Below are 144,179 nucleotides of genomic sequence, written 5' to 3'. Positions count from 1 at the left end.
GTGAGGGAAATTTTACGCTAACATTGGTTATAACCCAGTCAGTGCAGAAACTCCACCCCCCTCAAAACCCCAAACATCTGCTCAAAATCTCGGCCTAGGTATTAGTCTCCTGGGACTGCTAACAGAGTACCATAGACGAGGTGGCTTGAACAACAGATTTATTGTTTCAGAGCTCTGGAGGCTAGAAGTCCAAGGTCAAGGTGTCAGCCAGGCTGGTTCCTCCTGAGATTGTGACGGAGGATCTGGTCCAAGCCTTCACCTTGCTCCTGGTTTCTGGTGGTTTGCTCCTTGCTTCTGGCTTTAGTGTTTCTTGGCTTGTAGAAGCATCACCCCATCTCTGCCTTTATCTGCACATGATATTTTCCCTGCGTGGGCCTCTGTGTACTAAGCGTCTCTTATTATAAATACACCAGTTATAATTTATTAGAGTCCAACCTAATGACCTCATTTTTTTTTCGGGGGGGTGGTATACTCACCTTACAGCGTTCTGTTAGTTTCTGCTGAACAACGAAATGCAACCAGCTACATACACGCCTGTATCTCTTCTCTCTTGGATCTCCCTCCCACCCACCTCTCCCCAGTCCTCTAGGTCACCACAGAGCACTGAGCTGAGCCTTTTGTGCTATACAACAGATTCCCACTGTCTATTTCAGACATGAAAGTGAAAATGAAGTCGCTCAGTCGTGTCTGACTCTTTGCGACCCCATGGACTGTAGCCTACCAGGCTCTTCCATCCATGGGATTTTCCAGGCAAGAATACTGGAGTGGGTTGCCATTTCCTTCTCCAGATTTCAGACTTGGTAATGCGTATATGTGAAAGGCCTTATTTTCATTTGATTACCTTTGTAAAGTCCCAATTTTCAAAAATGACCATATTCTAAGGTACTGGGGCTTAGGGCTTCAACATATCATTGCGGGGTGGGAGCATAATTCAATCCATATAAGCCTGGTTTCATATCAGATATTTTAAGTACACTTAAAACACAGTAGCTACTCCCTAACATTCACACCTTATAGAAGCACCTTGGCAAACACCACTATTTCCTTTTGGAACACTTCTGCTGTCAACAGTAGCTGCTCCACGAAAGCAAAAACTAATACTTCCTCCAATATTAACATGATTATTGACTATTTCTTGCTTATTAGGATATTCTCATATAAGATATTACAAGTCTTGCAGGAAATAAACATGAAGGCAAATTTACATGCTATATTTTTAAGATTCTTAAAGTTGCCGTTTTCTGTGGTCAGCAAAAAGAGTGATTTATTTCATAGATAAAAAATAATGCTATAATCTGTCACTAGCTTGCCTTTGTAATTGGATCCTCAGCTGGTGCATAGTCTTGAAAATGGAGATTGAAGTTCAATTTGTGAACTGTTAGATTTTGGCCTGGTGTGGGGTTTTGTATTCATTAAACTGGTAAATGGGCTTCCTAGGTGGCTCTAGAGGTAAAGAACCCGCCTGCCAATGCAGGAGACTTAAGAGACGCGGGTTAGATCCCTGAGTGGGGAAGATCCCCTGGAGGAGGGCATGGCAACCCACTCCAGTATCCTTGCCTGGAGAATCCCATGGACAGAGGAGCCTGGCAGGCAATAGTCCGTAGGATCACAGAGTCGGACGTGACTTAAGTAACTTGGCACGCACACACACAAACTGGTAAATCCCTCAATTAGCGGCTACACCTATAAATTATTGATTAGCCTTAAGTTTACCTGGACTTTTGGAGTGGGGGAAACCAGAGTTCTTATCCATAGAAGCCAATATTTATAATATTCAGTCTAAATTTCCCAGTCATAACCATGGACATGCCCATATTTACCTTATTCAGTTCAGTCGCTTAGTCGTGTCCAGCTCTTTGTGACCCCATGGACTATAGCATGCCAGGCTTCCACATCCATCACCAACTCCCAGAGCCTACTCAAAGTCACATCCTTTGAGTCGGTGATGCCATCCACCCATCTCATCCTCTGTCATCCCCTTCTCCTCCTGCCTTCAATCTTTCCCAGCATCAGGGTTTTTTCCAATGAGTCAGTTCTTCACATCAGGTGGCCAAAGAATTGGAGCTTCAGCTTCAGCATCAGTCCTTCCAATGAATACCCAGGACTGATTTCCTTTAGGATTGACTGGTTGGATCTCCTTGCAGTCCAAGGAACTCTCAAGAGTCTACTCCAAAACCACAATTCGAAATCATCAATTCTTTGGCACTCAGCCTTCTTTATGATCCAACTCTCACATCCGTACATGATGACTGGAAAAACTGTAGCTTTGACTAGATGGACCTTTGTCGGTAAAGTAATGTCTCTGCTTTTTAATATGCTGTCTAGGTTTGTCATAGCTTTTCTTCCAAGGAGCAAGCGTCTTTCATGGCTGGAGTCACCATCTGCAGTGATTTTGGAGCCCAGGAAAATTTACCTTATTAGGAGAGTGAATTCCATTTTTTTGTGTATGTATTGGTCATGCAATATATTTTATTTTTTTAATTAATTTTTATTGGGGTATGGGAGTATAGTTGCTATACGATGTTGTGTTAATTTCCACTGTACAGCAAAGGGAATCAGCTGTATAAGCCCCTCTTTTGTGGATTTCCTTCCCATTTAGGCCACCACAGAGCACTGAGGAGAGTTCCCTGGGCTGGGCAGCAGGTTCTCATTAGTTATTTATTTATAATTTTCAATGTATTAACAACTAGTCTTTCTCCTCATCCAAGTATCAAATGCTTTCCAAGTGAGAGGAAAGGCTGTAACATTCACAGACAATACAGAATACTAGGTTGTTGGAATGCAAATTGAAAATGTTTTTCTCATCTCTTTCAGCCACCTTGGACCCTGTGGAGGCCTGCTGGGAACGGGACTTCTAAAACGACAAATATGTCTGGAAATCTGTGGTCCAAGGCCATTTTTGGTGGCTATAAACGGGGTCTACGGAACCAAAGGGAACACACTGCTCTCTTGAAAATTGAAGGTGTATATGCTCAAGATGAAACTGAATTCTATCTAGGCAAGAGATGTGTTTATGTGTACAAGGCAAAGAATAACACAGTAACTCCTGGTGGAAAACCTAACAAAACCAGAGTAATCTGGGGAAAGATAACTCGAGTTCATGGAAACAATGGCGTGGTTCATGTCAAATTCCGAAGTAACCTTCCTGCTAAGGCCATCGGATGCAGAATCCATGTGATGCTGTACCCTGCGAGGATTTAAACTTCTTGAAAAATAAATAAAAGTGTGGATTTGTAAAAAAAAAAAAGAAAAGAAAATGTTTTTCCCTATTGTCTTTTTATTGGTCAAATAGGGATGAAGAAAAAAGACAAGCCACATTTAATGTGGTTGTCAGTTTTCTTGGGAGTGATAACAGTATTGTGGTTATGTAAGAGATTGCTGTCATTTTAAGGAGATGCATGCTGTAGTATTCAATAATTAGTGATGAAATGTCAAGATATTGGCTACTAGCTTTCAAATGATTCAGTAATAACCGTATGTACATATGTACTGTTGTTTAGTCACTAAGTCATGTCTGACTGTGATCCCATGGACTGTAGCCTGCCAGGCTTCTAAGTCCATGGGATTTCCCGGGCAAAAATACTGGAGTGGGTTGCTATTTCCTTCTCCAGGAAATTTTCCTGACCCAAGGATTGAACCCACATCTCCTGCATTGCAGGCAGATTCTTTACCACTGAGCCACCTGAGAACCCCATATGTATATGTGTGTATATATATATATATATATATACACACACACACACACAAATATACATATATTTGCAATTTTTGAGCTTAGAATTTAGCTCCTCTTGTGCTATTTCCCCCACTTTCTGTATATTTGGCAACTTTTTTATAATAAAATTTTGTGTTGGAAAAGAAATGGTGACAATGGGAAACATTTCCTTCTTCTGGAAAATGTTTTAATGAACACTTATCCTGCATCCACACATTGAAGATTCAACTCATCACATCCCCGCAGCACCCTAAAAGAACAGAGTAAGGCCTAGGAAATATTGTTGGGAAGTGAAAACATTTCCATTTATATTTTCAAATTATTGCCCAATTCACAGAGTGTTTTGAGCATTAAATGAACTATTTCGAGTAAGGTGCTTAGGACAATACTTGGCGCAGAGTAAGTGCTCAGTACAAGTCGGCTTTGTGACTGTCATTACATACAAAAGCAGTGCATGCTGATGGCCTGGTGTTAGCAGGTAGGTGCCACAAGTGCTGTTCTACCAGGAAATTACAAGCATTTTTAGGAAGAAAAGATCTCCACTGACTCTGGTGAATAGAGGAGGCAAGACAGGGCTGGCAGGACGGCGGCTTCCGTGAGCAGGGAGGTTAGAACGCGGAGATGTGGAAGGGACGCGCGTGCTGTCTACCTCTCTCCTCTCTTTCAATAATTCGAGAAAGAAAATTAATCTTCTATTAAAATGTGAGTCTTTAACCAACCCTACCCTGACTTCCACCTAAAGTGGAATGAAGCGTAATTACTGTGGTACACACTTGTCATAGTGAAGCAAGGACACTTGAGCCAGGAAAACTACTCCTTTCCAAACGCTCATTGACCTATGTCATTAAAAATGTCTACCTTTCTTTGCATAGGAAACTTCACATTTTCTTGGCAAAATTTTAAGGTGTTAAAAGTTACAATGTAAGCCATATCCCAGGTGGCTCAGTGGTAAAGAATCTGCCTGCAATGCAGGAAACATGGGTTCAATTCCTGGGTCAAGGAAGATCCCCTGAAGAAGGAAATGGGAACCCACACCAGTATTCTTGCCTGAAAATTCCCATGGACAGGAGAGCCTGGAGGACTGCAGTTCATGAGACCTTTAAGAGTCGGACAGGACTGAGCAACTAACACACAAGCCACGTCATGCTGGTCGGCTAAGATTCAACTTGACGAAATAGTACTACATTTTTACAACAAATATATGTGCAACATTACAGTATAGAAAATGACTTTCCATGTACTGTGCCCTTTGAGCCTCCGACATTCTTGGGGTGCAGTTGGGAGGTGAGCCCAGCTTATCTCATCCTATACCCCACACTACTCTATAGCGAATTTTGAAGCGGAAGTCAGCATGTGCATTTCCGGAGCCTCACTCTCAAAACTTCCAGTGTGAACGTCTGGAGCACGATTGTAATCCAGCCAGGAGATGGATTCCATCTGGGAGCTATATTAGCTGAATAACCTTGTGTGTAACTTTTAGCATTTCTGAACCTCAATTTCCTCATCCTTATTTACCACCCAGATTATTATGTTGATCAAAGAAGGCGTATGAAGCCACTTTATGAATTTTAATGCACAATGTTAATGTTATTGCTGTGGTTCTAAATGACCATTTCTCTAAAGAACTTACAGAGAAAAACTTAATAAAATCAATGAATAGTGTCACTCTCCGATCTGCACGTACTACAGACTACGACTCAGTGAGCGCTGACTATGGGCCAGGCCCTGGGCCCAGCTTTTTTCATGTGTTATCTCAATCCAACCTTCAGAACAATTCTACAAAGTGAGCCTAATGGCCATTCCCATGTTGCAGATGAAGAGAACAGGAATGCTGCCCAGGAGAAGGCGTCTCGAACGTGGGAGCCAGGGTTTGACCCGAGTGTGTCAGTCCAGAGCTGGCCATCCCCTCCACTGTGCTTCCTGCGGGCCTGCGTTCCCTGGCTGTACACACGGGCTTGTAAGAAGATGACTGCGTGCGTACGTGCTAAGTCACTTCAGTCGTGTCCGACTCTTTGCAACCCTATGGACTGTAGCCCACCAGGCTCCTCTGCCCATGGGATGCTCCAGGCATGAATGCTGGAGTGGGCTTCCCTGCCCTCCACCAGGGGATCTTCCTCACCCAGGGATCGAACCCAGGTCTCCTGTGGCTACTGTATTGCTGCCAGATTCTTTACAGCCAAGCCACCTGGGAAACCCAAGAAGATGATTAGTTTTACTAAATCACATCTAACAGAGTTGCTTCTCCAACTGCCTCAGATGAGAGGCAACAAACACGAATTGCCGAGCACCACTGTGGTTGCGTGGTTACTTGGTACACAGCCTCACTGCTACACCATGGCATTCCAACACTCAGCCAATGGGGAGATTCACTGCCCGCTTCATCTCAAGGGTCCTAAACACAGCTCTCTGCCGCCAACGCACTGGCTAATTCATACCCCTCCACAACCCCCTACACACCCACCCTTCCGATTCTTGGTCTAAAAATCATGCCGCCTGGAAACCTCTTCCCTGATGCCCTCTCTCCCCACAAGCCCCCTCGAGTCACACCCCTGCTCCCTACCCAGAGCCGCTTTAACGCTCCTCTCCTGCGCTCTCTGATGAGAAGACCCGACTCGTTGGGAAAGACCCTGATGCTGGGAAAGATTGAAGGCAAAAGGAGAAGAGGGCGCCAGAGGAGGAGATGGTGGGATGGCATCACCGACTCAAGGGACATAAGTTTGAGCAAACTCCGGAAGATAGTGAAGGACAGGGAAGCCTGGTGTGCTGCAGACCATGGGGTCACAAAGAGTCGGACACGACTGAGCGACTGAACCACGACAGCCTGTGCTCTCAGATCACCAGATACTTTCCCCAATAAGTGCTTCTCCCAATTCACGTGTAGCTGGTGGAGAGCAGCTTTACTCTTAAGAGGCAGTGAGGGTATTGAGAGTGTGGCTTAACCAAAAAAAGAATTCTGCTAAGTCAAGAGGCTGGAAAATAAAGAAAGGGAAAAAACAGACAGGGGGTTTAGTAAGAATGGTTAGAAATGACCCCACTGTTTGTTACTCTGCAGAAGAAGCATTTAGGAAGGAAGGAGGTGGATTGAGAGGAGAGGACCTGAATGTGATGATCACTAATAGCTGTCCCTGAAACAGTACTTTATAATTTACACCATGGCTTCTAGGCACAAATTGCTCAATGAATATTTAACCATGATTAGAACTACCTTATGACCTGTGTCCTTCTCGATTAATTGAGGGAAGCGGTCTACTTGCTGATAAGTGCTCTGTGCTTACATGCAAGCTACATTTATTCATCCAGGGCAGTGCCAATTCCAAATCAGATAATTTGGAATGAGAGGATGTTGTATTTCTTATAAAAAATATTGTCTTCTATATTAACATATTGCCAATTCAGAGGTACTAACTTTGCTGTACTCCTGAAATTGACACAACATTGTAAATCGACTATACTTCAGTAAAATACAAAAAACACAAAATAAAATAACAAAGCACTGCAGAATGATAACAGAGGCTGTTCATTTGGCTTTGCCAGGTATTAAAGACATAGACGTGCAGACACATGTGAAGGAGCTGAGTGTGGGTGGGAATAGCATCACTATGAACATAGTGACGGACTTGAGATCCAGGAAGAAAGTCTGCATTTGCAAATTGCATGACCCTGGGAAAATCATAATTTCTCAATTCCCTCATCTGTTGCATGAAGCTAAGAATACCTACCATACAAGCTTGCTTAACGGATCAAACAAGAGAAAGTGTGGGAAATATTTGTCTGCTGCAAGATACTATGCACGTGGAAGTTTTCAGCTTTGAGTGGTTTCTTTCAGCGTCTTGTACAAACCAGGCATGAAAAATAATGTCTCTCTTGGCCATAGTGAGACTGCAGTCTGAACACTGGGGTATGTTTTTATAATTCAAGTCGAAATGCTTCATCCAGAGCAACCTAGTATTAGAAATTGGAATGTTGTTTCACTATTCATTTATTAAACTTCTATCTAAAGCACAAGACCTAAGAATTCAAAACAACATCCTTTTATTTATTTTTTATTTAAAAAATTTTTTCTTTTGTCTGTGTCTCGCGGCTAGCAGGAATTTAGCTCCCCAATCAGCAATTTCTTTTTTGTTGTTCAGTCGCTAAGTCATGTCTGACTGTTTGTGACCCCATGGAATGCAGCACACCAGGTTTCCCTGTCCTTCACTATCTTCTGGAGGTTGCTCAAACTGATGTCCATTGAGTCAGTGATTTTTTTCTTAATATTCATTTATTTATTTTCACTGCAGTGAGTCTTACTTGCCACATGCAAAAGCTAAGTTCCTGACCTAGGATTGAACTCAAGGTCACTGCAGTGAAAGAGCCAAGTCTTAACCACTGGACCACTATGGAATTCCCAAAACAACACCATTTTAATTCAGAATTATCTTTCATAATCCTTCAAGGAAATAAAAGATTGCTTCATTTTCATTAGTGGTAAAGAATCCGCCTGCCAATGCAGGAGATTCAAGAGACATGAGTTCAGTCTCGGGTCAAGAAGATCCCCTGAGGAGGGCATGGCCACCACTCCTGTATTCTTGCCTGGAGAATCCCACAGACAGAGAAGCTTGGCGGGCTACAGTCCATGGGGTAGCAGAGAATCAGACACAACTGAAGTGGCTTAGCATTCAGCACAAGACCAGTTTCATCATTTTGTGATCAGCTATTGCCTGCACTTTTCATTTTTATGAGCTCTTCCTTCCAGTGTACATGGCACCTAAGTCTAATTTGTTCTAATTTGGGATCCCCAAATACAAACTTCACACAGGATTTCACTTATCTCTGAAATAAAGTTATTGCTCTAGTTCCCAATTCCTTCCTCCAAAACATTACTGTTTGTTGCATTATTGATCTTACTCGGAAAATTAGAATATTAGCTTTCAAGTCCTTTACATTAAAATGCCATTTGTTAATTTGCATTAAATAGCTGGCATTATGGGCCCACTGAGAATTAACTTTGCTTCTAGCTGTTACTAATTATTAACATTTTTTATCCTTGGCCTTCAAGTATTTGTTTTGTTACCCTACTTTCCTAGCTGTTTCAAGTCATAAGTCATCAGGGAGGAAGCAATTAAGCTACCAGATTGCCCTAATGGCATTCATCCTGGGAGAGCATTCATATTATGAACTAGAGTTTGTGTTTTAACAACTGGTAAAGATCAATCTGCTTAAATATTGAGAATTAAAACCCAGAGACTTCCCGATTTTATGTACAAATATCCAGAGTCTTCTGCTTGACCTTGAGCTTCTGGCATTGGAGAGAACTCCAGGCTCACTTGCTCAGTCATGTCCAACCCTTTGGGACCCCATGGACTATATAGTCTGCCAGGCTCCTCTGTCCACGGGATTTTGTCAGCCAGAATACTGGAGTGGATTGCCATTTTCTTCTGCAAGGGATCTTCCCAACCCAGGGATCAAACCCATGTCAGCTGAACCTCCAGCATTGGCAGGAAGATCCTTTACTACTGAGCCACCTGGGAAGACCAAGAACTGGGGATGTCCATTTCTTCCTCAAACACAGAGAAATCCTTGATAAATATTACAAGATGTTGTAACAGTCCATAGTGAAGTTCAAATGCAAGGAAAATTTTCTGGTGCTGCTAGAAACTTAATAGGAAGCTCACCCAGAGAGACTATACAGATTTGGACAAAGACCCTACTGGAGTTTTAAAGCCCATGTAGGAAGAGATGATAGGAAATTCTCCTATGTAGGATAGATGGATCTTAGACCCCCCAAGAGCTAGAAATAGCTGAAATTGCTAGCCCTACATCAACCCAGCACCTTTGGAGACCTTTGCCTCCATCAAGAAGTCATTCCATTATTGGAAGTAGACTAGTTATCTATGGCTGTGTAACAGATTACTTCAAAGCTTCCAGTTTAAAACAGCAAATATTTATTTTCTAATAGTCTCTGTAGGTTAGGTGGCTGGATGTGGCTTAGCTGAGCCCTCTGAATCAGGGTCCCTCAACAGGCTGAAATGGGGGTATCAACAAGGAATGGGTTTGCTTCCAAGCTCACTCTTGTGGCTGTTTGCAATACTCCCTTCCTCACGAGCTGTTACAGCTTTCCTTCCAAAGAGCAAGTATATTTTAAGCTCTGACAAACCTAAATAGTGTATTAAAAAGCAGAGATATCACTTTGGTGACAAAGGTCTGTATAGTCAAAGCTATGGTTTTTCCAGTAGTCATGTACAGATGTGAGAGCTGGACCATAAAGAAGGCTGAGCCAAAGAATTGATGCTTTCGAACTGTGGTGCTGAAGGAATCTTGAGAGTCCCTTGGACAGCAAGGAGATCAAACCAGTCCATCCTAAAGAAAATCAACCTTGAGTATTCATTGAAAGGACTGATGCTGAAGCTAAAGCTCCAATCCTTTGGCCACCTTATGTGAAGAACTGACTTGTTGGAAAAGACCTTGATGCTGAGAAAGAGAGAAGGCAGGAGGAGAAGGGGATGACAGAGGATGAGATGGTTAGATGGCATCACCAAATCAATAGATGAGTTTGAGCAAACTCCGGGTGATGGTGAAGGACAAGGAAGCCTGGCATGCTGCAGTCCATGGGGTGGCACAGAGTCAAATATGACTTAGCAACTGAAAAACAACAACATAAAATGTTGGCCTGAAGGCCTCAGTTGATTGTTGGATATTGGCTGGATGCCTCTCTCGGATCCTAACCACTGGGTATCCCTATGGCAACAAGCTTCCATCAGAAATAGCAAGCAAAACAGTGAGAGAGGTTAGGAAAGATGAAAATCAGCATCTTTCCATAACCAGTACAGAAGTGACAACCCACCATTTTTGCTACATTCTGCTTATTAGGTCCAGCTTGTGCTCAAGGTGTGGGAATTATAAAAGGGCGTGAAGACTAGGAGACAGAGATAATTAGGTGTCATCTTAGAAGCTGTTGAACGTGGTTATTGTTCTGGACCCATGTGTTCTTGCCCAGGAGTGGGGTTATTAGGACGTAGAACTTTGGAGGTGGTACCTTGCGGACGTAAGATTCAGAGCTCCAAGGAGTGCAGCCCAGCTGGAATTGGTGTCTCTAGGGGTGAGGCTGACACTGGTGGTGTGAGAAGAAACTAGAAACTAGAACCACTGTCACCAGTGGGTTGATGAACCATCGCCAAGATGATGCTTCAAGAGTAGTGAGCAGATAAGAAGTCTCTTCTCTCTCCCTCAGTCTCCCACTCCCATTCTGAGTCCCTCATTGGCAAGAGCTGAAAGAGAGGAAGATGGAAAAAGGGAAATGTGATTTGCAGAATCCTAACCCATCCAAAAATAGAGTCTAGAAGGAGAAGGGGTCAAAGTTGGCAGCTTGTAGCTGAATAACCAGGAAAAACAGCAAAACAGATTATCTTCCTACTGGCCCCAGAAAGTGATAAGGAAGCTTCTCTCTGCCTGGGGATCTCGGTGAAAAACAATTTTAACATCTCCAGTGAGAAATCAAAACACTAACTTTGTACACAGCATAGCTGTGCAGTCTGAATTTATACCATCCAAATAATTCAAATGGAAATCTGAACGAAAAACAACAACAAAATTCCCCGGCAATCACTTGTGAAACCCCTGTGGTTCCCAGCAGAAGCAGATGCAAAAACCCTCTGTAGGGACCCTGCTGTCACTCAGGGCACATGGGCTTCCCACAGAAAGAAAGAAATCTACACTAAAAATGAGCTCATTACCCAAAATTAAAAAACAGAAGAGGAAACAGTTCACCATACGGTTCACAGGATTCAACAATCACAAAAACAGAAGAAAAAAAGAAAGAAAACAGAAGCAGCTGGCTTGAGAGGTTAGAAAAATCTTGAAAAAATTACAAGCACATCTGTTTAAAAGAATAACAGAAAGATCAAAGAAAATAATCGTAATGAAAGAACAAGAAAACACTGGGGGCAGGGAGAGGCACATTTCTCCAACAGTTAAAATAGGACATCTAGAGGAGAAAAATACATCCATTGAAATAAAAAACTCAGAGGTCAGGTTACATAGCAGATTAGAAAAGGAAATGAGAATTAGCCAACTGAAAGCTCAAGAGCTAAACAAATTATCCAGAATGTGGCACAGAGAGAGACAAACTGTATTTTTTTCCTTTAATTTAATTTTATTATTTTTAAGCATTTTTACTGGAGAAGTGTTGGCTTACAATGATGTATTGGTTTCAGGCGTACAGCAAAGTGAATCAGTTGACAGAGATATTTCTTAAAGAGAGTTTCTAGTTAAACACAACACTTTTGACATAAACATTTATCACCCTCCTTCCTGAAGATTCCCCTAAAGTAATAGCGGTAAAAAAGAAGGCAGAAATCCAAAGGACAGATGGAATGGGAGAGGGGTGCAGTAATAAAATGTTAGCAGTTAACATTTAGTCCAGAGAAAGCTAAAATCTAAGCTAACAATGGCAAAATCCTAAGCAGGCAAATTCATGCTGCAAAGATCTGGTACCTCTGAGAGCAGGTGGGCACATAGAACCTATCAGAACTGGCTGAAAGGCTGAATGAGAAAAGGTTGGGAACAGTTCCTCTCTCATTCCCTAGCAGAAAACTCTGTGGAGAAATTAAACTAAACAGACTCTGAACTCAGCAAAACTCAGCTCAACCTTGGACAAGGATCATGCTAAAAACTGAGAAAGTCAGCCAAGTTCTGGAAACTACAAGATGAGCCCTGGCTCCTTCCAGCATCTGAGTTTGAGTTTGTTAGCAAATTTCTACCCTTCAGACAGGCAAGTGCCAGATGTCCCCTTTAGAAGACCAAGCAGCTCCAAAGAAAATATCTACTATTTTTTATATAAAATGCTTTACTTCAAAGCCTGCTAATTTTTGGCTAGGTTCATATTATGAGTGAGGATTAAAAGGTTGATTAGAAGCTCTGCATACCAAAAAGAAAAGGGAAAAAAGGAAGTAAAAAGAACAGAAAAGAAAAAGGAAAAGAGGCTCTGAGGAAACAGAAACAATACTTAGAGTCAGAAGAAACAGAAGCAAAAAAAAAAAAAGAAATTATATCTTCAGAGTTATAAGACAGCACATACATTAAACAAGAACAGGAGATCACTAAAAAAGAAACAACTAAAGCACAAAACTAATCTCTTGGAAAATAAAAATATGATAGTAGAAAGAAAAATTTGCATGATGAGGTTGAAAGATAACAGAAGGAAGGCAAGTGCTAACCAAGAAGGCATAAATAAGAGCTAATTCTTTTTCTGTAGTAAAAAAAAAATTAGATGATACCTAAATCTGAAAAATCAATAATAGCATCAGCATATTGTAGTAATGAGTAAGTAAGTGTTCGTTGCTCAGTTGTGTCCTTCTCTTCGAGGTCCCACGGACTGTAGACTCTTCAGTCCATAGAATTCTCCAGGCAAGAATACTGAAGTGGGTTGCCATCTCCCATTCCAGGGGATCCTCCCTACCCAGGGATGGAACCTGAATCTCTTGCATCTCCTGCATTGGCAGGCAGATTTGTTACCATTAGCATCACCTGGGAAGACCCAGAGTGAAAGTGTTAGTTGTTCAGTCATGTCTGAGTCTTTGTGACCCCATGGAGTATAGCCTACCAGGTTCTTCTGTGCATGGAATTCTCCAGGCAAGAATACCAGAGTGGGTAGCCCTTCCCTTCTGCAGGGGATATTCCCAACCCAGGGATCGAACCTGGGTCTCATGCATTGCAGGCAGATTCTTTACCATCTGAACCACCCAGGGGCCCAGAGGGCAATATCAGAAGAAACTAGCAAAAGAGTTGAAAACAGTTGTGTCTGGGAGTTGGAATCTAGTGTGAGGCAGGGGCTACCCTATCTGGTCATTGGTCATCATCAAGCCATCACGCTACAGCCTCCCCAGTGGGGAGCCCAGAGGGAACTCAGGATGAAAACAGGATGCCCACCATCTGGCAGTCAACAGCTGCAGCCGCCCCAAAAGGTGCACCCTGAGAAGACTCAGGATGAGACCACACAGGATACTGACCCCAGGTAACTGAGATGTAGATCAAAGGAATGATTTCAGTGAGCCCAGACCCTTGCATCTTCCCATACATAGAAAAGCACTAAATTCCTAAACTAGAGACATCTGATTTTCTTTAGCAGTAATCCTTTGATATTCCAACTTCCTGACCTTTGCTGCAAAAACTCCTGTGTATCCTGCCCCCGCCCCTTGCCTCTTCAGAGCAGTCCCTCAGAGCTGTCCGAGATGCTGCGTCTCAGTCTTAGGTCCTCAGCTGTGTCTGCCAAATAAAACACAATTCTCAACTTTCAGGCTGTGTGCCTTTTCAGCTCGACAAGCTGTGTTACTTTGGGGGCTTTTCACTTTGCTGGCCCCTGGTTTCTCCAGGTGACAGTCTTGCCTGCTCTTTTGAACTATTGAATTCTAGTACCTAGCTCACATGCACTCTGACACCCCAAACACACTCAGGGAATTTAACTCTGTGCAACAAGAATTTCCTTCTCTTGGATATCTGTGTCCCCAGCACCATGAGATTTCCTGGGTTCTGTCCCAGCCCCCAAGTCTCACCTTTCACGTGCCCACATTCCCAGAACTCTGTCTTCACGTCCTTCCTGTTCATCCTCTTATCCTTACCATCCCTAATCACCTCTTCGGTTAAGATTCCCCCCGATCAGCACAATGAATGGGGTTTTGACTAGTAGATAGATGAAAAGGAATAATAAAGCTCAAGAAAGAGACAAAAGCAAAGTCTTCAAACATTCAGAGATGCAAAGAAAGCTCTCTGATTGTCTCAAGCCACTCCACTGTACTTGACATCTCTTTTATTTCTTCTGAATATAGTGGCTAGAAGTCAACCCAGAAAATATGTAAAATAAAAACACATGAATAAGTACCAAGAACACCAAACTGAGACTCCAAGTCTAGAACACAATAATTCCTTGGAAAATGTTCCTCACAGATATTCCTTTGAGATTCAGAAGCTCAGACCCATCATGACATTTAAAGCATCTCTTGCTGTGTATGAGATGTTTGTCTCCATAGGGAGGGAAGAAGAGGATTCAAGTGATAGCCCAAATCAAGGTAGACTGGCCTGCAGGAAAACTATGAAGTCAGAAAAAAAAAGGGGGGGAAGGGAGCTGAAATTTCAGGAAGGAGTATTCTTCACTAAAAAGCCCAGAAATCAAATCCAGTTTCCCTTGCTATGTATCATTCTGAGACTTGCAACAACACATATGTCCACAGATGCTGTAGGCTGTGATCAGAAATTTTCAAATAACCAGCAAAAAAAAAAAGATTTCCTTCAAACATGGGTTTCTAAACTTCCCTGGTGGTCCAGCAGACTTCCCAGGTGGCTCAGTTGTAAAAAAATCTGCCCGTCAATGCAGGAGACTCAGGAGATGAGGTTTCGATCCCTGGGTCAAGAAGATCCCCTGATGGAGGAAATGGCAACCCACTGCAGTATTCTTGCCTGGGAAAATCCCATGGACAGAGGAGCCTGGCAGGTTACAGTCCATCAGGCTTGAAGGAGTCAGATAGGACTCTGCCACGACTAGTAACTGGTTGTCCAGTGGTTAAGAATTCGCCTTGTAAAGCAAAGTTTGTGGGTTCGACCCCTGTAAGATCCACATGCCATGGTCCGTGTGCCACAATGAAAGATCCCACATGATACAAACAAGATCCCACCGGCCAGAATTAGGAGCCGACGCAACCAAATAAATAAATATTTAAACAAAAACCCCATGGGGTTTCTTCCTGCTAGAAATAGAATAGTCGGTATAAGAACTGCTACTCTTATAGCAGGAGAGGAGGGGGAAAAAAAAGAAAAAAAAACTGAATATCCAAGAAAACAACCACATGCTGTGATGCTTTAAAATAAAGCAAAAATATTGACTCTGTGTATTAATCAAGGAGGAACAGCCACATGCAATTTCCCAAATAAGAAGTAGTTATGGTTACTGCACTTTGGGAAACAGGAGTGGAGGGAAGTGTCACTTTAAATAACTGCAATTTAAGCAAAACAGCAGCTTAATAAAGTGTCAGCAGCTCCCTCACAGTTTAAAAACAGATGGGCTTTGCTACTCAGGAAGAAAGGATTTTTCGATGTGCTGAGACTTGGAGAATCTGTCATTGCCCTTTACTGAATCATTAAAACTCTGAAAAGCAGAAATAATGATATGATTTCCATTTCACTTCAGAAACTTTAGGGCTTCCCTAGTAGCTCAGTTGGTAAAGAATCTGCCTGCAATGCAGAAGACTGGGGTTCGATCCCTGGGTCTGGAAGATCCCCTGGAAAAGGAATGGCAACCCTCTCCAGTAGTCTTGCCTGGAGAATTCCATGGACAGTGGAGCCTGATGGGCTACAGTCCACGGGATCGCGAAGAGTCAGACATGACTGTGTGACTCACTTTCACTTTCAGAAACTTTGGTGCTGTATGCTATATGCAGTCAAAAACCATCATCGTTTTCACATGATAACACAGAGAACAGACAGTTATATATTTGCAAACTTTAAATATGATTTCAGCCAAAATATATTTACCATCCTTTTATCTTTTCTATAAAAAGCATAATCTCAAGATTTTGTTGTCTTGGGGAGGAAACAAGATGCGAAGCTGAGAACTGGATCACTTGATCCTATCCTTCTCATCTCTTCCCAGTTCAAAACACTTGCCTCTCTCAATAGCCAGCATTCTCTGAGATCTGCAGCTGGGCTCAAAGCATTCAAGTCTCACCACAATCTTGGTAATTGTAGCCCTTGTCTGGAAAATTGCCTTAGTCTGTCGGCTATAGACACTCCGCCTCATGTCGTAACGCCGCTTTCCCTGGGTGTACAGAGAAGCCTTGCCCTGCCTCTCTGTGGCACTGGTGCTTGCCACACTTCTTACAGAAAGTCTGACAGGTTTTAGGAATGTTCACTGGGTTTGAGTAAGCACTACTGGCATGGATTTTTATCTTTTTTTCTGATCGAGTATCCAGGATGCTAATAAAATGGCTAATATATCAAGTTCAGATCTATGAATTCTGTGTGTGTGTGCATGTGTGTATACCAGCAAGGAAGGGTATACATTTCCTTTCTGTCACAGATACGCTGGGCATCTCCTTCCAGGCTGGCCAGAATGTTCCCAGTTTTAGCACTGGGAAGAGCCCGTTTCCTGAGAAATTCCTCAATCTTAGGCAAACCAAGACAGTTAGTTACCCCAGACACAGCAACCTCTGTCTTAGTACTTTCAGATGCTACTATGAGTTGTTACAGAGCCTTTTTTCCTTCTATTTCCCCAACTTTATTGAAATGTAATTGATGTAAAACATTGTGTGAGTTTCAGGTGTGTAATGTGTTGATTTGATACAATGTGATACAGTATCACATTGATACTGCAATGTGATCACTACCATGGCATCAGCTAATAACTCCATCATGTCACATAATTGCCATTTCTTTTTTCCTGTGATGAGAGCTTTTAAGATCTACTGTCTCAGTAACTTTCAAGTATGTGGTACAGTATTGCCATCCATAAACACAAGGTGGTACATGAGATCCCCAGAGCTTATTCATCTTCTAAGCAGAAATTTGCACTTTTTGACCAATATCTCTCCATTTCTCTCATCTCCCAGCCTCTAGTAGCCACCGTTCAATTCTGTTTTCATGAGTTCAGCATTTTTATATTCCACACACAAGTGAAATCATACAGTAGTTGTCTTTCTCTGTCTGGTGTATTTCACCTAGCATAATATCCTCTAGGACCATCCATATTGCTCTCAAAATTTAAACTAGAACTGCTATATGATCCAGCAATCCCTCTTCTGGGTATATGTCCAAAGGAAGTGAAAACATCATATTGAAGTCTCTGCACTCCCATGTTTATCATTGGATGTGATCATAGAAAAGAGATTTTTTCTTGATGGAAGGCCCTGGCACCGTAAGGAAGCTGGGAGAACCCATTTATCCCCAGTCCTAATATAAGAATCTTGGCATCTGCCTTGGTTTCCCTTTGGAGCCGGAAACCAAATCATTGGAGATGGAATGTGTAATTCCCAAAAGCGCTCCTGCAAGCAAACCTAGGAGTTTCATAAGAGTTCCAAGGGTTCTTTCATCACTAGTTTTGCAGGATATTTAAGAGGAGTGACTATAACGTTCCTTCAAAAAGGTGGTAGCAGACTTGGCCAGTTTGGGGGACCTAGGTTTTTAATCTGGTGCTGTTCTGACTAACTGTAAACTTGAGTAAATTGCTTCACCTACATGGTTGACTAACCAACGTGCTGACCAGCCAACTGGCCGGTTGGGCTGGGAGTTCTCTTCCCAGATGTCTGACTCTCACTGTTACATCTTCCCAGCTACATGCTAAGAACCCTGTCCAACTCTAAGGAGCTCCACATGCTTGTGTGTTCCAGAGACTGGGCAACTTCAGATAATAATATAGATCTTCTATTGGACATGTTTCTTCAGACTACCCATAAGTTTTCACATGGATGATAACGTTAGGGAATAACAGTTTTCCAGAAGATTTTACTCCCCTCACAATCATGATTAACATTTCTCCCCAAATTCTGAAACCAATTGGAATTTCTAGCACATGGAAGTGTTTCCCTGGTAGCTCAGTAGTAAAGAATCCACCTGCCAATGCAGGAGACTCGGATTCAATCCCTGGCTCGGGAAGATCCCCTGGAGAAGGAGATGGCTACCCACTTCAGTATCTTGCCTGGAAAATCCCATGTACAGTGGAGTCTTGCAGGCTGGGGTCGCAAAAGAGTTGGACACAACTTAGTGACTATAAACAATGATAACAACAGCCACATGGAAGCCAGGTATTAGATGACACTACACTTTGTGTTTAATTACTAAAGAGATTATTTAATCAAATCAGTAGAAAGAACAGCTTTAAGTGATAGAAGAAATGTGTGGGAGTGTTAACTTGTCATCTTTAAATAGTTCAGACATAGTTTTGTCATAAGGCTGTATGCTTCTTCCCATTGCAATATGATTCTCATTTGGGGTTACAAGCCCCATCAAGGCATTTTATTTAAAAAGTAAGTTCACACCAACATAGAAATAAGAAGATAATAAGACAACATCATCTCCATTGCAGCTCATCATCAAAGTTACAGATCCCAAAGCAGTCAAACTTTGTCCCGGACTTTCAAAAGACAGGACAAAGCTTCCAGAGTTTTGCGATTCTGGAAGGTGCAGTCAGCAAGCCCTCGAGTTTCTATGCTCACACCTTTTGTGTTAAAGGAGGAATAGGTCAGTAAAAATTAATTAAAAGAGTTACTTAAGCAGAAAAGAGAAATTTACTGAGCAATTTCCCACTTCCTGGTAAAAACCTTATCCCAGGCCATAGTCTCTCTTGAGCTTGTGGCTTTATTTCTGATTTAACAGTGGGGTATCTCTCAGCTTCCACATCCCATCTGCATCCATTTTCACAATGACTGAACAAATGCAATTAGCTTGCAGTGAGCCAAGTAATGGTTTTCTTAAAGGATTGGGAACACTTTCTTAGACTCTAATACGCACGGGCGTCTGCCGCAGCTCCTTCCAGCCATGCTCCCGTTCTTAGCAACCACATGTTTTTCCTAGTGCACAGAGGCAAAAGTTTTGCTGCAAGAAAACAACACCAGGGGATTGAAGAGCCAGTGAGGGTCTGGATGGGAAGATGCGGGGCCTCACTGCTATGTCTGCTGGTGAACTCTACCTGGAAGGAAAGGAGACTGCCACTCACCGGCATACCTACTGAATTCTGGGCATTGCACTTAGGCTTTTACGTACAGTATGCCAATTGTCTAGAATGTCTGTTCCATCAGACCAGAGACCTCATCTGCCTTGCCTGCCACTGTGTCCCCCATACCCATGGAAGGCACTCAAAGAATATTTGTTGGGGGCAGCAACCTGAAGACCCCTGGGATTCATCTCCACCCTTGGATTTGGGAGAATCCAAGGCATGTTCTCACTGTCGGTGGTCCAGGGAACCAGTGAGCTTCTCAGGAGTTGTCACCCCTGGGAATCCTCTGAAAGCTCAACAGCAGTAACTCCAAGACGTTCAGAGTTAAAAGAGCTTGGAAACATTTTCATGGATACCTTTGACTCACTGTTAAATGCAGAGGCCGTCGTGGATAAAAAATATTTGAATGAGATAATCTAATCTTGAAAGGGGCACTTCATCTTCCCTGATAAAATTAGCCGACACTATTTCATAAAGTTACTGGTCTTTCAGTATTCTTCAGCTCTATTTCTTCAATACATGTCTTCAGTAATAAATATCTGATTGTCCGCTATGTGTGTGTCACACATTCCACTAGGGATAGTGGATTTTGCAAACGGAAACAGATGTATCCACAGTAGACCAACGGAACAGCATAAAGACTCCTGGCTGCATGTATATGTGTGGCTGAGTCCCTTTGGTGTTCACCCGAAACCATCACAACATTGTTAATCGGCTACACCCAATACAAAATGATTTTGGTGTTAAAAAATAAAAGCAAAATAAAAGACTCTTACATCCCAGTCTGTTGGTAACTGCATTTCATCAAATCTAAGACATGTCAAATGTCAGAAACATCTTGATTTCAGGGATGGTATGATGTGAAATATGGTATTTTTACCTCTCCCTGCACTTAGCTTTGTTCTGCTCTTTCTTCTATCGCACACATAGGAACAAAGAAATCTGAAAGTGCCTGACGGTTTAGGGTAGAGCCAGGGCTCTTCTCCTCGGAACAGATGTAGTAAATAGACGAACCACTGAACTCTATTCCGAGCCTCAGTGTCCTTCTAGTACCATGATCTATTAATACGATATCACTTTCGTTTGATTACACATTTTGCACACACACAAAAATTTAACCAAAATGGGAATTGACAGTAGAAACACATTTTAAAAATTTATTTATTTGCTTATTTAGGGGACACTGGAGAGTGAAAAAGTTGGCTTAAAGCTTAACATTCAGAAAACTAAGATCATGGCATCTGGTCCCATCACCTCATGGGAAATAGATGGGGAGACAGTGGAAACAGTGTCAGACTTTATTTTTTTGGGCTCCAAAATCAATGCAGATGGTGACTGCAGCCATGAAATTAAAAGACATTTGCTCCTTGGAAGGAAAGCTATGACTAACCTAGATAGCATATTAAAAAGCAGAGACATTACTTTGCCAACAAAGGTCCGTCTAGTCAAGGCTATGGTTTTTCCAGTGGTCATGTCTGGATGTGAGAGTTGGACAGTGAAGAAAACTGAGCACCAAAAAATTGATGCTTTTGAACTGTGATGTTGAAGAAGACTCTTGAGAGTCCCTTGGACTGCAGGGAGATCCAACCAGTCCATCCTAAAGGAGATCAGTCCTGGGTGTTCACTGGAAGGACTGATATTGAAGCTGAAACTCCAATACTTTGGCCACCTCATGCGAAGAGTTGACTCATTGGAAAAGACCCTGATGCTGGGAGGGATTGAGGGCAGGAGGAGAAGGGGGTGACAGAGGATGAGATGGCTGGATGGCATCACTGACTCGATGGGCATGAGTTTGAGTAAACTCCGGGAGTTGGTGACGGACAGGGAGGCCTGGCATGCTGCGATTCATGGGGTTGCAAAGAGTCAGACATGACTGAGCGGCTGAACTGACCAACTGAACTGGGTCTTTGCTGGGCACACGGGCTTTCTCCAGCTGTGGGGCGTGGGGGCTACTCTCTAGTTGCAGTGTGAGGGCTTCTCACTACGGTGGCTTCGCTTATTGTGGAGCACAGACCCTAGGGACCTCGGGCTTCGGTAGTTGTGGCACATGGGCTTAGCTGCCCCGTAGCACGCAGGATCTCCCTAGGCCAGGGATCCAACCCTTGTCCCCTGCATTCACAGGCAGATTCTTAACCACTGGACCACCAAGGAAGTCCAATAAAAATACATTTTTAGTGACAAAGTAAAGTGATAAATTGGGAGGGAAAACTAGATTTTTATGCTTGTATACTCTTTGGTAGATCCATATTTAAATTCAATTACTCTGATTTTTAAAGGATTGTAAATTTTTTCATAATTAGTGCAAAACTACTTGGCAGGTTAAATTCTGCCTGTTTCAAATACTGTATTCTCAGGAGAAATTTGCAGTTAACTTATATAACAGGCATACCCTGAGTCTTCTTTCAGAAACTGACACCAGTATTGTGTATTTTTGTAGCCCAAAGGAACTTGCCCAAACAGCTTATTTTTAAAGAAAGAAATGAACAGTAATTTTCCTTCAAATCATTTCTGTCTTTTCAATTCTTTGTGTGGGAGATGGGGGCCATGTTCCATTACTAAGTGAATTTTTCCATACAAATAGATCAAGACTTCCTAATCATCATGATTTCTAATGATGAATCTTGAAGACCTTTTAGTATATGGAAACTTGTTCAGCACAGTAACCATGGTGGTGGTGATTTAGTCGCTAAGTTTTATCCAACTCTTTTCGACCCCATGGGCTACAGCCCTCCAGGCTCCTCTGTCTACAGGATTTCCCTGACAAGATTACTGGAGCGGGTTGCCTTTCCTTCTCCAGAGGATCTTCCCAACCCAGGAATTGAACCCAAAGTAATCATAGTTTTCTGGAAGTGTTCCCTATTGTAAATTTATCACAGCAAAGGCACTCAAAGAGAAAAACAAAAGGCATAAATGTGAAGCCCGTGAACCATCAGCCTCCCAAAAGGGAAGGATTGATGCTGGGCTTCATAGCACCTGGTATCTAACAGGCTTTTAATAAATAAACATTTATTTTTTGAATGAATGGGTGGGTGGATGGTTGGCATCGCCAGGTAAGACAAAACTATAATAAGCAAAAGATAACAGTTCCAGGGCTACAGAGCATTAAAGAATAGCTATAAGAACCTGGTAAGGGGATCCACTGGCTTAACAGAATGTCAAGTTAGCATTATCTGAGATCAAGTTAGTTAAGATGGAGGTTGTTCTTTATTTCCAGAATGAGTCGTGGATTTATTCTAATCTGTAGAGCTAGAAAGATTGTTCATATTCACACAGAGCGGGAAGGCAACTCCAGCAGAAAGTGGGTGCTGTTGAGTCGCTAAGTCCTGTCCGACTCTGCGACTCCACGGACTGCAGCGCACCAGGCCTCCCTGAACACGGACAGGCTTTCTAAACTGGGACATTTAAGAGCTTCACTACCCAGTTGTAGTCATTACAGCTCTGCTGGCTTCCCATTGTGGACTCCACACTTAGTCTCTCAGTCATGTCTGACTCTGCAACTCCATGGACTGTAGCCCACCAAGCTCCTCTGCCCATGGGGATTCTCCAGACAAGAATACTGGAGTGGGCTGCAGAGTGGGTTGCCACGCCCTTCTCCAGGGGATCTTTCCAACCTGGGAATCGAACCAGGGTCTCCTGGATTGCAGGTGGAGTCTTTCCCAGCTGAGCTACCAGGGAAGGACTCTGCAAGACCCAAATAAAGTTCATACGGATCATTTAGAAAATTAGATGACTTTATGAATCCTTTCTCCTCCAGTCCACAGATGGATTGCAACAGAGGTGGCTGCCAAATCCTTGAGTTCTCAGTCTGTGCCCAGAGCTGGTTCTCCTAAAACATAATGCTTTCCTGAGTCTCTAGCAAGAAGGCCAAGGGTTTGACTGATGGACTCAAGTCCTGAAAATAACTGAGGAAAGGAAAGGAAAGTGAAGTTGCTCAGTAGTGTATGACTCTTTATGACCCCATGGACTGTAGCCTACCAGGCTCCTCCATCCATGGGATTTTCCAGGCAAGGGTACTAGAGTGGGTTGCCATTTCCTTCTCCAGGGGATCTTCCCAACCCAGGGATCGAACCCCAGTCTCCCATGTTACAGGCAGACGCTTTACCGTCTGAGCCACCAGGGAAGCAAATAACTGAAAAGAACTGATATCAGAAAACAACTGATTTGGTGGCCAAAGGGAAACAGGACAGTCCTTCGACTCAACCCTTGTCATTTAGCCTTGTCAGTGCCTGAATCAAAGCAAGAAGGCAGAGTCTGATGCTGAACGTTCCGCCAACCATCACAGACCCCACCCCACCCCCAGCGAGGGTGGGAGGAGGAGGCAGCCCAGGAACTGCCGGCTCTGACTAATTCTAAGCCACAAGGCTCAGGGGCGGCGAAACTGCCGAGCTGGGCTTTACTTTGCCTCAGGTGCCACTGGCAGGACTGTCAGCTGAGCAGGAATTGCTGCTGAATCTTTATTCCTGGCAATGAGGCGAGAAATAGCAAAGGCACAGCGGGATCTTCGGATCACAGGTCGGGTTTGCCAGGCTTAGGGTTGGGGAGACAGACCGTCATCTTTTAATGCACTAACTGAACAGTCAGGCTGGAAGTCAAGATCTCTAAAATCGAAGAGGGAATCCCATTTTTTTGTCTGCTTCCAGTTCTCAGATGAGGCTGTTCTTTCAAGACAAGTAGCAATGCTCTTTTAGGTGAGCAAATGAAACAAGGAAGTCCTCCCCTTCCTGAAAAAAAGGTAAAAATCATTCAATTTAAATAACTTAAATACAAATTCTCTCTTCTTTTTATAGCCTGCCTATAAACTTGAGAGTGGGGACCCTGTCTTCCCTATCTTTTATTTCCCATAGTACAATTTATGGTGCCACAAACACGGCAAGGAGTGAATAAATATTTTTGGAATGAGTGACAGAAGGCAAACCCAGCATAGCTCAACTCTCCATTAAACAGAAATGTAGGCCTAAAAAAGACTCACAGAATAAAAGCTTTGCAACTAGTATATTCGGGAGGAAATACCCCTAGTAAATAAAGCGAAGACTTCAAGGTAAGAGCGCCTGAGCAAATCCTGCCCCATCACCTTCTCTCTCTGTGATCATTGGGAAATAGCCCTATTTCTTTTTTAAAAAACTTTTTTATTTTTTGCTTTTTTTAAAAAATCAAAATATAGTTGATTTGCAATGATTCAGGTGTACAGCAAAGTGATTCAGTTTTACATATAGAAATTATCCCATTTCTTGAGCCTGAATGGCAGACTTTGCAGGGCTGTCATGATCTGGTGAAGACATAAGTCAGATTATACTATTTCTCTGCCCCAAGACCTCCCTCCTATGACTTCCCGTTGCATGCCAGGTAAAAGCCAGAGTCCTGACAGGAGCAGTCTGCCCACTCTGCCCTCACCCTTGACTTTGTGAGGGAGAAAGGCTAAGACAGATCCTATACATCTTGTTGATTTCTTACAGTTATTTTCTGTTTTCGTCCTAGAAGGTAAGCTCGGTGCGGACTGAGAGGTCATGGACTTTATCCGCAACATTTTGAATGGTGCCTGGGACTCAGTAACTATTTGTTGAATGAATGAGGGAGCGTCCAGAACTCACGAGCAGCCTGCTAACTGGACATGTTCACCATGAGTCGGCCCTTAGCCGATCATTGAATCTGCAGATGCGAAACCCAAGCACATGGAGAGCCAACTGCCTTCTTGGCGCTGGACCACTTTCCACAAGGCACTAGAGCATCAGGGAAAGCCGGTGTCCTCGGGGCTCCTGAAACCACCTCCCCTACCTGCCTCCCCACCCACCATGGATACTGAGGAACTACTGTGTCCTTATCATCTAGGCTTTCAGGAGGAACTAAGCTAGGTACTGTGTGCTTCACGTTAGACACAAAACTCAGTCTTCGAAGAATAAAATCGTAAACACAATGAGATTTTTTTAAATTAACATCTTCTTTCTTTACTTTTGGTTGCCCTAGGTCTTCGTCGCTGTGCTTGGGATTTCTCAAGTTGCGGTGAGTGGGAGCTACTCTCCAGTTGTGGTGGGCAGGCTTCCCATTGCGGTAGCATCTCTTGTTGCGGAGCACAGGCTCTAGGCATTCGGATTCCAGGAGTTGCAACCTGTGGGCTCAATAGCTGTGACACATGGACTAGTTGCTCCGCAGCATGTGGAATCTTCCCAAACCAGGGACCAAACTTGTGTCCCCTGCATTGGCAGGCGGATTCCTATCCACTGTACCACCAGGGAAGTCTGCGAAATGTTTTTATATAATATTTTTAAGACCACAAAAACTGATAAAATGAGAAGGAGACACAGACCACAGAGTAAAGAGTAGCTCCAAGAAGAACCTTAAAAGGTAGGAAGGTGTCAGGATATGCGCTGGGAAGAGCTAATATACAAGAAAATGGAGACAAGGAGGCAGAGAAGGAAGAGTTTCAGAGAGAGACAGGGACCATTAATTACACGTTTTTGCAGTGCCATCTGCAACTTTAAAACTTTGAGATACCATTTTGAGCATGTTAAAAGCTCTGCTGTCTTCCTTTGCAGATATTTCCCTCAGCACATTGCCAGCATGGCAATTGCATTGATTCCATCCGGTGGTTCCAAAGAGGTATGCTTTCTCAGACATGCAGATAGCAAACATTTTTTTAGAGTTGCTAATATAAAAAAATTAATTCATGATTGCACATCTGGAAAACCCAAATGAATAAGCTACCATGATAATAAAAGATCTAGTCAGGTGGTGATTTTTTAACAAAAGTAAATAAATAAATACCCAGTATGTAAAATAATCAAAAAACTAGGAAGATATAAAAGATCACACTTAAAGATAGTGGAAATGAGAAGACATATATCTTTCAGGCATAAATCTTACGAAGAAGTATCTGAAACACATATGAGGAAAACAGTAAAACACTCCTGAAAAGACACAAAAATAGAAAAACAAATGGGAAGGCACTTTACATTCTTGGGCTGGAAGGTTTAGCATCAAAAAAGTATGAGTTCTCAACAAGCCCATGTGTGAATTTAACGTGATCTGAATTTTAAAATGTATTATGTTTTTCCCCCTCTGGATCAGAGGGGTTAATTATAGAGATCATCTGTGATAACAAACAAGTAAGCATAACACCCTCAAAAAATCATAGGAATGAGTGAGAAAGCAAGGTGGACTTATCAGATATTAAAATATACTATAAAGCTTCTATAATTTAAAAGGTGTTGCATATGTGCTTGAATAAACAAACATGTTTGTTGTTGTTCAGTTGCCAAGTCTTGTCTGATTTGTTGCACCCCCATGGACTGCAGCACGCCTTGGCTATCTCCTGAGGTTTGCTCAAATCCATGTCCAATGAGTCAGTGATGCTATCTAACCATCTCGTCTTCCGCCACCCTCTTCTCCTTTTGCCCTCAATCATTCTCAGCATCAGGGTCTTTTCCAAGGAGTCAGCTCTTTGAATCAGGTGGCCCAAGTATTGGATCTTTAGCTTCCGCACCAGTCTTTCCAAAGAATAAATACTGAATGGACAGAGGAGCCTGGCACGCTACAGTCCATGGGGTGGCAAAGAGTTGGACATGACTGAGCATGCGTGCACATACACACACACACACACACACACACACACACACACACACATTTCTTGGAAAATAGGCTTTTGCATGTCTAGAGCAGAAATACATGAACTGAGTTGGAATATTTTTTCCTATCTGGAAAGCCACACTATCAAAGGTAAGCTAGGATCTACCAAAATAGCTTAGGATCCAAGTGAAAACAACCCAGATGTCCATCACCTGGTGGACAGATACATGAACTGTGGTACACGCATGTTGTTGTTCAGTCACTGGTCATGTCTGACTCTTTGCCACCCCGTGGGCTGCAGCAGCTAGGCTCCCCTGTCCTTCACCACCTCTCAGAGCTTGCTCAAACTCATGTCCACTGAGTCGGTGATGCCATCCAGCCATCTCATCCTCTGTTGTCCTCTTCTCCTCCTGACTTCAATCTTTACCAGCATTAAGGTCTTTTCCAATGAGTCAGCTCTTCACATCAGGTGGCCAAAGTACTGGAGCTTCAGCGTCAGCAGTAGTCCCTCCAATGAATATTCAGGACTGTTTTCCTTTAGGATGGACTGGTTTAATCTCCTTGCAGTCCAGGGGACCCTCAAGAGTCTTCTCCAACACCACAGTTCAAAATCATCAATTCTTTGGCGCTCAGCTTTCTTTATGGTCCAGCTCGCACATCTATACGTGACCACTGGAAAAACCATAGCTTTGACTAGATGGATCTTTGCTGGCAAAGTAATGACTCTGCTTTTTAATATGCTTTCTAGGTTTGTCATAGTTTTTCTTCCAAGGAGCAAGTGTCTTTTAATTTCATGGCTGCAGTCACCATCTGCAGTGATTTTGGAGCCCAAGAAAATAAAGTGTGTCACTGTTTCCATTGTTTCCCCATCTATTTGACATGAAGTGATGGGATCAGATGCCATGATCTTAGTTTTTTGAATGTTGAGCTGTAAGCCAGATTTTTCACTTTCCTCTTTCACCTTCATCAAGAGGCTTTCTGCCATAAGGGTGGTGTCATCTGCATATCTGAGGTACACCCATAGAATGGAGTGTTATTCAGTAGTAAGACCAAGAAATTCAGTACTGGTATCTGCTGTAACATGGATGACCTTTGAAAACATTTTGCTAAATGAGGGAAACTAGACACAAAAGACCACATACCATATGGATTCTACATATATGGATTATCCAGAATAAAATTAATAGGAGGCAGAAAGTTTATTAGTGGTTGCCTAGATTTGGGAGTGGGGGGGTGGTATGGAGAGGAAGGAGGTAAGTTGATGGAAACTGGGAGTGATGGCTAATGTGTACGTGGTATCTTTGGGGGAAGATGAACATATTCTAAATTTGATTGAGAGGATGGTTGTGCAACTGTGAATATACTGAAAACCATTTAATTCTATCCTTCAAATGGGTGGATTTTATGGTACGGGAATTATATATATATATATATATTTTAACAAAATTTCAGGGACCTACGTGGTCAAAGACAGCACATTCAATCCTCAATAAGAAATGTAAATGCATTGGTGTGAAATACGTCAAAATGGTCAAGTCCTTAAATCATAATAATATTAAAAAGAAAAAAATCTTGGTTATCTTTGAGAAATGTCTGGGAAGCAGCTCATTATTATTAATATTAAAATCAGGAAGTAAAAAGAAAAAATACAAGGCTTTATCCTGGCCTTTCCTAAATGAACTGTCTCTGAAGATAATTAAATAGGTGATGAGGGAAATTTTCTTTATAGAAATAATTCAACTAATAAAAGAAGACTAAAGAGAGACCATCACCATTTTGTAATCTCTAACGAATTAATATATTTGGTCAGTTAGGGATTGTTCACACAGCCCACCAGCTCAGAGTGATTTTTATATTTTTAAAGAGTTCTAAAACAAAACAGAGGAAGACATGCTCATTCACAGTGCTCAGCACCACGGAGAGAGCCAGGTGATCTCTGCGTACCTCTATTGGAAGAAAGTGGGGCTTCTCTCGTAGCTCAGCTGGTAAAGAATCCACCTGCAATGCAGGAGACCTTGGTTTGATTCCTGGGTTGAGAAGATCTGGAGGCGGGCATGGCAACTCACTCCAGTATTCTTGGACTTACCTGGTGGCTCAGACAGTAAAGAATCTGCCTGCAATGCAGGAGACCTGGGTTCCATCCCTGGGTTGGGAAGATCCCCTGGAGGAGTGCATAGCCACCCACTCCAGTATTCTTGCCTGGAGAATCCCCATAGACAGAAGAACTTGGTGGGCTACAGTCCATGGGGTCACAAAGAGTCAGATACAACTGAGCAACTTAAGTACAGTTGGAAGGAAGCTCACTCCAGCACCCCAGGAGCAGCCTTGCCAAATAAACCAAATTCAAATCTGATCATTCATCTGCCTACCACTTCATAGGAAAAACAGTGGACAGAGGGACAGGATAAATATCACAAGGGAGAAAAAATCAGCTAAATCCAGGCTGCTGGAGACCCTCAAGATAAAGACCCAGACGTGTCTGCCAGCAAGTGCAGGAAAAACTTGTGAATGAAGGCAGATGTAAGAGAGATGTCACCCAATACCCTGCCAGGACTGTGTTTGCATCCTGATTCTAACAAACAGATGGAGGAAAGCCACAGAAATGAACAAGCCAATCAGGAAAAAGCAGCCCTGCTGGGTGTTTAATGATATGAAGACATTCTTGTTACTTTTGTTGGGATGTTATGATACATAATGCATAACACACATATACTTGATCTTTTTTAAATAAAGTTGCCCTAAAAGCAGCTTATAGAGCAATCCACCCTGTATACCATCTAAAAGTCATCTCTAACTTGCTTTCCAGCACTGGAGCCCATGCTCCTCGAATCCTCTGCAGCCTCCTTTTCACAAAACAGGAAGAGACGAAGGTCCTCCCACGAGTGTCTCTACTCTTTGAGAACCGACCAACCCCCACCCCCTCAAGGCTAAAGTGCCTTCAATCAGAAAGAAACACTGCTTCTTTTTATTCTCCAAAGAGGAAAGCAGTTTCTCCCTCCTCAACATCACACAACGTGAAAGTGAAGTCGCTCAGTTGTGTCCACCTCTTTGCGACCCCATGGACTGTAACATACCAGGTTCCTCTGTCCTGCCAGGGTCCAGCCTCGGCAGGATCCAGGGGGTACCCTCGGGATGAACGGCATCGGTGAGGGAAGACACATGAGACCAGCCTTGATAGGGCCAAGTCTGCGAGAGAGAGAGAGAGAGTGACCAGATGGGGGGTGCAGCAGAGTCTGGCAATGCTTTACTTTTTACCGTGGCTTTTATACCCTAAGTTAGTACATCTCTAAGGGGAAGATAGTTTAACATTACATCAGCTTGTCCTTCACAAAACCAGGGTGTTTTCTGCATACTTCTTTGCTTATGAAGGTCTTGTACATTATCTTCTGGCCTTGGGGCCTATTAACATTTTATGCAAGTCAGGTGAATGTAAACCTATTTTCTGTTTCTATGGTGACCTTAACTGAAAGGTAGCAGTCTCATAGGGCAACAGTACAGAGTAGAAGTATAACCTTGTTAACACAAAAATGAATCCTTCTGCAGAAGTTGGCAGTTGAGTTTATCTGAGAAGGTTACCCCAGACTGACTCTGCGACTTTGGTGAGGCAGCCTCTGCCTAGCACTCCTGGCTGACAATTAGCAACCATCTCATTGTTACCACACTAGGGCTAAGCTCTTATTTTTCTAGATCTATAACTATATTAACAATGGTTTCCACTGCACAACCTTAGCACATTAAGAGTAAAAACACAGCAAGCAAATGTTAACCCAATAATTATATAATTATTTAAATTATTCAAATTATATAAGAATAATTTTTCTTATGTTTTCTAATAGGACTCCTTCACCCCCCAAAAAGGCTCTATGTCTATTAAGGCCTTTATATGATCAGGTTCTTTATGCTGTTTTATGATTAGGGTATTATGAGCAGTCATGCATATTAGTACCAAGGGCATAAACGCATTTGCCAAACAAACTAAAATAACCAGCAAAGGAGTTTAAATTAAAACACTCCTTTCACCCTGGATAATCTCATAAAATACCACCACCCGGGAAACTTATTGATTAAAGTTCTAAATTGATTTTTATTTGGAAAGAGATCAGGGAAGACCTTCTGCCTGTGTCACAGAAATTAGGGAGTAGCCTATTGAAGCAAGCATCAGAAAGACAGATATCATCTTTAAGGTGAGCACCAGGGGCAGCTTTTTGGAATCCCTGAAAACCTGATCCACCTTGCCCATCAGGTTTTCTCCCTCATGACCTTGTCACGGGTGGGATCTCATGAGCTGGCCTTTTCGAAACCCCTGGAAACCTGATCCACCTTGCCTGTCAGGTTTTCTCCCTCATGGCCTTGTCATGGGTGGGATCTCATGTGTTGGCTCCCGGCACTGTCCTTGGGATTTTCCAGGCAAGAGTACTGGAGTGGGTTGCCATCTCCTTCTCCAGCATCACACAAGGAGGATGGGAAAACCCACTTGCCTCCCAAGAACCTCCTTCAGAACCTCAGAAATGGCTGCAGTCTAGGAGGTCCGATTCTTACAAACTTTCCCCTGTGCAGAGCCTTCCAGAAAGTGTGTTGGTCTTTAAGCATGGGTAGAAAGGAGCTCTGCAAACAGTCCCGCCCTTGGGGTCTGAGATGACTGGATACAGGACGTGTGGACTGAGAGGGAAGCGGGGAGGCCACAGCAGTGGGGAGAGTTCAGGGGGATACCCCAATCCTGTCCCCTCCCCCGATAACATGGAGAAGTAGGGGCTTTGTGATCCAGATGCCTCTGCAGTCATATTGGGTTGGCCAAAAAATTCATCCTTTTTCTGTAACAGATTACAGATGACTTGAATAAACATTTTGGCCAACCCTGTTTCCACCTCTAACGCTGAGCCTACATCTCCCACTGTTCCGTTTCCACAATGACACTGCTTCTCCTAATCAGAGACTTTGCTGTTCCCATTCAAACGGGGGAGGAGCGCGCTTGCATCTCTGGCCAGACCCCCTGCCCTGACCACAATCCTGGCCCGCCCGCCCAGCCTGCCTGAGGCCCCAAGGACTCAAAAGCTTTCCCCTTTTCCCTGCCTTTCACCTTCTCCTTAGTTTTTCCACTCATCTCCTCAGTAGCCTGGCCTCCTTGTGGAGAAAAGTGCTTTTCCAACAAGAATCTGTGCTAAGATACGAGTGTTTAGCAGCCTTTAGTGCTTGCTGAGAATTCTGTCCCCCAGAGAGAATTTGAGAAGAAGGTGCAGAAGAAACCAGTGGTGACGACTAAAATGACCTCACACCGGGGCTTGCTTTTCAGTTAACTGGAGGAGGCCGGGGTGCTCTAACCAGCCTGTAGCTGCACCCTCCCCCCGGCTGCTGAAAAATGTTGGCTGGTGTTATAGATTCAGTTGTGCCAGCCCAAATATTCTTGTGTTGATGTTCTGGCTCCCAGCACCTTATACTATGACTTTGTTGGAAATAGGGTCTCAACAGAGGTAATCAAGTTCAAATGAAGTCAAGGGAAGAGTGGTTAACCCACTATGACTGGTGTCTTTATAGAAAGGTTCCCTTTTATTTGGACCCTTAGGGGAACATGACATAAGGAGACACAGCAAGAATATTCTTTTTTAGATTCTTTAGATTTTTTTGATTGTGGGTTGTTATAAGATAGTGAATATAGTTCTCTGTGCCATACAGTGGGAGCTTGTTTATCTGTTTTATAAATGGTCGTGTGTATCCATTAATTCCAAACTCCTAACTTATCCCTCCCCCATCGCCTTTCCCCTTGGTAACCCTAAGTTTGTTTTCTATGTCTGTGAGTCTGTTTCTGTTTTGTAAATAAATTCATCTGTATCATTTTTTAGATCCCACCTATAAGTGATATCCTATGGTCTTCTGTTGATGGACATTTAGGTTGCTTCCATGTCTTGGCCACTGTGAATAGTGCTGCAATGATGAACACTGGGGATATTGACTCTGGACTTCTGGCCTCCAGACTGTGAGTCAATCAATTTCTATTGTTTAAGCACCTTCCCCACCCCACCCCTGGTCTGTGGTCCTTTGTCTGGCAGCCTGCGTGGACTAATGCACCAACGCATTTTGTCCCAGCTGCCTGGATGGACTAACACAGCTGATAATGCACCACTGGCCTCATCTCCTGAGCATTCCCCTTGCCCAGTAGAAGTTGCCCCACTCCTACCCCATGACCAAACATGATATACAGGGCCAGCCTTCTTGCCTCTAAAAGGACCAACCGTGTGGTACAAGGCCTGCTCTGGAGTTCCCCCTGGGATCAAGCTGAAGCTGGTCTCCAGTGGGGCCCACATTCTCACCTGGCTCCCCTTCCCCACTCTCGAATTGCTCTCTCCTGACCCCTCTTGCCCTTGTACCAAGGGCACTACCTCAACGAACCCCTTGAATAACGTCCTGCCTCAGGCTCTGCCTCTGGGCTCTCTGATATAAGACACTCAGCATCTGAGTCAAGAGTGTCTGCGTGGCCGGAGGTCCTTCCAGCCTCCCCCAGCCCTTCTCAGCACAGAGGCACATCCTCGTCTCCAGCTTGCCATCCCTCCTCCCTGAAACCTCATGGCTCTGACAGCTGGGACTCTAGGGCACCCCGGAAACCCAGCTCCACCAGAGAGTCTCAGGGGCCAGGAAGCCCCCCTCCCTCCACCAAGCCACGTCTCAGGGCCCCAGGGCCCCAGCACATGTTACTCCCCAGTGAGGGAGGAAAACTACTGCACGGCTCCTTCCCCTCGAGTACGGCTGCTCAAGGCGTGTGCATGCCACTGTTCTGGGGAGGCCTGCGGGTCATCACAGATCCTACTCAGGGCCTGCCAGCAGGCCTCACTAATGGGACAGACAAGGGAGAAAGGAAGAGAAATAAAGGGGGAGGGTGGAAATGGTATTCTTTTGAGATTCACTAGGGGAAAAAAAAATATCCATCCATTTTCCCATTAGATTTCACGTCCTTAAGGGTTTCATCTCTCCGTTTTCTCTTGCAATAGTGAAAAGAAAGCATTTTTCCCCTCATTTTGCAGGCATTTTGGAGGAGAAGTGATATTTTTGTTTCTCTTTTCTTTCTTTTTTTTTTTAACCTCTAATTGGGTTCTTCACTCTAATGACAGCCCAGAAAGCTAATAGGAAGGGAGAGCTGGTGTAAATCATTCTCCTTTGATCACGTTTCAGCGAGTCCAGGCCAACCCACATGTACAATTTATTAATGGTTGCTATGTGTGTGCAGAGCAGAAGGTTTTAAGTGCTTTGCACTCAGCAGCCTGCTCCCTGCTGAATACTGTTGCTCTCACACGCTGCGAAGCATCTCAAAGGCAAGTTAATTCCAGAGGAAAAAGACAGAATCTCACCCCCGTCCAGCCACCTTTCTGAGGCAAAGCCTCTGTAAGACTGTCTCCAGAAATCAAATGTTTTTCTCGCAAAAAACATCCCAAGATACTCGGGCAAAACGCTGTGCTAAGCAGCCTATATTTTACTACGTTTACTATACTTTTACTATATTTTCACCTGCAATAGCAGGTGAAGTAGTTAAATTGTGCATTCAGGGTTTCTCCACCCAGAGTTTCACATCTTCCTCTGGGTCATTCAAGAAGGGACACAATTCAAATTCCTCTTTCCTGTTTCTTGCTTTTCTAATGAGATTATTTTAAAATTTTGGCTCCTAACTACAAAATAGAATCAAGGGACTTCCTTGATGGTCCAAGGGCTAAGACTCTGCACTCCCAGTGCGGGGAGCCAGAGTTTGACCCCCAGTCAGAGAACTGGCTCCCACAAGCTGCAAATTAACAGTTCTCATGCCACAATTAAAGATCCTGTGGGTCACAACCGAAAAACCAACAAACACACACTAAGACTTGGGGCAGTCAAATCATAAATATTTTTTTAAAAAATAGAGAATAGCATTGAAACATGTATATTATCATACGTGAAACAGATCACCAGTCCAGGTTCGATGCATGAGGCAGGGTGCTCAGGGCTGGTGCACTGGGATGACCCTGAGGGATGGGAAGGGGAGGGAGGTGGGAGGGGGTTCAGGATGGGGAACACATGTATACCCACGGCTGATTCATGTCAATGTGTGGCGAAAACCACTACAATATTGTAAAGCAATTAGCCTCCAATTAAAATAAACAAATTAATTTTTTGAAAATAGTAATAAATAGCATTTCAAAATGGAGCAAAACTGGACTTCCCTGGTAGTGCAGTGGTTGAGAACCTGCCTTGTAAGACAGGGTACACAGATTCAATCCCTGATTGGGGAACTAAGATCCCACATGCTGCGGAGCCACGGCGCCTGTGCACTGCAACAGATTATCCTGTGTGCCATGGCGAATCCTGGACGCCATAAACAAATGAATAATTTCAAAAAAACAATCAAAAAATAAAGCAAAAAAAGTATAAACAATGTTATTTTATCCCACTCATCTTTAGGAAAATATGCTATTTGTCTACCTATCCTTGAGCGAAGAGGGAAGGCTGAGCAACATGCGGAAGCTGTGCTTAAAAATTTCACAGTCACATATTAAGGTGATCGAAAATACACTGAAGTAGAACACGGGGCAGAATGTGATGGCTGTCATGAGGATTTTACAAAGCAGTGCAGGCAAGGGAAAGAATGGTCCCACCAAATCGTGGGTTTGGGAGAGCAAATGGCTTTATCAAGAAGGCGGTATTCAGGTCAGACTTGAGTAATAGACATGGTTTCAGCAGTTAGAGATGGAAGGGGCACAGCATGGGAATGCAAACGTGTTTTCCATAAAGGGAACAACCTGTGTGTGTGCCAGGCCACAGAGGCAGGAGATCCCAGGACATGTCCACTGCATGAAAATCGGCCCAGAGTTCTGGGCTGATTCTGAGCTGAAGCACAGAAGGTGAATGCATAAGCAGTGAAGACAGTAAAGGCAGGTCAATTTCAGACCCTAAGGTCCCAGAAAGGAAGGAAGTCTGCTTAATGCAAAGAAACTAGAAACTGTCAAAAAGTTTTGAACAAATGACTGACTTGATCAGAGCTGTCTGTATTTGTTTCCTAGAGCTTTTGCAGCAAAGTACCATAAGATGGAATGTGTGGTTTCAGTTCAGTTCAGTTGCTCAGTTGTGTCCGACTCTTTGTGATCCCATGGACCGCAGCACGCCAGGTTTCCCTGTCCATCATCTACTCCAGGAGCTTGCTCAAACTCATGTCCATCGAGTCAATGATGCCATCCAACCATCTTATCCTTTGCCATCCTCTTCTCCTCCTGCCTTCCATCTTTCCCAGCATCAGGGTCGGTCTTTTCCAATGAGTCAGTTCTTCACATCAGGTGGCCAAAGGATTGGAGTTTCAGCTTCAGCATCAGTCCTTCCAATGAATATTCAGGACTGATTTCCTTTAGGATGAACGGGTTGGATCTCCTTGCAGTCCAAGGGACTCTCAAGAGTCTTCTCCAACACCACAGTTCAAAAGCATCAATTCTTCAGTGCTCAGCTTTTCTTATGGTCCAGCTCTCACATCCATACATGACCACTGGAAAAACCATAGCTTTGACTAGATGGAACTTTGTTGGTAAAGTAATGTCTCTGCTTTTTAATATGCTGTCTAGGTTGATCATAGCTTTTCTTCCAAGGAGCAAGTGTCTTTTAACTTCATGGCTGCAGTCACCATCTGCAGTGATTTTTGGAACTCAAGAAAATAGTCTCTCTCTGTTTTCATTGTTTCCCCATCTGTTTGCCATGAACAACTGAAATTTATCTGGAGTTCTGGAGGCTGGAAGTCCAAGATCAACCTGGCAGCAGGGCTGGTTTCTTCTGTGGCTTCTCCCCGGGTCCTCCTCTGACCCCAGAGGGCCATCTTCTCTCAGGTTTCTTCACATGGTCTCCCCTGCGTGCACACCTCCACACCCAAACCCCCTTTTCCTGTAAGGACACCAGTCATACTGGATTAGGGTCCACCTCAATGACCTCATTTTAACTTAATCATTTCTTTAAAGGCCTTGTTTCCAAATATAGTCATGTTCAGAGGTACTGGGGGTCAGAACTTCAACATATGAATGGATGGGTTGAGGGGTACAACTCAGTCCATGTTGTAACCTGTGCAAAATATACCCTTAAAGAGGATGGAGATGAAGAGCAAGAAGGTAGTGGAGTGAGGAAGGCCGCTGGAGGCCGGCACCGTGGGTCCAGGGAGAAACAATGAATGGACAGGAATGAGGAGATATTGTGAAAACGGGTGCTTAGGGATTGGCACTGATGGATGCTGGAAATGCTGAGAGGGAAGAAACCAAAGAAAACTTCATGAATCTCCATGGGCCAGCCTTCAATGGGCATATAATAGTGTTAGTCACTCAGTCAAGTCTGACTCTTTAGACACCATGGACTATAGCCTTCCAGGCTCCCCTGTCCATGGAATTCTCCAGGCAAGTATACTGGAGTGAGTTGCCATTCCCTATTCCAGGGGATCTTCCAGACCCAGGGATTGAACCTGGGTCTCCTGCATTACAGGATTCTTTACCAGAAAGTATAATTCACCAGTAAATTGGAAAGAAGGAATGGAATAATGAGGGGGGAAGACTGGGGCAGGGACTAGTGTGGGAGGCAAATTTGTTTTTTTTTTTTTTTTAACTTTCTGTAATTTATTTTTTGCATTTATTTTATTGAAATATAGTTGATTTACAATGCTGTGTTAATTTCTACCATACAGCAAAGTGATTCAGTTATACATATATAAATACATTCTTTTTCATATTCTTTTGCATTATGGTTTATCACAGGATATTGAATACAGTTCCCTGTGCTGTAAAGTAGGACACTGTTTTATACCAAATGTACTATTAACAGTAATTTTGTGTTGTGGCTTTAAAAAAAAATTTGCTTCGATTCAAAAAATCAAAAACAAAAGTCAAAAACAAAATTATGGAACGTCAAAGGGTTTTCCCTTCTGGCCTGTTTTTTTATATCACTGGACTCTCTCCTAGATCCCTGGTCATGTATACTGAGAACATCATCCAAGACAACAGTCCAGGGAAGACATCACTGAGGTCAGAGGTGAGGCCGGCTGCTAGAAAGAGCAGAAGAAACTCACCAGAACCACAACAAACTCTTATTTAGAGAGAGTAATTTGATATAGGAAGAATTAACCTTGGACTCTTCCTAGGAGTTTCAGTTACTCAAGGTACACCCCTCTTCCTCCAAAAACTTCCTTAGAGGGGGATTTCATTCCGGCTGTTGAGATGGTGAATGAGGTGACACCTGTAAAGTGCTAAGCACCCCACGAGGTACAGAGTAACTGCCCAATACGTCATCATGTCACCATCACCATGGCGACAACAGCATCCTATCTCTGATGTGTGCCATTTTGAAGAGCATCACCTGTGAAGCACAAGGACCAGAGAGACGCAGGGGTTCCTGGTTGATACCCAGCCAGCTCTTTTCTTGCAGTTTCCCTCCTTGCCTGCCATCAGAATCCCAACTGTGTTCCGGGATTAGAAGGCCCTGTGCTTCTGTGGACGAGGCTCACTCTTGGTCCTGGGACAATCTTGATTGGTCCAAGCTAGTCATGCCATGTTACTCCCCTTGTGGATGACGGGTGTAGGTTTAGCAAAGGGATGCAGTCATGCTCAACGGCAATGGAGGGGAGGTATCTGCTGGGAAATATCAGGGAAATTGTTTCCTTCTCTCACAAAGGGGTAGAGATGTTGTCATCTGTGTGATGTGATGGGAATCATAGGAACAATCGTTGGACTATGCGGGAAGCTGGTTTAAAAGGACAAACCAAACCACCTGGTAGCTTAGACCATAAAGACTCTGCCTGCACTGCAGGGGACATGGGTTTAATCCCTGGGTTGGGAAGATCCCCTGGAGAAGGGAATAGCAACCCACTCTAGTGTCCTTGCCTGGAAAATTCCATGGAGAGAGGAACCTGGCAGGCTACAGTCCATGGGGGTCGCAAAGAATCAGAGACGACTGAGCGACTAACATGCTTTCAAGCCACTGGGGGCAACAGAGACAGAAGGAGGAGTAAATTGAGTCCTAGATGATTCTGCTGAGCTGCTGATGTAATCAGTCCCGGCACTGGCCCATCTCGGGGCTTCTTTTTAAAGGGTAATGAATGACCTTAGCCTTGCTAGCTCTCTGTTATTTGCAGCCCAAAGCACCCTAATTAGTATAACTCTGTATGGTCCACATGGAAAAGTTCGTTCAACTCCTCTTCCTCTGGAGCATCTCTGTCTTCTCTGCCCAGACTAAGGGTGGAGTTTGGACACCCCTTTGCGGGGCTCTGTACGCCAGCTCCCCCCACCTCAGAGCAAGGCACACATCCCGGTGGAGCCTGGGAAGATAAGTGCTATTTTCTGGGAGCCGAAGTTCAGACGCCAACTCCCTCCCAATTTGGATCTTCCATTCTGCAGTGACCCACGTGGCTTTTCCCTGGACTCCTTCCAATGTTTTCAGCATCCTGGTGCTGGTGTTTCTAAACCCCAGTGCAGAATTCCAACTGTGGGCTCATCAGCTTTCCCCAGACTATTTTCTTTGTGTTTGTTGCCAGGTTTCTTCTCTGATCTGAGTCACAGTGCTTTGCCTACGTTTATCTGCTGATAAAGAAACAAGTCCTCCTCCCCGCCTGGCCACCCTGGGCTGTCTGCCATTTTTCCCAGATCCAGTCTCCCCTGCTGGACCTGAAATAGTAACAACCACAACAATGCCTCACTATACTCCATTATACTATGGAGTTCTCGATAGTTTACAAAGCGTTTCCAACGTGCCATCTAATGTCATTCTTGCAATGGTGCCTGAGATAACTAGAGCAGACAGAATTATTCCTATCTGGGGGAAGAAGAAACACATTTACAGAGGATGATTTGTTGGGCCAAGGTCAAACGGCAGATACCCGACACCAGTAGAAATCAAACCCAGAATTAGACAGTTTCTCTCCATCTAATTCAATTCCATTCCCCATGTATTTACTCTGTTTTCCCTCTGTGCTCAGCATTTAGGGGCTCACCTGAGACAATCGTGAGAAAGAGGACTGATGTTCCTGCTTAAAAGAGATGGAGGGAGGTCAAATTGATGCCAAATTGCAGTGCCTGGAATCGAGTCGCCACTCATCTTGTACTTCTGTGTCAACGTAATGTGGTTCCAGAAACTTAATATACTCTCCTCTTTCTCCCACTAGGAAGGAGCACTTTGATTTATTTTTCTTTTTTCTTTTCTTGGACTCTGTGTAGGAAAATGAAAAGTGAAGAGTGGATGATGTCTAGCGTTTATGAAGCCTTCCGATGCATGTACTTAGCACACGGAGCAGAAGTAAACGGGGACCAGAGTCGGGAGACCCAGGTGATGGGGACTCACAGTGGTGGAGCCAGGCTTATTTGATGAGCTGAATAAAAATCTAAAAATATTATCTATTTTTACAAACACTTGCTGTGCTCTAGGTGTATCAGTTAGTTACTGATGAGTAACAAAAAGCCCCCCAAATTGTATGCCTTAAAACCACAGCCATGTATTAATGTCATTTCTGAATCAGCTGAACGGGCTTGGGTGTCATTGGCTGCCATGTTCACGCATCTGTAATAGGTGAGAAGTGTGGCTGGGGACGGGCAGGTCTGTGATGGTCTTGGGCTGGGACATCTTGGGTCTACTTCAAATGATCTTTCATCCTCAGACAGGCTAGCCTGGCCATGTTCTCATAGAGACGCGTGAGAGAAAACAGAAGTGCACAGGGTCTCTGGAGGCCCAGGGTCATGCCTGTCCCCACGGTCTCATCTGCTGCATTTGTTGAGTCACTGCAAGACATAAGACCAGGTCATGTGCAGAGGTGGGGAAATACACATTACCTCTTGATAAGCAGAGATGCAAAGTCACCTGATAAAAGGCTGGGAAAGAGGGAGGAGTAAAGAATGGAGGCCCATCCCATGGGCTGAATTTGGAGGGCTGAGTGAAACCGGTGCACAAGATCGTCTTAGTCTTTCTATGTGGAGATAATTTCAGGTCAATCTTAAGACTGATTCATGCAGGCTAGGTAGGATTACTTAGAAAAGCATCAGCTGAGGCATCTTTGATGATTACAAGGTCAAGGGGATATTTTCTCATGAGAGAGGGTAGCAGTTCCTACATCTAAAAGATGAAAGAGCAGACCAAGAGGTGGCTTTGGTCAAGGTCTGGGCTGTAACCTTGACCTTGACCTTGTCACTTCCTCCTGGGAAGTGCCCCTTGGGGACTTTGAAAGGCTCACACATCCGGATGTGGCTCATGCTCACGTGTGAAGAGGGCATTATACACACTGTTGTGGGTCATCCCCACAACACCTAGAAGTAAAGACCATTCTGAGACTTGTTGCTGAGTTTCATTCAGCACACCTTTGAGAACTCGGAGGCAGAGAGCAGATGTCAGGTTCGGCTGAGCTCTACTGTACAAGAAAACCTCTTCCTCGGAAGTGAAGGGAAAAAAAGAGTCTTCTACACTTTGTGTAACACAAAAGAAACCTCCCTGTTTTCACCCAGGCCACCCAGGCTATAGAATATTTTAAAGCTTGACAGTCTTCTATCCGGAATGAAAGTGAACTGTTAGGATGTTTTTGTAATTATCTAAATACCAATAGGAGTTTTCCTGGTGGCTCAGTGGTAAGGAGTCCGCCTGCAGTGCAGGAGACCCCAGTTTGATTCCTGGGTCGGGAAGATCCCCGGAGAAGGAAATAGCAACCCACTCCAGTATTCTTGCCTGGAGAATCCCATGGACAGAGGAACCTGACGGGTTACAGTCCCTGGGGTCATAAAAGAGTTGGAAATGACTTAGCAAACTAAGCAACAATAAAAAATACCAGCACTCAAATGTTTTATGGCCTGCTGAAGATCAGACTTGATCTAACACCTGCTAACAGTAAACAGGTTGGGACAAAAACACACCTCTCCATGAACCCCGACATGTCAGTGCCCTTGTTCTATCGTAAAGAGTTTTATTTTAAAAATAAATAAATAAGAACTGCTATCTTTGGAACAACTGTCGCCAGGAGGGAGATGTGGAATCAGCCTGGAGACCCTGCTGAAAATCGAAAATATATGAAATTCATTAACTTGTAAAATTTGAGCATATTCCCTTTCACAGGCAGGCAGCAAAATGACAAGCATGCTCAAACAAAACAAGTGATTCCAGTTAACGAAAGGAGTACAACCAAGGCGTTATTTGATCAGGGCTGAGGTTAGACTCGTTAGAAGAGGCAAGATTGGAAAAGAAACCGTAGAAGACAGTCAAGCAGGTGCTCCCCCACCACCGTCAGGGCTGTTTATCCCTGCTTGCTCTGTTCATCAATCGATGGAGGTTTTAAGCACCTGGATTCCTGGGTTTGGAAAATCCGCTGGGGAAGGGATAGGCTACCCACTCCAGTATTCTTGGGCTGTCCTGGTGACTCAGCTGGTAAAGAATTTGCCTGCAATGGGTTCGATCCCTGGGTTGGGAAGATCCCCTGGAGAAGGGAAAGGCTACCCAGTCCAGTATTCTGGCCTGGAGAATTCCATGAACTGTATAGTCCATGGAGTTACAAGCAAAGAGTCAGACACGACTGAGCGACTTTCACTTTCATTTTAGGAGAATGTCTCCCTCTAGCCCTGCGATGGTTCTGGGAGGTCTGGGAGGGGAGGGTGGGGGCGGAGGGACCAAATGCCCGGCCTCCGGCAGCCGTGGGCTTTCGGTTCATTTCACTGATGCCCACACGGTACCCACCGAGGACACACATCTGGGGCCTCACGCAGCCCCGCCCACCAGGCACCTGGGACATTTCTGCATCTCTTCTCAGATGGGCCCTGTCCTTCTGCAGCAACTCCTGGGGGACAATGGCGGTGATCTCCCGCCGCCTTTCAAGGTTCTCATGCATGCACCCCCACGCCCAGCAGAGCCCTGGGGGTGCCCTCTTGGACAGGGAAGTACTCCCAAAGGGCTGCAGCTGGCCTGGCGGAGAGTGAAGTCCACAAGCCGTCCACAATCTCTACTCGCTGGGCTGTGGTTTCCCCCAGAGCAGAGCAAGGGGCAGCTTTGGGGATGGACCACCACCACCCCACCACCACCCCGCTCCTTGGGTCCTGCCTGCAGAGTCTAAAAGGGGTGGTCTCCCCACTGCAGCACAGTCACACAGGTAATGCAGGGAGAGTTAAAGGCCCCTGAAGTCATGGATTCCTCTCCTGGCCCCAGTAAGCCAGCGTTCCTACGGTTACATGTGAGATTCTACATCGGTGGGGGAGAGAGTCAAAGGAACTCACAACTAAACTGAACACCTGCCTCTGGCCCCTGAGAGACTGAATGGTGATGAAGGGCTGGAACTCTGGCCTGCAGTTCTGCTTCTCCCACTTTCTGGCTGTGAGATTTTGGACAAGTTACTTCATGACCTGAAATCTGTTTACCCACCAGGGAAATGGGAATATGAGTTACCTACCCCAGTGGAGCTGGCCTGATGGATGAGAAGAACTGACTCACTGCAAAAGACCCTGATGCTGGGAAAGATTGAAGGCAGGAGGAGAAGGGGACGACAGAGGGTGAGATGGTTGGCTGGCATCACCAACTCAATGGACATGAGTTTGAGTAAACTCTGGGAGTTGGTGATGGACAGGGAGGTCTGGCATGCTGCAGTCCATGGGGTCGCAAAAAGTCGGACATGACTAAGTGACTGAACTGACTGACTGACCCTGGTGGATCCCTGTGAGGTTTAAGGCTTCTATGATACATAAAGATTGTAGAGCAATGCAGGCAAATAGTTAGTAAGCCTTCAAAAGGACCGAGCAGCCTAGCCTCAGAGCACAAAGTGGAGGCCGGGGCTCCTGCTCACATCTCTCACTCTGAGTGATGACTCAGGCCTCTACCCCGAAGAGCCTAAGCAGTATCTGCAGAGGTCAGGCAAGAGCCAAGAGCTCGCAAAGATTCAGTATCCTCAGGTCAGTCTGAATTTTCAGTGATGAGGAGGACAAGGCCCAGCTGGAAGATTCTGGAGAAGCCAGGAGGCTCTGACACCATGGCCAGTCCAGACTCTTGCCCCACCCCCACCCCAACTGCCTGGCAAACAGGTCACATCAGCTTCCCCTCCCCCATCATTCCCCACTAATGCCCCAGCCAAGGCATCTTCTCCCATTTAAAGGGCCCAGAATGTTAAGTTTAAGGGGCAGGCAGGAGTGGTGGAGGAGATAAGGGGAAGGATGTGATTGGCATGGCCCCAGCCTCATGTTGCCCTGGGGGTCACTCTTCACTCCCCCAAAGCGTGGTCAGCTCTGAGCAGCCATTTGCCTGTTTGCCTGGCTAATGAATGCCCTGCCGGGTCTGACAGGCTCAGGCAGGAAGGGAAGGGTGAGGAGGAAAGAGAATCCATGCGGGAGGGAGGAGCTGCCTGGGCCCTCGGTCACACGCCAAGGCTCCCTTGAGTGTTTACATGTGCACACGCACAGGTACATGCATGAATGCATACAGAAGGGCACACTTGTGCACACACATATGTACACCTTCTGGCTGACTGATGGCAGAGGCAGCGGATGTAGGACCATCCAGCATTCTCCTCTGTTGGTGAAGCCCCAGACCACGTTCCTAGATGATCACTCTTTTTCCAGCGCTTGTAACATGTCTTCTAGGGCTTGAGTCTCTGAGATGTGACAGCCGCAGGCACTGGGCAGCTGTAAATATTTAACAGACTCTCAGGGAGCGGTGGGGAGGCCATGATTTGTTGCTGTTGTTTAGTTGCTAAGTCATATCTGACTCTTTGCAACCCCATGGACTATAACCCACCAGGCTCCTCCTCTGTCCATGGGATTTTCCAGGCAAGAACACTGGAGTGGGTTGCCATTCTCTTCTCCAGAGGATCTTCCTGACCCAGGGATTAAACCCAGGTCTCTTGCTTGGCAGGCAAATTCTTTACCCCTGAGCCACAAGGGAAGTGTGCTGTGATTTTTAGGGCTTGCCAATTTCTGGGGTGTAAATGCTCCCTCGAGGCTACTTTCAGGCCCTGACATGATGTCACTGAAAGCATGGTCAGGAAGAGACTCCTCGGATCAACTGTGGTGAGCATCCTTTCCGCTCGGGTACCAGGGAATCACGGGTGATGTGAGTGCAAGTTAAAAGACCACAATACTCAACCCTCACAAGAAACAGAAGCAAAACACCAGCCCAGCTGCTGGCCAAAGTTTATTTATTCAACTGACGATATTTACTGAAGTAAACAAAAGCCATGGATAAACCTTAAGGGGGAAAATGGTCCTTTTGACTTTTGCCAAAATATATAGTTAACACTGACTCAATGGACATAAGTTTGATAAAATTCCAGGAGACTGTGAAGGACAGGGAAGCCTGACACGCTGCAGTCCATGGGGTGGCAAAGAGTCAGACGTGACTTAGTGACTGAACAACAACAATAATAGTTAACATAGGTGGGATGCTTTTCTGTCTAGAAATTGGCAGAATAAACATCACCAGGTAAGCTCAGGGAGACATCATCTTATGAATTTTTTGTTTGTTTTGGCTTAAAATAACTTCAAATGGCTTTATAACGCACAGAGTCAGAAAAGAACTTGCTAGAAAGAGACCCCAATCTAACAGAGGTCACGTGGAAGGAGTCTCTGCCTCAGATGTGCGGGATCACTCTGTGTGAAGGGCGAAGGGTATTGTGAACCTTCTGGAGTGACTAGCTGGGGTGGACAGATGTAAACATCCCCCTCCTGAGAAAAAAACTAAGTCCTTCTGTGAGCAACAGCCTTGTCCCTCTGTTCCGCAAAATCCTCATCAAACAACTTCTTTTCATTCCTCTGCTTTGGCCCAGTTGTTTGCAGCTCACATTTTTATTAGGTTTTTTAAATAAACCTGAGATGGCTCCCAATGCAAACAGAAAAAGCCTCGGTTACAGTCCATTTGAAAAACCGCTCACTGGAATAAGGGAAGAGAAAACACATTTTTGTATTTATCTAAAAGCAATGGAGCCTCAAACAGTAGTTAAGATTATAATATTCTTGAGGGAGGCAAAATCCTCAATTCCAATATAAACTATATAATTGGTTATCTCTATACTGTTAAGAAAGTGTTGCTGCTGAATGAGCTAAATATACTCTGGACAGCCAGGATCCTTTACAGAACAGCAATCTGAATGAAGGCAAAGAAGTCATAGAAACAGAACACCACCCCCAGACAGCAACCCCAAGCCGAAGACTGTAAACCTATTAGAAATGTGGGTTGAATGTCTCATCCTCCAGGAGCTTATTAATGACACTGTTGGACTATCAGAGCCTAGATTTTATGAGGCTCAAACTTTAGGACTGACACTCAGACTCAAAAAGGTGAACGTCCAGCCACAATCCCACGGTAGGAGGTAGGAGTCAGGACCAACCCCAACTTCAAGCTAAATTAGGTCAGGAGGGCATGCAAATGCCACCTTATCAAAGCGTTCTTTCCAAAACATTTCTTTATAAAATAACTTCCACCTCTTGAATTTGAAAGTTACAAGCATTCTATCTTGTACATTTTTCCAGAAACTTGGACATTGAATGAATGGAGGTGAATCTGCTTTTCCAGGTAACAGGGGATAGAACAGGAAAAGATGCAGCCGCGTGTTCCTCAAAACATAAAGGCAAGAGGGTCCTGGAGTCCTCTACTTAATTCCTTCTTCCACTATTTTAAAGTTGTACAATCCTTGGCAAGTTACTTAACCTCTCTGAATCTCAGTTATCCTCATCTGAAAAACAGAGGTAGTAATACGTATCATCATGTGTAATCGGCATTACTGTTGAAAGTCTTCAGTGAGATACACCAGGCACGTGGTGAAGGTTCGCTGATTGTCAGCTATTGTTTCTACATTTCATTGATCCCATTCTCCCACATTTTAACGTTTCTTCCATGCATATGACAGTCTGCAGCATCCTGGCATTGTGTCAAGCTTTAACTGCACATCTTACAATCAATTGAGTCTTGGTTTGATGAAACACCGTGTTGTAATTATCAGTACTATTATTACCAAAGAGATCTGACCATAAAACAATAATGAGACTGCTTTCACGGGCTGTGGACACTAAGCAGCCTTATTATTTTAAAACAGCATGGCACAGATTTCCCAACTGGAAGACTCTCCTGAGGGCCTCCATGCTGTGGTAAAGAGGGATGGATGTTGCCTTCTAGCAGTAAGTGACTTGCTATAGATCTGTCTTGTTTTAAGCAGCACAATATCTGAAAATCTGGATTTCTAATTTAAAACTTAACTAGGAGATAATACTTTAAAATAGAGACCTTCATAAAAGTATCATCCATTTAAAGTAGTGTTTCTCAACTTATTTATCATCTCTACCCCTCAAAGAGTCTTTTTAGGTATTTTTGTCCTAATCACTCCCCAATGAAATATTAATACTAAAGACATACTGTATATCTACTTATGTATTATATATCTGTGCTTTGTTCATAAAAAGCTATATAAATGATGCATTAAAAATGATTTTCACCCCCCTTTGAGTGCAGAATTACTCCCCTTGAGAGTGCATGCTTTAGAAACAGATCTTAGAGAGCATTTGAAATACTACATGACAGGACAGTTTTATTTGCACTCAATTTTTACATGACGTGTCAACTCTGAAAAGAAGGAAACCCAAGTAGCATGTTTGATAAAATGTTCACAATGAGGTGTCCACACCATGTTCATTACAGGCCAGTGTCTCTAATTGTCTTTTAGACCATGCTACCTGAGAATTCACCAGGAAAGTGGGACATATATCAGCTGGATTTGCCTCTATAATTAATGAAAACTTGCCTTAAAGTTAGGTTGACATTTTTTGATGTGCATACTTGTTTATCCACCCCGTGACAAGTAGCCATGGATCATGTCACTCATTTATATGATAGTTATTGAAATCATTTCTGCAGTAGCTTCCTGATAATTTTTCTTATCTCACCTTGCTTTGTAGCTGAAATCAGCATCCTGGTTAACCATCTTCCTGAATATTTTCTACAGTTTAGCCCTAAGGGTAGGATTCTCTGCATCCCTAATCTCACTGGTCTTGACCAGGGTGAAGTTCCCTGGGCCCCAAAGGAAGGAATCTGGAAGCAGCAGAAACAACTGCTTCCTGCTTCTCACTTCCAGCTTCCAGTTTTGGTCCAAGCTTCCGGTGCCTCTGCCTGGAGGCAGAGACTTAGTCCAAAGATGGACAGGTGATATTCAGGAAATGAGCTCTGTGGAGCTGGAAATCTTTGCACAGCAGGAGGAAAGAACAGAGGCTAAAGGAAGGGGAGGAATGAGGGGAGAGGGAGCCCCAGCCTCTGTGAAGGCAGCAAAGGGAGGGAGCCAGTGGGGAGAGCCAGGAAGAGAGGTGGTCACCCCACAGGGCAGAACTCTGGCCTGGGGCTGCAGCCCGGGGAGCCCGGATGCCCCAGCCCTTGCTTGGGCCACACCGTTAGTAGCCCTGAAGTAGCCGAGATGACCTGACCCCATCCAGTGACTGCTCAGAAGCAGCCTGCGAGGTCGCCCTGGGAACTGCTCCAACCCAGAGCAGGGTCTCCCAGAGACCCGGAGACTGGGCTCAGGGCAGCGCCTAGACTCCCACCCCACCCCCAGTGCCCAGCAGACAGGCAGCTTAGGTGGCTCATGTCTGAGATGTCATTTAAAAAGGGTAGAACCTCCCACCCCACAAGAGGAGAGTGGGTGCCTAAAATGTTAATTAAAAAAAAAAAAAAAACAGCCTGAGATCATTTTCCCTGAGTTATAGCCCAAGTAGGGGCTCTAGGACTCAATATGACCATCAGCTCTGCCCTGTTGAGCCTCAGGAAAAAGGCCTGAAAAAGCCTTCTCTGCATCCCTGGACTTGAGGGCCTTTGCCCTCCATGGAAGGCAGTATTTGTTCTGATGTGGATCCCATCCCTGGCTGCCTTGTCTGGGCCTGACTGATGTAGGCAGGGCCAGCACTAGCCTCATAGCTCCTCTTTCCTTGTGTGCTGACCTGCCAGGGTCCCTGACCTAGAACTTGCTTGGTGAAGCTGGAGGTCCTCAAGGATGAGAACTGTGGAGGTTACTGAAAAATGCACCATTATTCCTGAAGAGAGGGTCCCAGGCCTGGTAACCCTGACTCTGATTTTCCTCCTAACCATAAATAAATGATAGCCTCTTTTTTCTTGTTTTGATTAGTGGAGCGGATCCAGGATGAAGAGGGCTGAGAGGTGAACAGGGGCATTGCCAAGGAGTTAAAAGGGCAGAGGAACAGGAAACAAAGACCATCTTGCTGGGCTCTGCAATTTCTCCAGGGCTCCGCTCTGCTTCCACCAAGTCTCACAAAATAGAGGTGGTGTCGAGGAGTTCATATCATATCTGAAGTCCAGAATCGTGCCGGGCTGAGTGAAAACATTGGCAGGAACCACTTGTAGTTTTAAGTTGGTTGATTGCATATTTAATTTAATTCCACTATTGGGGTAAGTTCAAAACTCACTTTGCAGGACTCCACCTGACAAACAAAGGGGGATGAGACAGGTGAGCTGGTAGTGACACAGGATGTATCAAGAGACTGTAGGCCTGCTAAGAAAGCAAAAATTAGAAGCTGGAAAGTTGAGCACTGGACAAACTTGGTAGAAGAAGGCTCAGACACACACACACACACATACACCCTCCATTATCCTGTTTTATTTCCATCATTGCAGTTAACACAACCTGAGCACACTTCATGGGTTTACTTGTTTATCACCTGTCAATCCACCGTTAGAATGCCCCCGAGGGCAGGAAACTTATGTGTCTTGTTCAACTACAGGGTACCCAGAATCTAGAAAGCCTGGAGCCAGAGCTCATCACTGTTTGGGAGGCAGGGGAAGGAGGGCTAGCAACTGGGCTCTTGTCCCATGATAGACGTTGAAATCAACCACGCTGAATAGCCCTGCACAAGCTGGTGACGTCAATCTCCTCCATACTCAGCAAGCCAAGTACAAAACCACGAATGTGGGACAATGACCATCTCTAGAATTCTAAGGTTACCTAAAGGGCAATTGTATAAACCAGAGAGAGTGCAGTTCAGTTGCTCAGTGGTGTCCAACTCTTTGCAACCCCATGAACCACAGCGCACCAGGCCTCCCTGTCCATCACTAACTCCTGGAGTTTACCCAAACCCATTTTCATTGAGTCGGTGATGCCATCCAACCATCTTATCCTCTGTCGTCCCCTTCTCCTCCTGCCCCCAATCCCTCCCAGCATCAGGGTCTTTTCCAATGAGTCAACTCTTTGCGTCAGGTGGCCAAAGTATTGGAGTTTCAGCTTCAATATCAGTCCTTCCAATGAACACCCAGGACTGATCTCCTTTAGGATGGACTGGTTGGATCTCCTTGCAGTCCAAGGGACCCTCAAGAGTCTTCTCCAACATCCAGTTCAAAAGCATCAGTTCTTCAGTGCTCAGCTTTCTTTATAGTCCAACTGTTACATCCATACATGACTACTGGAAAAACCATAGCCTTGACTAGACAGACCTTTGTTGACACAGTAATGTCTGCTTTTTAATATGCTGTCTAGGTTGGTCATAACTTTCCTTCCAAGGAGTAAGCGTCTTTTAATTTCATGGCTGCAATCACCATCTGCCATGATTTTGAAGCCCAGAAAAATAAAGTCAGCCACTGTTTCCCCATCTATTTCCCATGAAGTGGTGGGACCAGATGCCATGATCTTAGTTTTCTTAATGGCCAAAGAGAGTAAGATGGTGAGAAGGAGAGTCCTTCCCAGTTCCAGAGGCTGGAAAAAGCCCTGGATAATTCCAGATAATTCCAACCGTGATAAGCCCACTTAAGAGGGGAGTTTGTGGTCGGCACTGTACAGTGAGCTGGAAACCCCAGAAATGGTCCCAACAGTAGGGTTTTGTCCCTGGAATACTGGGGCTCACTTGTCTTGGTTTGTAACTTTGCCCTGGTCAACACAGTGGGAATGCATTGCTTAGGGTGATGTATACATAGAGTCCTGGCCCACATTGTGTGCTTAGCCCATATTCCGATGTACTTACCTGGAAGGAACAGAAGCTGCGTGATCTGTTTTGATGGAACAACAAGCACACTTGGCTGGGAGATGTTTCTTTACTCTGAGCATAATAAGTCAGCTCACTTACAGCAAGACTGTGTGAGCCTAGCTCCAGTCTACAGCGGGACTACACGTTAAGATGCATATCAGCAAACTGGGGGGTCCAAGAGGTGGACTGTGGTCAGAGGACGCTGGGCATGCACCTAAGGAAAGAATAGGGGTGTGGGCCCTGGAAAAATAAGGGCTCAAAAGGGCCTAGAAACCTTATGGAAGCATCTGACAACGAGGAAAGAGTGTAGTCACTCAGGCTACAGAAGGGGGACAAAAAAGTTAGACCAATGAGATAGGGAAGAAAGACCAGCTAAATGCAAAGAGGCTTTGGTAACAATCAGAACATAAAAAAAGCTGAGCACCAAAGAATTGATGCTTTTGAAGTGTGGTGTTGGAGAAGACTCTTGAGGGTCCCTTGGACTGCAAGGAGATCCAACCAATCCATCCTAAAGGAGATCAGTCCTGGGTGTTCATTGGAAGGACTGATATTGAAGCTGAAACTCCAATACTTTGGCCACCTGATGCAAAGAGTTGACTCATTGGAAAAGACCCTGATGCTGGGAAAGATTGAAGGCAGGAGGAGAAGAAGATGACAGAGGATGAGACAGTTGTATGGCATTACTGACTCAATGGACATGACTTCGAGCAAATTCCAGGAGTTGGTGAAAGACAGGGAGGCCTGGTGTGCTGTGGTCCATGGGGTCACAAAGAGTCGGACATGACTGAGTGACTGAACTGAACTGAACTGAGAACTTTATAACAATTAATGTACAATAGAGAAAAGCATGGCTTCTAGAATTATTCTGACCTGGACTGGGGCCCTAACCTGCATCTACTAGTTCTGAAAATGAAAATCGCTCAGTCATGTCCGACTCTTTGTGACCCCATGGACTATACAGTCCATGGAATTCTCCAGACCAGAATACTGGAGTGGGTAGCCTTTCCCTTCTCCTGGGGGTCTTCCCAGCCCAGGGATCAAACCCAGGTCTCCCGCACTGCAGGCGGATTCTTTACCAGCGGAACCACAAGGGAAGCCCTAGTTCTGAGGTCTTGGGCAAATTCCCCAATTTCCTTATGCCTCAGTCTTATCATCTCTAAATTAGGAGACATGACAGCAATTTTTTCAAAGTTTGCTATGAAAGTTAAAATTGAATAATGCATGTAAGACACTTTGCACAGATAATAAGTGCCCATAAACATAGCCATGATCATGTTATTATTGTGGAAGATTCAGGACATACTGTCTATTATGGGCTATAGCCACCCAGCAACCCATGGTTTCTCAACACCTCATTATTGACTGTTGAGGCAGGGCGCTTCTGGAGGAAGTGAAGGGTAAAACTCCAAAGTCTGGAAAAAAGCAAAAGCTGGATCCGTTACCATTCAAAGTATTTAATGGGTTGAATTGTATCCTCCAAAAAAACATGTTAGAGTTCTGACCCCAGTACCTCAGACCATGACTGTATGTGGAGAGAGGGTCTTAAAGGCTATAATCAAATTAAAATGAGGTCATTAGGGTGGGTCCCAATCCAATAAGATGGGTGTCCCTATAAAAAGGGGACATTTGGACACACACGGGGCAAGACCCTGTGAGGAGACACGGAGAAGACGGCTGTCTACCCTCTGAGGAGAGACTCTTGAAACCAGGTTCTGCCTCCCAGCCTCAGAAGGAACCAGTCTGCAGGCATCTTGAGCCTGGACTGCTGGCCTTCAGGGCTACAAGCAAATAAACATCTCTGGTTTAAGCCCGTGAGTCCATAGGGTACGTTGTTATAGAATGTGTGCTCAGTCGCTCAGCCGTGTCTGATTCTTTGCGAGCCCTTGGACTGTGGCCCGCCTGACTCTTCTATGCATGGGCAAGAATAGTGGAGTGGGTTGCTGTTTTCTACTGCAGGGGAATCTTCCCAACCCAGGGATCGAACTCGCGTCTCCTGTTTCTCCTGCACTGGCAGGTGGATTCTTTTCCACTCCGCCACCTGGGAAGCCTGATAACAGCAGCACAAACTAAAACAGGTCACCACTCACCAAACACATGTGGCCACTTGGTGGTGGGTGGAGATGGTGATGGACAAATTTCCATCTGTCATAAATACAGATGCCACACCAGTGACTGGTTCAACTAGGTCAGGACAGGACCCCAAATCTGCATTTAAAAATCACCCCCAAGGTACAGCAAGGGATGGCTGGTTTAAAGGCACTGGAAAGACAAGCTCTAGAGGACTCTTCAGCTCTGCTAACCATCCACATGAAGCAAACACGGGAATGAAGGTGTGTGTGTCTGCGTGTGTATCCGTGTGTCCAGGTCTGTGTGTTTTCTAAGCATGTACCCATGTTCAGAAAATAGCTTCAAGATTCTGCAGATGAGAATGAAAGAAGAAAAGCAAAGCGAACAAGTTGAGTTGATTTGTCTTTTCCAGAAGCAGCTTATCTTGGGCCAAGCAGCCCTGGCAGCCGAGCCCTGCCCCCGCCCCCTCACAGCTCTGGCTGACAGCCACCCAGGCAGCTGCCAGGGGTCCAAGGGGCAGCGGGGTGAGCGGATCCAGCTGGGGTGATGCTGGGGCAGCTGCAGCTGCCCAGGACCCGCTGCGCACAGCTCCTCTGCCGAGCGCAGGTGCTAGAAGCTGCCCAGCACGACAGCTGTTCCACCAAGTGAACATGGGTCAAAGCGGGAACGTCCGCAAAGTCCAAACCTGTATCCGTGATGTGCCATCGTTTGATTTTCAAAGAAAGAAATAGCAGCAGCTCAATACAAAGTAGGCATTTTTCTGGCATCTTCTTTTGTATAAATATTAGCCAGTTCATATGTATAAGACCATTTTCCTTCAGGAGCTAAGATATTAGGTCTGTGCGTGAAGATAGCTGAAGACCCAGCACACCATGCAAACCGATGAGAGGACAGAGAGACCCAGCATGTGTTTGAAAATAGGTAGGGGTGTCTGAGCTCATGTCAAATTAACAATCTGCTTCTAAAGGGGGATAACTTATTAATAGCTGCATAATATTCTCCAATTGTATTTAACTTAAGTAAAGCAGACTGAACAAGTTCTATCAAGCTGAAAGCTATACCGTTCCCTCATTCTGGGTTTTTTTTTTTTTTTTTTTCTCTCCCATGTAATGGTTATCTATAGCTGCATAACAAATTGCCCCCAAAATGTAGCTACTTGTCAACAGATGACTGTATAAAGAAGATGTGGTACCTACATATAAGAGAATATTAGCCATAAAAAAAGCACAAAATAATGCTATTTGCAGCAATGTGGACAGACCTAGAGATGATCATACTAAGTGAAGTTTGTCCGACAGAGAAAGATAATATCATACAATATCCTCATATGTGGAATCTAATTTTTTAATGATACAAATGAATTTACTTACAAAACAGAAATAAGCTCATAGATCTTTAAAACAAACTTATGGTTACCGAAGATGAAACATGGGAAGGAGGGATAAATTAGAAGCTGGGGATTAACACACACACACTACTATATATAAAATAGATAACTAACAAGAACCTACTGTATAGCACTTGGGAAATCTGCTCAATATTCTGTAATGACCTATATAGGAAGAGAATCTTTGCTTGCTTGTAACAGACTACCCCTTGTAGCTTTTTACATTTAAGAAAAAAGCTCACAGGCTGATAAACCAGAGACAAACAGACCAGATTACTGGGCTACCTGACAGCAGCTCTGTTTTGAAAAAAGGCAAGAAAAAGAAGAAAGCAAGACTCTCACTACTTTGTGCCTCACCATATACCCCGGACTGCGAGCTCCACCTTTATGATCCCCCCCAATTGCCCATGTTGGGGGTGGGGCACAGTTCTTGAGATGATAGCCTGCCGTGTCTTCCCCCTATGACTGGCAGAGGAATAAAGCCATCTTTCATTCCCTCCAAACTCTGTCTCTGTATTTCTATTCAGCATCGGTTACAGGGAGCCAAGACTTTGGTGACATCGGCAGAGCTAAAACAGGAAAGCAGCATCCTTTACCTGATTTCATGTCATAAAGAAGCCAGTCTGTGCCTAACCCTGTGATGTCGTCTCTCTTGGAGGCATTAAGTGGTGCAGTTGACAGGGGTGGGCAAACTTCCTGCAAAGAGTCAGACAGTAAATTTTTTTGGCTTTAAAGGCTATACAACCTCTGTCCCAGCTATTCCACCTTACCATGAGAGCACAAAAACAGCATTAAGTAATATGTAAAAGAGAGGCATAGCTGTGTTCCAATAAAACTTTACTTACCCAACAGGCATCAGGCAAAATTTTGTTCACAGGTGTAGTCAGCCAAACCTTCAGTTGAGAATAGCCTATATTCTATTTGGGAATAAAATAAAAATTAGCAGTAAATGTACAGTAGTGCTAGTATGTTCCTATTTCTAACAAAGGCATTTTGGTCACATGTATAAAGTGCTTCATCACAAACAGATGCAAATCATATTGAGTCAGTAAGGATAGTCACCATCCAAGTAGAGGACATATAACTGGGGAATTGTCTGGTTGTTTTTCAAGTTGTGTGACAGTTGAATCAATGGGGTGAGCATGGGAAGACCTGAAATTACCTGATATTTTCCCTTTGCCATTCTAATAATGAATTGCTACCAAGTCAACTAGAAGAGGAGTACTATTTATTTATTTTAGTTAATGATATAACAGAAAAACATCATGCTGACCATGAAAATCCCATGTGTTTGGGGGATACAGATGAAAGAAAAAGCACATGATGGTAATTATTAAACCTAAAGTGAAGACAGAGGAAGAAGTTTGGTCATGGAGATCCTTCGAGTCTGAGCACCTGGAAACAGGAGTCAGGGCATTATCACCAGATCAAGAAAGTGTGATGGGACCTTTCTGTTAGGGGGACCACTGACCCAAACTGCCCACCATGGCCAGGCACAATAGTAACCACTTACATCAGTTATGTTACAATAGGATGTCCTGGTAAGGAACATGGAGCCAACAAGCTACCACCAACTGGAAGAATTTGGGAAAAGTTAAGAGTAGAGAGGCGGAGAATGTAATGGCAGCCCACTCCAGTGTTCTTGCCTGGAAAATCCCATGGGCAGAGGAGCCTGGTGGGCTGTAGTCCATGGGGTCGCGAAGAGTCAGACATGACTGAGCGACTTCACTTTCACTTTTTACTTTCATGCATTGGAGAAGGAAATGGCAACCCACCCCAGTGTTCTTGCCTGGAGAATCCCAGGGATGGCGGAGTCTGATGGGCTGCCATCTATGGGGTCACACAGAGTCGGACACGACTGAAGCGACTTAGCAGCAGCAGCAGCAAGAGTAGAGAGGAGATTTCAGTCTGTGGTCCTACCAACCTCCAGAATCCTTCTTGCTGGAATCCATTTGACTGAGTGATGCATGTGCCACCAGGAAGGACCCTGAGTCAGAGTGACTGGTCAGAGACAACCAGGAAACTAAACAATTACCATGAAGCCTGAGACTGTGAACCATGTGGCAGACCAGTCCTCCTGGGTTCCCCAACACTACTACTCTCCACTTCGGTGTTCCTTCTCAGTGAACTCTCTTGCTTTGTCAGCGTGTGTTAGCTCCTTGGAAAATTCATTTTTGAGCATTAGATAAGAGCTGGCTTCCACGGTGGCTCCGACAGCAAAGAATTTGCCTGCAAACACTTGCTCCTTGGAAGGAAAGCTATGACAAACCTAGACAGCATACTAAAAAGCCGAAACATCATTTTGCTGGCAAAGGTCCATATCAGTTCAGTTCAGCTGCTCAGTTGTATCTGACTCTTTGCCACCCCATGGACTGCAGCATGCCGGGCCTCCCTATCCATCACCAACTCCTGGAACCTGCTCAAACTCATGTCCATCGAGTCGGTGATGGCACCCAACCATCTAATCCTCTATCATCCTCTTCTCCTCCTGGCCTCAATCTTTCCCAGGATCAGGGTCTTTTCCAGTGAGTCAGTTTTTCACATCAGGAGGCCAAAGTATTGGAGTTTCAGTATCAGCACCAGTCCTTCCAATGAATATTCAGGACTGATCTCCTTTAGGATGGACTGGTTGGGTCTCCTTGCTGTCCAAGGGACTCTCGATTCCAAAGGACTCTCAAGAGCCTTCTCCAACACCACAGTTCAAAAGCATCAATTCCTCAGCACTCAGTTTTCTTTATAGTCCAACTCTCATACCCATACATGACTACTGGAAAAGCCATAGCTTTGACTAGATGGACCTTTGTAGGCAAAGCAATGTCTCTGCTTTTTAATATACTGTCTAGGTTGGTCATAGCTTTTCTTCCAAGGAGCAAGAGTCTTTCAATTTCATGGCTGCAGTCACCATCTGCAGTGATTTTGGAGCCCAAGAAAATAAAGTGTGTCACTGTTTCTATTGTTTCCCCATCTATTTGCCATGAAGTGATGGGACCAGATGCTATGATCTTTGTTTTTTGAATGTTGAGTTTTAAGCCAACTTTTTCACTCTCCTCTTTCACTTTCATCAAGAGGCTCTTTAGTTCTTCTTCACATTTGGCCGTAAGGGTGGTGTTATCTGAATATCTGAGGTTATTGGTATTTCTCCTGGAAATCTTGATTCCAACTTGTGCTTCACCCAACCCGGCATTTCACGTGATGTACTCTGCATATAAGTTGAATAAAAAGGGTGACAGTATACAGACTTGATGTACTCCTTTCCCAATTTGGAACCAGTCTGTTGTTCCATGTTCAGTTCTAACTGTTGCTTCTTGACCTGCATACAGATTTCTCAGGAGGCAGGTAAGGTGGTCTGATATTCCCATCCCTTGAAGAATTTTCCATAGTTTATTGTGATCCAGAGTGTCAAAGGCTTTGGCGTAGCCAATAAAACAGAATTAGATGTTTTTCTGGAACTCTCTTGCTTTATTGATGATCCAGTGGATGTTGGCAATTTGATTTCTGGGTCCTTTGCCTTTTCTAAATCCAGCTTGAACATCTGGAAGTTCATGGTTCATGTACTACTGAAGCCTGGCTTGGAGAATTTTGAGCATTACTCTCCTGGTGTGTGAGATGAGTGCAATTGTGTGGTAGTTTGAACACTCTTTGGCATTGTCTTTCCTTGGCATTGTAATGAAAACTGACCTTTTCCAGCCACTTCTGAGTTTTCCAAATTGCTGGCATATTGAATGCAGCACTTTCACAGCATCATATTTTAGGATTTGAAATAGCTCTACTGGAATTCCATCATCTCCTCTAGCTTTGTTGGTAGTGATGCTTCCTAAGGCCCCTGACTTCCATATGTTCAAAGCTATGGTATTTTCAGTAGTCATGTACAGATGTGAGAGTTGGTTCATAAAAAAGGCTGAGCACAGAACAAATGATGCTTTTGAATCACAGTGCTGGAGAAGATTCTTGAGAGCCCCTTGGACTGCAAGGAGATCAGACCAGTCAATACAGGTCTGGAAAGGAAAATCAACCCTGAATACTCATGGGAAGAACTTCTGCTGAAGCTGAAGTTCTAATACTTTCCACCTGATACAAAGAGCCAACTCAGTGAAAAGATCCTGGTTCTGGAAAAGATTGAAAGCAGAAGGAGAAGGGGGAGACAGAGAATGAGATGGTTGGAAGGCATTACCAACTCAATGGGCATGAGTTTGAGCAAACTGAGGGAGATGATAGTGAAGGACAAGGAAGCCTGGCATGCTGCAGTCCAAGGGTTTGCAAAGAGTTAGACACAACTTAGCAACTAAACAACAGCAATAGATAAGAGCCACTCTTGGACCCTGGAAGGGGCCCTCCTTCTTGCAAAGTTTTCACTCATCATTCATCTACATAACCAGGGAAATATTCCAAACAATGGACTAAAGGCTTCCAGTGCTCACTTCCATTTCCTCATTTAGACTGCACTTTGGAAATCCCAAACATTGAAACTCAGCATGCCAAGAGGCAGGGATTTTTTTTCCTTTAAAAGAGGGTAATAGTGGTTAAGAGTCAGCAGCCTCAGGGGCAGCATCAATCTTACCCAGGGCAAGAAGGGCGCAGCCATTGCCTTCCCTTTCTTGTGCCCTTACATTGTTGCTTTTGTTCAGTTCTCAGTCATGTCTGACTCTTTGCCTTCACATGGGAACCTGTAATGAGACTCATTCACAGCCTCCTGGGACAATACGCGGAGTTGTTTGTAGTCACGGAGCACTAATACACATAATCAATCAATGTCGTCTCCTCAACTGTGATCAAAAACTACAGAGATTTAACTTTTAAAAGGGACACTGATGTGATGTTCATAAATCAGTGAGCTAAACATTAGCCCTCCTAAGTGTCATAAAATCAGTTAATGATCCTTTCTGCGGTGAATACAGTTCTTAATCAGTAATGCCATTACTGTATGTGATGGCTCCCTTAAAATGCTTCAGCCAGTGCATCTCAACATGCAACATTCACTTTCTTAGTAATCATGTGAAAAAATAAGGGTATATCAGGAATTCGAAGACTGCTTTGAGATTTCGACTTCCTAGTAGGTCCTGAAAAATTATAGGAAGAAAAAAAGTCAAATGTTTGATGGTTCTCAAACTTTAGCATGAATGGGAATCAACTGGAAGGCTTGCTAACAATACAGGTTGCTGGGCCCCACCCCAGAGTTTCTGACTGAGTAGCTCTAGGGTTGAGAGACAGTTTCCATTTTTGCAAGGTCTCAGGTAATGCAGGTGCTGCTGGTCCGGGGACCACACTTTGAGAACTGTCAACTGAAATGAATTGCACAAGCTAAAAATTAGAAGATGAGCATTCTGCATCTCTGAGTGTTTGGAGACCTCCCTTCTCTTCCTTTCAGTAAGCTTCCTTATTTCCTTTCCATTTATCTACTAGTCAAAACCCCACTCACTGGCTGGTGGTGGAGACATTAACTAAAGTGGTGGTTAGGGACGATACAGATAAGAGGATGAACAGGAAGGACGTGAAGGCAGACCTCTGAGAATCTGGGCACATGAAGGGTGAGACTGGGGGGCTGGGACAGAACCCAAGAAACTTCATGGAGCTGGGGACATGGATTTCCAAGGGAAAGAAGCTCCTGTTGTACAGAGTTAAATTCCATGAGTTTGGGGGTGTCTGAGTGCTTGTGAGCGAGGTACTAGAATTCAATAGTACAGAAGAGCAGGCGAGACTGTCACCTGGAAAAACCAGGGGTCAGCAAAGTGAAAAGCCCCCAGACTAACACAACCTGTTGACTTGAAAAGATCCACAACCTAAAAGTTGAGAATTGCCTTTTATTTGACAGATACAACTGAGGACATAGGCCTGGGAGGCAACCTCTCAGACAGCTCTGAGTGATTGCTCTGGGAAGATAAGGGAGGAGCCAGGAAACAAAGGGAGATTTGCAACAGAGGCCAGGTAGTCGGAATGTCAAAACGTTACTATTAAACAAAGAAAACCAGACATCTCAAGTTAATGAATTTAGCACTTCTCAGTCAGAAAACTAAGATCATGGCATCCGGTCTCATCTCTTCATGGCAAATAAATGGGGGAACAGTGGAAACAGTGTCAGACTTTATTTTGGGGGGCTCCAAAACCACTGTAGATGGTGATTGCAGCCATGAAATTAAAAGATGCTTACTCCTTGGAAGGAAAGTTATGACCAACCTAGACAGCATATTAATAATGCAGAAACATTACTTTGTCAACAAAGGTCTGTCTAGTCAAGGCTATGGTTTTTCCAGTAGTCATGTATGGATGTAACAGTTGGACTATAAAGAAAGCTGAGCGCCGAAGAATTAATTGATGCTTTTGAATTGTAGTGTTGGAGAAGACTCTTGAGAGTCCCTTGGACTGCGAGGAAATCCAACCAGTCCCTCCTAAAGGAAATCAGTCCTGGGTGTTCTTTGGAAGGACTGATGTTGAAGCTGAAACTCCAATACTTTGGCCACCTGATACGAAGGGCTGACTCATTTGAAAAGGCCCTGATACTGGGAAAGATTGAGGGCAGGAGGAGAAGGGGGACGACAGAGGATGAGATGGCTGGATGGCATCACCGACACAATGGACATGAGTTTGGGTAAACTCTGGGAGTTTGTGATGGATAGGGAGGCCTGGTGTGCTATGGTTCATGGGGTCGCAAAGAGTCAGACACGACTGAGTGACTGCTGAACTGAGCTGATCTGTGTATGGAAAGATGCAAGAGTCTGGGCTCACTGAAATCATTCCTTTGATCTGCCCTCAAATAGCTGGGGCCAGTATCCTCTTCTTTCCCACCCAGATGCCCTCAGGGTGCACAGCTGGGGGTGGCTGCCATCCGGAGGCAGCCTGCTTGGCTCCATCCTGAGCGCCCTCGGGGCTTGCCACTGGGGGCAGCTGTGGTGGCTTGAAGGCTGCAACTTCCTTTGTTTACTGACGGCAGGCAACATTTTTCATGCACAGACCCATTATTCCGAAGGAGTCTGTAAACTTTCTATGAAGGCTCAAATAATAAAATTTAGGCTCTGCAGCCAGCTTCATATCTGTTGTATCTCCTCAACTCCACCACTGCAGCATATGGCTAGTAACCATAGACAATACACAGATGAATGCACATGGCTGAGTGTCTATAAAACTATTTAAAACCAGAGGCAGGCTGGACTTGGTTCATGGGCTGCAGTGTGCCCATCCCTGCCCCAGAGGAGGAAGGACTCTCACCACCAGACCCACCCTGGCTCTCAGTGTCTGAGTCACACCTGAAAGTGATAAATCCCTCCACACCCACAGTTTCTGCCTGAAGGGTCTTGCTTGACCGTAACAGGGAACCAGAAACACCGCTGACACCTGGATTTTATCTTTTAAAATGTGTCCCAGAGGAACTCTTTGTTCAGTACACCTGCACAAACAACACAGCATGTTAACATCTCAAAGCTTCAGGATCTGGGAAGTTGACTGGGGTTTCAGCTGGTTTAGAGGAGAATACCAGAAGCTGACCTCTGTCACTTGTCACCTTGCACCCTTTCAGCCTCCAGTCATCCAGAATATAAGCTCTAAAAAAGCTGAGAAAAGTGAAAGGGAAAGTCGCTCGGTCGTGTCCAACTCTTTGAGACCCCATGGACTATACAGTCATGGAATTCTCCAGGCCAGAATACTGGAGTGGGTAGCCTTTGCCTTCTCCAGGGGATCTTCCCAACCCAGGGATCAAACCCAGGTCTCCCACATTGCAGGTGGATTCTTTACCAGATGACCTACAAGGGAAGCCCCCCAAAAGCTGAGAACTTATTTTCAATTTCTAGAAAAGTGCTCGGCATGGAGTAGGTCCTCAAAGGTGCCTGCTGAATTAAATAAAGTCTATAAAATCAGTAAACCCCTTTCTAGTCTTGAGATTTCTAGGTTTGTCCTCAGAGTCTGGTAAGGAACTGTGCCTCCCTCCTCCTGCCCTTATAACCCTGGGATAGTAGTGAAACCACACAACTCAGATAGGACTCAAACCCAGCCAAAACCCAGACTGGGACCTGAACCCACAGGCTGCGATGCAAATCCACCATCTTTTAATTAAGATCACACACCTGGTCTCAGGACTTAATGAAGCTTAGTTTTTGTTTTTGCTGTTGTAGCTGTTGTTGTTTTTGTTTCAGCACAGAAGGAATTTGGTGAGAGGCAATGTGATAGGTACACGGGTTCACATAATGAGATAACACATTCCATAGATAGAATGTGGTCCTTCTCAAAAGGGAAAGAGTGATCCTGGGAGAAACACACTCTGCAGACGGAGTGTGGGCCATTTCAGAAGGCAGGAGGCTCTGAAATACCATGTGGTTAGTTTTTATGGGCTGGGTAATTTCATAAAGTAATGAATGGGAGGATGATTCCAACTATTTTCAGGGAGGGGCAGGGATTTTCAGGAATTGGGCCACCACCCATTCTTTGGCCTTTTATGTTTGGCTTTGAAACTGTCATGGCACTGGTGGGCATGTCATTAGATGTTAATATATTATAACAAAGGTTTGTTGTTATTTTTCAGTTTCGGGTCCAACTCTGTGACCCCATGGGCTGTAGCATGCCAGGCTCCTCTGTCTTCCACTATCTCTCAGAGTTTGCTCAGATTCTTGTCCACTGAGTCAGTGACGCTATCTAACCATCTGATCTCTGCTCTCTGCTTCTCCTCCTTCTCTCAGTCTTTCCCAGCATCAGGGTCTTTTCCAATGAGTCAGTTCTTCACATCAGGTGGCCAAAGGATTGAAGCTTCAGTTTCAGCATCAGTCCTTCCAATGAATATTCAGGGTAATTCCCTTTAGGATTGACTGGTTTGATCTCTTTGTCCAAAGGATATAGGTTATTGGAAGTCAAATCTTTCACCGTCTTGGACCTTGTTGGTTCTAACCAGTGTATATCATGTCCCTAACAGCAATGTCATCCTTTTAAAGGTTATGCCTTGCCTTCTTCCCTTCTGGTTCAGTAGGAAGGACAGGGCTTCCAGGAAGGAGACTTGGGGCCAGCATATGTGTATCAGGACCATCTCCTGTGCGTGGGTAATAAGGACAAGATTCCTTCCTCTGCCTCAGCTACAGTAGCAGCTGCTGGAACCTCAAGGACCACTCAGTTCTCCAGTCATGTAAGTGAACGTTGGAAAAGCTGGTGAAGAACACCAGGGAGAAGCCCAGAATTAAAGTGGAGAGCTGTGGACAGCTGACGGAGAGCCTGGAACCAACGCTGTGTCTCGTGGGATGGGGCAGATTTTAGCATCAGAAATTCCAGCAAGGTAGTATCAGAAAGAGGGTGGCTGGGGAGAGAATGGGGTGTAGAGCAAACCTATTTATGTCACAGATCCACTAGAGACAATACTTTTTATTTATCTGTAACCTGCAAGTGTAGAAGGAGAAAAAACTAGACCCTGAAGTCTGAGAATCTTCCAACAAGCAAGAGATTTGACATAAGATATATAATCTATGGTGGTGAGCTAAATTGATACAAAGCCAGGGAGCTTTTGCAGCTTGAGTTCCTAACAGTAGGCATGATTTATGCACTAACACTATTCCTCACCAGGTGTGAGTTTAGGACTTGATGCAATTCTCTTAAACATATTTCATGACTTGGTGTTACACAAGGAATGGGGTTAAAGGATTACATTTCCCAATGAGTAAGCCACAGATAACAAGAGAACCCTGACTAATACACTACCTATGGGAGGTTATTATTATTATTATTTTTTTCTATTAAGACCTTCAACTGGTTGGAGGTCCACTCACCTTATGGAGGGTAACCTGCTTTACTCAAAGTCTACCAATTTAAATGGTAATCTCATTCTTTAAATGCCTTCAGAGAAACATCTACAGTACTCTTTGACCAAATGCCTGGGTGCTGTGGCCTAGCCAAGTAGACACAAAGAATGAACCTTTGTCTAGATTTATCCTCTGATGGTGTTTTAGAGAGAGAAGCCCAGGTATTGGTCCATGTCTCTTCCTGAAGCTACAGGAGCCCTCTCCTTAATTCCACAAATTCTTCCAGTATTCTACAAGATTCCAGTAAATACTCAGAGTTGGTTTCTCTTTCTGAGAAGAAAAAGGAAGAGGAGAGGGGAGGAGAGGGGAGAGAGAGTGGGAAGGGGAGGAGAGGAAAGAACAATAACATCCTTAAGTGAAAAAGGAGCAGTGAATAAGCCAAACCCAGCCCAGGTGTGGCCCAGCAGTTACTCTCCCATCTTGCCCGAGTGCCATCACACCATGTTTTAGCTCTTCTGTGGACCCTGCAAGGAACAGCTTAAGTGTAACTTTTCTTTAGCCGAATGCTCCATGGTTCTTCGTTAGGAAGACGAATAGTTAGGTTGTGAATTTCCAGTACGCCATTGAAAGTTGTATGTTTTCTTTTATCTTATCTATAGTCAGTGGTAGTTTCATTTATGTCAGTGAAAAGCTCTGAATGGTGCCCCGGGGGGCCCCTCCAAACCTGAAGGATGGGCTCGGGGTATGTTCTTATGTAAATTAACAGCAATCATATTTCCCAAGCTCAGACCTTTTTTTAAACATTGAGCAAGAGGTGAGCTGACTTCTCTTGCAAACATGGTAAGAGCTAGGATACTGGCTAAAGTCATCACTTACAGCCTTCTCTGGTCTACAAAAATCACACACAGATACTTTAGCCTGCATGGAATAATTAATCAATTATTTGAAATCACTTGGCTGAGGGAAAAAGATGGCTTAAAAAGAAACCAAGGTAACTTCAGCAGGGAAAATAGGCTTTAAATTCATAGAAGAAAGTACTTACTATTTCTAACCCCAGAACTGTGAGAGAGAAGAAAACTGCAATTGGAAGAGCTCAAAAGTTATCTTTCAGAAACGAGGCCAGGTATACACTTATTAATATAGACTATTATCACTTTTTAGGCAAGTTCAAGGTTAGGGTATAAAAAATTAAGTGTATGTTCACACTGATTCCTAATAAAGAGCTAAATTCATGAATAAATTAACATAAATCTATAAAATATTTGTGCATACTCAGTTGTGTCCAACTCTTTGTGATTCCATGGATTATAACCCACCAGGCTCCTCTTCCCATAGAATTTTCCAGGCAATAATACTGGAGGAGGTTGCCATTTCCTACTCCGAGGGATCTTCCTGACACAGGGAATGAACCCACATCTCTTGGGTCTCCTGCATTGACAAGTGGATTTTTTACCACTGGGCCACCTGGGAATCCTTATAAATCTATAAAACAACCATATTTAAAACCCTTTCTGGGACACATGTACCCCAGTGTTCATCACAGCACTGTTTACAATAGCCAGGACATGGAAGCAACGTAGATGTCCATCGGCAGACGAACAGATAAGAAAGCTGTGGTACATATACACACAGAATATTACTCAGCTATTAAAAAGAATGTACTTGAACCAGTTCTTATGAGGTGGATGAAACTGGAGCCTATTATACAGAGTGAAGTAAGTCAGAAAGAAAAACACCAAAACAGTATATTAATGCATATATATGGAATTTAGAAAGATGGTAACGATGACCCTATATGCGAGACAGAAAAAGAGACACAGATGTAAAGAATAAACTTTTGGACTCTGTGGGAGAAAATGAGGGTGGGATGATCTGAGAGAATAGCATTGAAACATGTATATTATCATATGTGAAACAGATCGCCAGTCCAGGTTTGATGCATGAGACAGGGTGCTCAGGGCTGGTGCACTGGGATGACCCTGAGGGATGGGATGGGAAGGGAGGTGGGAGGGGGTTTCAGGATGGGGAACACATGTACACCCATGGCTGATTCATGTCAATGTATGGCAAAAACCACTGCAACCCCATGGACTCTAGCCTACCAGGCTCCTCCGTCCACGGAATTTTCCAGGCAAGAGTACTGGACTGGGTTGCCATTTCCTTCTCCAGGGAATCTTCCTGGCCCAGCGATCGAACCTGGGTCTTCCGCATTGCAGGCAGACGCTTTACCATCTGAGCCACTAGGGAAGCCCGTAAAGTAATTAGTCTCCAATAAAAATAAATAAATAAATTTTTTTAACAAGCCAGTAACAAAAAAAGACCAAAAATAAATAAATAAAGCCCTTTCTATCAGGGAGGTGATCTAGGTGAACATCATCAACATAAAAATGAAACTTCACTTATATGGCCTTCCATCCCAAAACTCATAACCTCTGTTTAACAATGAAACAACAAGCAAACCTAAATTGGAGGATAATTTACAAGATGACATAGTTAGCAAGAATCCTTATCTATTTTTTTCTGGAAGCCTGAGGCAACATGCAAACAATAAATAATAGACTTTTATGCCTCCAGGATTACTGACATGCAGTGGTTCACTTTCTCCTTTGGACATAGAGAATACTGCTATTTAGGTTTACCAAAGTATATTGTTTTTGTAATTTTTCAAAATGTATTCATAGAAAGTATTTCTTGAAAGCAGTCAAGACATTCAGTTTGCCTAATGAGCAAAGGCACACTATGTAGTTTGGGAGAGAAAAATGTTGCCAAGAGTATCCTGTTTGAGATTTTTGCCATTCCTCACTTAAAAGCCTATGAAAAATGGGTTTTTCTAGTTCTGTGGAAAATGTCATTAGAATTCTGATAGGGTTTGCACTGAATCCAAAGACAGTTTTGGGTATTACGGACATTTTTAACAATATTGATCCTTCCAATCTATGAATATGGGATATCTTTTCATTTGTTTGTGTTTTCTTCAATTTCTTCCATCAAAGTCTTGTGGTTTTCATAATACAGATCTTTCATTTCCTTGGTTACACGTATTCCTAACTATTTTATTGTTTTTGATGGTATTGTGAATGGGAAAGACCTTCAGGGCGTTATACTAAGTAAGATAAGTCAGAGAAAGATAAATATTGTATGACATCGCTTACATGTGGAATCTAAAGGGGCTGAACTCATAAAAACAGAGAGTAGAATGGTGAGGGTGGGGGGAGTGGAGAATGGGAGAAATCTTGTTCAATATACAAATTTGGAAAGTGAAAATGTTAGTCACTCAGTCATGTCTGAATCTTTGTGACCCCAGGGACTGTAGCCCGTCAGGCTCCTTTGTCCATTGAATTCTCCTGGCTAGAATACTGGAGTGGGTAGCCATTCCCTTCTCCAGGGGATCTTCCCAGGGATCAAACCCGGGTCTCCTGCACTGCAGGTGGATTCTTTACCATCTGAGCCCCCAGAACTAGCAGATAAAATGTCTTGGAGATCTAACACACTGGATAGTGATTATAGCATCTGTTTTCTAAACGTCACAGTTCCTAGAAGACTACATTTTAATTGTTCTTACCACAAGGAAAAAAAAAGAGAGAGAGAGATGATAATTATATGATATTATAGAGGCGTTAGCTAACACTAGGGTGGTAATCATCCCTTGATATATAAAGGTATGAAATCAACACATTGTAAGTGTTAAACCTGCACAATGCTATGTGTCAATTACATCTCAATTTTTCAAGTCAGTGCAAGGCAGCCCTTTTGAAAAATGATGTCAGCGATACTATTAAAACTCAAAGACTGCTCAGACTGCCTTTTCAAAGGCAAACAGCACAGTGGGTGAGTTGTGTGAATCTAGAAACAGCTGTCGTGAGTGGGGAAGCCCAGTGAGTGGGGGCTGCTTCTGTCTCTGGAGGCCATCCTCACACCTCCCTCCCAACTGATATCGCTGGCCCAAAGCCAGTGAGTCAGCCGAAAAGAGGGGAGCCTCTGAGAGTTCCCCTGCTGCCCTGGGCCAAGCCTGGGCAACACCCCCTGCCATTGTAATCCTGGCTGCTTATAGGGTTGACATTACCACTGACTACAGTGTGGTGATTGTATCTTAATCCAAACATAAATATTTTTCTTATTGTTAAATCAACAAGTGTCTGAAGAATGATTTAGAACAGCAGTTCTCAAAGTGTGGTCCAGTGACCCCTGGAGGTTTTCTAGATCTATCCACAGCATCTGTGAGGTCAAAACAAATGTTTTTAAATAATACTGAAATGTTATTTGCTTTCTTTTCCTCCTCTTTTATTCTCTTTCAAGTGTACAAGGAAGTTTTTCAGAGGTCGTGTGTGTGTCAGTTGCTCAGTCGTGTCTGACTCTTTTGCGACCCCATGGACTATAGTCCGCCAGGCTCCTCTGTCCATGGAATTCTCCAGGCAAGAATACTAGAGTGGATTGCCATTCCCTTCTCCTTTCCAGAGGTTACATGACATGATTTTGCAAGAGACTGAATACAGAGGCAGAGATAAGAACCTAGTGGTCTCTTCAGCGGGACTTAAACCAGGACCCTCTGGTCCGTCATTACACTCACCTCAAGTCAGGCTGGACCAAGCAGGTCTCTGGCACGTGAGCTGCTGTTCCCTCCACGTTTCTCTTCAGGAGAATGCCCTATTCCTGCCTCTGTCACCAGGAAGGTTCTGTTCCACACACGCCCTCCCTTGAAACCTGTTCCTTATCACCATTCCTACCCACCCACAAACCTGTGGGAATCTCCTTTCTGTCCTAGAACATTCATTGTCTGTTTTGTATTTTAAAATAAATGTCTATTTGGATGGTGATCTAAAATCTCTAATAACGTGCTTTTGGTAAACTTGTGCTTAGCCCTTTAAAGCGTAGCCAGCACTTTGAATGTGCTGTCACATGTACAATACTTTCTGTGAACATTCTAGAAGGGCGCGGTATGGCCCCCACCTTAGGTGAGGGCGCTGAGGCGCACAGTGAATGGTTTCTGATGTTGCACATCTCAGTTGTGAGCAGGCTGAGTCTCAAACCTCAGTCATTTACAGGTTCTTCTCCTCAGGCTAAGAAAAAAAGGGTAAAATAATGTCTTAATACCACTAAACCTGGATGAAAGTGAAAGTTGCTTAGTCGTGTCCGACTCTTTGCAAACCCATGGACTATACAGTTCATGGAATTCTCTAGGCCAGAACACTGGAGTGGGTAGCCTTTCCTTTCTCCAGGGGATCTTCCCAACCCAGGGATTGAACCCAGGTCGCCCACATTGCAGATGGATTCTTTACCAGCTGAGCCACAAGAGAAGCCCAAGAATACTGGACTAGGTAGCCTATCCCTTCACCAGGGGAGCTTCCTGACCCAGGAATTGAACGCGGGTCTCCCACATTGCAGGCGGATTCTTTACCAACTGAGCTATCAGGGAATCTGGCTAGATTCTTTAAAAAGAAAAAAAAAAAAAAGCTAACAAAAGTACGTTGTTCTTCTATTGTAGATTTCATACCCCCTCGAGATGATTTTATCCTGTTGAAAGCCTCTTTATTCTTGATGTCTTTGTCATGTTTGCTTTTTGTACTTATAGCAATTCATATACCCCTGTAGGACATTTTACACAAGGAGATAAATGCTAAGACATAATATTGAGTAACTGTTTGAATCCCCGCCTGAGAGGTGTATTATTGCCTCCACTATAATCACAGAATGTGGAAGTAGTTTACGCAAGGTCAAATAATGACTCAGTGAAACAGCCAGAAACAAAATTATCCCTACCCTCCACCCCCATTTCTTGCTAAAACACATTTTTCATAAAGAACTTACATAGCATTTGCAATTCTGTGCCAAATCAGTATTCATGGTTGTCGTATTCCCATCTTTGCTGCAGTTTCTATTTTCCAACTTCCAAATAAAGATAAGAGGAATATTTTGCTGAGATTCAGACTGGTTATTTTTTTTTTCTTCTTCAAATATCCTTAGCAAAGGACGACCTCAGATGTGATGGAAAGTGACCTTCAGGTTCTCTACCAGCTGTTGAATCACTTTTGCAAAATGCCTTGAAATGCTTTTCAATTACCCTGTGACTGACTGACAAGTTGGGGTCCAATGAAACTCTGACGGACCCAGTGTGTATGTGTGTGTGTGTGTGTGTGTGAGAGAGAGAGAGAGAGAGAGAGAGAGAGAACGCCAGAGGGAGGGAGTGAGATAGTCCACCTTTCTTATTTGGTTTTGGGACATGCTTATCTACCTTTTTCAAGTATTGTATGTGACTTGTGGGTGTCAAAGAAATTATATTTAAATAAATATTATTTAAACCCCTACAACATTATATAGTGAGAAACATCCTGGATGTTACAAAGCAAGGCTCAGAGTGGCTGCTGCCCTCACCTTCCAAGCAAAATCAAAAATGGAAGTGAAATCCTGTGAGGTGAGTAAGAATATAAAAATTCTCATCCATCAGACAACAGCCACAAGAAGACAGAGGTATGGGTCAGCATGGAATGAAAAAACAATGTTCATCAAACTGATTGATAGGCAGGGTTATTTTAAAACACCATGGGATAATTCTTATATTTAATGAATACAACCTAGACAGCATATTAAAAAGCAGAGACATTACTTTGTCAACAAAGGTCCGTCTAGTCGAGGCTATGGTTTTTCCAGTAATCATGTATGGATGTGAGAGTTGGACTATAAAGAAAGCTGAGCGCTGAAGAATTGATGCTTTTGAACTGTGGTGTTGGAGAAGACTCTTGAGAGTCCCTTGGACTGCAAAGAGATCCAACCAGTCCATCCTAAAGATCAGTCCTGAGTGTTCACTGGAAGGACTGATGTTGAAGCTGAAACTCCAATGCTTTGGCCACCTGACGCAAAGAGTTGACTCATTGGAAAAGACCCTGATCCTGGGAAAGATTGAAGGCAGGAGAAGGGGATGACAGAGGATGAGATGGTTGGATGGCATCACCAACTCAACAGACATGAGTTTGGGTAAACTCTGGGAGTTGGGGTTGGACAGGGAGGCCTGGCATGCTGCAGTCCATGGGATCTCAAAGAGTCAGACATGACTGAGTGACTGAACTGAACTGAACTGAATAAGAACTGCATATAGATTGCATCACCAACTCAATGAACATGAATCTGAGCAAACTCCAGGAGATGATGAAGGACAGGGAAGCTTGGCATGCTGCAGTCCATGGGGTCGCAAAGAGTTGGACTATGACTTAGTGACTGAACAACAATGAGAACTCCTTTTGCAGTAATAGCTGTACATCCCATAGTATATTCGATTTATAAAGCACTTCCAAAGGTGCATCCAGGACTGTGGCAAGAGCTGGGCTCTCTCGGGTCTACCCAATTAGCTACCAGTCCCTGTGCTTGGCCTTTCACATCCCTGAGGACCAGCCCGAGTTTGGCCTTTCACAGGCTCGGCTCCTCCATCCCTGAGGGCAGAGAAGCCCTGGTGTCTCAGGATCTTATGGAGAACAGATGATGGGCAGCCATATGGGTGTGGCTCTGGGAAGGGCACTGGGAAGGCCCTGGATTCTCCAGGCCTGAGGGAGGGCAGAGTTCACATCTCCAATTTGCAGATAAGGCAACTGAAGTTCGGAATGTTTCAGTGAAGTAACCGAGGGCACAAAATACTCACACGGAGGAGAGAATCTGCATTTTCTGTTTCTTCTTTGAATACTTTTCCAGTGTTTACAGCATACATATTAAGTAGTGTCTTAGATTCAATGCCATTTTCCCTAGTATCATTTGGGATGACAAGAGAGCCTTCTTAAGAGAGCAGGGGGAAAATAGCTCACAAAACTTACTTTAGAAGGCAGCCAGTGGTGGGAGGAAATGGGTTTGGGGCTTAATGATGTGGTTTCCGGTCCCAGGATGCACTCAACAGGCTTGTGTCCCACATAAGTCCAACGATCCTTTCTTTTCCCTTTTGTTTGCCTTTTTTCTTGGTAAAAATGGGTCAATTTATTTTACTCCCAGAGGTATGGTGCACTTGTAAGATTATTCACTCAGGAATTCTAATATTTATTGTGTGCACGTCCACATAAAAAGTTTCCAAAGGGTTGTGTCTGACATTTATCCTCAGGATCCAGGACTTGAGTGGCTGGACCTACACACACACAAACACACACGAATACACACATGAACACACAAACATACACACATAGACACAAACGTACTTATGAGTGAAAGTAAAGTATCAGAAAAGATTCATGGCCACCTAAATTCACGCCATCTACATTTGTTGTTGCTGTTCAGTCACTAAGTTGCATCCAATTCTGAGACCCCATGGACTGCGGCACACCAGGCTCCTCTATCCTCCATGACTATGTTTAATTTTCACTCTGTTTGCAGACCTCATTTGCTGCTCTTCATTTATATAACAGTTGTGAGAAACTAAATGTATCTACACTCTGGAATGATGGGGGAAATGGGGGAGAATGTCTATCTGTGCTCACCCTGGTTTTCGGTGCTAGGAATGCAGCAGGCAAGCTGGACAGGACCTCTCTCCTCATGGGGCTGACACAGACTGTGCACCAGAGGAGAAAGACAGTAATGCCCAGGGAGAGAGATGATGGATGAGGATGAAGACAAAGTGGAGAGAGTCAAGGGCCTGGGCTGCCTTCTCTAGACCGAGTGGTCAGGATAGGCCCTTTCAAATCCTGATTCCAGAATGGGGAGGCATTAGCCATGCAAGAATCTGGGGGAGACGGTCCTAGCTGGAGGAAACAGCTAATGTTAAGGCCCAAAGGGAGTGACTGGCTTGTCACAGGGGAGGAGCACCAGAAAGGCCGGTGTCCAGAGTTGCTGTGAGAGAGGAGCTTCTGGGGACAGGCAGGACCCCATCACTGGCTAGGGGTTGCATTAGGCTGCATGTAAAGACACCACCCACAGGGGCTGGATCTAACAGGGGGTTTGTTTCCCACAACACAAAACAGTCTGGAGGCAGGGTCAGCTACTCTGTAAAGCCCCCGCAGAATCTCAAAGCCCTACCTCCTTCCGTCTTTCTGCTCTGCCACCTCTTGTATATGGCTTTCATGCCTTTGGTTGCCTCATGGGTGCAGTACAATCGCTCTGGCTTCTACCTTCTGTCTGAATTCAAGGCCATCTGAACAATGAAGTCACCAGGAAGAAGAGTGGTCCACATATCAAAATTGTAGAAACTTCCCCCAGAAAACCCCAGTCGACTTCCACTTGTATTTCAATGGCCAGAACTGTCTCTTGGCCACTCCTAGCTGCAAGGGGAAAAATGGGTATTTTTTTCAAGCTCAATTCCCTAAATCACAGTGTTTTCTGCAGTAAAAACGCAAGGGATTAGGCAGGTACTCCCATTGTAATTATTAGTTTGGATTCTCCTTTAGATGGGAAGGTCTCTGAGGGTAGGTGGGTGAATCAGGAGTTCAGGTTCTACATGTAAAACTAGGCACAACTGTTACACCAGAGCGTCTTGATCAGTGTAGTCCCAAAACAGGTCTCAGGCAAATATATGGATTCTCTCAGTCTTCATTGCAGCCCAGTGGTGACCAGAGCCTCCAGGGCCCCCGGGTAGTTAATTCCTTCCTCAGAAGGTTCCTTCTTTTACTCACAGGGTTCCTAGCAATATCATGGGTCATTGACTCTAAACTGCCATCACTCTTAACGTACAGCTTTATGTACCACTAAGGGGGAAAAAACCATACCGAAATCAGGTTGATTATATTCTTTGCAGCCAAAGATGGAGAAGCTCTATACAGTCAGCAAAAACAAGACCAAGAGTTGACTGTGGCTCAGATCATGAACTCCTTATTGCCAAGTTCAGACTTAAATTGAAGAAAGTAAGGAAAACCACCAGACCATTCAGGTATGACCTAAATCAAATCCCTTATGATTACACAGTGGAAGTGACAATAGATTCAAGGGATTAGATCTGATAGACAGTGCCTAAAAACTATGAACAGAGGTCCATGATATTGTACAGGAGGCAGGGATCAAGACCATCCCCAAGAAAGAGAAATGCAAAAAGGCAAAATGGTTGTCTGAGGAGGCCTTACAAATAGCTGAGAAAAGAAGAGAAGCAAAAGGCAAAGGAGAAAAGGAAAGATATACACATTTGAATGCAGAGTTCCATAGAAGAAGAGATAAGAAAGACTTCCTCAGTGATCAGTGCAAAGAAATAGAGAAAAACAATAGAATGGGAAAGACTGGAGATCTCTTCAAGAAAATCAGAGCTATCAAGGGAATATTTCATGCAAAAATGGACACAATAAAGGACAAAAATGGTATGGATCTAACAGAAGCAGAAGACATTAAGAAGTGGCAAGAATACACAGAAGAATTATACAAAAAAGGGCTTAATGACCCAGATAACTACAATGGTGTGATCACTCACCTAGAGCCAGATGTCCTGGAATGTGAAGTCAAGTGGGCCTTAGGAAACATCACTAGAACAAAGCTAATGGAGGTGATGGAATTCCAGTAGAGCTATTTCAAATCCTAAAATACGATGCTGTGAAAGCTCTGCACTCAATATGCCAGCAAATTTGGAAAACTCAGCAGTCGCCACAGTACTTGAAAAGGTCAGTTTTCATTCCAATCCCAAAGAAAGGCAATGCCAAAGAATGCTCAAACTACCACACAATTGCACTCATCTCACATACTAGCAAAGAATGCTCAAAATTCTACAAGCGAGGCTTCAACAGTACATGGACCAAGACCTTCCAGATGTTCAATCTGGATTTAGAAAAGGCAGAGGAACCAGAGATCAAATTGCCAACATCTGTTGGATCATTAAAAAGCAAGAGAGTCCCAGAAAAGCATCTGCTTCTGCTTTATGGACTATGCCAAAGCCTTTGACCATGTGGATCACAGCAAAATGTGGAACATTCTTAAAGAGATGGGAATACCAGACCACCTTACTTGCCTCCTGAGAAATCTGTATTCAGGTCAAGAAGCAACAACTAGAGCCAGACATGGGACAATAGACTGGTTCCAAATTTGGAAAGGAGTATGTCAAAGCTGTATATTGTCACCCTGTTTATTTAACTTCTATGCAAAGTACATCATGTGAAATGCTGGGCTGGATAAAGCACAGCTGGAATCAAGATGCAGATGACACCACCCTTATGGCAGGAAGTGAAGAGGAACTAAAGAGCCTCTTGATGAAAGTGGAAGAGGAGAGCGAAAAAGTTGGCTTAAAACTCAACATTCAAAGAACTGATCATGGCATCCAGTCCCATCATGTCACAGCAAATAAATGGGAAAACAATGGAAACAGTGACAGGCTTTATTTTCTTGGGCTCCAGAATCATGCAGATGGTGATCATGCCACAAAATTAAAAGATAAAAGATGCTTATTCCTGGAAGAAAAGCTATGACCAACTTATACTGCATATTAAAAAGCAGAGACATTACTTTGTCAACAAAGGTCCATCTAGTCAAAACTATGGTTTTCCCAGTAGTCATGTATGGATGTGAGAGTTGGACCATAAAGAAAACCGAGTGCCGAAGAATTAATGCTTTTGAACTGACATGTTGGAGAAAACTCTTGAGCATTCCTTGAACTGCAAGGAGATCCAACCAATCCATCCTAAAGGAAATCAGTCCTGAATACTCATTGGATCAATTGATGCTGAGGTTCAAGCTCCAATACTTTCGCCACTTGATACAAAGAAGTGACTCACTGGAAAAGACCCTGATGATTGAAAGCAAAAGGAGAAGGAGGAGGCAGAGGATGATGCTCAGATAGCATCACTGACTCAATGGACATGAGTTTGAGCAGGTTCCAGGAGTTGGTGATGGACAAGGAAGCCCAGCATGCTGCAGTCCATGGGGTTGCAGAGTCAGACATGACTGAGAGACTGACCTGACTGACTGAAGGGGAAAAAATGATGCCAGTTAAACTATAACACAGTGTTTTCTAACCCATAATTTTTTTCCTGCACTTCTTAGACATGGTAATTTTAAAGTTAAGTTTTTAACCATATAGCAGTCACGGAAATTATTCATACAATTAATTTGTTTACATGTCCTTCAAGCGTCTGTTTAGAATCGAGATCACCTGTGCCTGTGTATTCCTCACTCTTTTATATCAACAGTGTTAGTGATGGAGCATCTCTTCAAAGAGTGTCCCACTATTGATTTCGGATTTGCTTCAAAGCTGCTGACACCCGTCTGCAAGTTTGGATGTGAATGCAAGATAATGACAACTATATCATGACTGCTGCCTGGCCAACAGCTCTCTTGCTAATAGTGCTACTGAAATGGGGGGAAGTTCCAGATCCACCTGTAGTGTGTGCATTTCTACGTGGGCCCTGAAGCAAAGAGCTGGGCAGCACTGGGTGAGACCTCCAGTTAGGGAGGCTGAGAGGGCAGTGGAATGTGAGTCTGGTGCTTAGTGAAGGGACAGGTGTAGAAAGATAGGTTTGCAGCTTTGTGACCCACAAGCCCACAGATGGTAATGGGGCCTCACGGGCCAGGGAAACCAAGGTGAGGTGGAGAGGAGTTGGTGTTGAGCCTTGGGATTCTCAAGTGTTTAGAAATCTACAAGAGGAGCCAACCAACCCCACTGAGAGTTAGCAGCAGGTATCCAGTCCAAACACTGGATATCAAAGCAGCGATATGGAAGCCTGACGTCAGTGAGGTCAAGTGCTGCCCAGAAGTCAATGAGGATGAGAGCTGAAGAGCGACCACTGGACTGGGCAGCAGAGAGGTTAGGAGTGGAGTTGATAAAACGACCTTCCTGGCGGGTGGCAGCCTCTGTGGAGCTCGACGACAAACAGATGGATTGGACTGGGTTGAGGAGTGAGAGTGGGTGAGGTGGTCTTCCAGCAGCTGTGCTGTCAAAGCTAGATGTACGGTCAAGACAGGTGGCGGTGTTTCCATTTCAAAATGACACTGGACATGTGTGAACACTAACTTAGTACGGTGGGATTGACTGTGCAGGAGAGGATACGAGTAGTGGCAAAGTGCTTGAGAAGGCGAGAAGGATGAGATTCAGTGCACCAGACCAACTCAGCTTTGGACAGAATCAAGACCCATTGCAAAGCCATCCTTTGGGCACAAACGCTCAACTTTCCAAGACCTTTAAGGTTTCCAGGCTTCAAAGCGCTGCCTCACGCTCTCTCAGCGGTGGCGGGTGGGGACGTTTGCAGCATCTTTTCAATAAATCCTGCAGCCATGAAATTAAAAGATGCTTACTCCTTGAAAGAAAAGTTATGACCAATATGCTAGACAGCATATTAAAAGGCAGAGACATTACTTTGCCAACAAAGGTCCATCTAGTCAAAGCTATGGTTTTCCCAGTAGTCATGTATGGATGTGAGATTTGGACTATAAAGAAAGCTGAGCACCGAAGAATTGATGCTTTTGAACTGTGGTGTTGGAGAAGACTCTTGAGAGTCCCTTCGACTGCAAAGAGATCCAACCAGTCCATCCTAAAGGAAATCAGTCCTAAATATTCATTGGAAGGACTGATGCTGAAGCTGAAACTCCAATTTTTGGCCACCTGATGAGAGGAACTGACTCATTTGAAAAGACCCTGATGCTGGGAAAGATTGAAGGTAGGAGAAGTGGAAGACAGAGGATGAGACGGTTGGATGGCATCACCGACTCAATGGACGTGAGTTTGAGTAAATTCCGGGAGTTGGTGATGGACAGGAAGGCCTGACGTGCTGCAGTCCATGGGGTCGCAGAGTCGGACACGGCTGAGTGACTGAACTGAACTTCAATAAATCCGGGCTATTCTCGTGCCCCTGGTCGGTCCCCGCTGGTGTCTCATTTCCGAACTGCGGCTCCAGGTGTGGGGGGGGCGGAGGACACGTGGCTGACGGGCCGGTTCCCCGACGACGACAGGCACCACTGGCCTGGGCGCCCAGCTCTGGAGGCTCAGCTTTCCCACCACGGTCACAGCCCTTCTGGCGGGCTGGCGGAGCCCCGCCCACGTCGGTGCCACCCTCCCGCTGGACTACGCTCACCCAGTCTCCCGCTCCTGCCTCGCCAGCACCGCAGGCGTCTACCAACGCCCCGCCCTCCCCACGCCCCCGTCTTCCTCCTCAGCCTCTAACCTTGGCGTCCTACGTGGCGCCGCGGAGTGCGCATGCTCAGTCCACGGGACACAAGCGCGCGCCCGCGCGCGGGGGGGCCGGCGGGGCGGGGCTGGGCGGGTGCGGTGACGCCACTGCGCAGCCGCGGGTGGGCGGGACCGTGCCACGTCGGCGCGCGCCTGCCGCGCCCCCTCTCGGCGGCCGCGGTCAGTCAGCCTGTGCGCGGCCCCGGAGCGCTACGCGCGCGCCTCTCACTCCCGGCGCCGACGCTCGCGCGCTTCCCTCCTAGCAGCCCGAGCCCGCCGCCGCCGTCCGGGTCCGTCTGAAACCGGCTTCGCATCATGTCTTCGCCTCCCGAGGGGAAGCTGGAGACGAAAGCTGGACACCCGCCCGCCGGTACGGACGCGTTCCCACTTTCTCTCCTCTCGCGGGTCCGGAGGGCGGGCTGGAACCCGCGGGCGCGGGGCGCGGGACGCGCGGGGCGCCGGGCGGGGAGGCAGCGACCCGCCCCGGGATGGGTCGACTCGTGCGGTCTGAGGTAGACTCAGCCCCGCGCGGGCGACACCTGTTTTCTTTACGCGAAAACATCGCAAGTCCGTGGGAGTTGCGTGCAGATTAGACTGACTTGAAAGAACCCCAGCTGAACAATGTGTCCCCAAAAGTTTGGGCGGTGAATGCTTCCTTAGAATGCACAGATGCTTTAGAAAAGAAAACGAGGAGCCAAAACAGTGACAAATCACAGAGTTCTCAGCGTCTTGGCGGTGATTAATTGTAGGCTGACAGCATTACAAAAAAGAACCAAAGGAGTGGAAATCTTTTTTTTTTTCGTTAACCACTCAATATGACTTTTTTTCCCTCCCTCCAGTTTCTTTCGCATTCTGCCTTTCCTCAAAAGTGGTTTGATTCTGTGTGTGGTTTGTTTTTTGTTTTTTTTTTTTTGCTTTTAGCTTCTGTACATCCCAAACTTCTGAGGCAAGGAAGTTAAATGCTGGAGTCTTTCTTTCTTCGAAAATGGGACTCTGAGCAGCGTTTATTTTCATATCGTCTCCTCCCCCTTTTGAACACAGTTCCTGTTTGCTCTTTCGAATCTGCCCAAACTGGTCGATTGCTTTTTTCACCTCTCCCTTGAAATGGCCATCAGTCCATATGGAAGGGCACTGGGAGGGAATTAGAGATGACTGACCCCCAGTCGCGTAAGCCTGTGGGATTTTTAGGGTCTTCATTCCACACATTAGTGAAGAGTATCAACTCAGTCTGCTAGTAACAGAGGCCTGGGCCAAACATGGCTGCTTTCTGTGGAACATTTATGCCATCTTCTTGTTGAAGGAAAGATTTCCCCAATTTCTGCCTGCCGCCCCCACCATAGGGCGCTAATTCTTTGTCTCCACACAGTGAATAGAGCAGTTCCTTAGCATATGTTGCATTCCAGAGTAGGTCATACTTTTCATTAGTGAAATAAGCTCTCAAGAGCAAGACAGGCACCAGGAAAGAAAGATGGCTAACCAATGCATGTGGGGTGTGAGAGGTGTGGGATATTAGAAAACAGTTCCACTGTAATGGAAAGTAGAGTTTGGGGGCCTCTGTGTTGAATCAGTTTTAAGTTAAGAATGTCAAAGCGTTTCTTTTCATGATAACTCTGGCCTGTAAGTCTTACCACTGGGGGTTCATGCCCAGCTGCCTGATGACCTGGGCAGCTGGGCAGGAGGTAACACCTTCGTTTACACTGGTGACCCTCAGCCGCAGTCTGCCTGGGGCTCCCCTGTTCCCAGGGAGTGAGTAGCAGTAGAATGTATGTGTTGGGATGATACCAAAGCAAAGTGGCAGTAATTAAATTGCATATAGAGACAGCCATATGGAGATCTTTAAGACTGGAGGAATAAACTGGCGATATTACCTCCCTGGGAGAAATTTCATGAAGGACTCAGAGTTTTCTCTGAATTGTAAACAGCTAGGCTGTGTGAATCACGAATTAAGTATTTTATTTATGTTCAAGGAGAAGGGAGCCAATGTATTTGCTCTGGCAAAGCAGTGAACTTGAGTTCTGAGTTTGAGGCTGGTCACTTCTTTAGGGCTCGGTTTTCCTAATCCATGAAATGGGAGGTTTGTGTCAGATGGTCCCTGAGGAAGTAGCAGGGCAGGGCTGCCTTTGTGCTCTTAATGTCACCGTCTATAGGATTGGAGCCCAGGGACAGTTAATGCCACAGGTAAACAACTCCGGTGACTTCAGGCAGTGACTTCTTAAGGCTTTGAGACTTAAGCTCACTCCCAGTCCAGCAGGAGACGCTAAGGAAGCCATCACTGTCATCCTGCCTTTCGCAAGGATGGTCACACTTGGCCAGAGCTGGAGGAAGGGCCTAGCATCCTGGCCCAGGGGTGCAGGTTAGAAAGAGACCTTTCATCGGTTGCAGTGTCTTGCCTCTCCGTTAGTACCGCACAGAGACCTCTGTGTGGAAGCCTTTTCTGGCAGAAAGGTCTGGGTGGTCTTGTTTACTCCAGCATGACCAGAGAACAGAAAGTTCTGCAGAGTAGATGTTAAAAGGAAAAAAGAGCATCTACTATAATAAAGGGTAATCATCACGGATAGCCCAGAGCCCAGTTCCTAAATCAAAATAACAGCCTTGAAACATTGGCAACACTTTTCATTAAGTGCTTAAGTTGGATAACAAAATCTCGTGCCTAAGTCTGCGATCGAAAACAATAAAATTCTCCTCTGTGACTCTCTTCATGTTCTTTCGTGTTTTCTCATTATTGCTCTGTGAGCCAGGTGCGCTTCTCTGCACCCCACAACCTCTACCTGTCTGCCTGTGCCCCTTGCTTCTGGGCCTGGGTCCCGTTGATGAGCAGGGCCTGGCTTGTGATACGTAATAAATAGCTTGTGAGTTTCTCCAGAGCCTCTTAACCGCCTCTCACTTCCTCCCTGGCACGAGAGGCCCACAGCTTCCCTCCACTGCTGAGCTGTCTCCAGCGTGTCCTCGTGGTGCAGGCGGGACTGTCAGCCAGCTTAGGCGGCAGCAGCATCATGGAAATCGTAACTTATATTTGCTGAGTGTTACAGGGCATGGGGTGCTTCCCAGGTGGCACTAGTGGTAGAGAACCTGCCTGCTAGTGAAGGAGACGTAAGAGACGCAGGTTCGATCCCTGGGTCGGGAAGATCCCCTGGAGGAGGGTGTGGCAACCCACTCCTATACTCTTGCCTGGTGAATCCCAGGGATGGAGGAGTCTAGCAAGCTATGGTCCAGAGGGGTGCAAAGAGTCGGACAGGGCTAAGCAACTTAGTATGTGTGCACGCTTAGGGTGTGGGGTGTAAGGGAGAAAAATCACTTTCCCTTTATTCTTCTAGGTTTCTGGCTGAGATCCCCCTTAGGATAAAGAACAGACTAATAAAGAAAAAGAAGCAGTTCAATAACATGTATCTCTCCTGTGTACAAAGGAGATGCTCAAGATAAATGAGTGACTCCCAAGCCCCACCTTAAATACTAACAATAAAACATGCCCAGGAGAGGAGGTTCCCCTTGTGGGAGGGAGCCAGGAAATGCCTGGTAAGCCAGGGGAAGGTCGTTATGCAGAGTAGGATTCTCCTGTGACTTAGTCATATTTCTCTTCCTGGTACAGAGAAAAAGAGACACTTAACACTTGGAGATCTCCCCTACGAGTGTAAAAGTTCCCAGCAAGGGTGACTTCTCTGTATCCAGCTTTTCCTTGTGTGCTGTTTCTTAATCAACTCAAAATCATACTTGCCCAAGAGGCAGGTTTTGGGGGTGGCAGCCTGCTCCCCTTCACCAGTCAGTTCTAAGCACTTGGCAGTAACGAACAGTCACCTTGCAGTTGGGATCAAGGGGACGACGCTGTTTTTAACCCTGGCCAAGCCCTCTGGAGTGTTGCCGACACCCCCAAGACAGTGACTTCAGGGGGGCTCCCTGAGGGGGGGGCTTTGCCTCCTGGAACCTCAGCAGCCCTTCTCAAAGGGGCTCCATTCTTCACCAGGTCCTCCTCCCAGGCTGTGAGGTTAATGAGGCTCCTGAAGAGCCTCGGAGGAAGGGGACTGTGTGAATAAATACAGTGCTGGTGGGCACTGCCTGGCATCCTGTGATGTGCTGGTGGCTGGGTCCTCTGTCAAAGTAGCCAAGTCTTCATGTTTGAGAGCTCGCCACTGTTCTCGGCAACCAAATATTTGTGGAGAGATGAGGTGAGACTGCTGCTTCTCTGGGAATTCTTGCAAATAACAGATGAACAGAGTGACTGACGTTCTGTTTCATCTAACAGCAGAACGCTGATCCCCAGCAGAAAGGGGGACTCGGTGACAAGCCTCACTGTGACTCACTCCTGCCGGTTTCCGTGGGTTTCTGGCAGTGGTGGGAATAACGTCTCTTCGCGACATACGTTTTGCTGGTCCTGGTCCCCTCCCAGTTCCCAGGGGACGCAAACCATATGTCAGGAAAGTTCTCATAAATCTAATACGTGATGGCTTGAAGTGTTACTAATCTTATGTGTGGTTTCCTTTCAAGAGTAGACTTTATGTCCCTTCTAGAACTGAGTCAAATGGAAATACAAACACGATTCTATTCATTATAGTGGAAAAGAGACCACCTTGTTTTTCTTTAGTAACTTCAAAATAATTCAGTTCTCTGTTCTACTGATCATTCAGGATACATTTAAAAGGTTGTGGGTGATACTTCCCCCTGAATTACCTCCCTTTGGAGGTTTCATATTATCCAGGCCACTCTGTTGCTAGAAAGGCAAGACTGATTTGGTTTTTATTGTATTAGCCGTGAAATCACAGGTGTGCTAAGCACGACCCCCAGTATCCTCAACCCAGTCACTGATCAGCGCTTGAAGATACAGGACAGAGGTGTCCTCCTTTGCTCCTGCGTGTGTGTGCTCGGTCGCTAAGTCATGGCCGATGTCCAGCTCTTTGCGACCCCATGGACTGTAACCCACCAGTCTCCTCTGTCTATGGAGTTTCCCAGGCAAGAATACTGGAGGGGGTTGCCATTTCCTCCTTCAGGGGATCTTCCCAACCCAGGGATAGAACCCACATCTCTTATGTCTCCTGCAATGGCAGGCAGGTTCTTTACCACTAGTGCCAGCTGGGAAGCCTGCCTTTGCTCCTGAGATGCCAAGAAGAAAAAGGGACCCTTTAAGTCAGTGCATTTTTTTTTTTCAAGAGCTTCCAGTTAGGGTGGACCAAGCACTTCTACGACGTGTTTAAGATTTTCCCTCTGTGCTCTGAGACTTTGGCTGACACATGCCTCCTGCTCCTCACTTCTGTGAGTGTCCTGTTCATTTCAGAAGATGCCTCCGCACTCTTACTTGGTCTTGTGAATGGCCTCGCCTTCCCAGGTTCACAGACTCTTTTGTTTGTATAGGGACTATCCACTTTTGTATCAGGTCCTGTATTAGTTACAGTTATATCAGCTATATTATGTATTCACTGTTGTAACAGACAACCCCAAATCGCAGTGGCTGAACAAGTCAAGGTTGATTTCTCTCCCAGGAGGCCCTCCAACCGGGGGGGAAAAAATGCAGAGGGCGAGGCCCCTCCTGCCCAGCATGTGGCCTCCTTGGAGGGGACTGTGCACGCCAAGGTGTTGGGGCCTCGAGGTGCCACCTGCAAGTGACATGTGTCACTGTGTTAGTTTCCCACGGCTGCTGTAGCAAAGGACCGTAAACTTTGTTGTTTAAAACAGCACCGCTCTATTGTTTTACAGTTCTGGAGGTAAGAAGTCCAAAATGAGTCTCACTGGGCAGACGTCAAGGCGTTTGCAGGGCTGGTTCATCTGGCGGTTCCCTGGGAGAACCCCATTTCTGCCACTTCTACTTTCCAGACACCCCCACGTTCCTGGGTGCACTGCCCTTTCCTTCACCTGCAACAGCTGGTCCAGCCTTCCTCACAGTAGGCATGCTGATGCTTCCGTGTCCCTGTCTCACATTTCAGGTCCCCCTTGTGATCACAGTTTGCCCAGCCATGTAATCTAGAATAGCCTCCTTATTTTAAGGTCAACTGATTAACAGCCTAATTCCTCCTTGCCAAGCGTATTCACAGGTGGGGGACTAGAGCGTGGCCAGCTTGGTGGGGAGGGGGACATTACCCTGCCTACCGTGGTCTGTTTTCCCCGGAATTGGCCACAACCCAGGTAAATGGCCCCACTCTCACTGCGGGGAGACTAGGGTTGTGGTCGGTGAACACTGTCGGGTTGTCTGTCCCCGAGAACCTCGAGGCAGGGATCTCACTCTTCCCTGGACTTTCTGAAACCAGCCTCCCTGAACTCAGGGTTTCCCCTGCATCCGCCTCTCCCAGTCCTCAGCTTTGGACCAGTCACTGTCTGGCAGGTCTGGGCCCTGTCACCACACAAGCTGACCACTGAAGAATTGATGTTTTCAAACTGTGGCCCTGGAGAAGACTCTTGAGAGTCCCTTGGACTGCAAGGAGGTCCAACCAGTACCAGTCCATTCTAGAGGAAATCAACCCTGAATATTCATTGGAAGGACTGATGCTGAAGCTGAAGCTCCAATACTTTGGCCACCTGATGGGAAGAGCTGACTTCCTGAAAAAGATCCTGATGGAGGCCACAAGTTGAAGCAGCCAACAGAGGGTGAGATGGTTGGATGGCATCACCGACTCAGTGGACATGAGTTGGAGCCCACTCCAGGAGATAGCAGAGGACAGGGGAGCCTGGTGTGCTGCAGCCCATGGCGTCACAGAGGCTCACAGGATAGAGCGACTGAACAATGACCAGGCACTCTGACCTCTGGGTCACAGCCGCTAGGGGATGGAGCCTGCACTGTGTGGAAGACTGGCCGGCCTGGAAGTCCCAGCCCACGCACGAGGTCTCTGAGTCACACCCTGCCTCTGGAGAGCGAGTGAGCTTCCTCCCTGTCACTTAAGGGCCTTCCCACCCTAACACGTTTCGCCTCTAAGTGGAGAATGGCAGTTTACCTTCTTTCATCCTCTGTTTTCTCAGAGAGGAAACCATCAGGGGTGCAAGTTCAGCAATGTATCAGGGACTCATTTTTTCAGGCAAGCGTCCCTTTCACCCGTTGCAGAAAGCCCCTGTGGGGACTGAATGTGGCCGCGGGGGGTGGGGAGCTCCAGGGGCCCCCTCTAACTCAGAGCCGCTGCCCCTCTTTCTCTCACTCCTTGCGACTCCCCCTGGCTCGGGGCGCCAGCCTCCCCGGATAGGCGTGGCTTCTTTGCTGGCCATGGAGACCCCTCTCCCGGTGGGGCACCTCCTCTTAATGGAGAATGACCGCCTCCCTCTGCCTTGGTCCCACCCACTGTCCCCATCCCAGGGCCGTCCAGTCTGGTGCCCACTTCACTTTCCGGCCACAGCGCTGCTCTACCTGGGAGGATTTCGCTCACCCCTGATCTGCAGCTCTGGGCGTCTCTGTTTTGCCTTCCTTTTTTTCTCACCGGAGCAATTCTCAGAGCCTTTCTTGGCTTCTTTTAGGTGTGTTTGCTTTCCTTTGAACCAGATTTCAATAGCTCTTCCCAGCAAGAGCAAAGGGAAGCCTCTGCTCACGGGCCCTGCCCCACTGGTCCCCAGGGCTGGCCCCTCCCTTGGCTCCGGGCGCTTTACTGTCTCAAGCCCGCTGGGGACACCCTTCTCGTTCCCCTGCCCGACCTGCAGCTGTGGGTCTTCCTAGCCTGCTGTTGAGGGTATGGAGCAATCTGTTGGGAACCCTTTCATAGCCAGGCACCCCAGCACCTCAGGGGCTGCCAGGCCCCAGGGCAGTATCTTCATCAGTTGCTTCCCTCCCTGACAAAGTCCGAGCTGGAGACTGTTTCCTCCGCCCACGTTGCTTTTTTTTGTGGGCAGGAAAACCTGCTTCACAGAGAGCTCTCCACATCAAACACACTGCCTTCCTGGGCCTAGAACCTGCCCGGAGGCATCTCTCTGAGGAGCACTGATGCTCTGTTTCCTGGAACATTGAAGCAGGAAAAGGCCTGTGGGGTGAGATTAAGGGCGCTGGCTGGCAGGGTCAGAAGCTTGCTCACTGTGGCCTCCCCTCCTCGTGGGGGTGGGGGTGTGGTCTGCACCACAGGGTTAGGGTGAAGTGGGTGGGGTGGAAACTGGCCGGTGGTTAGAACAGGGCCTGGCACGCGGCGCCATCCGGTGGGAAGGGTTATCCAAGGTCCTCGACTCTCCAAAAGCTTCCTTTTGGAGGGGCTGAGGACAGTCCTGGAAGTGGTCAGCTGCCAGGCGGTGGAGTCCCTCACCATGGAGGGCGAGTGGCTCACTCACCAATCCGGTGCTTAGATCCTGCCACCCCCACTTTACACAGAGGAAACAGTGGGGAGGAGGTGATAAACCACCAAGGACTCGGACACGGAGGGCTCTCTGAGTGCTGGATGCTAAGTGTTAAAACCGTTTAATGACAAACCCAGACAGCATAATAAAAAGCAGACATTACTTTGCCAACAAAGGTCCGTCTCATCAAAACCATGGTTTTTCCAGTGGTCATGTATGGATGTGAGAGTTGGACCATAAAGAAGGCTGAATGCTGAAGAACTGATGCTTTCGAACTGTGGTGTTGGAGAAGACTCTTGAGAGTCTCTTGGACTGCAAGATCAAACCAGTCAATCCTAAAGGACATCAGTCCTGGAATATTCATTGGAAGGACTGATGTTGAAGCTGAAGCTCCAATACTTTGGCCACCTGATGCAAAGAACTGACTCCTTAGAAAAGACCTTGATCCTGGAAAAGATTGAAGGCAGGAGGAGAAGGGCATGACAGAGCATGAGATGGTTGGATGGCATCACCGACTGGATTGACACGAGTTTGAGCAAGCTCAAGGAGTTGGTGATGGACAGGGAAGCCTGGTGTGCTGCAGTCCATGGTGTTGCAAAGAGTCAGACACAACTGAGTGACTTTACTGAGTGAGAGTGGCTAGGAGTTGAGCATCTGTGGGAGCCAGGCCCTGATGGGGGTGTTCCAGGTGGGCTCCCTCCTCAGTCCTCAGCATTGCCACCCTTTCTTCACAGATGGGACCCTGAGGCAGAGTGCCGGCAACCTGCCGGGACACACATGTAGAGCTGGAACTTGAATCTGGAGATCCGGCTCCCAGAATCCATGCCTTAACTTTAGCTCAGGACTTGTACCAAGAGGAAGCTTGTTAGTCTTTACATTTGAAGCTCATATTTGAATAACAACCATCACAACAAAAATCTGTTTTGTTTTTTACTACTCAGAAAAATACTTGCATTTGCAAATAATCCTGCAAAGATTTCTGCAGAAGTAACTCTCCCTTTGTATTTCTGACCGATGAAGAGTCCTAGTGACAATGATAAAACAATCGATAAATATGTGCTGTCATATTTTTTGGCAGTCGTGCAAGTTAAAATGAATCTGTCTCAGCCTTGAGTTATTATTATTATTGCCACTTTATTGCAGCATTAATCACCACCCATACTGTGAGAGATTGATGAAGTTAATTGTTTTTATAAACTAGATTAAATGAAGTGCTGATGTGGAGGTGTGAGTCTGGGAGTGTGTGTTTACTTCAAGAGAGGAGTGGACAGGCTCCCTGTGAGCTTCCCAAGGCTTGATTATTTTGAACATCACCTTGGCATTCATCATCTGTTCCTTTTGTAGTGAGTTGCGCACCCTTTTTTTACTTTTAGCCACAGTTGATAGAATACACCTGGGACTTACAGTGTCAAGGTGTTTTGTCTGCCAAGCAGAAGTGATTCAGAGATTATTTTTAAATGGGCATCTCTATTAGTTTGTGCAGGCTGCTATAACAAAGTAAATAGCACAGACTGGGTGGTTCCATCAACAGAAATTTATTTTCTCACAGTTGTGGAGGCCAGGAGTCCATGATCAAGGCGCCAATAGGTGTAGTTTCTCCTGAGGCGTCTCCTCGACTTGCAGATGGCCACCTTCCCTCTGTGTCCTCCTGTAGCCTTTCCTCTCTGCACATGCATCCATGGTGTCTCTTCCTCTTCTGATAAGAAGACCAGTCCTATCAGATTAGGGCCACCCTGTGTGTGTGTGAGTGTGTGTGACTGTGTGTGAGTGTAAAGTCTCTTAAGTCACATCTGACTGTCTACGACCCCGTGGACTGTAGCCTGCCAGACTCCTCTGTCAATGGGATTCTCCAGGCAAGAATACTGGAGTGGGTTGCCATTCCCCTCTCCAGGGGATCGTCCCGACCCAGGGATTGAACCCACGTTCCCTAATGCCTCCTGTATTGGCAGGTGGATTCTTTACCACTGCACCAGCCGGGAAGCCTCAGGGCCACCCTCACAGCCTCTTTTTCACTTAATTACTTCTCTTTTTTTAAGCTGCACTAGGTCTTTGTTGCAGCATGTGGGCTTTCTCTAGTTGAGGCTCCTGGGCTTAGTTTTCCCCGCAGCATGTGGGATCTTAGTTCCTGAACCAGGGATCAAACCCAGATCCCTTGCCTTGGAAGGCAGATTCTTAACCCCTGGACCACCAGGGAAGTCCCCTTAATCACCTCTCTAGAGGCCTGTCTCCACACCCAGTCAGGCCTAAAGTTCCGGAGATTAGGGCTTCAACGTACGAACTTGGGGAGGTCATAGTTCAACTCATAACAGCACCTTTGACCCATTTCTCATGGACATGGGGTAGGGGTGGGATAAATGGGGCAGGAAAATGTGTTTTTTTTTTTAATTTAATGAGATTATTCTTCCAGCCTTATTGTTCAAACAAAAGCATTCATAATCTTACATTTCAAGAGAGTGGGTGAAAAATAATGTAAATGTAGAATTTTCTTTTCAGTCTCCCATTTCTTAAAGTTTGGCAGGCTTCATAACCCTGGAAATCTTGAGAAACAACCTGAAAATGTTATTTTTGTTTTCTTTTTCTTCTTTAAATCTTAGCCCAAAGTGAGGGCGATCTCTAGGAACAACATCCGAAGAAGAAACTAAATGAACAGTTAGCCTGAGCCTTGGGCCCACGAGAGGCAGGAAGTGACTTGGTGTCTTCTCTTCTGATAAGAACAGCAGTCATGTTGGGCTTCCCTGGAGGCTCAGCTGGTAAAGAATCCGCCTGCAGTGCAGGAGACCTGGGTTCCATCCCTGGGTAGGAAGATCCCCTAGAGAAGGAACGCCTACCACCCCAGTATTCTGGCCTGGAGAATCCCATGGACAGAGGAGCCTGGCAGGCTACAGTCCCTGGGGTCGAAAAGAGTTGGACATAACTAAAGCGACTTTCACTCATGTTCAATTAGGCAATCCCCCACCCATTCCCCAACACACACACAGCCTCGTTTAACTCAAGACGCCACCTGCAAGCTGGGTGCTCAGAGGCCAAACCCATGGAGAAAGGGTGCAGGAAAAAGTGTCCAGCAGCACAGTGGGGGGGTGAGGAAGCTGGTGTGTTTCAGCCTGGCCTCCGGATGGAGAACAGAGTCTCCTTGAGAATTTGTAACTGCAGGTATGCCTTTACATGGGCAGTCTGTTCAGATTTACACTGTTTGGTCTTTCCTGTCCTGAGAAATCAGATGTAAAAACGATTTCCTGCTGCCCCTACTCCTGGTTTGACAGAAGCGTGCATAGCATCTCTCCAAGGGGTGCTGCCTAGACCACCCCCAGAGGATCCCCACAGACAGAGGCTCACTGAAGACATTCCCCCCAAACGAGCCAGATTCAGAAAAGCAAACAGTGGGGGCGAGACTCCTGATAATAATACAATTACATAGGACTTCCCTGGCGGTACAGTGAATAGGAACCCACCTGCCAATGCAGGGAACACTGGTTTGATCCCTGGACCGGGAAGATTCCGCATTCTGTGGAGCGACTGAGCCTGTGCCCCACAACTTCTGAGCCGAGCTCTGGAGCCTGTGAATAGCACCTCCTGAGCCCGTACTCCACGTGAGAAGTCACCTCCATGAGAAGCTTGTGAACCACAGCTAGAGAGGTGCACAGCCCCAGCTAGAGAAAGCCTGTGGGCAGCAACAAAGACCCAGCACAACCAAAAATTTAAACTAAAAAAATTAGATATACAACCACAAGACAGGCATGGCTAAAATGGTTAAATATATAAAAGAATCAAAAACATGGGAAACAAGTAAAATGCTCTCAAAGACCACATGAATTCGAGGGGGGAAATGCTTTAGAAATGAAAAGATAAAATGATTGGAATCAAAATCAGGATAATTATTCCTACTTCAAAAATTTTCAGGATGAAGTCAGATTTTTGAGAGAATTACTGGACAGGATTGTATTTCTTTCCTAACAAATAGAATATCCCCGCGGAAAAGAAGTGGTAGTGGCAGCAGGGAGACTCTCATCCCAAACCCAGACCCGTAGACGTGTCACTAAATACAGTATTTTATTTCTCGTGCCTCTGCTTTACCTTCCTCTGAGTGAGTGCCTCTGTGTACCGCTGGCCATGCTGCAGCCATCAGCAGCTTTCTGAATTCTCCCAGGGAAACTGAAAACTAATAAACCTGACGTGTATAAGCCTCAAAGTGTCTCACATTCTCCTTCCTGTTTGCAGCATCACAAAGAAAGCAGTCCGGAGCTTTCCTAATTCAGCAGGGTCCAACTTAACTTTGCTTTACCAACTCAAGGGACACGAGTTTGAGCAGACTTCAGGAGATACTGAAGGACAGGGAAGCCTGGCATGCTGTAGTCCATGGGGTCACAGAGAGTCGGACGCGACTTAGCAGCTGAACAAGAACAACTTAATTTGAAACACTGGAGGAGGTGGGCTGACCAGCTGGCTGTACTTTGTGATGGGAGCAGGGCTGTGGCAGAACGTGGAGTGGCTGTCCTGGGGCAGGGCGGGGAGAGGGGGTGGGTAGGTTGAGGGGTGGGTGGTGCTGTGAGCCCCACATACGAACCCTGGACCATGAGCTCAGTTAGCAAAGTCTGCTTTCTGTTAAGTGCTGGGAAGCTGCTGTGCACCTCTGTCTTAGTCTGTTTGGGCTGCTACAACTGAATACCATCGACTGGTGGCTGTAAACAGTGGACATTCTCACCATTCTGGAGGCTGGAAGTCCAGGGTCAAGGCAACAGCAGATTCAGTGTCTGGTGATGCCCTGCTTCTGGTTCACAGACAGCTGTATTCTCTGTCCTCCCTGGCAGAAAGGGTGAGGGAGCTCTCAGGGTTCTCTTTAGGAGGGTGCTAATCCTGTTCATGAGGGCTCCACCCTTATGACCTAAGTGAAAAGAAAGGAAGAAAGTGAAAGCCACTTACTCATGTCTGACTCTTTGCGACCCCATGGACTGTAGTCCCCCAGGCTCCTCTGTCCTTGGAATTCTCCAGGCAAGAATGCTGGTGGGTAACCATTCTCTTCTCCAGGGGATCTTACCAATTCAGGGATTGAACCAAGGTCTCCTTCAATGAAGGTGGATTCTTTACCATCTGAACCACCAGGGAAGCCTGATGACCTAAGCGCCTTCCAAAGGCCTCGCCTCCAAACAGCATGACTTTGGGAGATAGGAGGGAGATAGATAGAAGAGATAGCTTCTCTTCTCATCTAAACTCCTCCAACTTAGGACGTGGCTTTTAACCTAGATGAAGCATTGAGACTGTGAGCAGCTGACTACTCTGAGACCATGCAGCTGAGGACATGGAGGGACTTGCTGACCCTAAAACACAACCCTGTCAACTGCCATGTGACACTGGCTTTTGGGAATAAGGCCGGCATTTCCAAGCTTTATCCCGTGGAATACAGGAGTCCTAAAGGATGATAACCAGTATTACTGGGGAAGGAGGGACGTTCTGTGGTCAAATACACTTGGGAAAGACGGCACACTCTGTGTGCCCACATGAACCTTACAGCACATGCTAAAGGCAGAATATCTATCTTGAGGAAAGCCACTTAATTTGTTCAACCTAGCTCTTTCCACACTTGCTAGATCCTAGAATCTCCATTTTTGTTGCTGCTTTTTCTCTTGCAAAACAGTATTAACATTAGGTATAAGGAGATACAAATCAAACTATAATAAGACACCACACCTACTAGAACAACTATAATTAAAAAGAAACACCATAACAAGTGTTGGTAAGCATGTGGAGAAATTAGAACCTCCTCTGGTGGGAGTGTAAAACAGTGCCATGGCTTTGGAAAGCATTTGAAGATCCTTCAAAAGGGTGAATGTGGGATTACTATGTCACTCAACTATTCCACTCCTACATATGTACCAAGGAAATAAGGGTATAAGTCCATGTGGCCACACAAAACTTGTACATACACAGTCGTTCATAACTGCATTATTCCCAGTAGCCAAAATGTGGGAAAGCACAACTGACCATCCACAGATGAGTGGATTGTAAAACGTGGTCTGTCCATGCCGTGGAGTGTTATTCAGCCATGAAAAGGAATGAAAGGACTTGCCTGGTGGTCCAGTGGTTGGGACTTTACCTTCCAAATGCAGAATGTGCGGGTTCCATCCCTGCTTGGGGAACTAGGATCCCACATTTCTCGAGGCCAAAAGGTCAAGACAGAACAAAGACAGTATTGTAACAAATTCAATAAGAACTTTGAAAATGGTCCACATCAAAAAAAAAAAAAATCTTTAAAGGAAAAAAGGAATGAAGTACTGACGCATGCTACAACATGGACAAACCTTGGAAACATTATGTTAAGAGAAAAGTCTTGTCATCAAAGGCTGTATATTTTATGATTCCATTTATGTCAAATGTCCCGAATAGGCTGGTGCAGATGACTGGTTGCTAGGAGCTGGGGGAGAGGAGGGATTGGAGAGGGACCTTTGATGGGTTTCTGTTGAGGGTGATGATCCTGTTTAACAATGATTGTGGCCACAGTTGTGCGACTCTGAATATACACAAAACCGCTGAACTGTACACTCTTAACCAGGGGGACCATGTCGTATGTGAGTTATATGTCCATAAGGCTGTTTTTTAAAAACGAAATTAACTTCTGCCAAACCCAGGGTTTCACAGCACAGTCCGGGAAAGGTCGTCACCAGAGCGGGCTCTGTGGCTGTGACACGGCCGATGTCCTGTGTTGCCTGTGGCTGTATCCCCATCAGAGCACCGTCGGCATTTGAGAAAATGTCCCCGGCAGGGATGGAGTGGCCGCTGCGGCATCACAACCTGTACAAAACCTAAAAGCAGGCGGCCGCTTTCTCCATGTGGTTTGTACTCTGGTAGCACCGCTGCTCTTACCCACTTGAAAGGAGACCAGACACACAGACAAGCCTTGGAAAATATCGAGTGGCTCCAGAGTACGAGACAGGGCTGAGTGTCCTGTCATTCTGAATCTCCCCCAGTAGTACTGGGGCTTTGACGCAGGTTCAGTCCCTGGGTCGGGAGGATCCCCTGGAGAAGGAAATGGCAGCCCACTCCAGTATTCTTGCCTGGACAATCCCATGGACAGAAGAGCCTGGCTAGCTACAGTCCACGGGGCTGCAAAGAGTCAGCCATGACTGAGTCACTCAAAAACGGCAATAATAGCACTATTCTCCGTGATTAATCGCTGTCACTGCCAGCTGGTCTGGACCTGGGGCCACGGGACAGCCACACACCTTTGAGTAGCTCCCCTGCCATCTGGTGGTTGTGTGTTCACACTGATCACACCCCTTTGTCTTCATTTCAGTGAAAGCTGGTGGGATGCGAATTGTGCAGAAACACCCGCATTCTGGAGACACCAAAGAAGAGAAGGACAAGGACGACCAGGAGTGGGAGAGCCCCAGGTAGGCAAGTTCTGGATTCACAAGTCACCCTTATTCAGTTAAACATTAATGTTTGTTCTCTGCTGTGTGCTTCCGATAAACCCTGGGCTCCTGGGGCCCTGTGCTGTGAGCTTTTCCTCTCCTGATCAGTGAGGAGGGGGTTCTGTCCCCCAGACAGAGGAGAAACAGGACAGCTAGAGCACGCCTTCTTCCCTTGCCCCGAATAAATCTAAGTGGATTCATCCGTCTTTGGGCAGAAGCCCTCCACCACCACATTAAAATCACCCACAGACCTTTGAAAATGCCATTCTAGTTGAGTCTCTGGGCTGTCAGGGCAGAGAACCACTGATTTAAACAGTGTTCACAAGCGTTAGGGCTTTGTCAGTTTCAGCCAAACCTTGAATCATCGAGGCCACACCCTGATGAGTGACCAAGTGCCCTTAAACGATGTCTTTGCCCCCAGATCCCTGGGTCCCCGAAAGCTCACCTTCCTGCAACACCACCATCTCTGTTTACACCTGCTTTCCTTGCAGGTTCTGATGCCAAGTTTGGTCCAAGGACCTTGATACAAGCCCATCTCCTCCCACCTGTAACACACATTCAGTGCCCACCTGTCTCTGAGCCTGTCCCCAGAAAGAGAAGTGAACACCAAGCTTTGCACCTTGTAACTCATCACTTAAGCTTTGCACCTTGTCACTCGTCTTTGACCGAATCTCAGCCAGAGGGAAAGGGAGTGTGGAGAGCAGCCAGCGCATGTTTGTGCATTTCATTCCAGCAGTCCTGAAGAGCAGGCGGAATGCTCCCCAGGTTACATATGGGGGACTGAAGTCCACAGAGGTCAATGCTTGCCACACTGCGCAGGAGTGAACCCCACGCCTGGGGTTCAGAGCAGCCCAGGCTTTCCAAAGGATAGCTCCTGACAGGAGGTGCCCCCTGAGAAGGACGAGCATGGGTTTGGTGACCCCACATATCTGCTTACGTAGATGCTGTGCCGTTGGGTATTTTCTGTAAAACCTCGGGTGTCACTTAGGGCAGTCGCTGGAGGGGAGGACAAAATTGGGGGAGAAGTTTGTGAGTGATTATTGCCCATTTTAAATCATGAGATATCAGCACCAGGAAAGTCAGCTCAAGTTCTGATTTTTTAAAAGAAGAAAGTGGTTTAAAGAAAAGTCTCGAATTTTCTTTCCACTATCTTCACTTGTGTTTGGAACATAACAGCATCAGGAATTCTCCTACAGGTCCATGGTCCTGTATCTGAAAACCGTGGGGCCTAATTCATATCAGAATTCAGAAATTCTCATGTTTTGGGAGAGGAAGCAGGTTTTAGCTGAATAAGATCGTATGTATTTCATATAGTACCTGTTGTGGGGTCTCAAGCAGCCTGTTGGAATCTGTGTATGATATTCATACCTGCTGAGATTCATTTTAAAGATTTACAGACTTGGACCAGTTCAGGGTAAGTTTTGCCTGCATAAGAGTTAGAACGTTTGGTGTTGAAAACATTCTTGGACTTGGAACCAAGGATAAAATCATGTGACCTGTAGCATTCTTCCGCTAGAAACCTGGAATGTCATTTCCCTTCATATCCACTGGTTCCTTAAGAAGGGAGAAAGAGGATGAGACAGAGCTGTATCTAGGGGGGAAAAAAACCCTGGGAAATTAATGAAACATGCTTTTCTGCATGAGTTTAAGTGGAATAAGGGACAAATAGCTACTTCTGTGTGTAACACAGTGTCAATACAGTGACAACTGATCATTTCTTAGCATGTTTAGAAACCAAGACAGAACAGCCCGTTCATTCTCTTTCTACTGATTTTTTTTTTTCTCATGAGGTGAAATACAGCATTTATGGAAGATGCACAGTGTAAATAAAGGTGCCAGAGGATGAATGATTACAATAGAAAGGAGGGGAACACCCAGCACCCTAGGTTTTAGTCTCTCACCCACCGTGAAGGCTGGTTTGCTGTGGAACCAGGTATTTTGAGTCTGGCTGACTGCAGGGCAGGGTTTGCATATGAGCCAGGGTATGTTTGTTCCCTGAAGTCAAATTGTTGTGCCGTGTTCCCTGTGGGGCTGATAGCTCTTGTCCTCTGGGCTCCGGCTTCTCTCCTCACTGCTGCGGGTTAAATCCCCCCACACTGTTGACAAAGGTGGGGGGAAGCCTCTGTCGACGCTGCAGCTATCGGCACATGTTGCCAATACAACTCCTTCCAAACTCCCCGCACCAGACCTGGAACTCTGTGTAATAGTCCTCTTCCACCACCACGCAGTCTCCATTTTGCTAGTGGGCTAATTGAATAATTATAGTTAATAGCGATCACTGATGGTATACAGAGTGCAGTGGACCTAGCCCGGTTCTAACGGGGGCTCTGCCCTTGTTGACTCATTTGATCCTTGCAACTACTCTATTCTCATCCCCCTTTGGGAGTTGGCTCTTGATTATTATCTCCATTCCAGATTACTACTCCCACTTCAGTGGCTCAGAGAGGTTAAATGACTTTTCCAAAGGCATACAGCAAGTGAGTGGCAGAGCCAGCATCCCAGACCAGCAGCTGGGTGCAGAGCCCCCTACTCTTAGCCCCTGCTGTGTGTACCAACGAGTGCCTGTTTTGTGCTGGGCACTTAGTAAGTGCTTCCCACTGGGTTTAATGTTCACACCACCTAAAAGCTGCCCATTACGCAGATGAAGAAACCAAGGCTCGGTAAGCTTATCTGACCCAATCAGTGGTCTGGCCAGGATTCAGCCCTAACTCTGTCTTAACTTGGAATCCCATGTCCCTAATAGGGTACAGAAACCCTCTGAACTGACGAAATATTTTCAGGATCAATATAGACTGTAGATCCAGAAAAATGAAGAAAGTGTTAGTAGCTTAGTCATGTCTCACTCTTTGCAACCCATGGACTATAGCCTGCCAGGCTCCTCTATCCATAGAGTTCTCCAGGCAAGAATGCTGAAGTGGGTGGCCATTCCCTTCTCCAGGGGATTTTCCCAACCCGGGGATCAAACCCAGGTCTCCTGTATTGCAGGTGGATTCGTTACCATCTGAGCCACCAGGGAAGTCCTAGATCCTCTGTAAAATAAACATTGATTCCGGGGTTGCCCATAACCTTTCCCATATTCCTCAAGCCCACAATCCCACCCATGCAACCTTACCGAAGTAGATGGCCTAATTACAGCTTATAATAAGCTTTCAGGACACTGGGCTGGTTTCCTTACATATGGAAAGGCCATAGTTATTTCCAGAATTAGTCAGGTATGTAATGTTTTACATTAATTTCTTTGGAAATGCCATGGCATGTGACTTCAAAATTCACATTACCCTCATTCTAAAGTTTTCTATTTTATCATGTTTTGAGCCAAGCATTTTCCAAATATGAAAATAAGTGCATGGTCTCAGGTGCCAATTTCCTCCTTGGATATGCATTTGCAAAACTCTCTGCTTTACTTCCTAGATATTTAAAGCTGGCTTTGCATTTACTGACTCATCTCTGGTGGCTTCCTTTCCCAATCAGAAAATCAAATACTGATTGCAGAGAAAATGAACAACTGGAGCATTAAAGAGGTTGTTGTGTGACCCAAAAAAACCTCAAAGCACTCTTACTTGTACTTTTCTTTTGCAAATCTTTGTGTTATCCTTTGTCCCCTTAATCCTGTCATTTTTCAGATATTAAAGAGATAATTCCTTATACCACCAAATTGTTTAAAAATGCTATTAAAAAAAAAAAAGAAACCAATAATGTAGCAGAAATTTGAAAATGTTTTCCAAACATTCCCATCAGGCTGAATTCTAGTTACCTGCGGCCCTTTGTATCCAAGAAGAGTAAGAGGCTTCATTGTTGTGGGCTAATACTTTCCTGAGTGGGTGCAAGATTCAATCTCAGAACTGACCCAATCAAGGAAAGCTGATTTTTCTCTCAAAGCCATCTGCTGAGCATATTAAGTCAAAATGTCCAGTTTGATTATGTAACGGAGAAACTGCAGACATAGAATGGATTTCAGGGGTCATTAGAATTCACTAACATACAGTGTAGTGGTCAACATGTGCTGAGGCCTGAGCGTGAATCAAGCTGGGTAGAAAGTATTCTAAAAGGTAGGTGGCAGGAGGAGTAAAGTAGAATTGGAAGGTTTTGGTGAGGATTGGAAAGGGGTAGAAGGAGTGAGGGAGGGGAAAGGGGGTGGTGAGGGTCAGGAGGGAACAGCCCTTCCTGAGCTCCACAATTTGTACAGGACTGACTTAGGACTGTGATGCTGTTTCTTGTTCACATACCTCCCCCGCCCCCAAAATTAGCAAACAGTTCCAATCATCCAGGATGTGGGAAATACCCAAGATGGGATACACACAGTAACAGCTGGCCCTCAATGTAACACAAATGCTTACGGTTATCAACTGCAAGGAGTACAGCGGAAAAAAAAAATGATCTAACATAAGTGACTTTGGGAAACATTACTTTGACTGGATACTATCAGGCTAAAGACAAAAACAAAAAAAATACAAAAAAACTGTGCATAAATGTTACACTCCAGTTAGTCAGTGTTTCATACAGGAGTTTGGGTTAGTGATTCTGAAATTGCTTTATGTGTGCACTAGGATTGAACAAATAAGTAAATATGTTGTGGCTGATGAAGAGTCTAGTTTCTCACGGTCAGGGAAAGAGATTACAGATCGAAAGGGGAAGACTAAGATGACTGTGATATTTAATCAGAATTGGAGGTATTAGTATGAACTCAGGCTTCGCTGGTGGCTCAGATGGTAAAGAGTCTGCCTGCAATGCAAGAGACACAGGTTCCTTCCCTGGGTCGGGAAGATCCCCTGGAGAAGGTAATGGCTATCCACTCCAGTTTTCTAGCCTGGAGAATCCCATGGACAGACCAGTATTCTTGCCTAGAGAATCCCATGGACAGAGGAACCTGGAGGGCTACAGTCCATGGGGTCACAAAGAGTCGGACAGGACTGAGAGACTAACACTTTACTTTAGTACGAACTCATAGCTTAACTGGATGAATGGATGGATGGATGGACGGTAGGTATAGATGGGAACATACATACATAAATAAACATACATGGAAGAGGTACATACATCCTAGCTGTTTTACTGACAGGGCATTAAAGAACTGTCACCACATAGCCATGAGCACCCCCCAGGGCCGGGATCTTGGTTTCTAAACACCATTCCCCAATCAGGGGTTTTTTGGAGAAGTGGTTCATTCCAGGACCAGGGCTGGAAAAGTACCAGATGAGCCTGGCACAGCTTGTAGTGCCAGAACACACGGAAGTGTTCCCGAGCAACAGAGAAGCCATCCTGAAGGCGCACCTAATGGCAAAGCTGGAATAATTTATGATAAAATAAATAATGATAGTATTGGACTATAACCCCTAGAGTAAAATAGATATCCATGAGTCTATACTGATATGAATAATTGAACACATAGATGAGAAGGGGCAGCTCTTCTTTATAGAAGAATTCCAGTGAATAAATGTGTAAAGTAGAATATCACCAATAGGCAAACACCACAGTAATTGTTGTTGGCAGGATACACTGAGGGATACTACAATTGGAGGGCAAAAATTTAAGGAGAAACGGGCTATTTGCAGTCTGTTTCCCCCAATATACTTATTAATCGCAAAGCAAGGAATTTCTTTACATGGAGACCATGAAAAAGACACTCGTTTACAGTAGAAGACCTGAGATAAGAAGGCAGAGAGTTGTTCAGTTTTATGTGGCAGCCTGGATGGGAGGGGAGGGGAGCTTGAGGGTATGTGTATGGCTGAGTCCCTCTGCTGCTCACCTGAAACTGTCACAGCTTTGTTTATTAATCGGCTGTCAGTTCAGTTCAGTCACTCAGTCGTGTCTGACTCTTTGCGACCCCATGGACTGCAGCACACCAGGCTTCCCTGTCCATCACCAACTCCTGGAGCTTGCTCAAACTCAAGTCCATTGAGTCGGTGATGCCATCCAACCATCTCATCCTCTGTCGTCCCCTTCTCCTCCTGCCTTCAATCTTTCGCAGCATCAGAGTGTTTTCCAAGGAGTTAGCTCTTTGCATCAAACAACCAAAGTATTGGAGCTTCAGCTTCAGCATCAGTCCTTCCAATGAATATTCAGGACTGATTTCCTTTAGGATTTGATCTCCTTGCAGTCCAAGGGACTCTCAAGGGTCTTCTCTAACACCACAGTTCAAAAGCATCAATTCTTCGGCTATACCCCAATACAAAATTAAAAGTTTTTCTTAAAAAGGGATAAATTTTTTAAAAAGGGGGGGTGGGTGGCAGAGAGTCATCCCGTTGGGCCTCAGATGGGAACCTGCACATCCATGATGTTCCTTGTTGCTGCTCCTGTTCTGTGAATGACCGTGAAAGTGCTGTATTTGTTTCACAACAAGCTTTCACCTGCTGCTCTTCACTGTCATGGATAACTCCAGCCTGAAACAGTTGTTGCTAGATGCAGGCTGAGTTACCTTCAGGCTGCCGGAACAAATGCCACAAGCCAGGTAGCTTAAAATAACTGAGCTGTATTGTCTCACAGATCTGGAGGCTGGAATGCCGAGACCCAGGTTTCCTCAGGGTTGGTTCCTTTGCTGGCCGTCTTTGGCTTATACATATATCACTTTTTTTTGGTCTATGCTGTGCAGCGCTCAGGATCTTAGTTCCGCAAACAGAGAATGAACCTCCTGAGCTGGGAGCTCAGAGTCCTAGCCATTGGACCACCGGGGAAGTCCTAGATGCCTCGCCTCGATCTCCGTCTTCACACAGCCCTCCCCCTGTGTCGTTGTACCTTCCCCCTGTGTGTCTCTTTCCCCTTTCTGTAAGGACGTTGTGCATGCGTGCTGAGTCGCTTCAGTTGTTTCCGACTCTTTGCCACCCTATGGACTGTGGCCGCCAAGCTCCTCTGTCCATGGGATTCTCCAGGCAGGAATACTGGAGTGGGTTGCCATTTCCTCCTCCAGGGGATCTTCCCAACCCAGGGACTGAATCCGCCTCTCTTCTGTCTCCTGCATTGGCAGGGGGGTGCTTTACCACTGGCGCCTCCTGGGAAGCCCCACTCATATTGCATTAGGACCTACCCTAAAAGCTTCATTTGAACTCATTTACTTCTGTAAGACGCTGTTTCCATAAAAGGTTAAATTCTAAGGCCCTGAGGGTAAGGGCTTCTCGTAGTTGGGGGTGGGGAACGGGTCAATTCCCTAATAGATGCCAAATGATAATCTATGGCCATTATTAATGGTTCTTTCAGTTAAAGTTGTCTTAAGTAAGAAATGGAAAATTGAAAACGTTGAGGTTAAGAGATGGCACACCCTATACGCCTGGGAATTTTTATCTTTAAGCCATTATCTTCATGTTTGAACTTGAATGAGGCTTGTGAGCCAGTTTCAGCATCATCCTTACTTTGCAATAGGATTATCTTTTATATCCAGGCTAGCTGTCAGCTACCTTTTAGAAGCATTGTGACCCTTTCCCCATGATGTGTGAAGTTGCCAGTGGACTAGGGGTGCCAGCCAGCCATCCACTCCTGTGCTGTTTGGGTGCCCCGGTCAGCCGGCAGGACCCATGACGTGGCAGCCAACCCCTGCCTTCAGCCACAGGAAGAGTCTTGATGAGGTGGGGTGTTGGATAACAGGGGGTGTCCTTGTAATGGGGTAACGGGTTGTCACCTGCTTGTGGACTGAGATGCCACCTCCAGGGAAGAGCCTTCTTGAAGGTACAGCAAGATCCTCCAAATAGAAGGCACCTGAGGCACATTGTCATGGCAACCGGAAGTCGTGATGGACGGTCCTGTCTGCTTTGGTGGGGAACACGGGGAGAGTCTCGTTGCCGTTGGGCAGCTCTCACTGTCAGCTTTGCCCGGGAGTCTCAATGGTCAGTGTTCTGCGTCTGTAGGCCACCTGGGCATGGATGAAGTGGTACAGTTTGTATGCTGGCAAGGCAGCTGTGAAAGTCATCATTTTGCCTGGAGCCGCTCAGGCTGCAGAAGGTTAACAGAGCTCATGCAGGTGCCCGGGTCCCCACATGGCAGCCCGGGTCAGCGGGTAGCGCGGGAGAGCCTGCCAAGGGGTGGGGAGCGTCTGTCTGCATCACGGAGTCTGCAGCCCCTTCTCAAGGCAGCCCTCCTCTCCCCATCACTCTGCAAAGGCTCAGGTGCACCTGCTTGCGTCTCCACCTGGGTTATAGTAGGACCTTCTTGCCAGGCAGCCTGCCTCCCCTCAAGGAAGGAGTGAATTCATTTCCTTAGGGCTTCCAGAACAAAGTGCCACAGACCCAGGATTGTCTCACAGCCCTGGGGGCCGAGAAATTTGAGGTCAAGGTGTCAGCAGACCCATGCCCTCTCGGAAAGCAGTAGGCGAGGATCTGTTTCAGGCCCCCTCCTGGTTCCTGGGCTGAGGCAGCGGGACTCTAGTGTTCACACGGCTGTCTCACTGTGTGTGTCGGGGCCTGTTTCCCCTGTTCATAAGGATGCCAGTCATATTGCATCAGGGCCCCCCTAATGACCTCATCTTAACTGGTTATTGTTTAGTCGCTAAGTCATCTCCAACTCTTTGTGACCCCATGGACTGCAGCACACTGGGCTCCTCCGTCCTCCACCATCTCCCAGAGTCTGCTCAAATTCATGTCCATTGAGTCAGTGATACTATCTAACCATCTCATCCTCTGCCACCCCCATCTCCATTTGCCTTCAGTCTTTCCCAGCATCATGGTCTTTTCCAGTGAGTCGGCTCTTTGCTTCAGGTGGCCAAAGTATTGGAGCTTCAGCTTCAGCATCAGTCCTTCCAATGACGATTCAGGGTTGATTTCCTTTAGAATTGACTGGTTTGATCTCCTTGCTGTCCAAGAGACTCTCGAGTCTTCTCCAGCACCACAGTTCAGAAGCATCACTTCTTCAGCACTCAGCCTTCTGTATGGTCCAACTCTAACATCTGTGCATGACTCCTGGAAAACCATAGCTTTGACTGGATGGACCTTTGTCTGCAAAGTTGTATCTCTGCTTTTTAATATGCTGTCTGGGTTTGTCATAGCTTTTCTTCCAAGGAGCAAGTGTCTTTTAATTTCATGGCTGCAGTCACCATCTTTAGTGATTTTTGGAGCTCAAGAAAATAAAATCTTGTCACTGCTTCCACTAATTATGCAACAAGTTTGTTTTCAAATGAGGCCACATGCTGAGCTACTGGAGGTTAGGACTTTAACATAAGAAGCAGGGGGAGCAGAGGAACACACAGTTCACCTCTTAACACGCTTCAGCACCTCATGGCACGAGGCACCAGTTGGCAGCGCCCAGCTTCAATGACATCCCAACAGCAATGGCAGCACAGTAACTTATCACCTGTGAGGCCCACGCAGCAAATGACTCCTGCTTCTGTGCGAGCATGTACAGTTGCCCAGGCTGAGCACTGCAGCAGTCTGCCCTCCCATCCCAGTGGGTGCCCTGTACCAGGGCAGTGGCTCAAAATCATGACTGTACACCCCCAAATTTATTTTTTTAGTATTTTAAAAAAGTATTTATTTTACTTATTTCCTTGGTTGCTCCGGCTCTTAGTTGCGCCACACAGGATCTTTGATTTTCACTGAGGTATGCAAAGTCTTTTAGTTATAGCATGTGGAATCTTTATTTGTGGTGTGTGGGGTCTAATTCCCTGACCAGGGATTGAACTTGGGCCCCCTGCATTGGGAGCTTGGAGTCTTAGCCACTGGGCCACCAGGGAAGTCCCTCCATCAATTTAAAAATTGCTGTTTGCCTGCACCCCCCATATTTGTGTATTCATTTTTAAATTATACTGTGCATATTTTGCTACTGTTATATACAAAATGTATACAAAATGGATATTAATGTATGAGATCAAGGTGAAATAAGCAATGTTTTAAATGTCCTGCCAACCATTATGACTTTTTATTGTCATTAGCTCATATCTCAAGGTCCAAATACCCTTGAGGTAGTGTTTCTCATTAATGATTCAGGATGTAAATCTAAATTTCTAATGTCCTTCCTGGTGATTTCAGGTTTTGTGGGGAAGGGTGGCTTCCTGTCAAGTCTAGTTAGATCTTTGGTGTTCGTAATGTGGTTCATGAAATACACGTACCAGGACGAGAAGCTCGAGCTGGAATTGAAGTCGCTCAGTCGTGTCTGACTCTTTGCGACCCCATGGACTGTAGCCCACCAGGCTTCTCTGTCCATGGTTTTCTCCAGACAAGAATACTGGTGTGGGTTGCCATGCCCTCCTCTAGGGCATCTTCCCGACCCAGGGATTGAACCCGAGTCTCTTATGTCTCCTGCATTGGTGGGCGGGTTCTTTACCACTAGCGCCAGCTGGGAAGCCCCCTCATCTTGTCATAGTTAGTTTAAATTCATTCATTGTGTATTTGAGTGCAGTTTTAGATGCTTGAAACATATGAAAGGTAGAACTAGAGAATTTAACTAGCCCACAAACCAGTGTCGTGCGTATGTTGTCAGACACAGGAAGTAAAGGAATGGGCACCGGGCCCTTCGGTCCCCAGGGACCAGGAGGCCGGGTGGGGGCAGTCAGCTGCAGACGGGCAAAATAGGCCCTGTGAGTGAACCGCGGTGACGTTTAGTTCATTGTGTTTGAGGTTTTTTAGATAAAGGATAAATGTAAATAAAATAATCTGCACGTTTATCACTTTCCCCAACTGTGCCGTGGCCTCTGGAGACGAGACTGCCTTCGTCACTGACTGGCGGGTGGTGGCTTCAACAGGAGTTCCCTGTCAGTTGTGAAGTCGTGCCCGACTCTGCAACCCCATGGACTGTGGCCCAGCAGGCTCCTCTGTCCATGGGATTCTCCAGGCAGGAATACTGGAGTGGGCTGCCATGCCCTTCTCCAGGGAATCTTCCTACCCAGGCTTCCCATGTCTCCCGCTTAGCAGGAAGATTCTTTACCCCTGTGACACTGGGTAGCCCCTCTCTGGTTGTAGGTAGTTCCATGTCTTCCAAAACCCGTGGCTTCATGTATTTTAGGATGATCAGGAGGAGCACAACTAGGTACATTAAGAAGTTTTGCCCAGAATTGTGCAATGAACACAGAGCCGCTGGCATGGGACGCAAAATACTTTGTGTCCTGGGAGTCGTGGGCAGTGGTGTCATCAGGAGCTCAGAGTCTGAGCTCCCCTTAGATGGGCCCTGAGGCAGGCTGGGGTCTGGTGGGTGGTGAATCGGAACCTCACTGTTCAGTGGAGGGAGGAAGCATGTGGGCACCCCTGTGTCAGGAGAGCCTGGTTGGACCCTGCCAGGGTGAGGCTGAGAAGGGACGTGCTATCCTCCGGTGCCTGGTGCTGCTGGTCATGGGCTTGGAGGCAGTATTTACCCAACATCTGGTTCCGTAAGGGATGCAGAAACAAGGTGTGATCGATGCGCTTTTGAGCATCTGCTTCCCTCCCTCCACAATCCTCCAGCCTCCTGACCAGACCGCCACACTGCCCTCCACATTTCGTCAGATAGAAGGAGGGGAGAAGGGAGATGGAGCTATTGGCTTCCGTCTCCAGACAGCCCTGTGCGTCTGCCCCGGAGCCAGCCTCTTGGAACCGATAATTCTTTTGTTTTTATGGTGCTCCTCAGAGGGTTGCAATATTTATCAAGAGTGTTTCCTTGTTACATAAACATAGGAACTGAATTTAAATCAACTCTCCAGCGGCTGGATTTTACAGAATGCAATATGTAATAATAACAACATAGGATAATGCTACCTCGAAAAATAACTACATAGAAACAAGAGCCCTTTATTGAGTTTATTACATTACAGTAACTATGCCTGAAATTTTTAAGCCCCCTATTTAAATACATTCTATTTAAAAAGAAAAAAAAGAATGAAAGAGGAAAACAAAAATAAATAAACTGTTGACTTCAACTGGGTCAGAATGCATAGCACTCAGAAAATACTTAGTGAATCAGTAATAATGAGCTTAGAATTTGATTCTTTAAAGGTAAATAGTTAATTAACTTAGTAACTTGGTTACCTCTTATTTTCCAGCTAGTGAAAGAGGTGAGCCAGGTAAGGTCAGTGTTAAGGAAGAACATTCTTCCTCCTTCTGGGATATTCGATTGAGCCCTCAGCTGTCTCCAGGGAGAGATTGACTTTGATTTCTGGTTGTGTACATCTTATAGGGGAAGATATACTCATTAATGTGGACCAGAGTCACGAGGATGGTATTATACTCCAGAAATCCTCATAGAATCATTGCATTTAGAGCTGGACACACCTGAGAGGTCAGCTAACCCAGGCTCTCCTAGGCAGAGCTCTTGACAGACTAGATGCCAGATTGTTTTAAAGACCTAGAAAGGTCTAGATACCAGAAGCAAAACATCTATTGGGAAGAGATCCACAGAGATTTTTATGTTAAGAAGAAGCCCTTGCCCACTTATGGATATATATCCAAAAGAATTGAAAAAATGTCCCCAAGAGTTATCTGCAGACCCATGGCAGCATTATTAACAATAACCAAGAGGTCAAAGCAACCTAAATGCCTATCAGTGGATGACCAGGTAGCCAAAATGTGGTGTATACATACAACAGAATACTGTGCAGCCTTAGGAAAGAAGGAAATCCCGTCACAGTGCCACAACGCGGATTAACCTGTGTCAAGTGAAATAGGCTTCCCAGGTGGCTCAGTGGTAAAGAATCTGCCTGCAAAACAGGAGACGTGGGTTCGATCCCTGAGTCAGGAAGATCCACTGGCGAAGGAAAAGGCAACCCACTCCAGTATTCTTGCCTGGGAAATCCCACAGAGGATCCTGGCGGGCGACAGTCCACATGGTCAAAAAGAGTCAGACACAACTGAACAACTAAACAACAAAAACAAGTGAAATAAGCCACTCACAAAAGGACAGATAATACACAGTTCTACTTACGAGCTGGTTGGTGTGCTGGTAGGGGTGGTTGGCTGCTTTCCTGGCACTTCAGGTGAGCACAGCCCCACGGGGGAGCATCCCAGAGTGTTTGAGAAGAGTATGTCCTTGGCACCCCCAAGAATTTGTCCAAAAGTTGGACCGCCACCGTGAACTTTTTATTCTGGCTAACGCTGACCTTGTGTAAGTCAGGACTAAAAATGAAAAGTGGGAGAGCAAAGATTCCAAATGGCATCTGTTGCTCCTTTTGTAGCTGATTCCCTCAGTGTGATGACGGTGAAATTTAGAGTGTCTTCAGCCAGGCTGACTAAATTTAGAGAAGTAATTGCTGCTTACCCTCCTGGGGGCATCGCGGGAGGCCTGAAAATGAAAGGATGGAAAGCCAAGATGACAGAGTAGAGACAGCCAAGTTCTGGTCTGGGTGCCTGTTTTCAAAGATGGCAGTGGAAGATAATGTTTAAGTTTGATTATAGGGGGACTAACTGGTTCCCTTTTCTTTAACAACATTCCTTCCTACGGAATAGCTGGACTTTTGCTGCTAAGTTCACTTTACGACACAGGGATTCGGTAGAAAACGGACCAGATGCAGTCGTTTTTTGACAGTTTTGAAATCTACACTTTTTGCGGAGGAAGTACCGTTGATACTCTGCAGTATTGGATAAGTTCTGGGAGTTGAGAGAAAAGCTAAGATGATTAACACGTGAGTGTAGTTACTGAACCTGCTGTTCAGTTAACAATGAAGAGTTGATGCTCTGAGCCTGGGAGCATATATGAAGTTTTGACAGGTAGGGAGAGACTGCAGTGGCCAGGGAACAGCATGAAGGGGCTTTTGGGGACAGGTGGGGTGAGCAGTGCTCCTGCTGGACGGTGAACTGGGGGTGGGTCTGTCCTCCTCTTCCTCCTCCCCATGCTCTCCTCTCCTCGCTCACACCGTGCCTGAGGTCTCCACATACGGCTGTTTCTCTCCCTGCCGCTGCAGTGGGGTGTGACCAAAAACACCTACCTTCAGGCAGGATACATTCCTCCTGGCTCATGGTTCATTTGAACCTGAGATCTAGATGATATCCATTCCTGACGCTGGCAGGTCAGGTGTCTAAAGAACACTCACAGAGCAGTTAGGTTATAGGTCAGTAGCACTGCTTTAACTTCTTGCACTCAAAATCTACCACTCTGTACATCGATTTATATTTCATTTCCCTGAAGCTCTGAAAAATAAGGTGAAAGGAAAGGAGTGTTGGTCCCTCCAAGGTTCCCAGTGTGGTCTTTCTTGCCTGCCCCTTGGGCTGTCTAAATCTTTCCCCAGCGTTTTTAGTAACTCCATACTTATGTTTTTTCTTTTTTAATAGCAGTGATGATTAAAAGCCTAACATGGACTGCAAAAATGAATGGGGAGCATATTGATAGTAAAACTGTTAGAGTTCCAAAGAATTAAAAAGAACATGAATAAACAATTCATAAAACAGTAGAAATTTGTCAACAAATATTACTAGTAAACAAATTAAAAGTAAACAAATAAAATAAGTTCACTTTCTGGGGTCTGAAAAAAAAAGTGAACTAAAAATGTCCTAATGTTATATGTAATTGTCTATTAATTATATAGAGATTGGATATCTCAATCCTAAAAAATGTTTCAAGTTGCCTACAGATTTGAACACATCATTTTCTTCCACCAAACCCTGATCCTCTCTAGGTTTTCCACTCTTATTTAAATCTTTTCCCAGCTTTAATGAGATATTACTGACATACACGTAAATTCAGGGTATGCAGCATGATTTGACAGGTGTGTACATTGTAAAGTGACCATCACAATAAGGTTGGTTAACACCTCCACCCCCTCAAAATAATTAGCGTTTTTAGTGATGATAACATCTAAGATCTACTCTCTCAATACAGTATTAAGTTATACAATAGTATACGTGTGAGTATATGTGCTGTTCTCAGTCATGTCCACCTCTTTGTGACCCCATGGACTGTAACCCGCCAGGCTCCTCTGTCCATGGGATTCTCCAAGCAAGAATCCTGGAGTGGGTTTCCATGCCCTCCTCCAGGGGATCTTCCCAACCCAGGGATCGAATGCAAGTCCCCTGCATGGCAGGCAGGTTCTTTACTGCTTAGCCATCAGGAAGCCATACATACATACATACATATATATATATATATATGCATACATACATATATATATGACTATGTATATATATATGATATCTGTAACTGGCGTCCCCTTGTTTCCCCCACACTGGCTGGCTGGCAGGTAAAGTAAAACCCAGATCCTTTACAGGTTGCAGTTTAACAGGTGGGGTGGAAGGAGGAGGCATGGACAGCGTGGGACTTGCCCAGTGGTGCTTGGCCAAGCAGCAGTGCTCCTCAGAAGCAGACAGACCCTCTCAGATTTCAGAGCACTTGTGAATCACCTGGGAATCTTGCCAAAATGCCATGGGCTGGTGGGGTGGTTCTGGGAGGATGGGGCATGGTGCTGCCTGCTCCCACCACACTTAGTGTAGCCAGACCCCATCCCTGTCTGTCTGACAAAGTCTGTGTGCTTGTCAGAAGTGTATCAGCACTGTGCCAAAGGTTGCCCAGTCATGTCTAACTGTTTGTGACCCCGTGGACTGCAGCCCGCCAGGCTCCTCTGTCCATGGGATTTCCAGGGCAAGAATACTGAAGTGGGTTGCCATTTCCTCCAGAGGATCCTCCCCACCCAGGGATCCAATCCACAACTGCACTGACAGGAGGGTTCTTTACTGCGGATTCTCACCTGAGAAGCCCATGTATTATAAAAGGTAGAAAATGTTACATGAACAATTTACCTTTTGGCTGTTCATAAGCAGTTATAACTTCCTAAGTGGTCTCCATATTTATAAGTACTGCGAAGAGAAGGAGGCAGACACTCTGAGAACTGTCCCTGTTTCCATCAGAAGCAGGACTGGACCCTGTTTCTATGGGACTTGAATCTATTGAGAAAGCATCTGTCACTCAGCTGGGTGAGCTTATGACTATGTCCCATCTTAATCAGGCCTCACGGAATAAGTTTAGAAGGTGGTCCCTGCTATCAAGCAAGCAATTCAGCATCATTCAGAAAGTCTAATAGTCAAACAATGACAAATACCAGCCACTCTTAGACCAGTGCTTTATATGCTTAGTCTTATTTTGTCCTCCCAGCCTACAGGGAAGGTGGGCCCTTATTTTATGAAGGAGGAAATTTGCTCAGAAAGGCTAATAATGTGCCTAAGGTCATTCCAGCAGAAACTGACAGAAGTAGGATCTGAACCCAAACCTCTGATTCCAAAGACTCATGCTGCTATATTTAAAATGGACCAACAAGGACCAACTGTACAGCTCAGGGAACTCTGTTCAATATTATATAACAACCTAAATGGGAAAAGAACTTGAACAAGAAGAGATACATGTATATGTGTGACTGAATCCCTTTGCTGTGCATCTGAAATTAACACAACATTGTAAGTCAACTATACACCCATATAAAATAAAAAGTTTTTTAAAATGTCCTTTACTATTACATTAAAAAAAAAAAAAACCAACAACAAAGACTTGCTAATTTGCTGCCCAGTCTTTGTCTTCTGGCAGCTGGCCCTCTTTTCACAAGGAGTTGAAGAGAAATTATTGAAAAGGGAGCCTGGGACTTCCCTGGCAGTCCAGTGGTTAAGACCCTGTGTTTTCATCATGGGGGTTGTGGGTTCGATCCCTGGTTGGACGAAACTGGGTCCAAGGTTTCCAAAGTCCGCTGCAAAGAAAGGAGACCAGACCAAAGTACAAATGAAAGGAAGCTGGCGTCAAGGTGAAGCCAGTGATTCACGGTCCCTAAATGCGTTACGACTTTAAGCGGAAAAAAGAAATAATGGCCTAAATGGGAAGGGTGGTGCCACATGGACCCAGAACAAATGCTGTTAAAGAATGGGAGAGGCTGTTTTCATTTTGCCAGAGTTTCTGAATGTGATTATAAGTAGAAACAGATGCAAACCGCTGCCACCTTCTGCACGGCTGAGCCTGCAGGGTGGATTTCTATGAGAAATCTCTTTTTTTGCATTTGTAGAGGCAGAGGGGCGCCTGAGGCAGAGTGAGGCTCAGGCTGGCAAGCGTCTGTTGACCCCCACCTCTCCTCCTGGGAAGGGGAGGGAATCCCACCCTGAGTATCTCTGGATTCTCAGAGCCTGTGGCTTTGTGCCCAGATGGCTGTCATCCTGAATGAGAAGCTCTGAACACCCAGGTGCGGGGCTGAGCACGAGAGCTTCTTAGGGAGACCCAGAACCAAAGCAGAGAAATAGTCCCCTTGAAACCCACTCAGGCCTTTCATCTGTTAGTTTATCTGTTGGTCTTCTCAGTTTCCTTTTTAAATCTCGACCACCCTTATGACCGTGCAGTCAAGTCACTTGGGTACACGTCCTCCTCAAGGATCAGGTTTCCACGTGTTCCTGAAATGTGCCTACAGCATCTTGGCTGGGGAGGTGGACGTGGGGGCAGGTGTTGGACGTTGGTGGCTCCCTGTGTCCTGGCCCATGGCCCCTGGGTGGTCCCAGGTAGAATGCTGGCCTTTGGGGCCTCTCTCCTCATCTGCAGCACGAGGTTTGTAGAGCAATCTATTTCTCTTTGGACTTTTGTAGTGAAACGGAAGGAGGCAGTGAGTCTCTGCAAGCTCTGAGGAGCGAGAACTAGCAACCCAGCACGAATTAACCAGTCTCTGGTTGTTATGGAGATACTTCCACCTATCTAGAACTCCACTAGACATGAGAGGAGATGAGAAAACAGAACTCAGTCCTCCAGAAACTTGGGGAGATGGCTCAGTCCTCACCGAGGTCCTCTGCGTTCCCCTGGGGATAGAGTAGTTCCTGGGTGCTGGTGCGTGCTCAGTCGCTTAGTCGTGTCTGACTCTATGCGACCCCAGGGACTGTAGCCCATCAGGCTCCTCTGTCCATGGAATTCTCCAGGCAAGAATACTGGAGTGGGTTGCCATTTCCTCCTCCAAGGAATCTTCCCAACCGAGTTCCTGGGTGGGTGTTTATAAACCATTTCAGGCTTAAACAGGATGAGAGGGGCTGTGCTCTTAAATCTTTTTAAGTTTTTACTAAAAGTTATTGTAAAGCAGTTTTAGGGTAGCACAGGGAAATGGGCTGCCCGTGCTCAGTGGCTCATTAAACAAATCGCTCAGGTTTACCTTTGTGCTATATGTGTCTTTCTGCCCCTGAACGATGCCGCATCTGTATTTCGGCATTTCTTCCATAATCTTCCAAATGGACAGCTGGCAGATGCACTCGGATGGCAGCCAGGACCCTTCAGATGCAGGGCAAGATGGATAAGCATCCTTTTCACTCATCCTTAGGAGCCCTATCAATGCTGCACTGTGATGACTAAGCATTATAATGAGAAGGAAGATGTTATTGTTCAGTAGCTCAGTCGTGTCTGGCTCTTTGCAATCCCATGGACTGCAGCATGCCAGGCTTCCGTGTCCTCTGCTATCTCCCAGAGTTTGCTCAAACTCATGTCCATTGAGTCAGTGATGCCATCCAACCATCTCATCCTCTGTCACCCCCTTCTCCTCCTGCCCTCAGTTTTTCCCAGCATCAGGGTCTTTTCCAGGGAGTTGGCTCTTCGCATCAGGTGGCCCAAGTTTGGAGCTTCAGCTTCGGCATCAGTCCTTCCAGTGACTCTTCAGGATGGAGTTGCTTTAGGACTGACTGGTAGAAGATGGTGACGTATAGTAAGACGTAGAGCCAACTCAGACCAAGACTTCTAGTGAGGCGGGAGCTTGCTTTCACACATTTCTTCTTTTGCTTCTGACCCAGAGCCTGCAAAATAGTCTCTCCTTGAAAAGCACTGTATGTTAGTGACTGTAGCATGCTGTCTGTTCCTTTACTAAAAATACTCAAAACTGTTATTTTCTTTCGTGCCTGGTTATTCTTTTTTTTTTATTGCCTGAGTATTCTTAACAGTTGTTTCTATAAGCACCTCTATTTTTCATCTGTTATTTCTCCCCAAATGTCCCAAGGAAGTGGGCTTACCAATAAACATTATGATGCTCCAGAGGAGCTTAGTATTGTTTCTAGGGTTCGTAGCCACTGAATTGTTCTCACTGGGTATCAAGATGGAATAGAAGGATTCAGCTGGAAGACCTGAGTTGGGCCAGTTGTACCACTACCTAGTTGAGGGATCTTGCACAACTCAAATGATGTTTATAGGATAGGGGACACATAGGCTTCCCAGATGGTGCTAGTGATAAAGAATCCGCCTGTCGATGCAGGAGACACGAGAGATGTGGGTTAGATCCCTGGGTCTGGAAGATTGCCTAGAGGAGGAAATGACAACCCACTCCAGTATTCTTGCCTGGAGAATCCTGTAGACAGACGAGCCTGGTGGGCTACAGTCCATGGGGTCACAAAGAGTCAGACACAACTGAGTGACTGAACACAGGAGATGTATATATAAGGGATTAAATTAATTGCCGTGTTTTTTTGCATTCTTATTTGTTATCTAATAAGCTGTTAACGTATCTTCTCTTTCCTATCAGCTTAAGAGTTTATCGTCATAAATACTGTTTCAGATGAGAGAAATGGTTCGCTGGCTTTCTTTTGTAAACTGCTTGCTCTTTGGGCTTCTCTGGTGGCTCAAATGGTAAAGAATCTTCCTGCAATGCGGGAGACCTGGATTCGATCCCTGGGTTGGGAAGATTCCCTGGAGGAGGGCATGGCAACCCACTGCAGTATTCCTGCCTGGAGAATCCCATGGACAGAGGAGCCTGGCAGGTTACAGTCCATGGGACTGCAAAGAGCCGGACATGACTGAGCAACTAAGTACATGATAGCAGGAAGGAGGTGAGGTGGCAGGTGTGTAAGGCATGTCTGTCTATATTCCTTTGGCTTTGACATTTCATCAAGGGACATGATTCTGAAGGACGGCTGACCTTCTGACGGCAAAGACTTTGCGGCTGCAGGAGCCAAGGGCTAGAAGACGTGTAAAGAGGGTTTCTCAGTACACTGAACACTGAATGTCTAGCTGTGCAGCTTCTGTGATTGATGTTTGGTTCTGTGGGCTCATTCCTAACTGCATCCCTTAAAGGGAGATTGGGAATAGTGACTTCCAGAAAGAGTCAAGCGTGAGGGCCCATTGCTGAGTGGTGGGTGTGAGCTGGGAGGTATCACTGTCAGGGGACAAGTGTCTTCATTTAGACGGTGATATATTTCCCCCGGGTTTCCCAGGTGGCGCTTGTGGTAAAGAACCTGCCTGCCAATAAGAGACAGTGTGTTCAATCCCTGGATCGGGAAGATCCCCTGGAGGAGGACATGGCAACCCACTCTGATATTCTTGCCTGGAGAATCCCATAGACAGAGGAGCAGGGCGGGCAGTAGTCCATGGGGTCACAAAGAGTCAGACACGGCTGAAGCAACTTAGCACACACATATTTCCCCTAAACCATTCTCCTTAGTGTGACCAAGGTATCTGCCCTGGGGGGCAGGAGTGGCAGCCAGCAAGGGACCCCCACACTGCAGGGACTGGGTTTAGCCAGTGGCTGCTTGTCGGAGGGGAGGAGATGGAATGAGATGACTGCCCATGGATGTCTAGTCCAAAGGGCGTGTACCTGGCACCATTGATGGGTTCCTGAGAAGTTCATTGTTAATCTGGTTCCCCAACCAAATGTTCTTCCTTCCTGACTTACTGTCAGAGTTTATTCAGCCGTGTTTTCCCACTGATTCTCCTTTGGCGGCACTCGGTTTCTGCCTGTCCTCCTCACATCCTGAAAACTGTAAATGATCAGTGAGCAGCCCTGGGACATGGCGCTTCCTAAAATCACCCACAGCTGTCAGAGGAGAGGGCTTCGCGGCCACGAGCCGGGCACCCAGTCGAGTGCTCTGGGAATTAGAATCGAGGCCCCAGCTGATCCTTGCGTCTCTGCAGGAGAAATTAGAAATGGTGTTCATCTCTGCCGAATACCAGGCATGCCGTATCATCAAGAGGCTTCTTGTCAGGTCCAATTTGGGATCATCAAATTAATTGTTACATGTGACAAGCTGACATGCAAAGAAAGTGATAAACGCCTCGGTGCAGCCTCCTGGTGAAAATTCCACGGTGAGCTTTCGTGGCCCCGGGGCACGGATGATGGACAAGGCAGGAGAGCGCCCGTCCTGCTCAGCTGCCCAGCTCTTTCCACAGCGTTGGAGAAACAGCCCCGTTTGCCTGGAAACCTGCATTAACCCCCTCCTTTCCCGACAGTTGTGTGAATCCTTCACTTTTGTCTGTTGCTTCCTCCCCAGATAAACTCTTGGGAATTGCTTTTCAGGTAAAGAATCCGCCTACAGGGCAGGAAACCTGGGTTCGACTAGCTTAGAAAGATCCTCTGGAGAAGGGAATGGCCACCCACTCCAATATTCTTGCCTGGAGAATCCCATGGACAGAGGAACCTGGCCGGCTACAGTCCACGGGGTTGCAAAGAGTCGGACACAACTGAGCATCTTTCACTCAAGTTCAAATTCACTCTAATTTTCCGGCACATCAGACAACTTTTCGAAGGTCTAGGTGCTGGCCTGGTTCTCAGGGTTCTATACCCCATATGCACCTCCGTTCAGGGGGGGAGGGCTCACAGCTTAGTTAAGCGACGGGACAGCAGGTCTGCAGCTCTGCCAGTCCTGAGTACCTTCTCCGTTTTCAAATATAACGAGGGTGGACTGATGAGACTTGCTCTAGCGTAATGAGGGCTCTCTCAGCTCAGCCGCCTGCACTGTCCACTGTTGATTACAGAACTTGCACGTCGTCTTCCCTGGCCCTCGTCGTCTTCCCTGGTCCTTGTCCAGCAGGGCTCCCTGCAGCACCATCTGCTCCAGCTCTGCTGCTCCGCAGGGCACCCCAAGCCTGCCCAGAACTGGGGGGGAGGGTCCCCTCAGCCTCTGAAATGGGACAGGTGCAGAGTTAGGACCAAAACGCTTATTTAAAATATTTCTTTATTTCCCTGGGCCTTGTCTTAGTTGGGGCTTCCCTGGTGGCTCAGACGGTAAAGAATCTGCCTGCAATGCGGCAGACCCAGGTTTCTATCCCTGGGTCGGGAAGATCCCCCTGGAGGAGGGCATGGTGACCCACTGCAGTATTCTTGTCTGGAGAATCCCCATGGGCGGAGGAGCCTGGCGGGCTACAGTCCGTAGGTTCGCAAACAGGCAGACACGACCGAGCGACCATCACACACACTCTTGTCCTGTCGTCAGTGCCCCCACACACGGGAGCAAGTGTTCCCCTGGTTGTTTCTAAAGGTGGAGGAGACCGGACTTCCAGGGCTGCCCCTCTCCCTGAGAGCACCATGACCTTGGGGACAGCTTCGTTCTCAGCCCGAGTCAAGGCAGCGTCTCCTGGGAGTGGCTGAAACACAGATCGCGAGCCCTGCCCCCCCGCCCCCCGCATTTCTGGTTGAGCAAATCTGGGGGTGGGGGGGGGCAAGTGTCTGCCTCTCCAGCCCCTTCCCAAAGAATTGATGCTGCCGTGTGGGACACACACTTTGAGCCACTGCCCTGAAGCACTCGAGGGACACGTGATAAATTAGGCTGAGCACTGACAGCCATGCTTGCCTTTCGAGGACTCCCCCTGGGACATGATACAAGGAGCTAACTGTCAGCTTATTTTACATGAGCCATGTTTTTTGATGATACTGTGAGATGTGGGTGCATTCCTTGTGTAAAATTTTCCAAGCCTGCTCATCCCAGCCGGCCAGCCCCGTAAAGGACCCTGATAAAGAGAGTCCTGTGGCCCCAATTTCCCCCCTTTGTCTTCCTGTGCCCTTGGGGTTCCTGTGCAGTCTCTCCCAAGAGGCCTCTGGCTGAGAACCAGGGGCCCGCTGGGTGGCCTCAGGGCCCATACCCACTGATCACCCACCAGCCAGTGGCTGCCACATAGAACAAGGTGGAAATGACCTGCAGGCTGCCCAACGCACAGGGCACAATCAGGACAGCATTTTTTAATACAAATATTTTTAAAGTTCCACGTATTCTTTTACTGCTTCAAACAAGCCAAGGGAAAAACGATTTTTTTTTTCCAGCAAATCAGGAAAATTGAACACATTATTGATTACATACTACTTTTGAAATGAATGTTAATTGCATTGGGTGTACTAAAATGGTATTGTCTTGTTCTGTCAAAAATCCTTATCTGTTAGAGATAGCTGCTCAAATGTTTATGTATGGAATGATGTGGCACCAGGAATTTGTTTTAAAAGCCACCACGAGACAGAGTTAAGTGGGGAGGAACAGATGATAGAGCAGTGTGGTATGGGAGCTGTAGGTGCTGGGTGCTAGTGTACATGATGCTTTCTACTCCTGTGTATGTTTGCAGATTTTAAAGGAAAAGCTAAAATTTAAAAGGAAAATTTTAAGAGTCCTGTGGTCAGAGAAGTCTCGTCAGTGCCTTTCATGGTCCTGTCTTGGGAATTCCCAGGGCACCTGAGCTGTGACCTGGCCTGGGAGGCCCAGCACAGAGAAAACCACAAACCCCGGGCAGCCTCAACATCTGCCGAGCGCATCCACAGCCCTCTGCAGGGGGCAGCGGGGCTGTCACAGCGATGTGGGGGAGGAAACCTTCTCTGACGGTGGAAAGGCTCTAGCCCTTGACCTGTTTACCTCATTCCTCTCGGGGGCACGTTCTGTTTGGACCTTGCACCTTGGGCACAGCTACACAGCCTCCAGGAGACTAATGTGGGGTCAAATGGAATTAATTGGACTTTTACTTGTCACCTGCCATCCCAAGTAATTTGCCTCTTTTTAAAAAAAATTTATTTATTTGGCTGCACCGGGTCTTAGTTTCAGCATGTGGAATCTTTACCTGTGGCTTTCGAACTCTTTAGTTACGGCATGGGGGCTCTAGTTTCCTGACCAAGGACCGAATCCAGGCCCCCTTCATCGGGAGCTTGGAGTCTTAGCCACTGGACCACCAGGGATGTCCCCTGCCTGACCGTTTATAGGATTGCATGTATGTATTCTGAATAGCAAACCTAACAGCCCTTATAAAGTATAACCTCATGCAGTAGAACTTTTACCAGATCGTATTAATTCTGTTCAACAACAACGGGATACTCTTTTTAGAATTCCAAGTCAGAAAATAGAAAGAAATGTGATATTGTGACTTTTGCAACCAAACCGTAACTCAGGCTTGTCTAATTAGAGTGTTGCCAGTAAAATTCCTCGTAGAAGAGTCGTGATTTCATGCCTATGTAATAAACGTATTCACTATTTGTGTATACAGATGATACACAAATAATACTTTCACTGATGAGTGTTCGGGGTTTCTTCCCCAAACCTTTCTTCTGTAAAGGGTTTTGATATCCTGCCTGCCATCTTGTTTATGTTGCCTACTCATCCAGACTGTCCCCTAATGTATATAAACTTCAAATCAGTGAAATCTGACTAAATAAGGTTTTCCTCTAATGGAAAAATCAGCCACCTGACAACACACTCCAGCCACCCTCGAGCGCCTCACCATCTGGCCCCAGGACACTGCGTCCTGGTCAGGGAGCCGTGGCTGTGTGCCAGCCTGTTCTTGTAACTGCCCTGCAGGGCGGGCCTTTCCCTGCGAAACCACAGCGATGTGCAGGCATCATTATGATTACAGACAAAAATGGAGGCACAGGAAGGCTTACCATTTACTCTGATTCCTCAGAGTAAACCGTACTTTACAAATGCAGGCTATGATCCACTGGTAGGTCCTGAAGTCAGTTCAGCGAGTGGAAACAGACCAGCATTTTTTTTAATGGAATAGGATCAAGCAGAAAATACGTGAGTGCCTCCCAGGCTGTGAGAGTCAGAGCTGTTTGTTTCAGGTGTGTCTGTGTGTGCGCACTGGGTCACGGTGTTACCTGACCCGAGTTTTCATTGTGGGTCTTGATCAAAGCCGTCTGATAGAGAATAGCTTAAGCAATTCCAGACTTGTCGTTCAGTCGCTAAGTCCTGTCTGACTCTTTGCAACCCCATGGACTGCAGCACACCAGGCCTCCCTGTCCTTCACCATCCCCAGGGGTTTGCTCAAACTCATGTTCATTGAGTCGGTGATGCCATCCAACCGTCTCATCCTCTGTTGCCCCCCACTTCTCCTCCTGCCCTCAACCCTTCCCAGCATCAGAGTCTGTTCCAATGAGTCGGCTCTTCGCATCAGGCAGAATAGAGGATTAATAACTGAAGATTCAGCTTTTTCTCCTTAAGTTATAGTTTGCCCATCTATGCCCCCAAGTCATTTCTGTGCCCTGGCACACTCTGCCCTTTCAGAGGCACCTGCTATGTGGAGCTGCACTGATGCCTGGCCGTCGATTAGTAAAGTGAGTTAGTCTTAACAACTCATCAGTCACGGTCTGATTTTCTTATCACATAAGCAACATTTGGGTAAATTCACAGGATTGTGTCACAGCCACAAAAGACCTTAAAGTATGTGGAGGTTTGGACTCTGAAAAGCACTGCCTGCCCTGAAGGGCCCAGATTTGTGAGTTTGGATCCTAGCTTCCCCCTCTTACTCGCTGTGTAGCCTTGGGCAGCTTACTAAACCTCTCTGTACCTTGGCGTCCTCATCGGTGGATAAGTTGTGGTTGATGATAGAGCTTACCTGATCAGGTCCCTTGTGAAGACTGCATGAGTTAACACACCACCCACACCTGGGTTTGTTCCTGGCACAGAGTAAGAGAAACATTAGCTCTTAGTAGCAGGATGTCCAAAACAGACCCTTCACCTACTTTACGGTCAAAATCCTAGAGCTGAAAGCAGTCCTCGCACGGTAAGTAGATCCCTCTGGTTATTCTAGAACATTAGGGCACAGGGTGCTGCCGGGTCTGTTCTGGCTGTGGCATGCTGTCCACTGGGAAGGCTGGCAGGAGGCAGTGGGCCAGGCTGCCCCAGCGCTGCCACCTGCTTCACAGGTTTTAGGGCATCTTTTCAGTGTCCCAGGGGCTTCCCTTGTAGCTCAGTCGGTAAAGAATCTGCCTGCAATGTAGGACACCCGGGTTCGATCCCTGGGTCGGGAAGATCCCCTGGAGAAGGAAATGGCAACCCACTCCAGCATTCTTGCCTGGAGAATTCCATGGACAGAGGAGCCTGGCAGGCTGCAGTCCACGGGGCCACAAAGAGTTGGGCACGACTGAGCGACTCTGACTGAGTCGCTAACTCAGGGTTAGACTGAGCGACTAACCCTTCCTTACCCTTACCCTTCAGTGTCCCACTCACTGTTTGATACAAGTGCTGACCCTGAGCAAAGCTCGAATTCCCCGATCTAAGTTTGGAGATAATTTTTGCTTTCTTGTCCCACCTAACAGCACACGTTTGAAAAAATGCTTTGTTTCTAGGGACCTCACAGGCTTTCAAGGGCAATTTTACTATTACCCAAATGAAGGTAAAATTCCTAGTGACCACCTGAACGTCACTTTGTTACAGTTGCAGGAACAAATGTTCACCAGTGATACTTGGTCTAGTTCTCCCACCTGACCAAGAATTTCATAATTTCTAGAATTTCCCAGCATGTTGATAGGTCAAGTAAATTCCAAAGGAAAAATCAGAACCAAAGGTGTGACTTCACTTTGCTTTTAAATCTGCTGCTGTGCCCTCACAGAGAAGGCGATGGCACCCCACTCCAGTAGTCTTGCCTGGAGAATCCCATGGACGGAGGAGCCTGGTAGGCTGCAGTCCATGGGGTCGCTGGGAGTCGGACACGACTGAGCAACTTCACTTTCACTTTTCACTTTCATGCATTGGAGAAGGAAATGGCAACCCACTCCAGTGCTGTTGCCTGGAGAATCCCAGGGACGGGGGAGCCTGGTGGGCTGCCGTCTGTGGGGTCGCACAGAGTCAGACACGACTGAAGCGACTTCGTAGCAGCAGCAGCAGCTGTGCCCTCATCACCTTGCTCAGCCAGGAAAGGGGATGTGTATTCGTGTGCTAAGTCGTCTCAGTCCTGTCCAACTCTTTGCAACCCTATGGACCATAGCCCACCAGGCTCCTCTATCTATGGGAATCTCCAGGCAAGAGTACTGGAGTGGGTTGCCATGTTCTCTTCCAGGGGATCTTCCCAACCCAAGGATCGAACCCCCATCTCTTATGTTTCCTGCATTGGCAGGCAGGTTCTTTACCACTAGCAACAACGGGGAAGCCCCAGGAAAGGGTATACTGGCTTGGAAAGGAAGGCTGGAGGAGGGCAGGGTCTTAGGCCACAGATGGGTCCCCTTTTGCCTTGAAAAATGCCCATTGTTCACCAGGTTTTGCATAGACAGTGTGAGTCAGTGAGGACATTCAGCCCTCCGTGGGGGTACTTTGTCTCCCTGCAAGTGACAAGATGCCTAAGCAACTGTGAGCAGGATTCCCAGCCTTGCTCACGGTCAGCAGTAGAGGGAGCCCGGCTTGTCCATTCAGGACTCCAACAGCACGTGGCTGGGGATTACTGGCCAAAGGAGGAGAAGGAGGAAGATTGGAAAAATGGGTTCCCTAGACTTGGGTCTCCCGATAAATCACTGTGATTTCTCTTCTAATCCTGGAGGTGAAACACTTTCCAAGTGGATCAGCCGCATTCAGTTCTGTGCACAGCCTGGAACACAACTGGAGTTGCCTTTAATCAGCGTCCCTGAATGTGTCAGAGCCAACGGGAGTTCTGCCCCAGAGATTTCATATTCAAATGCATTCACGAAACACACATGAAATGAAGTTCATCTGGGTTCCTTGCAACATCTCAGGGTCCTCATGCGCTCAGGGCATTTAAATCTCCAAGAGGAGGAGACGGGCAGCAGGGTTTCCAAGAATTAGTTGGCCGAGGTTACTCGCATCACATTACAAGACTAGAGGTGGCTGGCAACACAATGTGTGTGTTAGTCACGCAGCCGTGTCAACTCTAGGCAGCCCCCTGGATTGCAGCCCGCTAGACTCCTCTGTCCATGGGATTCTCCAGGCAGGAATACAGGAGTGGGTTGCCATTTCCTTCTCCAGGGGATCTTCCCAACCCAGGGATCAAAGTGGGGTTTCCTACATTGTAGGTAGAGTCTTTACCGTCTGAGCCACCAGGGAAGGCAACACAATACTATTAAAAATAAATAATAATTTAAAAAAAAAGACTAGAAGTGATTGGAACATATTTGAGGGCCACAGTCCTGAGGGTTGTGCATGTGGCCGGTGTCAGGAGGACAGTTTGCCAGAGAATTTGAGGACCCAGGTTCCTGTTGGGACCCCACTTCCTCTCAGACAGGGGACCACAGGTAACATGGTCTCCTCTATCATTAGGTGGCTTCCTCATCTGTATAAAAAGAGGGTGAGCTCCCCATGTGCCGCCTGCCCTGCCCGCCTCGCAGAGAGTGGCTGGAATGCAGGCTCTGAGATCAGCTGCAAATGTGAGACTAGGTTATTAGTGCAAGTGTCTGAACCCTGAAAACACTGGGGCAGGCTGCCAATCTGGGAGGAATTTCCTGGTTGCATCTGTTTTATTCTGCCTTGCCAAAGATTTGGCTTAAATGCATGAATCAGATTTTGCTGTCTATAGATAAATGTACAGAGCTGACTGCAGCTTCTCTGTGTAATCCCAGACTAATGCCTAAGATTCTTTTTACCGCTCGACAGCTGTACTGTCTTGTTTATTTCAAATCCATTTCTCTTGCTCGGTGGCGGAGGGAGCCTCCTAGGAGGTAGCAAGCGGAAAGTGCCCCAGTGTCCCCAGAGAAGCAAAGTGCACAGTCCAAGGGGGCTGGGAAAACTGCAGAGGTTTTCATATTTTCACAATAAAACTCATACGGTGGCAGAAACTGAAGTGCAGCTATTTATAGTTCTTGTTTATCCTACTGGGTGGAACCTCCGTATTTTGGCTGTAGAAAATATGAATGGTTTTGACTAAAGGGTGCTGCCCCTGGCCCCTTTGGGAATATTCATTAATCACAATTTATGCAGTGTGGTGCCTTTGTAATATTTGCAACAAAATCTGAATTCTGAAACTTATCTGGCCCCAAGGGTTTTGATTTGAAGTCAGGGGAGATACTGGAGACTCTGAGGCACAAAGGCACGTGTGAAGATGAGCATCAGCCACGCGGGCCCGGGGCCTGGGGGCGCGGGCTGCCTTGTTCCTGGTGCAGGTGGGAGGTTGCTACACCGTGTGGATCAGTCTCACTGTCCCACTCATCATTATCACGGCACCTGGCGGGAAGCTTCATCTGTGACCCCCTCTCTCTCCTTCCTCCCTGCCGCCCTCTTAAAGTCACAGCCGGCCAGTGGCCGGCCCCGGGCTGGGTGGCAGGGACCCGCATCACCGCACAGGGCCCTGCTCTCTGCTCCACTGGGCACCTTGGGAGGCAGCCAAGGAGAAGGCTCCCTGGCACCCCACAGCCAGGCTGCCGGGTTAACGAAGCCGTTGGCATGCACCCCAGGTGCTGTTCGTTGTTGTTTTTGTTTAGCTGCTAAGTTGTGTTTGACCCTTTTGCGACCCCATGAACTGTAGTCTGCCAGTCTCCTCTGTCCATGGGATTTCCCAGGAATGGAAATACAGAATTGGGTTGCCATTTCCTTCTGCAGGGAATCTTCCTGACCCAGGGATCAAACCCGCATCTCCTGAATTAGCAGGCAGATTCTTTACCACCGAGCCACCAGGGAAGCCACACCCAAGGTGCCAGCTACCGCCAAAAGCCAGCGTTATTTTATGAGCCTTGGAAGTCTTGTAGAACCAGTCCGTTTTGAGTGATCAAATGCACACTGCTTATTTATATCAACGTCTTAATGCTTTAATGATTTACTCAGCCCTCATAATCCTGTGGTGTATTTCTTTTAATTGTTAGAAGGAAGATCTCTTTTAGAGCTAAGGTCACTGGGCTACTCCCTTGGTGGTCCTTCCAAATTCTAAAATAAAATTCCCGACAACTATTCCTGACACACATATCTGAGAATCCAGCTGAAGAGGCAAGTGTTAGTCGCTCAGTTGCGTCTGCCTCTTTGTGACCCCATGGACTGTAGCTCGCCAAGCTCCTCTGTCCATGGAATTCTCCAGGCAAGAATACTGAGGTGGGTTGCCATGCCCTTCTCCAGGGGATCTGCCCAACCCAGGGATCGAACCCAGGTCTCCTGCATTGCAGGCAGATTCTTTACTGTCTGAGCCTACAGGGAAGCCCCAAAGGGAAGAAGCAAATGGAACTTAAAAACCTGTCCATGATGAGAGTTGGAATAGCACGTGCTCAAGTTCATCTTCTCCAAGCTCTGGAGTCAATGCCTCGGACATTATGGTCCCTCTTGCAGTAAAGTGAAGTCAGACTTTATAAAAAAAGACTCCAGTTTCTTTACAGGGTTGGCTGCCTTTGAACCTGTGCCTTAGGTCTGTATTTTTTGAGATTTTTAGGGAAATGTGATGAGAGTCCTGCAAAGAAACCCAACCCTTATTGGCATCTGCCAGGAATGGCCATAGAGAAAGTTGATGGATTCTTTTCCTGTGAAATTTAATTCATAGGCTCTGGAAAGTGGTCTCAGTAAGGTGCTCGCCCCTTTTCTGTCTTCTATCCGCCCTCAGCTAACTGTTCTTATCCTCTAAGACTCAACTCATGGTTCCACCAGCACTCTCAGTTTGGCGTGAGATGACTTAAGAGGTACCTCTTAGCCTGAGCCCTGTCTTAATAGGGAGAGACTGTTTACTAGTTTTCAAGGTCATTCTGGCAAACGCTGGGGAAGGAGCCCATTTGATTGAAAACACCAGGTCCACCATCCCCTGCACCAGATCTGGCCCAGCCCACTGGTAGGGAACAAAAGCAAATCTTTGAATTGCTCCTTGCAAGCCTTTGAGGCTCTGGTACCAGGGGAGCTCTGCGCGTTCCTAAGACGTGAGCTCACCCTCCCACCCCTGCCACTGTAGACTGTGCCCGCCACGCTCAGCTGGTGCTGACGGCATCTGTTGGGCCTCCATGTGCACCAGATACTATGTCAGGTGCTGGGGACAGTGTAAACTCAACCATTAACCTTGACCTTGACGGGGTGCTGGGCGTGTAAGCGCTTCTGCTGTATCACGATACGTGGGAAGTCCTCAGGGTAGCACAGCTGGGGAAGGGTCAGTGCAGGGAAAACAATGGAAAGAAAGCCCATGAGCCGCCCTCGAAGCTGGCTCAGGTTTTCAGGTCATACAGGCACGAGTTTGAGAATTGCTAACATGCATGATCAAACTCCTTAGAGCCCGAGTAATGGTGAGGACCCTTCTAGAATTCCGTCTCGGCTTGGAGCGGCCATGCAACGTGTTTAGACTGGTATGTCTTCTAGCGTGAAAGGAGGTGCAAATAGTAGTGACACTGTGACCCAGGCCTCAAGCTGGACTGTCCCAGGGAGTCAGGGACACGTGACTGTCCCCAGGACCACAGGGGCCAATTCTGTCTTCTCTCTGCTGGTCTGGGAACAGGCAGGAGGGGTTTGGCTGCTTTGTTTCTTCTTCCCAGAAAGGGAAGCAAGACAAATATACAATGCCTTCTGCCCTCGTGATCTGTTTTGAAAACAGCGATGCAGAAAATACTTGGTATTTACCTCACTAGTAATTGTTTTAGGGACTCACAGCCCTGTTACTGAACCATAAAGATGTCGCTTTATGCTGAGGAAACTTAACAGAACATCTTGAGTTAAGAAGAGCTCCTCTGTGACTGGGGTTTGCTGTAGGGGATACAAGTTATTTCTTTTAAAACAGTGTTTCAATCCCAATTGGGATCGACATATATACAGTACTGGGCATAAAATAGGCTTTCCTCCTAGCTCAGTCAGTAAAGAATCTGCCTGCAATGCAGGAGACCCAGGTTCAGTTCCCCTGGAGAAGGAAATGGCAACCCACTCCAGTATTCTTTCCTGGAGAATTCCATGGACAGAGGAGCCTGGCAGGCTACAGTCCACGGGGTCACAAGAGTTGGACACGACTTAGCAACTAAACCACCTCCGTGCATAAAATAAGGCTTTCCAAGTGACTCCTGCCAAGGAAGGAGACGTGGGCTCAATCCCTGGGCTGGGAAGATTCCCTGGAGGAGGAAACGGCAACTCACTCTAGTATTCTTGCTTGGAAAATCCCGTGGAGGATCCCGGTAGGCTACAGTCCATGGGGTCACAAAGAGTTGGACATGACTTAGCACACAGGCACAGTATAACACACATAAAATAGATAACTACTGAGCACCTGCTACAGCACAAGGAACTTTCCTAGTCTCTGCGGTGAGCTAAATGGGAAGGAAATCCAAAGAAGAGGGTGTCACCAAGTTCCAGGTCTCTCTGCTCACTGCCTGACAGGCCAGTGAGTCAGAGACAAGGTGTTGCGGCCAGGAATACTACTTTATTCGGAGAGCTAGCCAAGTGAGAGGGTGACAGACTAATGTCTCAAAATAACCGTCTTATCAGTGTCTAGATGCCAGGTTCTTTTATGGATCAGAGATGGGGGGGAGGGGGGTGAGGAAGCAAAGTGAAAAGGCCATTAATCTTGCAAGTATCTCCTAGAATGGCAAGCCTCAGGTAGGGGAGGTGTTCATTTCTTCCTGCCATCCACTTTGAGGACAGGGTGCTAAATGAACAAAAGCAGTTTGGTTTAATGGTCAGGCACAGGGGCAGGATTCTCTGAGGATGCCCTTTATGTGTGATTATAATAACAAAAGCAACAGAAAGCAAGTCACAGAAACAGTCCCAACGTGGAGTCAGCAGTGGCTTTTTCCTGTAACAGGGATATATATACATACATACATATATACATATACATGTATGTATATTGATTCACTGTGCTGTACAGAAAATAATACAACATTGTAAAGCAGCTATACTCCAGAAATATTTAAAAACAAACCAAAGAACCCACAAAAAAACAAACCAGTGTTTCAAGTTCGCACTCGCATTCCACCCTCGCCTGCCTCCGTGAGAGAAGACGCAGGGCCACCGGTGATGTTTATCTGGGTGCTTGGTCGAGAGTCTCACGTGGAACACGGCCCTCTGATTCCCCCGGGTGAGTGATTCTCAGCCAGGCACCCACTCCCCAGCAGACTCCATGCCCCACACCTTTCTGGGTGGCCCCTGGGTGTCGCGTTTTTTAGTCTAGGGTCCTTCTCTCTGGTGTCCATCGTAACAGCTCCACCATCGGATGTGATAACCGAGGCTGTGGACAGTGCAAACCCAGGCGACTCGTACCCTCTGCTCCAGAGACCACGTGGCCCACATTCCCTGGAAGAGCTCTGGTTTTAAACACTGTTTCCCACTGTCACACGAGAGCTTCTGCTTGTCAGGCAGTGTGTTCTAGTTTTCAACAACAAGGTGCAAATCAGTGGCAGGGTTCTCTCACCTGTGGCACGTGACCCAGAGAAACCCAGAGGAATTGGGGCCCTGAGTCCACTTGCGTGTAGGTCAGATGTGTCCTGAGCCCCAGGCCACCCTACGGAGTTAGGCTGTGTTGGTGATGCTGGGTCTGTAGAACTCAGCCCTCTGGCTGTACCGGCGTTGTTCAGTGTTTATTCAACACACAGGCCCAGGCACAGAGGGTGGTGAACACCCCCATGGACATCTGTGCCACCCTGGATCCTGACAGCACCAAGTCGAGCTCCCCAGCCAGAACCTGCTCTTCCAACTGAACTGTCCGCCTTTCCCAACCCTAACGAAACTCCCCTTCCTCTGGGTGTTAAAAAAAAAAAAAAAAACTAGGAAAAGGGCCCCTGCCTCTTTCTCTCTCCCAGCCTTAGTTTACATCCCAAATCCTTTACGCCTGTGATGGTAATTCACAGCTGCCCTTGACTGAGGGCGACCTTCGGCTCTTCTGAAATGTGGCCACACTGTCCTCACACTTGCCATTACCCACTCAGAATAGATGTGCCTTCAGTAAGGGTTTATTTGCCCAATGGTGGTGGAAGGCAGGCACTGGGCGGGGTGTGTTCATGCCTGCCATCTCAAAACACAGGTTCTTCTTTGATGTCTTAAACACTGAGTTTACATTTGGACTTCTCTGGTGGCTCAGTAAAGAATTTGCCTGCAATGCAGGAGACCCGGGTTCATTCCCTGGGTGGGGAAGTTCCCCTGGAGAAAGGAGTGGCAACCCACTCTAGCCAGTACTCTTGCCTGGGAAATCCCACGGACAGAGGAGCCTGGTGGGCTACCGTCCATGGGGTCGCAAAGAGTCAGACACGACTGAGAGACTACCAACAGTCTCACTTTCAGGCTTGCATTTAGCTCTAGTACCCCAGGAGCTCAGTCATCACCAGCCTGCTGAGAGCTCAGCCGCGGCCCTGGTTCAGGTTCAGTTCTTCCCCCAAAGCCCCAGGCGCAATCCATGTCGTGGTCTCCAAGTGTTGCCTCACGGTTACAGGTTACACTTCCTCCAGCCACAAGAATGTGCTTCTCTGCTTTAATTTTTGCAAGTACTATGACCACCATCCAGTCTGCCGTCCACACGGTGACATGGTGATAAATCTGCTCTCGTTCACACACTAGCCTCATGACAGCTCTCCCTGGAGTCCCACCTCGTACGCAGCGTGCCTAACAAACAGCGCTCCCCGGATCTTCCTGAACCCCTGTGAGATCCAGGGGTGACGAGCTCCACATCGCAGATGAGGATGCTGAGGCTCAGGTGCTACCTGGCCGTCAGAGAGGGTGTTTTCTGTCTGCCAGCCCGTCTCTCCCAGCCCCGTGCTTCTGCATGCTTACTGTTGTGCTTGTCGTGCAGTGTCTCAGTCTCTCTGCCACCCTGTGGACTGTAGCCCGGCTCCCTTGTCCTTCACTGTCTCCTGGAGTTTGCTTATATTCATGTCCATTGGGTCTGTGATGCTATCTACCCAACTCATCCTCTGCCACCCCCTTCTCCTGTTACCCTCCTCACATGTTAATATCAGGTACCATGAATGCATCATTGGTGTCAAAAGGAGATTATCTGGGTGCCTCAATGGAAAGCAAAGGACCATCAGGAAGGTGATACCCAAAGGGAACACTGGAAGGGAGGGTGGCGATGAGAGCTTTGGGGTCTCTGCCCTTCCTTCCCCACTTGGAACCCTTCCTGGTCAAGTTCAGAGAGAGCCTCTGGTCCCCCACTGGTGCTCAGGAGCAGCCCTGGAGGATCCGTCCCCATCGGAGGATCGGCCTATGGACCTCCTTCATGCCGATGAGGACAAGCTTGGGTTCCCTGTGGTTGTCATGGAGGCGGGCCACAACTGAAATAAGGAAAACCCATTTCTGGAACATGGCGCTGACCTGTTTTCCAGTTTGGCATCTGGGGAACCTCACAGGTGTGCCCTGTTGGTCTCCAGGCCCAGCTCCCCGAGGACTTTCATCTTTCCCCCGGCCCCTAACCCAGAGCGCTGCCCAGTGGGTGTTAGCGGAGGAGAGGAGGAGGCATGATGAGAGGCAGGGGGAGGTCCTTGCAGCCGCCGCCCAGGCAGCAAATGGGAGATGCATCTGATGTAACGTGAGGCCTCTTCCCAATTCTGAGGCATGTTGGGTACTTAGAGTGTATACGTGTGTACACACACATATTCTTGTTGAATGAATAAACCAGTGAAACTGATGAATCAACAAATAACCCAACAAATGAAACTGACGAGTCAAGAATAAGCCTTAGGGTCCTGAACAGTGATTTCTCGCCCCGGCAGTGACCTGGACTGTGGGGGGAATCGGAGCTTGCTGACTATTCACCATCAGAGAGTGAAGGCTCCAACCAGCGCCCAGCCTGCACTCCCCACGACCGCAGTGACCTTGACCCGGTCCATTCTGCTGTGCTGTGTGCTAGCAGGACATTCCCAAGAGCTTGCTGTCAAAACGTGGGAGAGGGTGGGAGCTGCCCAACTGAACGGAAGTTGTCCTAACTCGTGCGTTTGCTTATTTCAAGTAAGCAGAATTGGCAATGCGTTTAGCTTTCTGTGTACTTGACTCTGCCTCTTTTTCTGTTAGTTCTGGAAAAGGCAGGAGGGCGTGGTGCTATCTGAAGAGGGCCCACAGAGGCAGGGTTTTAATCAGGCGGCGGGTGAATCTGAAAATCCGGAGACCACTGAGGACCACGGCTTATCTCTTATCGTGTGCACCGGACTGCCTGGGGAGAGAGCCACGGCCGCTATCAGCTCACGGAGTCCCTCCGCGCCGTGAGTTTGGAGGGTGGATTAAGGATGTAATTACTGGGGAATCCAGCAGCAGAGAAATCCAAAAGCTCTCATCCATCTCTCTATGTACTTGACTTTAACGTGAGCTGTGACTGGTCCTCCCAGGCCATGTCTTGACTTTTGTGTGAGGCAAAGCTCCCACAATCAAGACAGGCTGGCTGACAGTCTCCCGGGAGCAAGTTAATCTGGGTTTCCTCTTTCTTGGCTAGGGTCTCCCAGAACCAGCCTAGCAAGAGCTGGTCCCATGCAAAGCCAGCCCCCTGCACCTCCCAGGAGGGGAGTAGACCCAGATCAGACGAGGGTTTTGGTATCTGTATTTGATTTAACATCAGTGTGTACCTCTTTTTAATAGGAATCCTATTAACAGTCATCTTGTCAGGTTTTTTTCTACTTACACAATCATTTTCCTTTTTATAGCCATGATAGCTGTCTTATAGAAAATACATACTTTGTACTTTGAACCATGAACCCCCAGCTTATTATAAAACATAACCTTGACCCTGAAGACAGCCAACAAGATCTGATTTCAAGCTATATAGGCCACAAATATCTTTTTTTTTTAGCACCTGTCTAGTCAGCATTTGCTATTCACTGGTGAAAAGTGTTAACTGCTCAGTCATGTCCAGCTCTTTGCAACTCCATGGACTGCAGCCCACCGGGTTGCCCTGTCCATGGGATCCTCCAGGCAAGGAGTGGGTAGCTGTTCCCTTCTCCAGGGGATCTTCCCGACCTAGGGATCGAACCCGGGTCCCCTGCATTGCAGGCAGACTCTTTACCATCTGAACCACTAGTACTTCCCCATATTGGAATTCAAAAGAATGACACTGAAACAAATGTGTTCAGAATTGAAGATGGGTTAGTTCGTTGTAAGTGCTCTTTACTGAAATGAGCTAACATTTAGAATATTTAATACATATGAAGGATTGCTACACAGGTTGTCAGATAGTTACATGAAGTGGTCTCAGGTTAAGCTCAGAGAAAGTCTCTGTTGTAATGAACTGATTTTGCCAGTGGAGGCAATATCCTATTGTAAGCACAGTTTATATACATTATTTGACTTGAACAGCTGTTCTGTACAATAGGAATTGTTCCCATTTTGCAGATGGACACAGAGGCTCAAGGAGGCGGCTACTCTGCACTAAGATTTGAACCCAGAGCCTTTTGTCTCCAAAGCCCAGCCCTCAAACGCTCCATTACACAGCTTTGCTCTCTGCTGCTGAGTCCTCACAGTGCTTGGTAGATTCAGCGGCAGAAGGCGGTGCGTTGCCAAGCCCTGCAGATGCTCGGCTCACCCCAGCACGCTCAGGAGACCAGGCTAGGCTTCCCTCATCAGACGTGGTGACCACTCTGTATCGTGATGAATGCAGACACACACACACACACACACACACACACACACACAGTGGCCTGGAACAGCACCTGTGTAGGAAATCCTTAGGATGCAAGCTAAGAGTGAGAGTCGGGACTGTGTTTATCTTATCCTCTTTGCATCCAGCAAGGGAGAGAGAACAAGGTGAGAGCAGAGGGAAGCCGGAGGAGGGAGCACCGTCGGGTCACACGACGAGATGGTCCTGTGTGTAGAGACTGGTGGGAAGCTTAGAGTAGCTTTCTGGAAACACGTGTCTAAAGGGAAGAAGGGGCTTCCGAGGCCCTAGTAAGGCAGCAACCACTGTGGCTAGAGCGTCTATGGGACCTTTGTTTACACGTGGGCCATCCTTGCCTCACACGGTCAGCGCTAGGGGCAGCAGTCTTCTCGAAATAAGCAGGTGGTGAGGTGCTGGCATCTGGATCAACAACCAATCCAGTATTTGTGGGCAGAGTGTCATCTGGAGGGCAGAGTTTTTGGAATTCCTCTGGCATGGAGACCCATGTCTAGGACAGACTCAGAGGAACAGGCCGGGTTGGGCTTTGTCCCAAAGTCACGGCCCCCTGGGATCAGCAGGCCTGAGTCGGGGAACTAGAGACTCCGTGCCTGATGCTGAAGCTTGGTCTTGTTGAAATGAAGATGAGAACACAAACTGAGACTTTTTCCTCCAGAGAAGCACCTTTGCTCACGCCCTTAAAAAGACATTACAGGAGGCCTCCCTGGTGGTCCAACGGTTAAGAATCTGCCTTGCAATGCAGGGGTTGCAGGTTTGATCCCTAGTTGGGGGGACCAAGATCCCACTTGCTATGGAGCAACTAAGCCCAAGCTCCGCAACTACTGAGCCCGTACGCTGCAGCTAGAGAGAAGCCCGTGTACCACAAGGAAAGATCCCACACGAGCAAAAAAGACCCTGAGTGCTGCAGCCAAGACCTGATGCAGCCAATTTTTTTTTTTTTAAGGATTTTGCAAACTCTGAATGCCAAATCCTGGAAGGAGTTGGATTCCTGATCATTTTCTTTAATCTAGAATTTCTCCTAAAGCCCTTGAGTCGTCCTTGGTTTCCCTGCAGTCAGACTCCCTGAACAATAACCTCGCCCTTAGGGAGAAGGGGGCACCCCCTAAGATGCCCGTGGCCCCTGCCCACCGCGGACCCCCAGTTTCCTGGGGGAAGTTTCCTGGGCTTGGCCGAGCTGGACAAAGCCTTGCTGGCCTGAGAGCCGCAAGCTCAGAGGACCAGCAGTGCCATCTTGTGGGAGAGTTCTCGAAGCGCCTGACATCAGGCCGAAGGAGGGAGGCAACCTTGACTGCCACGCTTCGAAGGGTGAGAGACAAAGCAATGCCCGGGTGCAGTCAAGTGTGAGGGCTCCCTCTGGTCACCAGCCATGCTACTTAGGATTCTGGTGTCCAGAAAACTAATAGCTTTAATAAGCGAACGCCAAGCCAGAAAGATATTTCAAGAATTAACAGTGGCCAGGAAGGATTTTGCTTGCCTTCCATTTACTAGAAAATGTATTCAGCATCACCCCAGGTGGGATATATTTTTCAGTAAACTTTGTGAGAACACAAAGTCACAGACCATAGCCACAGCCTCAGCTTCTAGACCACCTCAAGGTTCGGTCCTCCCAGCAAGGAGATGGCTTTCCCCAGGAGTCCATCACAGGACCTGAGCCCAAAGTGACGCACCTCCGTCACTAAGAGATGAGAGGCTTGGGCCCCACGCACTCTGCTGACAACAGCAGATGAAGCCAAGCCCCTTCCTTCTCACTGGGCTGTAGTGTCGTATCCTTCCTGTTGTTACACACCTGTGTGCTCATGCTCACACTCAGATCTCAGCCTAAACTCCGCCTCTCAAGGTCTGCTCTGGCTTCCTTCTACAAAGTACCCCACCCACCCACCCACCTGCACGCTGCACCCAGGGTGTTAGCCGCTTGTCAGAAAATGAAATCGAGACTGTGATGCAGGTTTCTGGGTCTGAGCATTCATCAGAGCCCTGCTCCCTGATTCCCAGGCAGCTTTGACTCTTAGGGAGATTTTTAGGGTACAGTCCCTTTCTGAGCATTCACGTGCTCTCTCACCGGGAAGGGTGGAGCAGCACGTGATGATGGCTCCCAGGTCCCCACGTAGCCGACATGACGGTGCTCCCGCCACCACTTCCAGCGTCCCCAGCAGCTTTCTTCCCAGCTGGCTTCCTGTGCTGTGACCACAGCTGGCGGTGGATGAGTAGCTGGTGGGCCGGGTAGAGCCACCCGCCGCAGGGCAGCCGCCCCACCTTAATTAAGCTCATGTGGCCTTATCACTGTCCAGGCTTGCTTCCAGTCTTCCATGGGCTGGGAAACTAACAAGCAGTCTGTTCCGATCCGGTCAGACAGGAATCCGACTGAGGACCCAGAGGGCTTTTTTTCTTCAAGTCCATGGTTTGGTGACATCTGTATATGTATCTCAGATCCTCTTTTTGCCAAGTACTTGCTATGTGCTAAGCAGCGTGTGTATGTATAGTACCTGGTGAGAGAAGGTCCACTGCCACCCATTTTATAGATGAGGAAACTGAGCCTCAGAAGGTCAGACGCCAGCCCACCCACCAATCATTGGCAGAGTTGGGATGGTCTGACATCAGAACCCACACTCAACTGGCATCCACCTGCCACCTTCCTCTGGGCCTCCTTCTTAGGCCATGTAGACTGCATTTTGACTCAATGGATAGTTTGAAACCAAGCTTTGTTCCTGAAGCTTGGGAGCTGAGATGCAGGCAACAGTGGGGCCTGTGAACCAACACAGATCACGGAGCCGAGGGCCCCAGACCTGCGTCCTCCAGGCTGTGCTTCCAAGGACCACGGAAAAGGTTCAGCCTTTTGCAGTCGACATGCCTTCACCTGTAACAGAGGGCTAACACCTGCTGAAGAGCATCATATGCATTAATAACTTATATGGAAGTGCTCCATGCCCTAGTTAAGTGCTAGAGACATAAATGATGGTTTTCAAGGGAAAAGAATCCATTACCCAGTCAGAAAGGAAGTGTGGAGGCCGGTTTGAATACCTTGTACCGTCTGCCTGGATAACGAATCCTCTGACTGCATGTAGATTACTTACGTGAAAAATCTGCACCTCTAAATCGTGTGTAAAATCCAGAACCTAAAAATAGAGCCTGTTGCATGACCCAGTTCTCAGCCCTGAAATGAGGGCAACAGGCTAACGCTCTGGGCTGCCCTTGTTCCAAGTCTGGCTCAGAGCGCTTCTCCGCTGTGCAGGCATCGGGTGACTTATGGACCTCTCTGATGTACTGTCCCCTCACCTGTAAGCCGGGCTTCCCAGATGGCTCAGCAGGTAAAGAATCCATCTTCAATGCAGGAGACCCGGGTTCAATCCCTGGATCGGGCAGATCCCTCTGGAAACAGAAATGGCAACCCACTCCAGGATTCTTGCCTGGGAAATCCCATGGTCAGAGGAGCCTGGTGGGCTACAATCCATGGGGTCATAAAGAGTCGGACACGACTGAGGACCTAACACATATTGACAGGTGGATACTGGAAACCCACGTGCATCAAACGTTTGGCAGCTACACAAGCCAAGTGTGAGAGAGCTGCGGTTTCTGCTGATGTATGGGAGGGTTGCTGCTGCTGCTAAGTCGCTTCAGTCGTGTCCGACTCTGTGCGACCCCATAGACGGCAGCCCACCAGGCTCCTCTGTCCCTGGGATTCTCCAGGCAAGAACACTGGAGTGGGTTGCCATTTCCTTCTCTGATGCATGCATGCATGCTAAGTCACTTCAGTCGTGTCTGACTCTGTGCGACCCCGTGGACAGCAGCCCACCAGGCTGGGAGGGTTACAGGGGCTCTAATTCCAGCTAATTCCATCAGGTTTGCGGTTCCTTTAAATTTAAATAAATATGGTTTTCAAAGACTGGAAAGGCCTGAGGATGTGGGGAGGGCAGGAACGATATTTTTCACCGTCTCTGTTTCGTGAAAGTAATGTTGCTTCTTCAAACCAACATCTGTCAGAATGATTCTCATCAGATTAAATAAATCCTCAAAGCCGCTCTCACAGTTTATAGAATCTTGGAAATGTAGGTTATGCTTCACGTGGAACCCTAATGGAATTTAAAACAAGTGTGTTTTTGCAAGCACAGCTTCGAGAGCACACGGTTTACTGGGGTTTGTGAATTTAAGCTACCATGTCTCAAGGAGTTTAGAGAATGCTTTTACTACAGGAAGGTAATAGACAATCACTGACCAGTTTGAGATGCTATTAATTGAAGATGGAAAAGACTAAGTCTGATGAAAACCAGCACTGCACACACACTCTGCCAGACTTGTGAAAACAGAGATCGCTCTTAGATAAGACACGAGGGGCTAGCCTTCAGTCCGTCACCTTTGTACAGGCAGTTGCCGTGTGTCCTTATGGTTGGTTATGGCCTTTTCAGTGTTTTAGAGGAGATTGGACTTTGTTGCGGGCAGTGGATTTTATGCTTTAAAGATCTTGAATGATCAATACAGATGTTTATTATTCCCTGCCATAAGAAAGCTTATTCTTAAAATTAGTTGCTACATCTAATCACAATGAAATACCACTTCACACCCACTGAGATGACTTCTATCAAAAAATAAATAAATAAATAACAGGAAATAATTCGTGGTGAGGGGACTTCCCTGGTGGTCCAGTGGCCAAGGCTGAGCTCTCAAAGCAGGGAACATAGGTTCGAGACTGGTCAGAGATCTAACCGGTCCATCCTAAAGAAAGTCAGCCCTGAATATTCATTGGAAGGACTGGTGCTGAAGCTGAAGCTCCAATGCTTTGGCCACCTGATGGGAAGAACTGATTCATTGGAAAAGACCCTGATGCTGGGAAAGATTGAAGGCAGGAGGAGAAGGCGATGACAGAGGATGAGATGGCTGGATGGCTGGGAGATAGCGAAAAACAGGGAAGCCTGGAGTGCTGCAGTCCATGGGATTGCAAAGCGTCAGACACAACTTATCGACTGACCAACAACAGGGAACTAGATCCCAAGTGCTGCAACTGAAAGCTCCTGCATGCCGCAGAGAAGATGGAGGATCCCAAGTCCTGCAGCTAAGACCCACCCTCACCAATGAATAAATTAAATAAATAAATGTATGATTTTTGAAAAAGTGGTGAGCCCGTGGAGAAATTGAGCCCATATGCATTGCTGGTGGGAATCTAAGATGTGGAAATGCTGTGGAAAGCCATTCGATGCTTCCTCCAAAATATTAGAATCCAGAGCATGGTTCTTAAGCTTCCAGTGGGAAACCCTTGGCCGTGAAATCCCTGGAGGCAGAGCTGGTGGGTGATTTGGAGCAGTCAAGGCAGGGTGTGCTTGGATTCCAGACAAATCCAAACATAATGACATCAGAGACTTACACTTGGGCAAAACTTACTCATCCCTGGCTGGCTGTTGATCCCATAGCCAAGCCATATTTGTGGAAAAAAAAAAAAAAAACCAACCCAGTTAACCAACCACAAAAGCTAAATAAAACAAAACCAGCATCATGTAGGGAACATTTCTGTGCTGCTTAGTAAGACGTGAAGTCCTTAGTCTCATGGAGCAACAGAAATTACTTGGGGGAATTTCAGGTGTTTTTGCTAAACTCTTTGGGATTAAAAGACACTTGCTCCTTGGAAGAAAAGCTATGACCAATCTAGACAGCATATTAAAAAGGAGAAACATTACTTTGCCAAAAAGGTCTGTCTATTCAAAGCTATACAGTAGTCATGTATGGATGTGAGAGTTGGACTCTAAAGAAAGCTGAGCATTGAAGAATTGATACTTTTGAACTGTGGTGTTGGAGAAGATTGTTGAGAGTCCCTTGGACAGCAAGGAGATCCAACCAGTCCATCCTAAAGGAAATCAGTCCTGAAAATTCATTGGAAGGACTGATGCTGAAGCTGAAACTCCAATACTTTGGCCACCTAATGTGAAGAACTGACTCATTGGAAAAGACCCTGATGCTGGGAAACATTGAAGGCAGGAGGAGAAGTGGAAGACAGAGAATGAGATGGCTGGATGGCATCACTGACTCAATGGACATAACTCTGGGAGTTGGTGATGGACAGGGAGGCCTGGCATGCTGCAGTCCATGGTGTCGCAAAGAGTCAGACACAACTGAGCGACTGAACTGAACTTGGGATGTAAACAATGAACTTTCTGAATGCTGGGACTTTTGCCAGCAGCAAAAGAAAGCTAAAATGAATGATTTCCTCCCAGGGTGGAGCAGCAGAGCTGGTGGGAGGAGGGCTGGGCAGCTCAGGGGTGACGATTCCACTCTGTCTGCCCACAGGACTAGCTGTAAGCCAAGCCACCAACTTCTGAGAGCTGCCCTCACCCCACTTTCCACCCTGACTGGCCGGCCTTGCATTCACCTAACAGCTTCCGGGTCCCCTTATCTCTCATTGAGACATTTCGGAGGCTTGAGCACCTGTGTACTGCCTGTAACTGTGTCCTGATGCTTCTAAACTACGACACATGCAGTTATTTTTATAAAGGCATGTGTGTGCGTGCTAAGTAACCTCAGCCATGTCCTACTCTTGCGACCCCATGGACAGTAGCCTGCCAGGCTCCTCTGTCCATGGGATTCTACAGGCAAGAATACTGGAGTGACTTGCCATGCCCTCCTCCAGGGGATCTTCCTGACTCAAGGAATTGAACCCATAGAAGAATTTTTAATATCTTAGAAGTATGCTCATCAGATACTAAGTGCTGAATGCAGACTACAAAACAAGGTGACTCTTTTGGTAAGACAGAAGGAAATTTAATAAGGAAACAAGTGCATTTCTCTATCCACAGAAAGGAAGGCTGGAAGGACATCCCACATGTTAACAGTAGTTCTCTCCAGGTGGTAGAACTACAAGTGATTTTAATGTGCTTGCCTTGTTGCTTTTGAACAATGAACATGTACTGCTTTCATCCTAAATCCTGTTCCCTCAGTATTGGTGACAGGGTGGGTCAGCTCAGTATGATGAAAGAGTGTAAAAAAGTAGCAAGAGCTTCACAAGGACCTTACTTTTTCTTTTCTTTTTTTAAATTTTTTTGGCTACACCATGGGGCATGCAGGATCTTAGTTCCCTAAGACAGTGAAGTGAAAGTGTTAGTCTCTAAGTCCTGTCTGACTCTTCTCTGACCCCATGGACTGTAGCCCACCAGGCTCCTCTGTCCCTGGGATTTCTCAGGCAACAATAGTGGAGGGGGTTGCCATGCCCTTCTCCGGGGGTCTTCCTGACTCAGGGATCAATCCTGAGTCTCCTGCATTGTGGGCAGATTCTTTACCATCTGGGCCACCAGGGAATCCCCTCAGTTCCCTAATGAGGGATCAAACCCATGCCACCTGCAGTGGAAGCGTGAACCTTACGTTTTTAATACTTGGCATCCCAGAAGGGCCAAGAGCCTTGCATCGATCGGCTCTGGGAAACTCACAGGTTAGAAGCTTCTGGAAGCTGAGGACTCTGGCAAGAGAGCGCCTCGCAGCCCAGAGGACCGGAGGCCCCTTGCCTGGAGTCTCCTGTTCATCCTTTGTGACCCTGCCCCTTCCCTGCTCCAGGGATCACCCAGGTTCACAGTCTGCTGAGACCAAAACCACTGGGCTTGCCCACAGTTAGCTGAAGGATTAACCAAAAACAAAAAGAGTGCTTTTCAGCGACACGTCCTCTGCTACAGCGTTCTCCCTCTCTGCCTGAGCTCAGCCTCAGGAAGAAGGGTGTCCAGAGGACGGCGGCCAGCGGGTGATGAAATAACAGGAAGAGGCGTGCTCCCGCCGCCCTCCGGGGGCTCCTTGGTTTGTCATGCGGTCATGAAGTCAGTCTCCCCATTCGCATCACCTGTGTGTTCCTCTCTGTGACTCATGGTGGTCCATGTCTTTTCCTTCTTGTCTTCCAGTCCACCCAAGCCGACCGTGTTTATCTCTGGAGTCATTGCCCGGGTAAGCACCCTTTCGTCATTTCGGGGTCTCAGCACGTGATCTCCTGATTCCTCCTGTCCTTACTCCCACCCCATGCATCCACCCGGGAGCCGGGGGCACTGGGGGGCTCTTAATTGCCCCCCTGTCCACGGAACGTGCTTCTGTGGTCAGGGACAGACGGGGTGGTAGCCAGGAAGAGCCCACAGCACCTGCCTGCCTCTCCTCCACCCTCTGCTGTCTTCTTTCTCCTTAGACTTGACCAGGGTCAGTAGACTATCCACAGGCCAAAGGGTTTCTGGGGGATCTGTGAGCTGACAATGTTTTTACATTTTTTAATGGTTGAAGAGATTTGAAATAAGAATTACACGGTGATACCTGTGAAGTGTTAGTCGCTAAGTCGGGTTCAACTCTTTTGTGACCCCATGGACTATAGCCCACCAGGTTCCTCTGTCCATGGGATTCAAAACAACCACAAGAACTGCTCTAGCAGAAGAAAGCCACCCAACACCCGAGCTTGGTTCTGAATGAGTCGTGTGGTGCCTGAGCCCCTGGCATGAGGGCACAGATGGCGAGCTTTCTCACCTTCTGGAAGGTACATGGGTCTTTGTGCCCCTTTGAGCCCCCCAGAAAGCCTCAGGACTACCCCACAGTCCTAGGAGATGGGTTTCCACCTTCCAACAGGTTCTCCACTCCACCACCCACCCACTCGCACAGGCAAGCCAGAGAATGCCGGCTTTGGGTCTTGCTCATGAACTTACTCAGGCTTCCCTGGCGGTTCAGACAGTAAAGAATCCGCCTGCAATGCAGGAGACACATGTTCAATCCCTGGGTCAGGAAGATCCCCTGGAGGAAGGAAATGGCTCCCCACTCCAGTATTTTTGCCTGGGACATCCCATGGATGGAGGAGCCTGGTGGGCTACAGTCCATGGGTCACAGAGAGTCAGATGTGACTGAGCGACTGGGCAGACAGGCGTGCATGAACTCACCCAGCTGTTCACGGTTGATGAGACAGTGCTTTGAGCCAGTGTTTTCCGTGTCTTCCCACAGGGCGACAAGGACTTCCCCCCAGCGGCCGCCCAGGTGGCCCACCAGAAGCCCCACGCCTCCATAGACAGACACCCCTCCCCAAGGACCCAGCATATCCAGCAGCCTCGCAAGTGACCAGCGAGGACCCAGCACCCTCACCAGGCACACTTCGGTTCCCCGACACTTGGTATTTCCTCCGGCAAAGAGAACTGGCATCTTCCTCAAAACACTGCCCCACTGGGAAATCTAAGACAAAGCAAAGTGCCCCTTCCTTTGCCTTCAATTTCCAGCTCTAAAACTAGAGTCAGACCCCCAATCCTCATTTCCAGGGAGTCCTGGCTGGTGTCACCTGAGGACCATCACGCCTCTCTCTGTGCCCTGAGCAGAACTTACTAAGACCCGGGTGAAGTGACGTTGTTCCCAGTTTAGCTTTAGTTCTGGTTCATCAATTGCCCTGCCAGTGGTCTTAAAAATTAGCAGGCACAAATCTGGGAGGATTAGATTAAGGTCAGGGGAAAGCTCAATCATTGCATGCTTTTTAGTCATAGGACAATCAAATCTTAACACCTAGAGGGAAGAGAAAGAGATGAAGGCGTTAATTACAGAAAACCTGAGTAGGGAGGATACTGCAATAGACAACAGCATCACTGAATTTCCCTCCCTTGTGTGACGAGGGCTCAGATCACAGGGCGACACCAAGCTCTGCCAGAAAAGCCAGAGAAGAGCCTATAGCTCTGAAGAGGCTCTTTTATTCCAGGAGTCATCTGGCTGAAAAATTTTGCCCAAAGGGAATACTTCCAGACTGAAATTTCTCAGTGTGGGTCCCAAGTCCCGCACGGCCCCACCATCCACACAGGCTCGCCGGGAAATCAAGGCGAACCTTCATTTTTTCAGTGATCACCTCGAGAACTGCTTTGAAGTTCTCGGAGTGATCCCTGACCAGGTGGAAGAATAGACACATGGATAACCCTGGAACGCTAGAGCAAAAGCATTGACCACAGGGAAAGATCAGATAAAAACCTGCCTTTGCTCCCCGAGGGAAAAGTAGAAGCATCACATCACCACTGGAGCTAGAAAAGCCTGCTTGTCAGTCAGTCGAAGTGTCAGAACACCCTCTGCCCTAGGGCACCGTTCACTTGGGCATCTCAGATTATCCTATGCTTTCTGCCCAGGTTTCCCACCCAGAGCTGCCCTAGACTGCTTACAGCAATTGGGTGCCCTGCTTTTCTGAAAGGCACGTGTTCACATCTCCCGGAGCAAACGCTTTGGGAGCTGGTGTGGCCTGACTGTCCCACTTGGCAGCAGATCCGCAATGGGGACAGCAGGCACCCCACAGTCCCTCTGACGCTCTTTCCAACTCCATGTCCACGGTTGGTAAAGGTGATGCAGACCTAGCTTTTGCCCCTCTCTAAGGGAAAAGCCAGCCCTGCTTCACATCTTAAAGGCAACGTTTGGTTTCCCCTCTCATTGACTTTTGGAGCCAAGGTCTCACACTCACGGCAGTGCGTAGTCACATCTCGTATTTCTTAGCCACTGAGATGTTGCTATAAACAGAGGCTGGCTTTTGGAGATGCCGCCTGGGTGTGTAGCCTCCTCCTGGCTACCTCCCGGAGCCGGCATCTCTGAGGGATCCTGAGGGCAGGCAGCGCGGGTCCGTCTGTGGACCGCTGCACCCTCTGCTGCGGAGCTGAAGGCCCATCCTTGACGCCTTGTACTGCTGCAGCCAGGAGTGCCGTGCCGCGCATCTTTCTTGTCATTTTAGCTGCATCTGGCGTGTATCTGCGGGCTCCCGATCGCTGAAAGCAAATTGTTCCCCTGAATGAATTTATCCACGGTTAACTTCAAGAATAATCATTCTAATAAAGCTCCTGCGTGGTTTGTTTTCTCTTATATCTCAGAGATTGTTCTTTCTCATCTCGCTAGGGTTGCCAGATGGTTTCAAAAGAAATAACGAACATGCAAAAATAAGGAGTATGTTCACAAATTGTTTCCCAGACACAAAGCCAAACTATTGGACACCTGGCACCTTGAGTCTAATCGCCTCCTTTGAAATGTCATAAAGTGGAAAAGCTTTAATGTGGTGGATTAAAATGTACTCCTTGGGCCGAGCAGCTGGCCCTGTGCTTGGAAGGTCCTTTGGGAACAGACTTGGGAAGAATGATTAGTAGTAAGCCCAGGGGTGGCTGTGAGCAGCATTTGACAAATAAGACATTCACCTAATTTATCCAAAGATCCCCTGGAACCCTTATGAGCAGGATGAGAAAATAATCATAATTATTAGCTTCGAGATCCAGAGTCAGACTACAGATGTGGGCTGGGAGGGACCCTGACCTGTTTTCACCCTAGAAGGACAGGGCAGCTTGGTGGCCCTGAGCCAGGGGAAGGCACACATGGCCAGAGTCTGTGTCCCCAGCCCTGGCCTCCCTTCAGCCCCTGATGTCACCTCTGGATGCTGCTCTTTGCATTCACGCCTCCACCTCCCTTCCTAAGTTGAGGACAGAATGAGGGTCTTGTGCATTTAGTGTCACTGGGTAGAGAGTTGTCCTAGGTACATAACATTGACTTACCAGGCCACGTAGACTTCTGAGAAATGTTTGTGTAGACATTTGTTGGGAGGAGGTTACCAAACACTGCTGACTCACTAGGACCCAGACCCTCCACTTAGAGAATGCAGCCTACCTTCTTCCAAAATCTATATTATCTCTCAGAATGATCTGTGTCTAAGCAGACCTGAGAATGATAAGAGCTGCAGGTCTTCCACCATTTATTACACTCATGATTATATCTAGTTACTATATGACTATGAAGGGCTTCCCTGGTGGCTCAGAGGGTAAAGAATCCGCCTGCGATGCAGGAGACCCGGGTTTGATTCCTGAGTTGGGAAGATCCCCTGGAGGAGGGCATGGCCACCCACTCCAGTATTCTTGTCTGGAGAATCCTATGGACAGAGGAGCCTGGCGGGCTACAGTCCACAGGATCACAAAGAGTCGGACACGACTGAGTCACTAACACACACACAAACAGAAATACCAACCACATAACAAACGTGGGGCAGAATTGCCTCCAGGGCGTTCCACATCGTCACGAACATCATCATCACCTGCATTTGTTAGTCACCGCCATAACAAAGTACCCCAAACTGGGTGGCTGAAAACAGTGGAAAATGTGTGACTTCTTGGTCCTGGAGCCTAGAAATTTGCAGTGAAGGTGTGGGCAGGGCCGCCTTCCCCCAAAAGCTCCAGGGGCGATAATTCTTGGCCTCTTCCGCTTCCGGTGGCTGCTGGCAGTGCCTAATGATCATTGACTTGTTGCAACTCAAACCGAGTCTCTGCTTCTGTTGTTAACATGGACACCTTCCTGCATGTCTGTGTCCAGACTTCCCTGTTCTTCTAAGGATGGCAGTCACTGGACCAGAGCCACCCCCATCCAGTTTGAAAACTGGAAGCATTAGTCTTTCAGTCGTGTCCTACTCTTTGCCACTCCGTGGGCTGTAGCCTGCCAGGCTCGTCTGTCCATGGGATTCTCCAGGCAAGAATACTGGGGTGGGTTGCCATTTCCATCTCCAGGGGATCTTCCCAACCCAGGGGTTGGACCCAGGTCTCCTACATTGCAGACAGATTCCTTATCATCTGAGCCATCAGAGAAGCCCACCTAGATGACCTCACCTCAACAAATCAGATATGCAAGAACCCTAATTCCAAAAAAGGTTGTGTTCATGGACCCTGGGACTCAGGACCTGAACTATCTATCTTCTCAGGGGGACACTATTCAATTCAGGGCTCAGCCACAAGATGAAAAGCCGGAAACCCTGCTCCCAGCTCACACTGTTGGAATAGCTGTTCATCTGGTCAATTGGTTTCCTGAGCTTTACTGTGAGAAAGTTTTGCCCACTACAGATTGTTACAGTGTTGCTGGTCATAGAGCGGCCAAAGCCTGTGTGCTGGGGGACCCAAAAGAGAGCAGGGCAGAAGTGCCAAGTTATAAGTCACCCAGGCCATGGGGGGGAGGGCATTCACCCCCAGTTCTAGTAGCTCCTGAGATCACAGCTCTCTGCTGCATGCATCCTCAGGTCAAAGTCACTAAGTCCCAATAGCACATATCCTGTGTTCTGTAAGAGTGATCCACGGGCAGTGGTCAGCCCATTTCACAGATGGGAAGACTGAGACTGAAGCTCACTCCCCAGGGTCAAAAGCCACTGTTAGCCAACACTTGTCCAGGGAAGATACACAAATGGCCAATAGGCACCCGAAAAATGCTCGAGATCAACAGTCACCAGAGAGATGCAAATCGAGACAGTGAGAGACCCATTCACACCCACAGAGATGGCAGGGATCAAAAGTCC

General features: G+C 46.5%; 2 protein-coding genes and 2 long non-coding RNA genes across 5 annotated transcripts in view; 2 read left to right on the top strand and 2 right to left on the bottom strand.

Annotated features, from left to right (window-relative positions):
- The window catches only part of LOC122454540 (60S ribosomal protein L35a-like), a 19,569-nt gene extending 16,368 nt beyond the window's left edge, over nucleotides 1–3,201 (top strand). Inside the window, exons 1-2 of one of the 2 annotated variants that reach the window (XM_043489096.1) lie at nucleotides 2,357–2,444; nucleotides 2,815–3,201. In XM_043489096.1, coding sequence (XP_043345031.1) covers nucleotides 2,869–3,201 — 333 coding nt within the window. In that variant the 5' untranslated portion in view covers nucleotides 2,357–2,444; nucleotides 2,815–2,868. Of the gene's footprint in view, nucleotides 1–2,356; nucleotides 2,445–2,814 lie in introns of those variants that run through there. The other variant, XM_043489095.1, reaches the window with a different exon arrangement.
- Nucleotides 3,202–47,458: 44,257 nt separating this feature from the next.
- On the bottom strand, nucleotides 47,459–62,540 carry LOC122454555. Its single transcript, XR_006273437.1, has 4 exons — nucleotides 62,381–62,540; nucleotides 55,175–55,246; nucleotides 54,926–55,025; nucleotides 47,459–49,342 (listed from the first exon to the last, which is right to left on the bottom strand). It is a non-coding gene; the product is annotated as an uncharacterized LOC122454555 (long non-coding RNA).
- A 15,689-nt stretch (nucleotides 62,541–78,229) lies between these two features.
- Nucleotides 78,230–141,727, top strand: LOC122454552 (death associated protein). Its single transcript, XM_043489116.1, has 4 exons — nucleotides 78,230–78,438; nucleotides 93,577–93,673; nucleotides 138,790–138,832; nucleotides 139,859–141,727. The coding sequence occupies exons 1-4, from the start codon at nucleotides 78,384–78,386 to the stop codon at nucleotides 139,970–139,972; spliced, it is 309 nt and encodes a 102-aa protein (XP_043345051.1). The 5' UTR covers nucleotides 78,230–78,383; the 3' UTR covers nucleotides 139,973–141,727.
- Nucleotides 87,804–106,702, bottom strand: LOC122454553. The gene is made up of 4 exons (XR_006273436.1): nucleotides 106,502–106,702; nucleotides 90,991–91,170; nucleotides 89,741–89,949; nucleotides 87,804–87,987 (listed from the first exon to the last, which is right to left on the bottom strand). It is a non-coding gene; the product is annotated as an uncharacterized LOC122454553 (long non-coding RNA).
- Nucleotides 141,728–144,179: the final 2,452 nt, after the last annotated feature.

This window comes from Cervus canadensis, chromosome 16 (assembly GCF_019320065.1).
Source record: "Cervus canadensis isolate Bull #8, Minnesota chromosome 16, ASM1932006v1, whole genome shotgun sequence".
Classification (NCBI taxonomy): domain Eukaryota; kingdom Metazoa; phylum Chordata; class Mammalia; order Artiodactyla; family Cervidae; genus Cervus; species Cervus canadensis.
Note: the sequence above shows the minus strand (reverse complement) of the source record. Positions and strands in the feature narration are given on the sequence as shown.

Bases quoted from the DNA above. Each gene is read 5' to 3' on its own strand.
- LOC122454552 (XM_043489116.1), top strand. From the start codon at position 78,384: ATGTCTTCGCCTCCCGAGGGGAAGCTGGAGACGAAAGCTGGACACCCG. The intron at 78,439-93,576 runs GTACGGACGCGT...TCTTCATTTCAG, and splicing joins AGCTGGACACCCGCCCGCCG to TGAAAGCTGGTGGGATGCGA. The intron at 93,674-138,789 runs GTAGGCAAGTTC...CTTGTCTTCCAG, and splicing joins CAGGAGTGGGAGAGCCCCAG to TCCACCCAAGCCGACCGTGT.